This window comes from Gigantopelta aegis, chromosome 10, assembly GCF_016097555.1.
Source record: "Gigantopelta aegis isolate Gae_Host chromosome 10, Gae_host_genome, whole genome shotgun sequence".
Taxonomy (NCBI): Eukaryota; Metazoa; Mollusca; class Gastropoda; order Neomphalida; family Peltospiridae; genus Gigantopelta; species Gigantopelta aegis.
This window is the reverse complement of record NC_054708.1, coordinates 16981212-17125390: the sequence shown is the minus strand read 5'-3', so window position 1 is coordinate 17125390 and position 144179 is coordinate 16981212. Positions and strand designations below refer to the sequence as shown.

The window sequence follows — 144179 nt, the reverse complement described above, 5'->3', positions numbered from 1 at the left end:
CTAGTTCATCTTATATGCATAAATGTTCAACGGTAAACCTTTGAGTTTAAAACAATGGAGAGTAGAGGATAACAAAACACTTTACACACTTCGCTACCGCAACCCAACAACAGCATGGTGAAAATGCCTCCTCCACCTGAATAAAGCCTCACTTGTCAGCGTGTATTTGCTTATCTAATGGAATTAGTTGAAACTTTAGAATTCATGCATTATGTATTCTAAATTATTATTATTATTATTATTATTATTATTATATTTTGCGGTTTTGACTCGACAGCCTTATGAACATCGGTCGCCACAATTTCTCTCTCTCTCTCTCTCTCTCTCTCTCTCTCTCTCTCTCTCTCTCTCTCTCTCTCTCTCTCTCTCTCTCTCTCTCTCTCTCTCTCTCTCTCTCTCTCTCTCTCTCTCTCTCTCTCACACACACACACACACACACACACACACAGAGACATTTTGTCCATTTACATTTTGACAGCTGACATTTTGTCCGTGGACATTCTATCTGCCCACCGTTCAGGACAGTGGTTAATTATTAGTACTGGCCTCGGTGGTGTCGTGGTTAAGCCATCGGACATAAGGCTGGTAGGTATTGGGTTCGCAGCCCGGTTCCGGTTCCTACCCAGAGCGAATTTTAACGACTCATTGGGTAAATTTAAGACCACTACACCCTCTTCTGTGTCACTAACCACTAACAACTAACCCACTGTCACGGACAGACAGCCCAGATAACTGAGGTGTGTACCCAGGACAATGTGCATGAACCTTAATTGGATATAAGTATGAAAATAAGTTGAAATGAAATGAAAATAATCATTAGTTGTTCGTGCTTTAGACGAAACACGTTTGGGTAGTCGCGGCGAACAGGGGCTATGCCCCCCCCCCCCCCCGCACACACACACACACACGCGCGCGCACGCACGCACGCACGCACGCACGCACGCACGCACGCGCACACACACACACACACACACACACACACTTTTACCTGGAAACACCGTGTTTTAACACCTGAAATTCAAATTTTTCTCTTGAAAGCATGCCTTCAAACACCGTAAAAGGTTTGGGTCCTCAAATACATGTATTTTCATCCTCCACCCCCCTCCCCCCCCCCCCCCCCCCCCCCCCCCCAGTCAAACTGACAGTACTCTCGCCCCCACCCCACACACTTTCACATATACTTCGCAGGCTCTGTAGTGATCTTACAAGTTAAAACTGTATAACTTACTCTGGGTGGGAGCCAGTACCTATCAACCCTAAAGGCGACGACATAAAGTGTCATGGAAATACTTAATGGATTCACTGCAACGAAACTGATGTAGCATGATTTCCTATGAGTGAACAAAAAAAAGAAGAAGCCAAAATCTACAGGTGAATTATGTATGATGAGCCAAGTTCTTTCGCTTCATCATGTGCTTACTTCATGTTTGATGAACATCTGTAGCGAATATTGAAACACGTGATCAGAATCCACAATCGCCGTGTTTATCTCTTCCTGCAGATGTTTTTGTTTTGGGGCTGTCGGTCAACAAAACATTTATGAAGAGAAATCATCATTAAAAATCATGTACAGCGCTCGCCTGATGCGCGATCGATCTAGGATCGATTCCCGTCGGTGGGTCCACTGGGCTATTTCTCGTTCCAGCCATTGCTCTATAACTGGTGTAATAAAGGCCGTGGTATGTACTATCCTGTCTATGGGATGGTGCATATAAAAGATCCCTTGCTGCTAATCGAAAAAAGTAACCCATGAAGTGGCAATGTCCGACGCCATATAACTGTAAATAAAATAAAACATTTCCTTCCTTCATTAAAACATCAAAGCATTAATCACTGAATTGTGTGGGTTGTTGACTATCTTGCCGTTTGTAAGGCTTAATGAGGAATCGTTGGAAAATGGTGGAGCCACTGTTACAAAACGGGATGATTTCTTTCTTATAAGGTGCAGTGCACACAATCAAATCAGATCTCATAGAGGACAATCTTAATGTGCTACATAAAACCGTTCAATCAAAATATGTATTATAGATATAAATACAATATAGCACCTGGGCGTTAAAATGAATCCATTTATTATTAGGACTTAAATTAAAATTTCAGAATTATTCGTTAAGTAATCAGTTTTGTCCCGAGTCAGGTCTCCGATCTTATCGGAGGTCGGACTCGGGATGGGCGTGTTCGAAACCCTAGTTGTATATGAGAACGTAAAACTAGTTAGCTACCTGCCTAATGGAAGTTTAAATTGTTTGTTTCGGAAATAACAGGAAGCGTCCTTGACTGCTCTGGTTTCACACTAACAGTATTATGTAATTGTTCCATGCACATGTTTCAAGCACGGCTGTACCCGGTTCGTTGATGGCCAGATAAACAACACTTTGTGAAAACAAGTCCTGTCACATATCTCGTCAAACGCACGGCAGTACTGATTGCAGTATTTAACGTTGCGGTCAGTTCACCCGGCGGTATGCTGTTTTGTGTGTTAAACTGAAATAACCTGTTTCAAATAGAGTTGGCAAATACTGTGACATCTATAACAGTTATAAATAGGAACTTATGATGCTAGATTTTTCCTGTGGACAGAGGAGTCGGCCGAGGCCGGAACCTGTGCCCAAGACAGGCGTGCGCTAGAACAGCTTGCTCTGAATGTGCACGTTAAACAATCAGTCCAGTCCAACCAGATTTTTGTTTAAACTGCTGCTCATTTAACTGTTCCACAACAGATTTGCATGTGTAGGCCCAACAGGCTGATAGGTACTGGGTTCGGATCCCAGTCGAGGCATGGGTTTTTTAATCCAGATACCGACTCCAAACCATGAGTGAGTGTTCCGCAAGGCTCAGTGGGTAGGTGTAAACCACTTGCACCGACCAGTGATCCATAACTGGTTCAACAAAGGCCATGTTTTGTGCTATCCTGCCTGTGGGAAGCGCAAATAAAAGATCCCTTGCTGCCTGTCGTAAAAGAGTAGCCTATGTGGTGACTGCGGGTTTCCTCTCAAAATCTGTGTGGTCCTTAACCATATGTCTGACGCCATATAACCGTGGATAAAATGTATTGAGTGCGTTGTTAAATAAAACATTAAGAAAACACAAAAAAGAGTGTAGGCCCACTGTAATGTACTTATTAGTTAATAATATTCCAGACACATGTGATGCCTAATGTAATTAATATATATATATATATATATATATATATATATATATATATATATATATATATATATATATATATATTACATTAGGCATCACAATAGTACAGTGCAGTACGGGTTGGAACGGGAATAAAGACAATCTAATCCATTAAATTAAATCGATTCTATTTCGTAATTTAGGAAGTAGCGAATGGCGATCGCCGTTCCTCGTGGGTTATATAATGAAGTGTGCGGTTAAATGGAAAGAACGGGTCCAATCAAGGACTGTACAGAAACCGGGGTGTACGTTTTGATTAAACTCGATAATCAAGACCAGCGTTCACGAGAAAAACACGATTACCTCTTCCTACTCTTTTTGGTGCAAATTGTTTGTGCGATCAAAGTCCTGCGCGGTGTAAGCCGAAATCTGCGTGTTATAGATAGGAGGTTTCATATGGAAATAGGCTAATGAAGTTCATAACACCGTTATAAAATAGCATTCAATAATAAACCACCTACATGTATCTATAAAGTGCATTTCAGAATGTTTGTGTCATGTCCAGTTTTCAAATAGCAGCCATTGTAAGGATAGACAGACATTCAGATAGATACATGTAGACAGATAGATGGGCAGATAGATAGACATTCAGAGATAGGCAGATTGATAGACAGCCAGGCATAAATGGACATTCAGAGAGATAGGAAAATAGACAAACATAGATAGACATTCAGAGAGAAAGGCAGATGGATGGACATAAACATTCGGTGATAGGCAGATAGTTGGACATAGATAGACATTCAGAGAGATACGAAAATAGACAGACATAGATAGTCATTCAGAGAGATAGGCAAATAGACAGACATAGATAGACACTCACAAAGATAAACAAATAGACAGACACATATATACATTCAGAGATAGGCAGATAGATAGACAGACAGACAGACACAGAAATACATTAAAAGAGATAGTCAAATAGATAGACATTGAGAGATAGGCAGATAGACAGACATTCAGAGAGCTAGACATATAGACAGATATAGATAGACATTCAGAAAGATAGACAAATAGACAGACATAGAAATATTAAAAGAGATAGACAAATAGGCATACATAGAGACATTAAGAGAGATAGGCAGATAGACAGACATAGATAGACATTCAGAAAGATAGGCAGATAGACAGACATAACAACATTAACAGAGATAGGTAGGCAGATAGACAGACATAGAGACATTAAGAGAGATAGGCAAATAGACATAGAGACATTAAGAGAGATAGGCAGATAGACAGACATAGATATACATTCAGAGAGATAGGCAGATAGACATGCATAGGTAGACATTCAGAGATAGACAGGTAGATGGACATAGACAGACATTCAGAAAAGGCAGATAGACAGAAAGAGAGACATTCAGAGAGACAGACAGATAAACAGACATAGAGAAATGCTATTTGTGAGAACCGTTTAAACATTTAGGTCTCACTACACAGATCACTTCCGGGCGAGAGTTCATTCATCACGGTTCACTATAGTTTCTAATTGTGACACAAGTTATGGTTCTCATATTCACTTCTAGGAAATGGTGAAGAATTAAAACAATATGTATGTTTAATGGTAAGCCTTCTGGCTGTATTTTGCCCATGCTATTTTGTAATATTGTGCATTGACGTTTTGGGACATGGGTGTATAGCGTAAGAGACAGCCGGAGTGAGTCGGTTAGTGAACCACCTTTTCGGACCGGTATTACAGCCAGATACGGTCATATAGCAAACAACTGAGACGGAAATGTTCTCAATTTTGGAGTGAAAATAAATGCTTATATAATGTATGTTCGCAATGGTGTATGTTGTTAGTGCCAACGAGAACCCGTTCTATTGGCAATCTTCGTTTGAAGTTGGGCAATTTAACATGAGTTTCAATGGCAGATGACATCTGTGTAGTGAGGCCTTAAGTCAGATGTTTAAAATTCTGAGAACCATAACAACCACTGAACATGTAATGACCAATTATCCAAAAATAATAATTAACATCAACAATACAACATAATTATATTATACTGACAACAAAGAGACCAGACCGACCCCGCCCACCCATGGACAGAGTTATGTATGTACGTATATAGATCACCGCTCACTCGTGTGGGTGTATACTAAAATTAATACATGAGCGTATGTATGTGTGTGCTATACGATTGTAGTTTATGAAACGGATATTAGTTATTCCCCGGGCAAGGTAAAGTTTCGTTCATATTGGTTATCCGAAAACGGACGTGCGTAAACACGTAGAAAATAGTGTTTTCATAATTAAAGAGACACGTTAAGACACCGAGGTTGTCACTTTCACCACATTTGGTGGGGAGGGGGAATGTTGTCAGTCGTGGTGTCTCAGTTACGCGTGGAATCTTTGTAGTACCACGTGTGTTGTGTGACATACACAGGGTCGTAGCTAGGATTTTTTGTTTGGGGGTAACTGAGTAGTTAATAGTCTAGAACTCCTTTTCTTTAAGGTTCTATAATGCTTTCCGAATTTTTTCTGGTGGGGGGTGGGGGGGGGGGTGCCCCCTTGCCCCCCTGCTAGCTACGGCCCTGATACAGCTATGTTTGGTTTAAACAATGTGGGTACTAAGCCATTAATTTGACAGGGGAGAAACCAGAAACTGAAGCAGATGATACTAACAAGTCAGCAGACTACAAATCATAAGCTTCTACAGAAGTGTTCGCGAGGTTTTCTAAAATGCCATGTACATCAATACTTTAAATCAAATTTGGTACGTAAACGGAAGAATGAGATATGAAGGGGAAAAAAATGGAAACCTAAAACTTGAGACAACAACGGTCACTTGACGAAATGAAGATCTTCGAAATTGCCAGCGGGTGTCGGACGCTTATGGAATTTCGCCTATTGTTTTAATATTTATGATTATCTGTCTTCTAGAAATAGACCAGAGTCGCAGATAAGTCCTAAAGCATTTAGCTGTATGCACCAGACGGCCCATCCTCCCGCTAATAGATTTACAAAATCATTATTTGGGCTGCAACTACAATTAAAATAGATTTTTTGTTTTGCAACCTGGTGTTACAATGGAACAACAAAATGATGAAGAAGTTATTTCTTGCAAAAAGTTTTAGTCAGACAGGGGCGTATCTAATCGAGCTCAAGAGAGCAGTTACCCTCCCCTCTCCCGTAAAACCCCCCATAAAAACCATCAGATCAAGAGAATACTTACCCTACCCCCAGGGACCCCCCAAAATAATTAATAAAACACAAAATACACACACCAGAAGAAAAAAAACCAAAACAAAAAACCAAAACAACAACCACTAAACATAAAAGACCGTGTCCTTTTAGTTTCTAAGTACCGTGTTTTCTAGCTGGAGTCTTGACTATGGAAAACTGCATATAAAGATCCTTGCTGCCAAGAAAAACTAGCGGGTTTCCTCTAAAAACTACGTATTAGAATTACCAAATGTTTGACGGCCAATCACTGACGATTTGTTAACCAATGTGCTCCAGTGGTGTCGTTAAAAAACACTTTACCGTGAGGATATCCTAAATTATTGACACTTGTTATTGTATTACTCTTAGTTGGTTTAGGTTATCTACTGATCAGCCAGACCGGCCTCGGTGGCGTCGTGGTTAAGCCATCGGACGTAAGGCTGGTAGGTACAGGATTCGCAGCCATGGTACCGTCTCCCACCCAGAGCGAGTTTTAAAGACTCAGTGGGTAGGTGTAAGGCCACTCAACTCTCTTCTCTTTCACTAACCACTAACAATTAACAAATAACCGACTGTCCTGGACAGACAGGCCAAATAGCTGAGGTGTGTGTGCCCAGGACAGCGTGCTTGAACCTTAATTAGATATAAGAACGAAATTAAGTTGAAATGAATGATTAGCCAGGATAAAAAAAAATAATCTAACAAAGCAAACACAAAGTCATCTCAGATTCATTCAAAAGTCCTACACATTAAAAAAAGTTAAAACTTAAAGCAAACACAATCACAAATGACGTCAATCTGCACAGAAAATCCAAAGAGAAAATGTATAGAAAGATGATTTTAATCGAAAACAATGTCAGCTGACTTCGTAAAATGACCAATAAGAGGCATGGAAGATAATAGACAATAAGCATGCTTGATTGGTTAGTAGTGACGTGAACTAACTGGTATGATACACACGGAAGACACTAATTAATATTTCACCATACGCCAATATGGTGCTGTCACTGTCTTATAACAGGGTGAAAAATAACAATACATCATGCAAGGTTTGTTCAGTGTTTGTTTAACTTGATGACAATGCATTGTATTAACTTTGTTTTGCAAGTGTTTATACATAACACAATTATTTTGTCCTCACGTAAACATGAAAGAAGGAAATGTTTTATTTAACGACGCACTCAACACATTGTAATTACGGTTATATGGTGTCGGACATACTATGTGGTTAAGGACCACACAGATATTGAGAGAGGAAACCCGCTGTCGCCACTTCATGGGCTACTCATTTCAATTAGCAGCAAGGGATATTTTATATGCACCATACAACATACAGGATAGTACATACGACGGCCTTTGTTACTCCAGTTGTGGAACACTGACTGGAACGAGAAATAGCCTGATGTGCAGTCGGTGTGGGATCGATCCCCGTCGATGGGCCCATTGGGTTATTTCTAGTCCCAGCCAGTGCATCACAACTGGTACATCAAAGGCCGTGGTATGTGCTATCCTGTCTATGGGTTAGTGCATAAAAAGATCCCTTGCTGCTAATCGAAAAGAGTAGCCCATGAAGTGGCAACAGCGGGTTTCCTGCCTCAATATCTGTGTGGTCCTTAACCATATGTCCGACGACATATAACCGTAAATAAAATGAGTTGAGTGCGTCTTTAAATAAAACATTTTCTTCCATCCTTTATTTTTATCGCCATTGCTAGTTAATGTTGATAGGGTTTACAGTAAATATATTGATGCATGTGTCCATGTCTGTGTAAACCTACTTGAGAGGAAAAGAAAACCATATAGTAATGCTTTATTAAAAAAAATTACGGCTACGCCACACGATAAGAGTGCATCGTATAAGAATAGCCACGAGAATAACCGATTGTATAGTAGCCTATGAAATCGTAATGTCTGTCTTGTCAATCTGCTATTCTCGAACGAGGCACTCGTAATGTGTGTCGTCGCCATTAGCAAAGATTAAAATGTGTTTACAATTCAAATATAGAATTTGGTAGGGTTAGAGATATTTAAAAAAACCCACAGAGCATTTATAGTTTGTAATTCAATGAAACAAGACGAATTGCACTTTATACTGCAATTCTACATGTATACTGATTTAAGAACAACATATTACAGCGTTCTGTTACAGACGTAGTGTTTTTAAGCTAATCCAACTTTCAGTACTTAAAATATTAAAGAGCTCAATAACCGTGAACAATATTTAATTCGGGCAAATAATTTAAGAAATAATTTAATTTACTAAAGTTTTAAACTGTACATATGTATTTGTATTGTGTATTTGTCAGTCTTTGAAAGTGATTCCCCACCATTAAACTGTACAACGATCTGTTGAATATAGGCCTACTGTATCAGCTATGCTGATAAGTAAGATTGCTGATGAGTTGTAAAACATGAGACACTTAAACAATTAAATTGAACGCACGCGCGGGCGCGTGTTTGTGCGTTTGTGTGTATGTGTTGTGAGTGTGTGTGTGTGTGTGTGTGTGTGTGTGTGTACGCATGTGTATTTGTGTGTGTATTTGTGTGTGTATTTGTGTGTTTATGTGTTGTGAGTGTGTGCGATTGTGTATGTATGTGTTTATGCGTGTATGTGTGTGTGTGTGTGTGTGTGTGTGCGTGTATCTGTGTGTGTGTGTGTGTGTGTGTGTGTGTGTGTGTTTGTATGTATGTGTATTTGTGCGAATATTTCTGTGTGTGCGTGTGTATTTGTGTGTGCAAGATAGAGACTTATTTCTGCGCATGTTAAAAACAAATCTATGCTCAGTTTCAAAATCCACATACATGAACAAGCTTGATTGCCACAGGTCACGAACTCAGAAGACTAACGAATTTAGAATAGTCCACAATACCATTATAGTCGTCTCTCCGTCGAGCATGCCATGGCAGTGGAAATCACATTACTACTGATAAGCATGGGCACTGTCTAAATTAATACCAGTTATCCGTTATTCATTCTAATGTACTTATATTCATGCTTGTATCCAGTTAAGGTTCAATCACGCTGTCCTGAGTGGCGAGACGTAGCCCGGTGGTAAAGTGTTCGCTTGATGCGCGGTCAGTCTAGGATCGATCCCCGTCCGTGGGCCCATTGGGCTATTTCTCGTTATAGCCAGTGAACCACGACTGTTACATCAAAGGCCGTGGTATGTTATTCTGTCTGTGGGATAGTGCATATAAAAGATCCCATATAAGATGTAGCGGGTTTCCTCTCTAAGACTATATGTCAAAATTACCAAATGTTTCACATCCAATAGCCGATGATGATTAATAAATCAATGTGCTCCAGTGGTGTCGTTAAACAAAACAAACTTTACGCTGTCCTGAGCATATATCTCAGCTATCTGTGCTATTTGTTCAGTGGATTAGAGGTTAGTTGCTTGTGGTTAGTGAGAGAAAAATTGGCGTAGTGGCTTTTCGCATATCCTTCATTAAACTCGGTGGGAGCCGGTACCGGGATGAGAGCCCAGTACCCAGGGCCGTAGCTAGGGTTTTATGTTTGGGAGGGGGGGGGGGGGGGGGGCAACTGAGTAGTTAATAGTCTAAAACTCCTTAAACAGTTAACAAGAGAATTTTGTTTAAGTTTCTATAATGCTTTCCGGATTTTTTTCTGGTACCTACCAGTCTTGTGTCCGATTGCTTAACCACTACACGGCGGAGGCCGGTATATCCGTCTTCCTACAGATCAGTTAAAAAGATATTAAGTTATCTACATTGTTAATTCCTATAGGGTGTATACTACCAAATGAAATCCCATAGACGACAATAGTAACATATGTGGCTAAAACTCCTACCTGCAACGTATCAACCGACATAAACGCCACGGATATAAATACTACCACCCCTTACACTTAAAGTGAATCAGAAAAAAATGGGGGTCAAGCTGCTCGTTTCTGAGATAACGGGTAGCGTCTATGACTACCCTAGTTTCGCACAAAATTCGAGTACTTTATTTTACAGGTACCCCATACATGTTTCAAGCACAAGGCTACTTGACACATTGGTACTAGATGAAATAAAATTGCACTTTTTTTTTTACCCAGATGAAACTATTATTTTTTACAACCAACACACTCACATTTATAACCAATCACAGGACTTGTGGTGTTCACTTCTCTATCAAAAGTTCGGTACACCTCGAACTTTGACCCAGCCGGAAGTTATTTGGTTTAGTACTACCTATAACCATACAAATATCGAATTATTCTGCAGCTGTTGGCTTAAAACCATGCCTTTACATTTCATTTCAACTTATTTTCGTGTTTACATCCAATTAAGGTTCAAACACGTTGTCTTGGTAACACATCTCAGCTATCTGGGTTGTCTGTCCAGAACAGTGGGTTAATTGTTAGTGGTTAGTGGGTAGTGAGAGAGAAGAGGGTGTAGTGATTTTACACCTACCCATTCAGTCGTTAAATCTCGCTTTGGATGGGAGCTGGTACCGGGCTGAGAACCCTGTACCTACCAGCCTTATCTCCGGTGGCTTAACTTCGGCACCACCGAGCTTTCTAATTAAAACTATTTCAACTCAGTATAAGTAAACTATGACAAGCCGAATCATGGGTATTATGTGAAAATGATGATATGATTAATAAGCAGTAGTTCCAATTCTCCCTCATGAGGTTTGATTGGATTTTAGTGACACCGCTGAAGAAGTACTCTGATTTACAACTCATTATGAGAGATAGAGAGAGAGAGAGAGAGAGAGAGAGAGAGAGAGAGAGAGAGAGAGAGAGAGAGAGAGAGAGAGAGAGAGAGAGAGAGAGAGAGAGAGAGATTGATTAAAAAAAAAACACAGAAAAGTTCACTCCGACACTACTACTGCGACGTAAAGCAAGTAGCTTAATGTTATTAACTTCATAATTATGATATTTTTTAATAGCTTGTATATCTGCAAGATTACACGATAGGGTAATTTACCGTGAAATATATATCACGTGAATATGAGAATGATTAACCAGGTGGCTTTGGTCATAGTTACTTTGCAGGTTGTTTTTCCCCTTCTGTTTTGTATTAAGAATTATTACCAGGATTTTTGTACCAGAGGTCAACGAAGGTCAAATATAGAGTTTCCTCATTAAAACGTAAATATGTTATTTATTCGTAGCACGTTATTCATTTGTCTCACATTCCGGGATGAACATAGTTTACATGCACCCATTCTGCGTGCCATATCAAACTGCTCACGTACTCTTCAGCTGCGATTTCTAGCTAATATATTATATCTTAAGGTGAACTGACACATGTAGGTTATAGTTTTAATGTTTACATTAAAAAACCAAAACATAGCCAGAATAGTTGTAACGAAGGTTGTTATTTTAGTTTCGTTGTTCGGTGGTATCCGCTAACAGTAACACTGTTGTGTTTGGTATGTAAATCCCAGCCTGTTATTAAGTCCATGCATATAAGATGTTTAAAAACAAAAGTATTTTTTGCAAGTTCTAATAAAATTAAACTATTAAGATAGTTGAATAAAAGTTATAAAATTGGATATAAAATATAGTTTATTAATATTCTTTTCGAAATTTCGTACACATAAAGAAATGTTTTATTTAACGACGCACTCAACACATTTTATTTACGGTTATATAGCGTCAGACATATGGTTAAGGACCACACAGATTTTGAGAGGAAACCCGCAGTCGCCACTACATGGGCTACTCTTTCCGATTAGCAGCAAGGGATCTTTTATTTGCGCTTCCCACAGGCAGGATAGCACAAACCATGACCTTTGTTGAACCAGTTATGGATCACTGGTCGGTGCAAGTGGTTTACACCTACCCACTGAGCCTTGCGGAGCACTCACTCAGAGTTTGGAGTCGGTATCTGGATTACAAACCCCATGCCTCGACTGGGATCCGAACCCAGTACCTACCAGCCTGTAGACCGATGGTCTAACCACGACGCCACCGAGGCCGGTTCGTACACATAAAGACGGAATTCTTTTCAAAAATAGGTCTGATAGGTCGGTGTATTTTTATTATTATTATTTTATTTTATTGTTATTTTTTTTACATTATTTTTTTTAGGTGGAATCGGATTCCAGGAAATATACTTTAAAACAACAGAAGTATTTTCACAAATAATCAATGACACATATTACTACCAATCAGAACTGTAGCTGCTTTTACTCGGTAAATATTTGATGGTGACACAGAAGTCCCTGCGTTGGTACAATGCAGCTAAAGGTTGCACTATACCAATTAATTTTCGGCTGGGTCGAAGTTCGAGGTGCACCCAACTTTTGATAGAGAAGTTAACACCACAAGTCCTGTGATTGGTTATAAATGTGAGTGTGTTGGTTGTAAAAAAAATTAGTTTTATCTGGGCTAAAAATGTATGCAATTTTATTTGATGTAGTACCACCGTGTCAAGTAGCCTTGTGCTTGGAACATGTATGGGGTACCTGTAAAAAAAAGTACTCAAATTTTGTGCGAAACTAGGGGTGTTGCAGAAACATCTGGTTATACCGAAAATGAGCCATGAAAGGTACCATTTTCTGCAGTTAATACTTTGAGGTAGGGGTTGTAGTACTGATATTTATGGGTCACAGTTTGGTTGATATATTGCATATAGTGTTTTTGAACTCAAACGTTAACATGGTCGTCTATGGGATTTGAATTGGTATAGTCCAACCTATACTATTACTAAAACATCGAAACGCACCGCGGCCGGGCTGGAGTGTATATTGAAGTCCGGATCACATGCATGACTAAGGAACCTGCCAGGTCTCTGGGTTCAGCGTCGTGTTTACACGGTCATCGTTATTAGCGTTTGCTGAAATAAACCGTCGGTGAGACAGTCCTTCACAATAAGGCGTGTATTCTAATACCATTTAAGTCACACCGAGGAAGTCCGGACGTTTTCACGCTATAATGCGATACAGAATTTGAAGCGTTTTAACACGTTGTATACCGTCTTAATGCTCCAGGAACATCTTCCCTACCACCTTGATATATACAGATGGAAAACAATAAGGGAACACACGGTATTTGAGACCAAGTTTAATTAATTACTAGGGTAGTAATGCCAGTATAACATACAGAGATGTTATATGATATTGAATGTCAGTCAGTATTGTGGGGTTGGCTGAGGGTGAGAATTTTGGTTCAGTTAATATTTGCTATTACTAGTAATTTTGTTCCCTTATTTCTTTTCATCAGTATATATACCTCTCTGATTTCATTTCATTTCAACTTATTTGTATATCCAATTAAGGTTCAAGCACGCTGCCCTGGGCACACAACTCAGCTATCTGGGCTGTCTGTCCAGGACAGTTTTGTTAGTTGTTAATTGTTAGTGGTTAGTGAGAGAGAAGAGGGTGTAGGGGCCTTAAACCTACTGACTGAGTATTTAAAACTCGCTCTGGGTGGGCCCCGGTACCGGGCTGCGAACCCTCTACCTACCACCCTTATGTCCGATGGCTTAACCATGACACCACATTGGCCGGTATCTCTCTCATATTAAGTGGTGGTGAGTAGGGGGAGACTACACTTTATCGTTTTAAAATCATGGGACAGTAACTCGCCTAACGCGTGTTCAAAGTAAAGTAAAGTTTGTTTTATTTAACGACGCCACTAGAGCACATTGATTTTTAATCTTATCATCGGCTATTGGACGTCAAACATATGGTCATTCTGACACTGTTTTTAGAGGAAACCCGCTGTCGCCACATAGGCTACTCTTTTTTACGACAGGCAGCAAGGGATCTTTTATTTGCGCTTCCCACAGGCAGGATAGCACAAACCATGGCCTTTGTTGAACCAGTTATGGATCACTGGTCGGTGCAAGTGGTTTACACCTACCCATTGAGCCTTGCGGAGCACTCACTCAGGGTTTGGAGTCGGTATATGGATTAAAAATCCCATGCCTCGACTGGGATCCGAACCCAGTACCTACCAGCCTGTAGACCGATGGCCTGCCACGACGCCACCGAGGCCGGTTACGCGTGTTCAATTCATTGCAATCTTTCATTCTTGAGATATATACTAGTAAATTGTTTATATAAAATTCAATGACAGGAAATGACTGACGTGATACAGCTCGCGCAATGTTTCGTTTTGACAGATGGCAGGAAGTGAATAATGTTACATGACATGCGCATCAGTATATAAATGCATGTAATAATAATGTCGAGTACAGGTTCGATATACCAAATCAATTCCCATTACCCTTAATGTTAACGTTTACTAATACGCCGAACACACGCAGGCAGTACATCAATAAAAAGTGTGCCATCTCACGTTTAATCTACCTGCAAGAAACTAGTGGGTCACATACCATTTAAAGGGACATTCCTGAGTTTGCTGCAATTGTTAAGATGTTATCGACTAACAAAGACTTTTTAACGATTGTAATTACATATCAAATATATTTTCTGCATAAAATATTAGTGGCTGTATATTAAACGTGTTTTTGGTCGTTCTAATATTTGTACTAGGTTAAATTTCACTTTATTTCCCCCAAAAAGGTTTTTTCGTACGTACGAAATTATTTGAAGACAAATCCAGTTTGGGCTTCTTACCAATATTAAAACGACCAGAAACACATTGAATATACAGACACTGATATTCTAAACCAGAAAATATATTTAATATGTAAGTTTAATCGTAGAAATATTTTATTAGTCGGAAACATCTTACAATGCAGCAAACTCAGGAATGTCCCTTTAAGAGATTTAATGAATATTTTTATTAGCAACCCTAATGTTTTCATAAAATCACTGTTCCATTTCTGCAGGTATCCTGCACTGGTTTCAAGCACTTGTGTATACTGCATACCAACTGTATATTAGAAATAAATTGCATTTATGAATTGACAATGGATAATAATATTTGCACAAATAATCAATGTCACATATTACTACCAGTCAGAGCCGCAGCTGTTTTTTACTCCGTAAATATCTGACGTGCAGCTCCAACTTTGAATCAGAAGTCACTGCTTTGGTACACTTTCTCTTTTCCGTCATAAATTATTTTTACTAATGCAAAATACAAACAGAACTTTAGTTTTAATAAACTCAAATGATTTTAATATCAACAGACGTCGTTAGTTGCCTATGTAACCCGAAAGTCCCGTCAACATTTTTAACACAAAACAACCAAACACATTGTAGTGTTTGCAATCGTTGTAGTCAGTTATTTGCAGTCACATTTGTTTTGTAACATCATTGCTTCATATGTGATGCAGTGTTATGTCGTGTGAACCTATGTTTAAATATCTTTTGGACTCACCTCTCATTAGAGATACGATTTGTAACAAAATACCAGTTTTGTCTTTTAATTCCCTGTATTCCTTTTTATGTGGGTGTTTTTTTCTCTCGATGCTTTAAGCGAATTACTGCATTCTTTCGCTGGGAAAACGAACATAGAAAAGCCCTTAGGTTCCAGAGGCAGACGGCAATTTGCATTATACGTGGGCTTAAGCCCAGGAAGCTTACTGGAAGGAATCGTTTGACACCAGTGATAACAGACTGTTGAGGCTACAACGTCCGACTGATGTTCACCTAGCGTGCGAGACGTCGAGGGATCGATTCCCCGTCAGACTGTTTACGTAAATCGTCAGTTTTGATTTTCTCGGTGTGGTCTATAACATGAACATTATAATAGTAGTGGTATAAAATAAACCGAAATCAACAAATGAATGAATAAATAATTACATGGCTGGATTGATGACTGATTGACTTAACTAAATGACTGATTGGCTTAATGAATGAATTGATGGTTAAATAAATAAATACATGGATGGATGGATGGATGGATGGATGAATGAATGAATGAACGAATGAACGAATGAATGAATAAAGTAAAGTTTGTTTTATTTAACGACGCCACTAGAGCACATTGATTTTTTTATCTTATCATCGGCTATTGGACGTCAAACATATGGTAATTCTGACACTGTTTTTTAGAGGAAACCCGCTGTCGCCACATAGGCTACTCTTTTGCGACAGGCAGAAAGGGATCTTTTATTTGCGCTTCCCACAGGCAGGATAGCACAAACCATGGCCTTTGTTGAACCATTTGTGGATCACTGGTCGGTGCAAGTGGTTTACACCTACCCATTGATACTTGCGGAACACTCACTCAGGGTTTGGAGTCGGTATCTGGATTAAAAATCCCATGCCTCGACTGTGATCCGAACCCAGTACCTATCAGCCTGTAGACCGATGGCCTAACCACGATGCCACCGAGGCCGGTAAACGAATGAATAAATGAAGGAAGGAATGAGTGTATGAATGAAACTATCGATCAGGCAGTAACAGAATTGTCCCGGAATGGGTTTCAAGTAGGCTATGCATATTTTATAATCCATATGTCTGTTTTGTTATCATTGCTGGTACAAAACAAATTCACATGCCAATATTATACATTTGAAAGTTGGCTAGGGAAAACTCGAATTATATCTGTTTATGTCAAACGAAAGAATCTCAAGTTTTAGTTCCATATTTGTGTTGTTGTTGTTGTTGTTGTCGTTTAGTTGTGGCCATCTGCAATTTGTCTGAAGATATCACCCGCCTTTTTTGTTCTTGCATTTAACTTATTAATATTTCCCATCCTGACTAATTTTTGACTAATTTGATTTCCGATTCTGAACTGAGAAATGGCTGACTCTGTGAGCACGTGTTAAGAATAACAATATTTTTATCACGAGTAGCTTATTATTTTTATTCTGGAGCCAAGTTTTCTTATCCACCTCTTGTATTTTCGTGGGGTTTTTTGTTTTTTTTGTGTTTTTTTCGAGTTTGTTGGGGTTTTTTTTCCATTGAGCTATATTTATAAAAAAAAAAATACCCAAATTTGTTATCCAGAAACAAGATCAAGTGAGAGAGAATAATACTGAACCAGCCTGAAACATGTAATGTAGCTAAATGTCATCGTCTTCAATGTATTGATGCAAAATGGACGTCAGCCATTTAAATATAGTGAACCATTATTGTGGCAATTCCAGGAAAGGTCGTGAAATAGTTTTGACAAAGCTTTTTGTTAAAAGCAAATAACTGGTACAATTGTATATATATCATTGGAAATTTGACATGTGTATCATTGTTATGCATATATTTATACTTTGAAGTGATGACTAATAGTGGTATGAACCCCATCCCAAAAATTCACCTGCAATTGTGGTTTCGGTCACCTCACAGGAGTACACAAGGCTGATCAAATTAAAGTCACATACTCACATAAGAAAGTCAGCTGGCAACGTAACATGAACGTCAGGGTTAAAGAATGTTTTATTTAATGACACCACTAGACCACATTGATTTATTAATCATCGTCTATTGGATGTCAAACATTTGGTAAATCTGACATATAGTCTTAGATAGGAAACCCACTACATTTATTCCATTAGTAGTAAGGGATCTTTTATATACACCATCACACACACAGGATAGGATACACCACAGCCTTGATATACAAGTCGTGGTGAAGTGGCTGGAACAAGAAATAGACCAATGGGCCCAAACCGACCGGGCATCAAGCGAACGCGTTACCACTGGGCTACGTCCCGCCCCACACATATAGAAAGTCGACTGGCAACGTAACATGAACGTCAGTAAGTGTAGAATATCAAAACTAATAAAAACGTGAAAAGTTCACCAAGTGCTGTATGGTTATTGTCCTGATAAATGCAGTTAAATAGTCACGTATATATTTTCCGCAGGACTGCTCCAATCTTGTCCTTATCTGATCAAGTTAGTCTGTACTGGCAGGCACTAATACGAAATATAATGTGTTGAAATGGAAGCTGACGCTCGTTTGTGTTCTATCTGTTGGTTAAACAAGAATCGTGTTAAAAGTTTGATTTGATCAACGACATCACTAGAGCACATTTGTGAGCTGGTCATCAGTTATTGGATGTCAAACATTTCCTAATTCTGACCCAGTCTTCATAGGAATCTCGCTACATTTTCCCATTAGCAGCAAGGCATCTTTTATATGCACTTCCCACAAACAAGACATCACATACCATCGTCTTTGATAAGCCAGGCGTGGGGCACTAGTTTGGACGAGGAAAAACAATCAGAAAATGGATTCATCGAAAAAAGATAAATTACCGAATACATCACCAAGTTCTCACTAGCGTCCAACAAGCGTATTGCCGATGTAACGTTTGTTATCTTCTATTTCTCGTTCCAGCCAGTGCTCCACAACTGGTGTAACAAAGGCCGTGGTTTGTACTATCCTGTCTGTGGGATAGTGCATATTAAAACGATCCCTTGCTGCTAATCGAAAAATGAGTAGCCCATGATGTGTCGACAGCGGGTTTCCTCTATCAATATCTGTGTGGTCCTTAACCATAAATAACCGTAAATAAAATGTGCTGAGTGCGTTGTTAAATAAAAAAACATTTCCTTCATTTTATTTGTTATCTTGAATACAAGCAGTGGAGTTTGTAGGTAGTCTAGCATTAGTGTGATCTTTAAACACCACTAGAGCACATTGACTTATTAATCATCAGCTTTTGCATGTCAAGCATTTATAATTTCAACTCGTAGTCTTAAGAAGAAACCCGCTATATTGCAGTAAGGGATCTTTTTATAGGCACTTTCCTAGTGACAGGACGGAACATACCACGTCCTTTCATATACCATTTGTTTGGTTCTGGTTGGTACGGGGAAACCCCAGTCAGAGAATGCGTCTATTGAGGTGGTTCGATCATACTACAACACCAGTCCAGGCGAACGCTCTAACGACTAAGCTTGACCTTGACCTTGCCCATGCTATCTTTACTACCAGCTCGCCGTGTACATGTGGGTCTTGTTTTACGTAGAACCGTAGAACGTATACTCGTGTGTTCCTGATTCCAAGCAATCTGTTATCTAATTCCAGGAAATTGCTTTCCTTTCATCAAACACCGTCTTTAGAATTCAGACCTTTTTACACATCGCAAACCCATCACGGTGGCTGCATTGTGATTGCATAAGTCGGAAGTTCATGTAACACATAGGTAGTGTAGTGCATTTAAACGTTCAATGGCCGCTTGTTTAATGTAATTGTAATACTTATCCACCCTATCAAGGGATGTATGTGTATAATTAAAATGCATATGCACAGTTTATCTTACTTCACAACAAAGCAAGGGATCTCTTATATACATGGGGCAGGACGTAACCTAATGGTAAAACTCTCGCTTGATGCGCCGTCGGTTTGGGATCGATCCCATCGTTGGATCCATTGGGCTATTTCTCGTTCCAGCCAGTGTATCACGACTGGTATATCAAAGGCCGTGGTATGTACTATCCTATTTGTGGGATGATGCATATAAAAGCTCCCTTGTTGCATTAGAAACAATGCAGCGGGTTTCCTCTGGTGACTACAGCGTCAGAATTACCAAATGTTTGACATTCAATAGCCAATGATTATTTAATCAATTTGCTCCAATGATGTCTTTAAACAAAACAAACTTCTTTCTGTTATATACAGGTTACAATCCTGGGCCCCGTTCCACAAAGCGATCTTAGCGTTAAGATCAACTCAAGTGCACAACTGCCTGTGCTCATAAGTTAAATATAGGATTTGGTAGATATAAAAATGTTGAAAAAACACAAAGACTATGTACAGTTTGTAATTCCAATGAAATCGAAGATGAATTCCATTTTATACTGCAGTGTCACCGATATAATGATCTGAGGCAAAAACGTATTAAAGCGTATTATTATAGACGACCTAGTGTTTTGAAACTAATTCAACTACTAACTACTGAAAACATTAAATAACTCAATAACCTTGGTAAATATTTAATTCGGGCAAATAATGTGATTTAATCTAGATTTATATTGTATAGTTATATGAAGTATGTATTGTGTTTTTGACATTACCATATTATGTAAAGATCACTCCCCACCATTATACTGTACATATTGTATATATACTTGTATTTGAACTTGAAACTTGAAACCTGGGCCTCGTTTTACGAAGCGATCTTGACGCTAAGATCACCTTAGGTAGATAGCTACCTTATGCCCTTAAGGTGATCTTAGCGCTAAAATCGCTTCGTAAAACAGGCCCCTGATGCCCTTAACGTAATCTTAGTGCTATAATCGGTTCGTGGAACGGTGCCCTGATGTGTATGTGTTGAGGAGAAAGCCTAGTAAGATAAAACAAAAAACTGTGTCTAATTCATTTGGTTTTGAAAAGCAATGAAATGTGCTTTAATAAATATTCACCTTCCCACAGACAGAATAATATATTACACGGTGTTTGGTATACCAGTTGTGGAGCACTGTTTGATGGGGAAAACAATTCCTAAATCAATTTATTTTCGTGTTTATATCCAATTAAGGTTCAAGCACGCTGTCTTGAGCACACACCTCATCTATCTTGGCTATCTGCCCAGAACAGTGGTTTAGTTGTTAGTGGTTAGTGAGAGAGAAGAGGGTGTTGTGGTCTTACACCTACCCAATGAATCGTTAACACTCACTCCGGGTGGGAGACGGTACCGGTCTGCGAACGCTGTACCTACTAGCATTATGTCCGACAGCTTAACCACGACACTGAGGCCCATTACGTCTAACCAATGAAAGGGATGGATGCCACGAGAGAAATACTGAACTTTGATTTAGTTATGTAAATATTTAATTTGCGCTTTCTGATGTCACTATATCCGGCTTGACCGGGGAATATACAGGACCATTAGAATCAGTTCTTAATCATATTTTCCTGAACTTATTTAATCAAAAGCAAATTCGAATCCTAATAATCAGGTTAGAAGAATTTTTTTACTAAATACGCTTAACCCCATAACGACATTTGTCATACGAATTGTATGGCAATGGCTGGGACGGAGTAGGGGGGATAAGTACATTGAAGATGCTCGATCCCATGACCCCTGATCTGATGGGAAAGGAGCGGGACGTAGCCCAGTGGTAAAGCGCTTGCTTGATGCGCGGTCGGTCTGGAATCGATCCCTGTCGGTGGGCCCATTGGGCTATTTTTCGTTCCAGCCATTGCACCATGACTGGTATATCAAAAACCGTGGTATGTGCTATCCTGTCTGTGGAATGGTGCATATAAAAGATCCCTTGCTACTAATGGAACACAATGCAGCAGGTTTTCTCTCTAAGACTAGATGTCAAAATCACCACATGTTTGACATCAAATAGCCGATGGTTAATAAATCAATATGCTCTAGTGTTGTCGTTAAACAAAGGAAACTTTTTCTCTGTTGGGAAAATGCAGCAGGTTTCCACTGAATGATTAGTCTAGGGTAGTGTTCGGAATCGGTTGGAATTTCATCATCGATCATCGGTCATAATCGGATTGCACCAACCGATCAACTTTTACAATCGGTTTAAATTATATGAACACAAGAAAAATTCGAATTATAAACACCACACACATATTGTTGTTTTAGTCCCTACTCATCGCTGATTATACCCTTAATTATCTGTTTTCTTTATGTACACATGAAAACAAGCCCAAATCACAACATATTTACTTCAGTTCCATCATTTTAAGTGGAAAAACAACTACAGTTAACATTTTCCAAAACAATCGACTATGGGTTTTACAATCGATCATTGGAACATCAAAATGATTAAGTGTCAGAATTACCAACCAGTGCCTCACAACCGGTATATCAAAGTTCGTGATATATGCTGACATGTTTATGGGAAAGTGCATAGAAAAGAGCCCTTGCTGCTGATGGGAAAACATGTAGTGGTTTCTCCTAGAAACTACGTTTCAGAATTACCTGGTGTCTCATATTCAATAGCGGATGATTTATTTATTAATATGGTCTAGTGGTGTCGATAATAAAAAAAACAATTACCTACACTTCGTCCCAACCTACCACAACCGCCCCCTCTGTTATGGACGATATTGTAATAATGATGTGTGTGATATAGATAATAATACATGAGTGGCCGTTAGAGAGCTATCTTTCAACGAGTTGTTTTAAAATGTATCTAACGAGCGAAAGCGAGTTTGATACGTTTTTAAGCAACGATTTGTAAGATAAATGATATCTAACGGACACAAATGTATTACTATATGTCTTACATATCCCCCAAAACCCGGTTTTAAGCAAATTTTAACATGTTTTTCGACTAAAAGTTATTTACAGCCCTTTCACTTATAGCTAACTTACGCGTTACAGACAAATGATTGTCAGGTTAACTATACGTCATAGTGTAATTGATATTGATCGTGCTGGGTTTGTTTTCATTCGATGTATGACATTGGTTACCTGGTCGTCACCTTGGAGCAGCCAGTCGCATATCTTGAAGTTGTTAACACACATGCATGTGTAAACAAGTAAGTGTTAAGAAAAATAACGAATAATGTTCTCACCAACGGGTATGTAAGAAAATACTATCATAGGTGAGACATTTTGCAGCCCGGTACATAATATCGTCAATTCAGTGCAGTTTATTTAGCTCAGATAATTGACATGGTATATGACGTAAAGTATACTAATTAATACAATATGATCAAGTAGTGCTGGATTAATACACAGTAAAAAAACCCCAGAATATTTAAACACACTATCTATAATATAATACGCAAGGCTGTTTTAAAAGAGTTAGATCGTTCTGGCTGCTTCTCCTCTTTTGATTTGTACTGCCGGCAGCCTTTTTAAAAAAAAATTATTGCGCTAAGGTCCAGTCGTCTATCGTAAACACATCGTACATTGCGTGCAAAAATAAATGTAATAAATATAACGGCAATGGAAGCCGCCATCTTTGTCACTAAACATAGAAATGGCTATATATGCAGTGGTCGTATTTGGTGGTAAAGCCAGTGTAAGGTCACCAAACCCCATCTAAACTTTCCCGTGCGAAACACGGGTTAAATCTAGTAAACTCTCATACAGAATCTGATATTGGTATTCTTTAGGTATTAAGGTTGAGTCATTATATTACTGCTACCATGCGCTGATTTAGTTTACCAAACTTCGTTCGGAAATTTTTGTTTGTTTTGTTTTCTGTTTCGTAATTTCTGAAAGTTGTACATCGCACAGGCTCGTGTAATAAGCGGTAAATTATATCTGCCAATCTCAATAATGCCAGTGTGATGTATTGGCAACACAAATTATATTTCACGTGCACGTGGCTACGAGAAAATAAACGAAGCTGATTATTATGTCAGTGTGTGTAACGGCGGGGCTAACCGGAGGCATTCAACCACGACCATGTTACTGTAACGTCTTGGAAGGCGTCCAGGGAAGAGAGGAATGTTTGTTTAACGTCACCCTGGCAGGTAGTTTAATCAGTGCTTGGTTATTGTATACAATATCCGGTAATAACTGCATCGCTGGTGTAGAGACTGGTAGGTACTGGGTTCGCATCCCAGTACCGGCTCCCACCCAGAGCTTTAAAAAGCTAAAGTTTATTTTCTTTAACGTCACCACTAGAGCATATTTTATTACTCATCGGCTATTGTCAACCGTTTAGTGATTCTGACATAAAGTCTTAGAGAGGTGCACTGGTGGGAACGAGAAATAGCTCAATGGGACCACCGACAGAAATCGATCTTAGACCGACCGCGCATCAGCCGAGCGCTTTACAACTGATCTACGTCTCCCCCCCCCCCCCCCACGAGTGACTTAGTGGGTAGGTGCAAAGCTACTACACCGACTTCTCTCTCACTAACAACTAACACCTAAACACTAACTAACTGTCCTGAACAGACAGTCCAGTTAGCTGAGGTGTTTGCCCAGGACAGCGTGTTTGAACCTTAATTGGATATTAGCACGAAAATAAATATAAACAAACAACAAACATTAAGTGTATACTATACCGCAATTACTATAAAATGAATGATAAAATAATTGTTGCTACATAGTCTATGCCAAACTTAATGTCTGTTTTGTTTCAAATAACTACTATAAATAGGTAGCATTGGTTTATTAATTATCGTTTATTGGATGTCATACATTTGTTAATTCTGACTTACTCTCTTTATGTATACTAGTTAAGTATGATTAGAAAATTAGCGGCATAAATTTAGACCGTTCTCCAAAACGAATAATAACTAGACCATTTTAGAAAATTAGATGGTACAAAAGGATTAAAAGCCAGACTATTTTAGAAAGTTGGATGGTACAAAAGGATTAAAAGCCAGACTATTTTAGAAAGTTGGATGGTACAAAATGATTAAAAGCCAGACTATTTTAGAAAGTTGGATGGTACAAAATGATTAAAAGCCAGACTATTTTAGAAAGTTGGATGGTACAAAAGGATTAAAAGCCAGACTATTTTAGAAAGTTGGATGGTACAAAAGGATTAAAAGCCAGACCATTTTAGGAAGTTGGATGGTACAAAATGATTAATAACCAGACCATTTTAGAAAATTAGATGGTACAAAAGGATTAAAAGCAAGCCAGACTATTTTAGAAAGTTGGATGGTACAAAATGATTAAAAGCCAGACTATTTTAGAAAGTTGGATGGTACAAAATGATTAAAAGCCAGACTAATTTAGAAAGTTGGATGGTACAAAATGATTAAAAGCCAGACTATTTTAGAAAGTTGGATGGTACAAAATGATTAAAAGCCAGACTATTTTAGAAAGTTGGATGGTACAAAATGATTAAAAGCCAGACTATTTTAGAAAGTTGGATGGTACAAAATGATTAAAAGCCAGACTATTTTAGAAAGTTGGATGGTACAAAATGATTAAAAGCCAGACTATTTTAGAAAGTTAGATGGTACAAAAGGAATAAAAGCCAGACTACTTATATGTTTATTTTAAAGAAGTGATTGCAATACAATTAATTGAAACCAGACAATTTGTGTATATTTATTTTAGACAAGTGCATGATGGAACATATCAGGATCTTTTATATACCAGTCGTGGATCACTGGTTGAAATGGGAAATAACACACAATTACTCTTGAGGCTGCTTGATCTTGTGATCCATAGAACCTTTGCCATTGAATAACATCCCGTTATCCTCACACAAAAGGAATCACGTAAACAGAAACGCACATTGATGTTTTGTTTCGAATTCCTAATTATAATATGATGGTATCATTCAAAGAGTACATGACATAGTTAGCATAGGAAAGGCGGTGTTATAACTCACTTAGCCTGGTAATACGCAATAGTCTGCACTTAAAACCTCATAACAGTTAAGTGTACTTATACATGTGCGAGTATTCATTCATTTAGTTGTACTTGTATTCGAGCTTATAAAAAATTACGGTCAAAGTGCACTGTCCTGGGCATGCACTTCAGCTATCTGGGCTGTCTGTCGAGGACAGAAGGTTAGTGGTCAGTTGTTAGTGGTTAGTGAAAGAGAGAAGTCGGTGCAGTGCAGTGATCTTAAACCTACCCATAGAGTCTTTGAAACTTGCTTTGTCTGGGAACCGATACCAGGGGGCGAACCCAATATCTACCAGCCTTGAGTCCGATGGCTTAACCACTACGTCACCGAGGCCGGTGTGTGCGGGTAAACAATACCTGTGACTTTATATGGGTTTGTTTTAGTGTATATGTATCATCATTGTCGTCATCATTATCACTATTATACTGTATCAAATATTTACTGACATATTATGTTACACAAAACATACACTTACACACAGCATACGCTATATTACGCATGTTTTAGACATATGTCTATCCCGTTACATTTAAATTATCCACTGCAATAAAGTAGGATGGGTGGGGACAACACTATTATAATACTAGCATATCCCAATTAATGGAGCATTTTCAGTATTTTAGTTTATTTACATTTTAAAATAATAGACTGCCCAGGAGTAATAACATAATTCAGCCACCGTTAGTACATAATTAATTACATTTGGTTTTGTTTAGCATCTGTGATTAGGCGATTGCGGAAAACAGTTTTCTGGAATGTTAAATTGAAACAGCTCAGCATAACATTCTTAACGTACTGGTTTAACGGGCTAAAGGCTCACTCACACTGGATGCGGCGGGGCTGTAAACGCTGTTTTCAACGAAAGAATCCATGCTGCACACAAAACGTATGCGGCCAGCTGCAGTGAAACAACCGGCCTTCTTACACACCCGTTGGCGAGAACACCATGCGTTATTTTGTGTTAACGTATGCGGCCAGCTGCAGTGAAATATCCGGCCTTCTTACACACCCGTTGGCGAGAACACCATGCGTTATTTTGTGTTAACGTATGCGGCCAGCTGCAGTGAAACAACCGGTCTTCTTACACACCCGTTGGCGAGATCACCATGCGTTATTTTGTGTTAACGTATGCGGCCAGCTGCAGTGAAATATCCGGCCTTCTTACACACCCGTTGGCGAGAACACCATGCGTTATTTTGTGTTAACGTATGCGGCCAGCTGCAGTGAAACAACCGGCCTTCTTACACACCCGTTGGCTAGAACACCATGCGTTATTTTGTGTTAACGTATGCAGCAAGCTGCAGTGAAATATCCGGCCTTCTTACACACCCGTTGGCGAGAACACCATGCGTTATTTTGTGTTAACGTATGCGGCCTGCAGCTGCAGTGAAAGAACAACATGCGGTCTTCTGTAACACACCAGTTGAAATATCCGGCCTTCTTACACACCCGTTGGCGAGAACACCATGCGTTATTTTGTGTTAACGTATGCGGCCAGCTGCAGTGAAATATCCGGCCTTCTTACACACCCGTTGGCGAGAACACCATGCGTTATTTTGTGTTAACGTATGCGGCCAGCTGCAGTGAAACAACCGGCCTTCTTACACACCCGTTGGCTAGAACACCATGCGTTATTTTTGTGTTAACGTATGCGGCCAGCTGCAGTGAAACAACCGGCCTTCTTACACACCCGTTGGCGAGAACACCATGCGTTATTTTGTGTTAACGTATGCGGCCAGCTGCAGTGAAACAAACCGGCCTTCTTACACACGCGTTGGCGAGAACACCATGCGTTATTTTGTGTTAAACGCATGCGGCCAGCTGCAGTGAAACAACCGGCCTTCTTACACACCCGTTGGCGAGAACACCATGCGTTATTTTGTGTTAACGCATGCGGCCAGCTGCAGTGAAACAACCGGCCTTCTTACACACCCGTTGGCGAGAACACCATGCGTTATTTTGTGTTAACGTATGCGGCCAGCTGCAGTGAAACAACCGGCCTTCTTACACACCCGTTGGCGAGAACACCATGCGTTATTTTGTGTTAACGTATGCGGCCAGCTGCAGTGAAACAACCGGCCTTCTTACACACCCGTTGGCGAGAACACCATGCGTTATTTTGTGTTAACAAGTTCAAGACATACGACTGTCTACTCCTAGGTGATGACATAGGGGCCTAATTCACTAAACTCTCGTAACTTTGTGATATCGCAGTGTAGTGCAAAAAGACTTGCAAAGAGGATGTTTTGTTATCTAGCAGAGCCTAAGAGACATTTGTGAATAAAGCAGGTTCACCAATGCCATACAACCAATGAAAAACTACACAATGGAAATTGCTTAGACAGTGACGTATAGTTAACCTGACATCCATGCGTCAGTGACGCGTAAGTCAGCTACAAGTGCAACGGCTGGAAATAACTTTTAGTCGAAAAAGATATTAAATTTGCTTAAAACCTGGTTTTTGAGGATATGTAAGAAATAGAATAATACATCCGTGTCCGTTAAATACCATTTATCTCACAACTCTTTGTTTAAAAGTGTATCAAACTCGCTTTCGTTCGTTAGATACATTTTAAATCAACTCGTTGTGAGATAAATGGAATCTAACGGCAACTCATGTATTATTCTCTATGTATATCATATATTAAACCAATGTTATTTAGTTATTTTAAAGGCGCAGAAGCTAGATTTAGCCCGTGAATATGGACAATAAGTTGAGTTAATATACAAACCTGCAACACATTTGGATACAGTTACAAGAAACAAGAGTTTGGAACGTTGGACGGTGAAATATTCTTAAAAGCAGATTACAACTTGACTCCATAACCGATTTTTCTCAGACGCACGTGCGTTTTTATTAACCCGAAACATGCCCTTTGTGATATCAAAACACCCAGGATGACCAGAAACACTTCGGATTTACGGAAATGGATAATATAAACAATAAAATCTTAGTAATGAGTGATTTCAGTTATCAAAAACGGCTCGAATAGTAAAACATATGCCTACAGTGTTTAAAAACTAGGGTCTGTCACTTTAACAAAAATAGTTAAGTAAAGCTATGACAGTTCACCTTTAACACGAACATATAAAACAAAACGTTCCATTGTAAAAATGTAGTAAGATATTTAATGTATCTATACCATTAATTTAGCGAAATAATGACTTGCACGTTCTTTTCGATTCAAATACTATTTCACTTTATTATAATATACATAGCTATGAAATATATAGATCTACAGAAACCACGAAAGTGATATTCGGTGAAAAGTCATATTTTCACTATATTTTAGTTCCAGTGGAATACAAAAATCATATTTATATTTTTGTGAACGAATTCATTCATACAATTATCTCCCTTGTAAATCATTACATTTTAATGATTGAGGTCAGTTTCACTTCATGGTGTTTGATGATTAGCAATGCATCTGATCATACTTGAAACATAAAAACGCCATGTAACTTAGACAATTGTACCTATAAAAATGGATATGAAGTGCAATTACGGTAAAATATCTAAACGTGGTTGAGTACGAAGCTAAATAATGGTGACACAATGTCCTGTCTAAATTAAAGTTTAATTCCAGTTCGATTCACATTTTGTTTTTTGTGGGGGGTTTTGGACGATCGCTTTGTCAGATATTTGTGCACAGCAGTATGATTAAATAATTATTAATTTAATAAGTAAATAAAGAAAATTGTTTATTTATATTTCTTTTAAGAACTCCATGGTCTAGTGAATTATCTGCAAATGTTCCAACGGAACAAATATATCATGGCGTTACGGGTTTTTGATAGGATAAGCGAAATATATTAACAAAAAGCAAAAGATATTATTGTCAAAAATTAGACATCATGAGTTGACATAAAAATAGTATTCGAAAGCCCTCCACATGAAATAGCCTCTCTTTATGTACATAGCAATGCTAAACATATTAAAATAAGTTCAAACCACAGCTTTACAGTATATGACTTTTTAATATAAAAATGCACTGCAGCCGATTTAAATGTTCCAAATACACGCGGAAGTCGTAAAAGACGCCATACCGCACTTACGTTCCGCATCTGGTGTGAATGAGCCCTTAGCTACATGTACTAAAACACATGTACACTCCACATCTGGTGTGAATGAGCCCTTAACTACATGTACTAAAACACATGTACACTCCACATCTGGTGTGAATGAGCCCTTAGCTACATGTACTAAAACACATCTGGTGTGAATGAGCCCTTAGCTACATGTACTAAAACACATCTGGTGTGAATGAGCCCTTAGCTACATGTACTAAAACACATCTGGTGTGAATGAGCCCTTAGCTACATGTACTAAAACACATCTGGTGTGAATGAGCCCTTAATTACATGTACTAAAACATTGCCGTTATGCACATCTATATTAAATGTTGGGATTGCAACACCATTTTGCGCAATGATTTATGTTTTATTTCTCTGAAATGTTACATTTTATCGAAATATAATGCAATATAAAAACTGATCACTTGCGATAACACATATATTATTACCCGATCGCGTGTGTCTCGTACGAAGTTTATAGAACTCGACAAGAATTGTGTTTTGTTATAAAACAGCTGGTAACTCATTTTATAAACTTCGTATAACACACATGCTTATGTAATAATCTATAATGTACACTACTGCAACGAATTTCTAGTTATCTTGGTGTTCTATTAATTTAAAATTAATTTATTGCGAATCACCCTCCTCCCCCCGCAAAAAGAAAAGAAAAAAACAGAAGAAAAACTATATCTGTACCTCGAAAATTGTTAGCGGCTGTAAAGACGTTTGATCATATTAAAAGAAATATTGTTTTATATGGAATTATAGATGGATGATAGGATGGCATGAAGTGATGGATGGACGGACGGATGGATAGGTATGGATAGAACGATAGATGGATGGATGGATGGTTGGTGGTTAAGTGGGTTGGTGGCTGGTTTGGGTGGATTGATGGATGGATGGATGGGTGGATGGATGGATACCTTAGATGATGAGTGGATGGACAAATGATGGGTGGATGGATGAATTGGATAAGGAGTAGATGGATGGATGGATGGATGGATGAATGGATGCATTAGATGATGAGTGAATAGATGGACGGATGGATGGATGAATGCATTAAATGATGAGTGAATAGATGGATGGATGGATGGATGGATGGATGGATCAATCGATCGATCTGGATGGACGGATGGATAGAATGAATGGCGAGTGAATGGATAGCGGGTGAGGATTGGTTGGGTGGAATGATAGATGGATGGATTTTGTGGTGGATGGGTGGAAAAATGGATGGAGGGATGGATGGTTATGGGACTATATATATATATATATATATATATATATATATATATATATATACATATATATACATATATATGTATATATATATATATATATATATATATATATATATATATATATATATATATATATATATATATATATATATATATATATATATATATATATATATATATATATATATATATGCAAAATGTCGTGCATATAGATATGTAGGTACACGGGTAGACAGTCCACATGGTACGCTATCACACTGATTTTAAAGCAGCGTCTTCCTAATGAAGTTCTGCACTCTAATTGTGCAGCAGTTACTATAGTAACATACTTAATGAACACAGCTTTGTTTTTTATGATAAAACTCGGTTTAAGAAAACACTCTTAATGAACTCCGTGACCCAATACACGCGCACTAGACAAATATTGGAAGACGTTTTATCAGCTCGTTACAAGCATGAACACATGTAGACCGACCTACGTCTCTGGTAGCTGAGCCAATAAAACATGAAATCAGTGAATCGTTAAAATATTGCTGACTGTGAAAAAAAGAAGATGTGCGGCATACGATAGCTGTGTGTGGTGTTTTGGTTTCGTTTGCTGTTTTTTATATGTTTATTATACGCCAATCGTACTGCTAATTGTACATGAGCGCTTTTTTTGTTTGTTTTTTATTTTGTTGGGGGGTTGGGGGTGTAGTGGTTGGTGGGAGGGGGGTTGGTGGGAGGGGTGTATTTTGTTCTTTGTTTTTAATATACCAATAATTATATATAAATTATATAAAAAAATTAATTCAGTATAACTATAATTTTATATGAACACACGTTTTCTTAGTGTAATAATAATTAGATATGTTTTTGTGCTTGCTTTTTGTATACATTTTTTATATGGTTTAAACAATATTTATTCCCAATTATAATGCTGGTTGGGGATTGGCGAACAGGCAAAATGCCTATATCAAGGCCTCTCCCTACAATTTGAAAATGTAATTCAAGTTTACACAAGATGACAGACCAATGGTAAATTCTACGATTCCAAATCTTAAAGGCATATTCCCACAGGCACGTTTACAAATATGTTCGCAACACCAGGTCTATCAAGGATTATAAATATTTACAAATATATTTTTTTATGTGATTACCTACATAATAGAGTAACTCTAATTTTACGTAAGTACGAGTTTTCTTAGTATAACGATAATTATACACGAGTATAGGTATTATCGGTATATCAATAGATAATTCTTACATATTTTACAATAATTATATTATATACTATGTGAATATTCGGTCTACTAAAACACACGGGATCGAGCTCAGTCAGTTGAGTTCTCGCCTGAGATGCCTGCGTCGTAGGATCGAATCACCACAGTAGATCCATTATCTGATTGAGTTTTTTCTCGTCCAAACCAGTGGACCACGACTGGAATATCAAAAGCTGTGGTATGTGCTGTTCTCTGTATGGGAAAGTGCATATAAAAGACCCCTCCCTCCTAATGGAGAAATTTAGTGGGTTATCTCTCTAAAATTATATTTCAGAATTATCAAATGTTTGACATCCAAAGGCCGATGATTAATAAATCAGTGTGCTCTAGTTGTGCCGTTAAACAAAACATACTTAGACTTTTTCTAGTAAAACAATAACAATATTTCATGCGAATAATTACGTAATTGCGGTATATGAATAACAGTTATACCAAAGAAAATGTTATATACATGTATATGAAGGGTCCACGGGAATAACCTGTGATACCTGTGAAATTTTATTTTTAAAGTTCACAACTCTTCAATCATGGAATATTTATATCTAAGCAAGCATTATTTACCAACCACTTTTAAGGGCCTACCATAATTAAACTATTTTTTTTTCTTGTGTCTTTGTGACCTTGACATACACGACCTTTGTAATATTGACCATCTGTTTGGACATCATAGGTTATTCCTTTGTATATTTCCAATCTAATTAAAATTAGCTCCACTATTACATGTGGATCTAACAGCAGCCCGTTGGAGCTCATGTCCAGTTGACCTTTCATTCAACCAATCAAAACCTTACTGCATGCCAGTGATTTGAAAAGAATTTGAAAACATTCGAGATTATGCCGAGGGTATACGAAATGATTCGGGTGAATTACGAAGTATGCCGGAAACTAATTTCAATATAAAAATTTATATAAAATTCGTTTTAAGACGAAATAAAACCCATGATGGTATAGCCATAAAATCTTTTATTACTAGTATACAATCCAGAGTTTATTACTGCACTTGAAATAGACCAACAAGTTCGCCTATTGCATAAATAGTCTCGACCGATATTTTTAGAATTTGTATGCTCCCGAATAACGTTATAAAAGGCGAAGTGTAATTGGTCGATATTTAAATTTTTATTTTTATATATACACTATTTTTTGGTGCATTTGAAGATTAAATTCCCAGCCCATTAGGTTTGGACTATGGTCTTACCAACAAAATTTTCAAAATTGTCCCCATCATCTCAACTGCTCTCACCTCCCCCCCCCCCCCCCCCCCCCCCCTGCCCCGGAACCACCCACTGGCTGTCAGAGGCTGGATCCGTGGTCGGCGTGCCTGAACCTTTAAGGATATAGGCACGTTATTAGAGTTCCCATTCCCATAATTTTTTATTTATAGAGTCCACGCAATGCTGTTAGATCTACTGGTGAGACCAGTAGAGCTAATTTTAATCAGATTGGTATATTTCAAACTAACTTTAATTATAACGATCGGGTTGTTTTTTTCATCGTTCATTTATTAGCCTAGTTTTGCACACAAAATGTAAATTTACGAGTGAAAAACCATTGTTATAACTTCAAACAGTTCAAATAAGACAGTTCAAAATGTGCAAAAATAGTTTTCTTAAAATGACCCTCCACTGACGGGATTCGAACCAGTACGAGAGGACAGTGCTCTACCAACTGAGCTAATAGGGAAATGCCCACTAACTACTAGTAATAGGAGCACTTTGTTCCAACACTACTACAGTCCTAACGGCGACTCGTCTTCCTTTTTTGCGGGGCGAGACGTAGCCCAGTGGAAAAGCGCTCGCTTGATGCGCGGTCGGTCTGGGATCGATGCCCGTCGGTGAGTCCACTGGGTTATTTCTCGTTCCAGCCAGTGGACTACAATTGGTATTTCAAAGGCCGTGGTATGTGCTATCCTGTCTGTTGGATGGTGCATATAAAAGATACCTTGCTACCAATAGAACAATGTAGCGGGTTTCCTCTCTAAGACTATATATCTGAATTATCATATGTTTGACATCCAATAATCGATGATTAATAAATCAATGTGCTCTAGTGGTGTCGTTTAACAAAACAAACCTTTTTTTGCCATATTGTAATGTTCTGCGTGAAATAGATAAAATATACTTGTAAGCGTACAACTCCACACCGTAAATGTAAATGTAAGAGTTTTACCACACCACTAGAGTACATTTATTTATAAATCATCGATTATTGGATGTCAAACATTTGGTAATTCTGACATATTATCTTAGATAGAAAACCCGCTACATTTGATAGGCACCATCCCACACATAGGATAGGGGCCTTTGGTATACCAGTTGTGGTGCAATGATTGGAACGAGAAATAGCTGAATGAACTACCGACGGGGATCGATCCTACACCGACCGCGCATCAGGCGAACGCTTTACCACTGGGCTACGTCCCTCTCCTGTTATACAGGAGCGTATAGACAAGGAAAGATATGCCCATAGAATGGCTACAGGGCACATTGATTAATTAACAATCGGCTATTGGATGTCAAACATTTGGTAATTCTCACTCGTAGTCATCACAGGAAACCCGCTACATTTTTTTCTAACGCAGCAAGGGATCTTTTATACGCACCATCCCACAGACAGGAAAACAATACCATAGGCTTTGACCAATTGTGGTGAACCGGTTGCGACGAGAGAGAAAAACCCAATCAATTCAATGGATTCACCGAGGTGGTTCGATCCTGCGACACAAGCATCTCAAGCCAGCACTCAACCGACTGAGCTGGAGTGTTTTTAATGCTGGCAAAACCACCTGGAGCCAAAAATTAATAATACTAAAATGGTAACGACACATCTTGCGACATCGACTATAGAAATTTAATACTAAATCTTTATCTTGTATTAATGTCTTACGTTTTTGCCATTTGCCATTCTTAATATTCGTAGAAGTTCATATAACGTTAACATTAGAAAAAAACAGAAAACAAAAAAACCGCAACAACAACGCAATTCTGTCTTTTAAATTGGTGTATACCGCGATTTGCTATAGGCATAAAAAGTTATTTCTACAATCTCGTGCGACCTTCAGATTGTTTACAGACTAACTAACATCGATTTGATAAAAACAAAAAACGATAAAAAAAAATAAAAAATCATTCTCATTTTCAAGTTCTATTTTAAAACGATTTTGTTTATCGTAGTTCATTGCAGTAACGTAGAAAGATGTGTCACTGTCATAGGACCAATATCCGGTGACGGTGCCAGAGTGTGGATAAGACGCATCTTTTGTTCTTTGTTTTGTTTTGTTTGTTTGTTTGTTTGTTTGTTTGTTTGTTTTTGCTATTTTTTGTTATTTTTATTATTTTTATTATTATTATTATTATACATTTATTATTATTATTATTATTATGATTATATTTTATTTTATTTATTTATTTATTTATTTATTTTTGTTGGAGGATGGTGGGGGCGGGGTTTTTTTTGTGAGTGTTCTTAATACAAACTCCCAACAATCACAAACTATTAGTTGTTAAATTGGCCGTGTGTAGTGTAAGCTGAATGATTCCTCATCCTAAATCCACGCCTGGCGGTAGTCAGATTAATACGTCAGTATTAATACCTAAAGAATGTGAATGTTTATACGAGAGCTTACACCAATTGTTTGTGTTTTCACATACTAAAATATATTTAACACACTGTTAAATGTTAATCCAGCACTACTTGCTCAAACTGTATTAAATATTAATATTGACGACGTATGCAATGTATAAATTGAGCGAAATAAATAACTGAATTGGAAATGCAGACCTTGTCGTTTTGGGGGAGCTGTCTCTCCTGCTCCCCACCAGTTCGCTAATCCAACAAAACAAATGCTTTGCTCCCCTGAGCATGTGATTTTTTTTAAAAAGGTATTATAAAAATTAGATATGAACGCTCGATATTGTAATATCTTAAATGGCTCCCCATAATGTAATTTAAGGGAGCCATTAATAACTCCCCTCAATTTGTTTTTCACGCTGACGTCTGAATATGTGACGCCCTGCAGTATGTGTCACCTATGACATATTTGTCACACGACCTTGACCTCTACCATATGTATGAACAACTAATGACACTGGTGTTCCCTTGTTAATGGTGAAAATGTGCTTTAAGTTTCGTTAAGCTTATAACACATATTATTGTTTAAGAACTCGTAACACTCTTATTTGAGATGTAACTGTCAAACACATTCTGACACTGTTAAACACTAGTATACAAGAGACTTTTAAAGTCAATTTACCTATTGTGGTTAGGTAACAGCTGAGATAAGCTAGCAATAACAGTTTCTAGGAAACATATAAACACATTCCTGACATTGTAGCCATTGCAGTATATTTTCGTGTAACACAGCGTTTTACAATTAAAATTACTCACTAAAGGCATGTTTGTGTTTGAAATACCAGATATTGTTCCTTTAATGCGTTTCTGATCGTCCTAGTGTTTTTAATAGCTGAAACCGGATTTTTCACTTCCTGATAAAAACATATACATCAATACGTACAAAATTAGCGGGGTATAAACTACCATTTCAGCTAGTAACAAACATTAGAATCTAACAAGAAAAACATTAATTGGATCTACAGACATTTTATTCTGAGCAAGAAATTGTACTTAATATGAAATCGTACTTGGGATGAACCTCTACTAGATGGATGACTACAAAGTCAGGATTATCCCTTTAACGTTTACCAAACTGCTGTGCCCAAGACAGTCGTACTTGAACCTTCAGTGGATGTAAGCATGAATCAAATGGTTGATTGATTGATTGACACTGTCATATTATATATAGATCACTAGTGATAGTCCTCTATGCTTCGTGTGTTTTGCATAAACTTTTGTTGAATTAACTCATAACATTTCTAAGAAACCGAGCTAAACATAAAGAAGTTAACATGTGTTAATAGCTAAAGTTAATAGCCCAGTGGGTCCATCGACAAAGACCGATCCTAGACCGACCGCGCATCAAGCGAGAACTTTCCTTACAGGTCTACATCCGGCCCCTGGTGCTAAAGACGTGGAGAAAAAAGACGGTTAAACCTATATTTAAAGGGACATTCCTGAGTTTGCTTCAATTTTTAAGATGTTATCGACTAACAGAGACTTTTTAACGATTGTAATTAAAAATAAAATATATTTTTTCTGCATAATATATTAGTGGCTGTATATTAAACGTGTTTCTGGTCGTTCTAATATTTGTACTAGGTTAAATTTCATTTTATTTCCTAAAATATATTTTTTCGTACGTACGAAATTATTTGAAGACAAAATCCAGTTTGGGCTTCTTACAAATATTAAGACGACTAGAAACACATTAAATATACAGACACTGATATTTTAAACAAGAAAATATATTTAATATGTAAGTTTAGTCGTAGAAATATTTTATTAGTCGAAAACATCTTACAATGTAGTAAACTCAGGAATGTCGCTTTAAGTAGTAAGCGGGATAAAAACTGGTACACCATCTATGCACATGAAACATCATTATGTGCAAGTTTGTTTGTTTTTATTTATGTATCTACCACACTTCCGCCGATCGATGTCTTGATACTGGCTATTTCACTATATCATTAAGCAATTCTGATTATGTTAAATAATTTATATTTTGTTTTGGGTCTTACATTAAAAGTCGCTACCATTAATATGTATGTTATCAGATCAAATATCGAAATGAAAAAGACATTATTATTTTTTGCGTATTAGATTTATTCGATGTTATATTACTTCTTTTTTATGCATAAATGTGTGAAAAGAAAAACATATAAATTATTATACATTTCATCATTAAAGCCTTGACAAACTTTTAAAACAAACCGTCAAAGCTTCTTTTTGGTACAATGAAAGAGAAGACAGCGACGTTATATTTTCAGAGCCACGCAGCGGTCTCCACAATTAACTGAAAAACTTGACGTCGACATGCTGTTATGGCAACATTTCTTCTTGGGTTGCCTAAACCTGTACCTGGGACAACACACGAAGATCAGTTTTCCGAAAGCTCTCCGGAAATCTCTCATGGAGAGCGCATATATTATAGGATTCATGCCTGAGTTTATGTATCCAAGCCACGTGAATACTGGATATATTATATCGGGGTATAGAACGCAGTTGAGGTGGCATATGCCAAGTAAGACATTGGTTACGAAAAACGGAAGCCAGCACATTATAAACACCCCTACCACGATCCCCAAGGTCTTGGCGGCTTTTTGTTCCCTTGCTAATTTTGTCAGCTTCTTGCTGATTGCGAAATGACGAAGTCTTTTTGTGATGAGTTTTGGCTGGTGCTGGTCATGACGACAGAGATGATGATGATGATGATGATGATGATGATGATGCTGATGGTCCTCCACCTCCAGGTAGTGGTTGGTGCCGTGCCGCACGGTGTGTGACGGGCTCTCGCCGTCGCTGTCGCTGGTGGAACGCTCCAAGGAAGCTGTCGGAGCCGTGGAAATCTCGTCGTGAAGGCGCCGGATCCCACCCCGGTGGATGCGGAGAGTCATCACTTCCCCTTCCCCGTGCAGTCCGTTCGTCATGATCTTCGTTCCGGACTTCAGACCTTTCGTCTGGGCCACGGCGGCCACGTATATTCTGTAGTACACGAAGAGCATTATGAACATGGGGGTGTAGAACGAAACGATGGACGAAAAAATGAGGTATCCGCTGTCCTCCGTGAACAGACACAGGTGGTCCGTCAGGTCCGGGGGAGTGACGGCCTTCCACCAGGCGATGGCGGGGAATGAGATGCCCGCGGAGCACAGCCACACGAACGTGATCAACAAACACACTTTGCACGTGTTCATCTTGCCCGGGTAGGCGATGGGGTCAGTGATGGCCCAGTATCTGTCCAGGGAGATGACGCACAGGTTGAGGATGGACGCCGTGCTCGCCAGAACGTCCAGCGAGTGCCACAGGTCGCACCACTCTTGGCCGTACAGCCATTTCTGGTTTGTCATTTCGTGGGAAATGCTGAAAGGCATGACGACTCCCCCGACCATCATGTCCGCTACAGCCAGGGACACGATGAAGTAGTTGGTCACCGTCCGCAGGTATATCTCCTTGAACACGGCGATGATCACCATTAGATTTCCCACAATCGTGATGAAGGAGAAACAAGACAGACATATTCCTACGATGGGATGCTTCAGGTCTAATTCTGTTCCATTCTCGCTGGAGTTCAGGAAAGAAATGGTAGAGTAACCATTCAGCTCAAACTCGGAAACTCCGGTTGAATTTTCGCTGTAAGAACGCATGTACTGCTTGTTCGTCGAAGCTTTGTGAGCGCTGAATACGTATTTCCGTGAGATGATGGTGCTCGGAAAGGTATCACTGTTGATGCTGAGAATAGGTGGACTCTGCATGCGAAAATGGTATCCGTAGCTATCCAAAACAAAGTGGGTACGGTAGTGATCAGAGTGGTGTTTTGGTGACGTCCATTTCGCGATCTTGTAAACGAATTCAGCGATATTTTCTACGAAACGGATATCGAATATAATATTTGGTAAAACGTAAATGATAGTCATATCAGAATCCTCTACAACATATATGGGTAGACGTTCTCAAGAAAGGTTTCCACGTATCCTGACTGCATAAGTTTAGGACACATATGAACGCAAATTGAATCCTAGCGTTAGCTACTGAGGGGCTATTAAAATAATCCACACAACGTGAATAAAAACATTTGCTTTACAGTTCATGACAGATGATTAATAACTGTCACAATATTGCAAACATTATATAGTAAACATTTGCTGTTTAAAAATGTTAGCAACTGATAATATTATTTGAATATACATTTACTTCGGATTGTGGTCAGTTTTACATTAGTGGACGATAATTTGAAGGCAAATTAATCTGTACTGATCAAACCTGAAAATTGTACCGCGTATCAAACACACGTGTACCTCGCACATTAAGTTTGTTCTTCCTCCAGTATTTATCATTCCTATAAACGCTGAGAATATTTCCACTTGAATTCACAAACCATCTGACTACACACGTAACGTCCATACAACAAAACAAACTCACGGTTCGGTGTACGCAACAAACCGAAAACCGAAGAAAAAAAACCCCAGTCGAGTTAAGTCATCCGCAATCTTCCGCGTGCGACCGAAAATGTAAGTCGTATCCACAACTCTTAGCAATATCCGCTCAAGCTCACGCCAACTGCCGCTTTTTTCCTGGATTGGAAAAACGAAGACATTGATTGTATCTCGCAACTACTGTCTGTGCTGCGACCACGTGGTGTAAATAGTTCCAGTGATATAAGAGCGATAGATGTGACCTGAATGGACATTCGGTGTAAGACATTTTCCATGATGCCTATTGAACGTTTTCTTTCATGGAACGTCTTCGCCACAGCCAATAACAGCCGAGTATCGGGGAAAACCGGTCCGCCCCACGATAGCTAACCCAACAAATGGTGTGCAGTGAGCACTGAATGCATCCACCGCTCTGACTGTACGTATGCGTACGTGGAGGAGCAATGGCGATCTATGAACCACTAACACACATTGGAAAAATTGGCATCTTGGCATGATTACTGTTTTAATTATCGGCGAATTTACGACAATGTAGGTTAAGATGTAAACCCGCCATGAATTCGTGGAATCGGCGGAGGGAAAAAAAACGGTGACTGACAGCCCGCTTAAATGCAAACAGGTTTTACACGCGTAGCTATAAAATGATTGATTGAACATGTGCACAAAGTCAAGCAGGTTGACAAACACCAGTAACTGTTGTGTATTGTGTAGAAAGTAGTTAATCAAGTCTGATGATTGATTATTTAATTATATGTCGTAATACACATATAAAATGGGTAATTAAAGAGTAAGTCGAATGAAATGAGAAACGCTAGTTGTGTATTGTGTATAATTTTAAAGGGACATTCGTGAGTTTCCTGCAATTTTTAAGATATTATCGACTAACAGAGACTTTTTAACGATTGTAATTAAATATCAAATATATTTTGCTGCATAAAACATTAGTGGCTGTATATTAAACGTGTTTCTGATCGTTCTAATATTTGTACTAGGTTAAATTTCATTTTATTTTCTAAAATATATTGTTTTTGTACGTACGAAATTATTTGAAGACAAAATCCAGTTTGGGCTTCTTACAAATATTAAGGCGACCAGAAATACATTGAATATACAGACACTGATATTCTAAACAAGAAAATATATTTAATATGTAAGTTTAATCGTAGAAATATTTTATTAGTTGGAAACATCTTACAATGCAGGAAACTCAGGAATGTCCCTTTATTTAACTAATTATGTCGTCATACGGGGATGGTTTGTTGTTTTGTGGTTTATGTGTTGTAGTTTGTTTTTGTTTTAGGATAGGATAAGATAACATATTAATGTGCCTATATCCAATTAAAGTGTAGGTACGTCTCTCTGGGGCACAATATCTGACTTTGCCAGTGACTGGGTCCGGGACAGAGGTGGGTAGGGAAGGGGTAAGTTGGAATTTGGAATAGCAATTAGTTAAAAAGTTAACAAGCCAAAAATGAAAAGGAATTGACTTCTCGGCCGAATGTTTTGTATAATTTAGGACAGTCTAAAAATAAATGAGAGAAAGAAGGGAGGGAGGATCGGAATATTTAATAATATAGAAAAAAGTTAATAATTTAATTTTAGTTTTAATGTATATGTTTTATTTATTGTCGTTTTTAGTACAGGGTTGCGTATTTTTTGTGTTTGTTTAGGTTGGGAGTTTTGTGTGTGTGTTTTGTTGTGGTTCGTTGTTTTTGATGGTTGCTTTTTGCGTGTTTTTTGTTTTGTTTATGTGTTTCTTTGAAAACCTCTTCTCACAGTTTATGTTACAATTGTGACAAACATAGAAACAAATAGGAAACAGATCGGGCAAACATATTAAGTAGTTTGTCCAGTTCGATGTAACGGACTGTTGATAAACGTGTTCCAAACGTTAACCATTTACAACATGCCTGGACCTGGAAGATTCGTCACACTTCCACGACTTTAGTCTGTAAAACTCGTTGTAACAGATTATCGCGTCACTTCATTACATCCATTCATCAATTTTTACCCTGCACACTTAATCATATTTACAGCCGACAAACGATTGTATAACGTTACATACACGTGTAGGTACTGGGAAGGTAACCGGTGTGGGGAAAATCCTCTGGAGTGTTGGAAAATAAACCAAAGATATAACTCCGTGGTACATGTTATTTGTTTTGTGTGAAAACAGAACTTGCTTGCTCGCTGCGAGTTTATTTAAGTGCTGATGTGGAAAATGACATTAAGTAGCTTCAGCTATGTCTTAACATTTTACGCGGTCTGTGGAAAACATTTGCTGTAATGGTGTGCAGACGGCTTTTTCCCCTCTCCCTGTCTATTTGCTTTTGATACAGCCTAGTTAATATGCTTGAAGAAGAATATCCAAAGCTAGTTTGTTTGTTTGTATGTCAGGGGTTTCTTTTCCAACATGTTTTTTTCTCTCTCTTTCTATTTTACTATGGTATTTCTATGTTAGTAATTGAAGGCCAAGCTGTTGTCATGGTTGTTTAGGAGACGGAGTTGAATGAGTATTCATCCCTTTTCTTTTCAATAATCTATTATAATACTGTTATTATAAAACTAACAGAAAAAAGTCTTTAAAAATTGGGGATTTAGGAAATTATGTCTTTGGTAATATAAGCGAACTATTGAGAGGAATTTAAAATTAAGAATGAAACAAAATGGAAACAGATTTTCAACGAGATTGAAAACGTCTAATGCATTTTGAATGATTTAAAATGTTAACAATTCTGTATAGAAGGGTGGGTATCACAACAGCAGTTTAAAGGCGGTACCACACGACATGATGAGTGCCTCGTTCGATTGTGACAAGACAAACATTACGATTTCTATATATGCAATCGACGATTCTCGTACGAGGCACTCGTATCGTGTGGCGTCGTCTTAAGGGGGATGGTGTGGGCAGAATTTTTTTATGTCGTGTGATAAGCTATAAATGCTTTTGGTAGTCAAGGGTTATGACGGAGGAAATTGCGAATGAATATATATATATATATATATATATATTCACTGGTGCTCGAATACTACAACAAATATTTACATTCTGTAACAAATCTGGACGAAAGTAATTCAGTTGAATTGTGTGTTCTCTGCCTGTTTTGTCGTGTTTCGCGGTCTGTTAGGTAGGGTGTAGATGTGTGGAACGCTTCTCAGTTAACGAATCTTACGACATACTTCACTTCCCTGTGACTTCAGCTTTCATCTGTAAATGTGTGTGGGTTAAAAGGGCACGGTCAGTCTCTTATTATAGCATTTGTTTCGTAATCTGGCGATTACAATACATTCACCTGACCGTAACTATACCTGGTTTCTAAATTAAATTTCCATTTCAGCTTGAATCGACCAGTAAGGTTTTGGTGTTGTCTTCCAAATACTTAATTTCTTCGCCTCATCTCATCCGATGCAAAGACTTGCAGTTTTGAGAAAATGTAGATATCGATGCCAGACACTAGGTAAGGGATATCAATTCGCTTTTGTTTTACCCCGGGGGCGGGAGAGGGAGTACAACGAGTATTCTGGCAACATCATCGTAAGAGTTATTGGCCCGTGTTCACCGCTCTACCCATTCCCCGACGCCTATGAAGAAAGAAAGAAATGTTTTATTTAACGACGCACTCAACACATTTTATTTACGGTTATATGGCGTCAGGCATATGGTTAAGGACCACACAGATATTGAGAGAGGAAACCCGTTATCGCCACTTCATTGGCTACTCTTTTCGATTAGCAGCAAGGGATCTTTTATATGCGCCATTCCATAGACAGGATAGTACATACCACGGCCTTTGTTACACCAGTTGTGAAGCACTGCCTGGAACGAGAAATAGCCCAATGGGCCCACCGACGGGGATCGATCCTAAACCGACCGCGCATCGAGCGGGCGCTGTACCACTGGGCTACGTCCCACCCCTATGAAGAAAATAAATATGTAAAAATCTTACATTCTAACACGAAATATGCTTCATCTTATATCTTGTCCTCTCTTGTCCCATCTACGTAATACGAATCTGTCAACACTATACGTAACACATTTACGTAGACTGTCCCAACATTATGTTAAACGTTAAAGCTTGTTTTGTTTAACGACACCACTAGAGCACATTGATTTATTAATCATCGGCTACTGGGTGTCAAACATTTGATAATTTTGACATATAGTCTTAGAGACCAAACCCGCTACTTTTGTTTTCCATTAGTAGCCAGGGATCTTTTATACGCACAATCCCATAGACAGGATAATACATACCACGGCATTTAATGTAGCAGTCGTGCTGCATTGAAGAAATAGCCCAAATGGACCCACCGATGGAAACCGATCCTAGACCGACCGCGCATCAAGCAAGCGCTTTACCACTGGGCCACGTCCCAATACATCAGGGTCGGGACGTAGCCCAGTGGTAAAGGTCTTGCTTGATGCACGTTCGGTTTGGGATCAATCCCCGTCGGTGGGCCCATTGGGCTATTTCTCGTTCCAGCCAGTGCACCACGACTGGTATATCAAAGGCCGTGGTATGTGCTATCCTGTCTGTGGGATGGTGCATATAAAAGATCCCTTGCTACTCATGGAAAAAGGCAGAGGGTTTCCTCTCTATGACTGTCGAAATTACCAAATGTTTGACATCCAATAGCCGATGATTGATAGTCAATGTGCTCTAGTGGTGTCGTTAAACAAAACAATCTTCTTTTTTCCCGACACATTATGTAGTCGCCTTTCCGCTCTGCAACAAACTTTTCAAAACTGTTCCGCCGTAAACCCACGGACTTACTGACGGACAGCCTGACGGACCCGCTGACAGTGGGAGGCAATTAACATTCTGTTCGATATGCAATCCACGGAGTAGCCAAAGGTGACCACTGGTGATTGAGCGATAGTTAATGCCGCATTGGCAGCCTCCGTTATCTTAGAGCCCTGGTCGCGAACAGCCGTTTACTGTCGCTTTTCCAAATCATTCAATTAGCACTTGAGCTGTTGTAACGAATCTTTGTGTAGATGAATGCCCTTACTAACGAGCAAATATTCATGGGAAGGACTGACGAAGCACTGTGCGGGTACTTGGATTCAAAGCAAGGCTAATAAAGTGTTCCATGATTTTCTCCTTTAGACGATGGTGTTCGCAGAATGTGGTACTTGGAAGACGAATACGGACATTCCTTGTATAAACGATCGCCGTGTCCATCAGAATCCATCCATCCATCTCTGTCTGCCCGCCACTGTCTGTGTCTGTCAGTACCATGATTAGACTATCTCTCTCCTTCTCTTTGTTTGTCTGTCTTCTCTTTCTCTTTCTGTGTGTCTCTCGCTCCGTCTCTCTTTATATTTGTCTGCCTGTCTGTCTGTCTGTCTGTCTGTCTGTCTCTGTCTGTCTCTCTCTCTCTGTCTCTCTCTCTCTCTCTCTCTCTCTCTCTCTCTCTCTCTCTCTCTCTCTCTCTCTCTCTCTCTCTCTGTGTATCTCTCTCTCTCTCTCTCTCTCTCTCTCTCTCTCTCTCTCTCTCTCTCTCTCTCTCTCTCTCTGTATATCTCTCTCTTTTTGCATCTACCTACCTATAAATACGTCTGTATGACTATCTATCTATGCCTGTCGTTCTGTTCATCCATCCATCCATCCATCCGTCCGTCTGTCTGTCTATCTCTCTATCTCTTTCTCTCTCCCTGTCTTTCTCTCTGTGTGTTTCTGTCTGTCTCTCTCCCTCTCTCCCTCTCTCTCTCTCTCTCTCTCTCTCTCTCTCTCTCTCTCTCTCTCTCTCTCTCTCTCTCTCTCTCTTTCAATCCCATTTTGTTTACTAGAACATTTCTGGTTTCTATCCTACCACCTACGGTGGGCTTACGATATCGGTGGTACAATCTACTGGTATGCATGGTGTTCTTCGATCGTTTGTAAAGAGTGGATAGATTCTCAGAACGTAAATAAAGCGCTGACGACTGCCTGTCAGGTGTTAATGGTATACTTCAGTAGTTTGTAAAGAATAGCACGAATCTTCCACCTGACAGGTTGCAAAACGCAAACAAAAAAAAAATCTTCTGTACATATGACTGTCTGATTTGAATGATGTACTTTAATCAGTTGCAAAAAATTTGCACGATTCAGGAGAAAGAAACGTAAACAAAGAGATATCGGCGAGTATAGATGTCTGTCTGATTTTGACGAGGTACACACACTTTGAAGGCGCGGATCCAAGGGTAGTGCTAGGGTGCTCCTTGTGGTGTTGTGGTTAAGTCATCGGACATAAGGCTGGTAGGTACAGGGTTCGCAGCCCGGTACCGGCTCCCACCCAGAGCGGGTTTTAACGACTCAGTGGGTAGGTGTAAGACCACTACACCCTCTTCTCTCTCTCACTATCCACTAACAACTAACCCACGGTCCTGGACAGACAGTCCAGATAGTTGAGGTGTGTGCCCAGGACAGCGTGCTTGAATCTCCATTGGATATAAGCACGAAAATAAGTTGAAATGAAATGTCAAACTCCAGTGTTTAATGGATACATTTAATGAGTGTATTTCCTTTTAATAAGAAATGTGTAATCGCTTGGTCGGCTGGCATTTCTGCTACATACGTGTTTATAATACACGGGTGTTAGTGCACTTTAGAATATTCAAGGTGCCCATTTTAACTAGCACATGATATCAAAAATCCGCTCCTGGTTATCATGTTGCAAAACATGTCAAAATCAAAACAATAGAAAATCAACAACAACAAAAAGTACATAAACAGTTTTCTGTAAACACGTCTGGTTTGAACGATGTGCACGAACTTTAATACAAGTTATGTAAACATTAGCATGGGATTCGAACCTAACCCCCAACCCATCTCCATTTCTCTCCCTCTATGTCTGTCTCTTTCTCTCTGTCTCTCTCTTCCTAGTTTTGTCTCTCTCTAGTTTTGTCTCTCTCTCTCCCCTAGTGTCAAAACAACCATGTGTTAGAAACCAAATGGCCGTATTTTAAACTACGCCTGTTTGGCGTCTAAAATGTTTAGTGGTGTCATTAAAACATTAATCCTTTCATCTCGTTCGCACTTGGTTCTCGCTACGTGTGAGATCTGAGAATGTTCAATACCATAGAATCGGTGTGTGTGTGTGTCCCTCCCCCTCCCTCCCTCTCTACCTCCCTCTCCCTCCCTCCCTCTCCCCTCCCCTCTCCTCCCTCTCTCCCCCTCTCTCCCCCTCTCTCCTCCCTCTCTCTCTCCTCTCCTCTCTCTCCCTCTCCCTCCCTCTCTCTCCTCTCTCCTCTCCCTCTCTCCCTCCCTCTCCCTCCCCGCTCCCTCTCTTCTCCCCTCCCTCCCTCCCTCCCTCCTCTCCTCCCCTCCCTACCCTCATCCCCCCCTCCCTCCCTCCTCTCTCTCCCTCTCCCTCCTCTCCTCTCTCTCTCTCTCTCTCTCTCTCTCTCTCTCTCTCTCTCTGCATTGCCACCTGGATCTCGCTGCGTGTGAGATCTGACAATGTTCGCCACCGTATAATCTACACGCACCGCATTATTTGCAGCGATGAAGCGTAGCTCTAGCAAGTCAATAGTGCGTGACGCACATGCTACACGTGGCAACAAATCTGTTGGCATTCCTCTTGGGTTCAAGCTTCCGTCTTGGCAATTCTTCGCTTTAAAGTGTCTGTTAATGTCCACGTTAATTATGACCTAGATATAAAGGTCAGACTCGCGTTACCTTTATCGTGTGTCTGGTTTTCGAATGGCCAGTAATGCAGTTTTCATGTACATACCGTTTTCGATAATTTTATCACATTTCCTGGTTACGCTAAAAGTACTTTTGTCTTGCACACTTGAATAGTTACTGAACAGCTCTTCACTCTTACCATTTGTTTCTTTCAGTCTCCCTCTCTCTCACTTACTTCATCCAATAGCTGATGATTAATTAATGTGCTCTAGTGATGTCGTTAAACAAAGAAAAAAATCCTTTAACTCTGTTTCTCTCGATCTCTCTGTGATGCTCCTCTGTCTTTCTTCCTCCATCTCCGTCTTGTTTTCTATCATGTTCCTCTATCTGTCTATCTATGCCATTCTCTTTCTCTCTTTATAAAACACGTCACCAGAACATTGTTCAATGATCAAAATTGCAATTGAATCAACAATGCATATATCTCTCTTACACAGAAACAAGTTTTAAATTGCCCGAACCTAGATTTAGGTAACAATTTACCAGCTCTTTTAAGGTGTTTGTTTCTATAATTGTTATTTATATATAATAATTATCTAAGGACAAAAACCCCGTAAATCTCATGTTCTTCAAATACGATTAAGCCTCAAATACACGTGGGAACACAAGTCTGTCCGTCCCCTCCGGACTACCCCCGCCAGTTCCTACACATCTGTAACCCCCCCCCCCCCACACACACACACACACACACAACACACACACTCTGTTGTCTGAATAATCCTGTACATATCCTGTATATATTTATTATTTTGTTGTACATTGCATTATGCTGATAAGTTGTAAAAACTTAAAGCAATAAAAAAAACTTAAACTTGTATCTACCACAGGTCTGGTAACATGCTCGTGGAGGTTAATGTAGCGTGATGTTGCTACATTAGTTCTGTAACTGGATAATAATAGTCTTAACATGTTTCACTTCGACAGGAATGTTTCGAAACGGCTCTCTCTTTTCGAAGATACGGAAACAATCAATATACTAATTCTGTGTAGAGCATTTCCGATAAATGTATTAAGCATATCGTTTCCTCGCAGTGAGATGAAAACAAACAGAAAAGACAAACGAAAATAAACGCAGATCCGAGTAGGATGCAGACCTTTACGTGTCACTCAGCAGAACATTAAAAACAAATGTCACGGTTTGCTGCAAGTTTCAGGATAAAGCGGAAAACCTTTGTTCAGGACAGATAACTCTGAGAGCTAACTTGCACTATCTATATGACAATAAGTAATTTCATGGCATCATCATCAGCAGCATCAGCATCATCATCATCATCATCATCACCACCACAACATCACCTTCGTCATCATCATCATCATCATCCTCGTCCTCGTCATCCTCGTTGCCGTCATCCTCATCGTCGTCATTATAAAAGTGTGTTTTGTTTAACGACACCACTTGAGCACGTTGATGAATTAATCATCGGCTATTGAATGTCAAACATTCAAACATAGTCGTCATCGTCATCATCATCATCATCATCATAATTTTCAAGGGTTTAACCTTTTATAAGGCTAGGGAAATAACCCAATCATGCTTATCAGAAGAATCATGGCTGAAGAGAAAACTAATCCATCACAAGTTAAGATTAAAGACGGACAAATATTATTCTATGGTTTAGATGGGGGAGATAGCCTTATCTTTATCTGTCTCTGGTGACTAGTTGTTTTCCCCCCATTACTATTGAGTTCCGCTTCGTCAGGACTAAAACTCGCATCTGCTGAAGGATTCGTTACCGGTATATTAGATAAAACGTCATTACGGCGGCCTAACCGATGGATGTCTAAGCGTTCTGGACTGAGGTCTGCCGAGGACAGTTCAACACTTAACCATGATGAAAGGCGAGGGACGAATGTGTAACTCGAAGTTCAAAGGTTGAAGTACCGAAATGTGACTTGTATAAACTGCCTGTCCCTTAACTCGAACCCATTAAACCCTGACATCTAGTAGGTAGCTAACATTTGTACTTAGAATACAGAACAGTGTGTTTGAATGTTAATTGGATATAACAACGAAAATAAATCATCATTATCATCATCTTGACCACCAGTATTATCATTCTTATTGCCATTTTGACCACCATAATAGTCATCATCTTCAACATCATCATCACAATCACTATCACCATCATCACCACCACCATCATCATCATCATCATCAGCAACACCATCATCACAACATTCACAGCCATCATTATTATCATCATCATAAGAAGCAACATCACGACCACCACAACACAATCATCATCATCATTATCAACATCACAACTATCACAACCACAATAATCATTATTATCAGCATCACAACCACAATAATCATCAGTATCATTAGCATCACGACCACCACAACACGATGATTATTATCATCATCATCATCGTCGTCGTCATTTCTATCCACACACCATTTAATCAGTTTAAAACTGCCCTAATCATCATCACCACCACCACAACCACAATCATTATTATCATCATCATCATTATCATCATCACCATCTTCATCATCACCACCACCATCACCACCACAATCATTATTATCATCATCATCATTATAATCATCACCATCTTCATCCTCACCACCACCACCACCACAATCATTATCATCATCATCATCATCATGACCACCATCGGCATTACCCTCATCATCACCACTATTACAACCACTACAACCATAATCATCATCATCATCATCATCATCATCACATCTATTCACACCCTATTTAATCAATCTAAAACTGCCCTAAGCAAAGTTAATTTTCTCAAGAAGTATATTAGCATCTATATGTACCGAACTTACACACAACCCGGTTCAATACGAACACGAAAAATCGAATCGCTAAGATAGATATGTATATTAATAAAACCTCGCGGCATGCAGGAGCTCTATATTTTGTGTTTGTGAGTTAATTTTGCCTCCAGCAAGATCACAACTAATTTTGCTGAAGAAGTTTAAATAAATATGAGGTAGAAAAACTGTTTCGATTTTCTCAGTAACAGTGCGGACCGATGGTAGCAACGACCGATCATTCATATATAACTACCAATACGGAGTGATCGATTGGACGAATAATGAGCGTAATTCACGTACAAATTGGCTGAAACTACCAATCAGATTACGACAAATAGCGTACTGCCGAATTTGAGGTAATATGCACAATGAAGCAGGAAAATAAATCTTGTTTTCAGGTTCCATAACATAAAATCAATTTTCGTTGGTGGCGATGCTAAAAAATGTCTAATAAAACTAATACCACATATGCTACTCCCAACTAGTGCACCACGACTGGTATATCAAATGCCGTGGTGCGTGCTGCCCTGTCAGTGGGCACGTGCACATAAAATATCCCTTGCTGTTGATGGCAAAACGTAGAGGGTTTCCTCTGAAGACTATGAGTCCTGATTACAAATATTTGACCATCCAATAGCCGATGGTTAATTTAATCAATGTGCTCTAACTGTACCGAATAGCAGACGTGGCTATATACATATACAAAGTGTTTCACCTTGAATTTAACCTACTTGCAAGAAAACAGGATATCACATGAAAGTTAAGAGTTTTAAAGAATATTTTTATTAGCAAATTTTATGTTTTCATAAAATCGCACTATACATATATATTATATCTATAATTTATTATACATCGTGCTTTTTTCAGTCTTCAGTTTAATACTGTGTACTAAATAAAAGTATATTCGTTTACTTGGCACGAAATGTAATCATGTATTTGGCACCACTAAAAGCTTACACATAACTACTAGTTAAAACTAGAGATGCTTTACTTTTTAATATTTGGTGTTGACCCTTGCCTTATAAAACGGAAGTACGTGATGCACACGGTGTGTTTTTCGTATTCTGTACCATATGAGAAAAATACAGAAAGAAAAAAAGAAAGAAATGTTTTATTTAACGACGCACTCAACACATTTTATTTACGGTTATATGGCGTCAGACATATGGTTAAGGACCACACAGATATTGAGAGAGAAAACCCGCTGTCGCCACTTCATGGGCTACTCTTTTCGATAAGCAGCAAGGGATCTTTTATATGCACCATCCCACAGACAGGATACTACATACCACGGCCTTTGATATACCAGTCGTGGTGCACTGGCTGGAACGAGAAAATAACGAAAATGTCTACCGGCACATAATTAATCTTGTTGAGTTTATATATTATAAAAGGGAAGACGGGAAAGACACTCAAAACACTTTGCCGTTGACGCCGTTGACGCCGTTAACTAATTCACAAGTACCCCCAAAAGAACAACACCTATAGTATAAATGTGGGTTGTTTTTGTTTGTGGGTTTTTTTTGTGGGGTTTTTTTTTTTTGGGGGGGGGGGGGGTGGTTGTTTGTTTATTTTGTTGGGTTTAAAAAAAAAAAAAAATCAGTTTGGTTTGGCGTAAGTAGAAAGGTAAATGTGTTTTGGAAATAACAAGAAGACTACTATTTTGATGTGCAATTTACAAAGCCATCGGCTCAGGAATAAATATGTTGTAGTAAATTTCATAGTATGAGAAACCCATTATCTTTGGGAAACACTATAGGGTGCTGTGGTTATGATATAGAATATAATAAAGAGTAAACATTGGACACTTTGAGACCAATCGATTTTAAACAATTCACCAACGACATAACAACAACACGGATACATTATGCAGTTGCAAATGATTATACACGTATATTCATTAAAAAAACAATCTGAAATAAACTTACATGTGGCTTTACTACTAAAAATCAAAGTCGATGTGAGCACCATGGACAGTATCAGTATTGGAATTTTAAAATGACCCGTAACTCTTGATCGATCCCCGTCGGTGGGCCCATTGGGCTATTTCTCGTTCCAGCCTGGTATATCAAAATCCGTGGTATGTGCTATCCTGTATGTGTGATGGTGTATATAAAAGGTCCCTTTCTACTAATGGAATTTTTTTTGGCGATTTTCCTCTCTAAGATTATAATTATGTCAAAATGACCGAATGTTTGACATACAATAGCCGATGATTAATAAATCAATGCACTGTAATGGTGTCGTTAAAACTTTAAACTTTTCTTCGCTGTGTTTTGTTTTCATGTTTTTGTTCTCCTCGTCATGAGCGCTGCAATACACAATGGTCCTATGGCCTGCGGTAATTTGTGAACATGACTTTTCGCCAGTAGGATAACGATCCAATTAGCAAAGTGTATGTAACATATATTATGTGATGACCACTGAAAACATATTTTAATAATTACTGTTGTCCTTGAATACATGGCTATTGTTTGTACTCAGATGAATTTTCTTCTTCTTCTTTTTTGAAAAAGGAGTTAATTTAAAATATATTAAATATATGAGGGTAAGTAAATTCTATATTAGTAATTTATTAATATACAATGCAGTTTAGCTTTTGGTAAGTGAGTTTTAGCAATTTTGTTCATAAATCGACTTTGTAAATTTTCGTCTCGAAATGTCCGACCGTGACTCTTTATTCTATAAAACCTAATCATAGCACTCTCGGCCTTGTTGACTGGGGGTACCTAAGAACTCATTAAACAACCACTTATATGTGTTATATCATCTATGACAAAGAAAATAAAATAAATATATTATTAACGTGTTCACAGCTTATTGTAAACTATGGTTATTTGGTGTCTAATATAATATGGTTATTTCACTATTTGGTCGATAAGAAAGACAGAGAGTAAATCCCCACATTTGTTTTGTTTAATGACACCACTAGAGCACATTGATTAATTAATCTTTGGCTATTGGATGTCAAACATTTGGTAATTCCGACACGTAGTCATCAGAGGAAACCCGCTAAATTTTTTCTAATGCAGCAAGGGATCTTTTATTATATACTTTCCCACAGACAGGATAGTACATACCACGGCCTTTGATATACCAGCCATGACTCCTACTGAATAAACACTTTAATTAATACAAGGTTATACACACCATGACATATAGTGTTAGAGGAAACCCGTTACATTTTTCCATTAGTAGCAAGGTACTAGTATCTTTTATATGCATCATCCAGCACAGACAGGATAACACATGTCACGGCCTTCAATAAACCAGTCGTGGTGCTCTGACTGGAACGAAACCAAGGGAGATCGATCCCAGACCGTCCGCACATCAGCGAGCGATGTACACACTACGACCTTTGATGTACCAGTCGTTAGGCACTGACCTGGACGGGAACAAACCCGAATTCATTGACGGTTATCGAATTAAGTATAAAATTAAGCAACAAAATCAAGTTATAAAACCCCACCTAAATCAGTCCTCTAGTAGCCATTGATTAAACCATGTTCTGGGGTGCGGTTATATAATAACGTTCCTTTCCTCTTTTTCAGCTAGGGATAGTGTAAACTTTGGCCACGCATGGTGCACGTGCATGCAAGGAACATTTTGGTCAGTATCGGTCGTGAGCCTAAACTGCATTGGCTGTTCCATCAGTTGGCCTCATACTTGTATTGTGAAATAAGATTTACCCTTCTATCTCAGATTCCGGACTCGAGAGAGACGTGCCCGAACATCTAGTAGAATATGGGTACGTCCAGGTCCTAGGCAGTTGACGGTAATTTATAAAGAAACGTTTTTATTTAACATAAAAATATTTTCTTCTTCAAAACATGTTATTTGAGTTGGTTTGGGTTTAAAACTTAATAATATGTTTTAAATTAAATTTAACTTTATTCATTATAGAGTTATATGCCAGTCCGTCGGTTCCCTTGTGACGTAATTTGACTATAACTGACGGTCACTAATGGCGTTTAACTGACGGTTACTAAAGACTGCTGCACACACAGGCGACACGCCACAGCAACAGGCCACTAAATGGGCGTCATGACGTCAGTATTGCTGTACGTTGCCTCAGTTCTGTCACACACACGAGCAACAGCGCTTCCACGATGCAAATACACTTTAATTCCCTTCTCCCACATATGGAAAATAACTGGGGAAAATAACTGTCTTGCATTTCCAACGATATTGCAACTTAATTTAAAATCTGCTACTGTTACTTTATTAACGTGCCCATATCCAAAAGAAGTTCAGGCACGTCTTTAAAAACAAAAATGTTCTGTAGATTTGGTTAATGTGACCTTTTCCTGTGTTCTGATTGCCTGCAACAACACTACATATCACACGAAATAGAAGCTGTTGTATTCCGTTCCACACACGTTGCCTGTGGCCGCGCCACAGCCATGCAACATTTTGTGGCGTGACTTTGGTCTTACACACGAGGCCATACCACAAAATCTTGTTATTTTGCGGCGTGTCGCGTATGTGTGCGACGGCCTTAATATCGTCTAACTGTTTCGTAGTGTACCTAGATAAACAATCAATGAAAATATTTGATTCGCTATAGACAGTTTACGTTGACTTGTGACAGACCAGTACCTTGGACTTTTATTATTTTTGTTCATGTTGAGTAAACCGTTATGTGTTTTTGTTAATTGAATATTTGCACTAAATGCCGTCAACAACAACCACTGGTGGTCGTTTTCAGACGAGTTCCATATTTTATCTTTAAAATATGTATAATCCATTATATTCACAGTTTGTGAAAATTAAAGGGACAGACCCTAGTTTCAACGCGTAAAAATTAACACTGAGTTTAGTTAATCTACAAACCTGTAACGCATTTGGATAAAGTTACAATTAAGTGAAACGTGACTATGAAATGGTGAAATACCCTCTAAAAATAGACTAAAACACGACTACATAACTGTTACTTCTCAGACGCACGGAAAATGATAATCTAAACCATAAAATCTAAGTTAAGTATGATTTTAGTGATCAAAAACAACTATAATAGTCAAACATGTCTTAGTGTTAAAAACACTAGGGTATGTCCCTTTAAATCTGAACGACAAATCAAACCCATTAATTCAAAATCGTATCTCTGCACAAAGGTGGTCACTGCTCCCCTCACCGTCATTAGTAAAATTATTGCAATGTATATCGTATCATAAACCTTTTTACGTCACCCTGTTCTGAAAACGTTCAGGCACGCCTCTCGTGGGCACCACCTCCACAGAGTTGGGGGCGATGTCCGCAGTGTGTAATTAAACGTTTCGTTTCCTGTTTGAGCAACATGGTGCTCTCTAACAAGGAAGTTACGATGTGTTCTGTAAATCAATATATTCAAACTATCTTAAGCTTGTTACCTAAGGGGATAATCATATTTAGCGAGCACATTGATTCACATCAAGGATATTACTGCAGATCGCTAGCACTGTCTTCTGACAGTAATTATACGTGTATTAGCGGGACGGAACTCGCCGACGATTACCGATTGTTGTTTTAATTATAAAAAATATATGTCATTATAATGGAACGTCCAAGGCAATTTGTGATCTGTGTATTACGTCAATACCAACACGCTTATTTACGATCGGCCTCGGCGGAGTAGTGGCTAAGCCATCGGCATTAAAGTTTCGCATCTCTAAATCGGCGGCTGTCATAGTCCATGAGCTAGACACCAAACTGTTTAGTGAGTACCAAATTGGTGAACAGATTCAACATAGAATTTTGGTTAGTGTGATGTCTGAAGTGTCCAAATTGGTGAATAGGTCCGACATCGATTTTTAGTTAGTGTGACGTCTGAAGTGTCCAAATTGGTGAAGAGATCCAACATAGATTTGTTAGTTAGTCTGACGTCTGAAGTGTCCAAATGGGTGAATAGATCAAACAGATTTTTAGTTAGTGTGATGTCCGAAGTGTCCAAACTGGTGAAGAGATCCAACATAGATTTTTAATTAGTCTGATATCAAAAGCGTCCGAAATCACTTGGTTGACTTTTCGGATTGGTAGCTAAGTGTGTGTGTATGTTTAAGTGCTTATGTAGGTTTATATGGCAAGCGAGATCTCAAAAATAACATCGATATGAGATGCCAATTTTGCCATTTAAAAACCATGGATGTCTATTAGAAGTTTGAAATACATGAGTCCTACTCAAGTCATGAGCGTATTTAGGCGGGGCCTACAGGGCCTAAAGGATCTGTACCCCATCCCAATCAGACGACTGCTATGTTGCGATTTTTCCTTAAGGTGTTGTCATAAGGTGCTATAAGGCACTGTCGGCTTTGGTTTCAATTAAAGTTGTACAATTGTACACATTGTGAGTTGAATTTTTCTTCTTAGTGTTCCAGCTAGAGGGTAGGGTGGGTAAAATTATGTACAACAAAATCGTGGAACTTAATGAACACATTTTGTTTTCATTTGTTGATACATTGTTGTAACAGAGCTGCTGTTTAAAAACTGTCAACGTGCATGAAATGCAGTGTCCAATTTTAAAACCATAACCTGGTAGAAAGCCTATGCGTGTGGTTACGTGTGTGAGATATATACAGACAGAGACAAACAAACAGACAGGCAGACACACAGAGACAGACAGAGGAACTGTTAGATAAACAGACTGAAGAGACGACACCAGATTGTGACAAAGCTATGACCTCGTGCAATCATGCTCTCTCATCTGCAATATATTTCCGACAGCAAATGCGACGACATCCATTTTGAGTAAACAACATTGTCAGGACGAGATTCCAATATATGGATCATCCTGAAAATAGAAGTAAGTGGTTCAAGGTGAATCTAATCGAAACAATGTACCTTGTGTTTTAAACAGATACACAGAGAGAAAGAGTGAGAGAAGAAGAGAGACAGACAAGACGAGAGAGAGAGGGAGAGAGGCATACGGAGAGAGAGAGAGAGAGAGAGAGAGAGAGAGAGAGAGAGAGAGAGAGAGAGGGTTGATTTTCACATCTTGTATGTTTGTACATATGTTGGTTTTTTTCCCCGCTTTTATCCTAATTAAGTGTAGTAGATTTATGTGTGTGTGAAGAAACTCATCACAATATCTACATATCCTGCTGTCAGTTGTTATATAGCGATAACCGTTTGCAATATGTGGAAAGTGGGCCTCTTATTTAGCATGTACGTCTGTCGTACCGTTCTGAAAACGTGTTTCACCGCTGTAATGAAGCATTGACTGTTATCAATCATCAATGGTGTCATGATGGCGGAGTACAGCCTCAAAGTCAGGAGAAATATTTTCTTTGAGTGAGTGGATGTCTTACTGTTGTACTTCCCAACCGGTGCAATTAGTGTAGCCTGCAGGAATTTGCGATAACCTGGAATTTCCATGTATAAAGGGATTTTAATGTGTAGATAGCAAAACTAGATGGTGCCACTCTGTAAGTTTTGCAATTGGGCAGATTGACACTTGTTGAGCTTCAAACAGGACACTCCCAACTAAAATTGTGCTAATAGTTCTTGAAACAATATTATTATCTACCTTCGCATTTGGTTTTCGAGTTTTCTTGTAAGATTAAGTCCCCTAGTTTGACACACAAGCGATAGCATAAAAATCAAGTCTGGCGAACATGTTTCAAAACGCCACATCTTTGTCAGTGCTTTGTTAGATTACAAATAGAAGGGACAAAAAACCCACAGCAGAAATCATGATTTAGAATATAATACTTTAATGTTTGCATTATTTGGCATCCTTGAATCTAATCTCAACGACCCGTGACTAGGTGATATTCGTTTGTAAGGTGGAAGGATAATTTACGTATACAAGTTGTTTTCCATTTGATTGGTTGAGATTACTGCTTTTTTTCTCTTAAGAAAACGACCGTTATTTAAAATCTCTACCGCATATTTTTCACTAATTGAGCTGTTGTTGATTATTGAAATTAGACATTATTTAGATTGTATTGCTTAGATTATGCATCTCCGTACATCTCAAGTGTTTGTGGTGATCCTCATGTTTCTAATACCGCGAAATGCATTGTTCGTATTTTTAAAATTGGTCTAATTATTTCTCATTGCAGTCAGTGCACCACGACTGGTATATATCACAAAAGAGGCAGTTTTACGTTTTGTATGCATCAGATAATGATATAAATCGTATGTTTCTCTGTAATTTGAAAGAAGATTTGTTTGTTTTGTTTCATTGATTAATTAATCATCGGCTATTGGATGTCAAACATTTGGTAATTCTTACTCGTAATCTTCCCGCTACATATTTCCTAATGCAGCAAGGGATCTTTTATATGCACTTTCCCACAGATAGGAAAGCACATACCATGGCCTTTGTCCAGTTGTTGTGCACTAGTTGGAACAAGGAAAAACCCAATCAGCTGAATGGATCCACCGAGGTGATTCGATCCTGCGACGCAAGCACATCAAGTGAGCACTCAACCGACTGAGCTAAATCCCGCCCCTTGAAAGTCACATTTGATCCGATATATGTTCGTGTATGGCCTTCAATTTGTGGGAGGAGCGGGACGTAGCCCAGTGGTAAAGCGTTCGCTTGATGCGCGGTCGGTCTGAGATTGATACCCGCTATTTCTCGCTCCAGCCAGTGCACCACGACTGGTATATCAAAGGCCGTGGCACGTGTTATTCTATCTATGGGATGGTGCATATAAGAGAACCCTTGTTACTAATGGAAAAATGTAGCGGGTTTCCCCTAAAAATTTGTTTGACATCCAAATCAATGTGCTCTAGTGGTGTCGGTAAACAAAACAAACGTTCACTTTCTCACTTTGTACGAAATCCCTTGCTGCTAATCGAAAAAGAGTAGCCCATGAAGGGGGGACAGCGGGTTTCCTCTGTCAATATCTGTGTGGTCCTTAACCATATGTCCGACGCCATATAACCGTAAATAAAATCGTTAAATAAAACATTTCCTTCGAAATGACGATTGCGGAGTCATGACGAATAACAGCAGCAACAGAAACACTGTGGGTACACAGCTCTGGCGTGTTTGTGTTAGTCCCTTGGTTCCAGGTAGGCCTGAACAAAAGATGTAGACGATAAACAAAGGTGTGAAAAACGTGTAATGATAAAATCCACCAATCGTTCCAATGGCGAGTTTTCGGAAGTATGGCCATGCTGGCAAGCAAAGCCGGTTTAAGGATCCGCGGGGCCTGTAGCACAAATAACAGCGGGTCCGCCTTTCCAGGAGAGGGGGGAAATGACCTCGGAAAAACAAATGTACACATCATCGTGGGCCCCAAGAAACGCGGGCCCCGTAGCACGTGCTACATGTGCTACTAGGGTTAACTGGCTCTGCTGGCAAGTCTAGACTATTAATCTGTGTTGTACTACATGTACATTTTTGATACAAATATCAATACAACCTGCGTATTATGACATACAGCTCGTGAGTTTTCATTTGCTGTGTCAGGTACAACATATGCATAACCAGGCCAGGGCTAGAGGGCACTCGAGCGCTAGTAGGTCACGTATAACCATTTCAGTCACAATGTGCCTATCCACGATCAAGACCGTACTACAGAGTGGAATGATTGATTCCACGAATCTGTCTATTACCCCCTCTATACGTGGACAGTCATTCCCGAGTAGACCCACACACACACAAACACACACACACACACACGCGCGCGCGCACACACACACACACGCACGTACACACACACACACCCTCCACCGCCAACATCCCCTTCGCACCACTTAAGAGGACTGCTAATAGTTTACTAAATCAAAACTAGCACATGACAAAGCTCATTGGAATACATAGAGCTATGATGAGATGCACTCATGAACCACTTTGAAAACAGCGATTATATTAGGTGCTCGCGAACGGTGGGCATATCACTGACATTAATTTGACATTATTTTATCACTTAAGCGATTTGATAAAATCGATGTACACGTAGCATGTTATGTTATGGTCGACACGACCGTAAGTTACGGTTAATGGTACACCAACTCCGACATAAAGATTGCGTTCAACTACAGAGAACATCGCGAACATTCACCCGATATTTGATTGGTTAACGAACGCAGCTCAAAAACAATTTATCGATAGTTTACGCACTCTGTCTGGCCGCTGTTACCGACCCCGGTCGGACTGCATGTGCTCCCAGCCTTCTTTCCCACCTCCCACCCCCATTTTCTGTTATCAACGAAAGAGTTGGCGAGAGACAACACTTACGCCCATAACAGGCGTGTGTTACAACAGCTTGTTCTGAACATGCACGTAAAACCCTTTATCATGCAACCATGTTTCCTATTGACCTGATAACCCCTAGCTGATAATTGGAAGTGTTACCATGTCACTAGGCAATGAATTGTGCGCATGACGGATGTTTGCTTAATTTTCAGGTAGGTCGTTTTCTCATTTTTCAAACAGCCATTTACACGTCAAATTACGTCTTATTTTTCCAATTCTCCATTATTCGCTCACATTCGGAACTAGCCAGCGTTTTGAATTGAAACAAAAGGGCAAGTAGCTTTTTGCAAAGAATGTTTACTTTGGAACAGCGTCTGACGTCAAAGTCACTAGCAGCCAGTGATGTAGATCTTCTTCATAAATTTGAGTTTATTTTCACAGAAAAAGGTACAAAAATTGTAATGTTGTGACACAACAGACTTTGAAATATAATCAAAGTATTTTATTTAAAATTTGGAAACACATAACTTGTAGGCTGGCTATGCCTTTACCAAGATGCTTTTGGGCACCTGCTATTGTCCGACTTCCTGTAGTAGTCTCTACACGATAAAACTAATAATTTCTATATCGCTTTTGACTGAAACATATTACAAAAATATTACTTGATAGGGGTTATCTAAACCTCGCCAAATAACCACAATTTCAAAACGTAGAAACCTGATATTCTATTTAACTCACTCACTCTGTCTGGTTAATTGTAGTCAAACGTATCTTGCCGAAAATGGTGGAGTGTAGTGGGGATGCGAAAAGCTGCAATGCATAAGAGACTGGTATGCGCGATATGTTTGACATGTACATACTACTGATATATAATTTTGTTTTATAAAAATCTTCATAAACTACCGGTAGATTTAGCTGTGAATATATTTTACATTTTAATACAATTTTTTTTTAATTAAAATAATAATAATATATATTTTTTTAAAGTTGGCAGGTACCCGGTTAATATTTTAATAGTTACAAGTATTTGCCTAAATGAATTGTTATCATTAAAATGATACAGAAAAAAAGAAAGTTCAATTGAATATGTTTTGTAAGTTATACATTTTTCTATTATTTTATCACATTTCAGGATAGCGATATAGTTAGTTCTTTGGCAATATTGGATGATGAGGATGTTTCTGCATTGTATGGAGAAATGGAGACGGAAGCTCTTGTTGTTCACTTCAATATGCTTGAATAGAACCTTCTAATGGAGTGGACAAAATTTCCTTCATTGATGTCATCCAGCACATTTGATGACTCCCTGGGATTGGAAAAGTGCTTTTGGGCCCTGATAAAAGTGGACTGTGTACAGGCAATGTATCCACTGCTAGGCAAGCTGGTGTCTGTACCACTAACTCTGCCTTTGAGCGGTGCTGAATGTGAAATAGTGTTTTCTCAGTTGAAAATGATAAAAACAGACAGAAGGAGCAAACTAAATGTTCCAACTGTAAGCAAGTTACTTCAAATTAAACTTATCTGAAAATTCATTCACGTTGAAACACTGCTAAATAAGACAACAGAGAAGTTCCTAAGTGTAAAAAACAGAAGATGTTGCAATCTTTGAAATAAACAGATCAGTTGTGTGTCCCTATTGATGTTGCATGGTGCTAAGTTGTATATAAATACCTCAGAATTTAGTTAATTTTTTTGTGTATGTAACAACCCAAAGATGTTAACTATGAAACTGACCAGTGTATGTCCAGCAGTGCATCCATACAACTAGCATTAAATCCATAAGTTTCATATAAATTACTGCCTTCATAAAACATTATTCCCGCAGAAAGTGCCCTAATAATAAGTGAGCGCATCAAATCCTAGCTAGAACACTGCATAATGTTTGCATAATAAGTGAGCGCCCTGCCCTCATCAAATCCTAGCTAGAACACTGTATAATGTTTGTATTTGCAGGTATATGTGGCATGTTCAGTGGCTGTAGTTGGGTATGACTTTATCACACCAAAATAGCATTACAATGATGGAGTATTATTACTAGCTTTAACGATGCATTCCGATATCAATACATGTAGTTCATTAACCAAGACGATGTCATTCTGTTTATTCCACATCTATTCTTTGAGACCAGTGATACATTATGGGATTATTCCTGTCATAGTTCATGTTTTACACCTCATGATGAGTTTGTTTGTTTGTTTGTTTTTTGTTTAACGACACCACTAGAGCACGTTGATTTATTAATCATCGGCTATTGGATGTCAAACATTTGGTAATTCTGACATATAGTCTTAGGAAGAAAAACCCTCTAAAAAAATTTCCGTTAGTACCAAGTGCTCTTTTATATGCACCATCCCACAGACAGGATAGCGCATACCACAGTTTTTGATATGCTAGTCGCAGTGCAATGGCTGGAACGAGAGACCAGTGATAACTTACGGTATTATTTCTGTCATAGGTCATGTTCTACACATCATGAGGTACGACTGGAAGTTTTTTGTTGTTATTGTTTAACGACACCACTAGAGTACATTAATTAATGAATCATCGGCTATTAAATGTCAAACATTAGGTAATTCTGACATATAGTCCTAGGGAGAAAACCCCACTACATTTTTCCATTAGTCGCAAGGGATCTTTTATATGCACCATCCCATACAGGATAGCACATACCACGGTCTTTGATATGCCAGTCGTGGTGCAATGGCTGGAACGAGATACCAATGATAAGTTATGGGATTATTCCTGTCGTAGGTTATGTTTTACACCTCAGTAAGAGGTACGACTGGAAGTTTGTTTTGTTTAACGACACCACTAGAGCACGTTGATTTATTAATCATCGGCTATTGGATATCAAACATTTGGTAATTCTGACATATAGTCTTAGGGTGAAAAACCCGCTACTTTTTTCCATTAGTACCATGGGATCTTTTATATGCATCATCTCACAGACAGGACAGCACATACCACGGTCTTTGATATGCCAGTCGTGCACTGGCTGGAACGAGAGTGATAAGTTACGGTCTTATTTCTGTCGTAGTTCATGTTTTACACCTCAGTAAGAGGTACGACTTAGCAAAACGGAGCTAACGAAAAGGGTGCCGTTAGACTATAATAGGAAGTAGGATTCGGGGTTTGACTTGTTGAAGAAAACGCTTTCCGAATTAGCAAAACGGAGCTAACGAAAAGGGTGCCGTTAGACTATAATAGGGAGTTGTTTTTTCGTGTGTTGAGAAGAGCTAGCGGATATCTCAATCTCATTTAGTATTGGTGAACGTTGTTGTGATGGGGAGGTGTTAATTAAAAGGGAACTTAGATTTATTTGTAAATAACTATTAAAATTTAAATGACAACTGTCTTTGTATTGCGAAATGTTGAGGACTGTTTTCTGTGTTGACCCCCTTGAATAAATATATAATCTGTTCCACTGTTATGTAGTCTGTCTGATACTAGTATTTAGACGTGGTATGTCAAGGCCGCCTATTTAGTGTTAATTACATTGAAGTCTACAACTGAAAGGGGTAGCTGGACCCGGGTAAAATTTCAAGTGGCATGATTTCATTTCCTACTTGAGTGCGAAATTCATTACAAGTGCACGGGCTGTTGTTAAAAGAGTCGACTAACTTCGGCTCACAGTGCACGGGCTGTTGCTAAAAGAGTCGACTAAATTCGGCCAACAGTGCACGGAGAGACAACCTTGAAATGTCACTTGAAGTAAATAAAGTCTTACTGTGTGGGTCTAACCAGATCTTCTCATATAGAGACTAAGAATGCACGTCACACTCTAGACGAAGCAATCTCCCTGGTGACGCGTGGCGGCCGTCTCAAAATAATGTGTTGATATCTCTGTATATTATACATGGACTACCGTATAATCGGACATTTTCGTGGTCTAAAATTTTCGTCGTTTGGGGACTAAAAACATATATATTCGAAGTTTATTTTCTAGGCTTGGCAAATCTGAAATGTGAGATATATTCTTTTTGTACGTATACCGCTAAAGGTATGCACGTCATTAGCCAATATAATTCGTGCAAAGACAAATAATTTAATATAGATGTGCAATGAATGAATGAATGAATGAAACAATGTTTAACAACACCCCAGCACAAAAATACACAGCGGCTATTGGATGTCATAAATGGTAAGTATATGGAAATGTTATTTATATAATTATGTAAAACCACTGCTTACTTCATAATATTGCCACTGCGTGCTTCATATTTAAGTGATACACATTTATTACACGTCAATTATGAATCTAAATTCAACCTTTAATTGTAACTGCGCCTATACTCATTATACCTCTACTTCACAAGTACCTCTGTAATTGTACTCGCAAAGCCAGTACCGCTGTACCTGCACTCGCACGTGTACCTGTACGCCAGTACCGTTGTACCTGCACCCGCACGTGTACCTGTACCTATAACCATCGTGTTTGGACTTACACCAGTACCGCTGTACCTGCACCCGCACGTGTACCTGTACCTATAACCATCGTGTTTGGACTTACGCCAGTACCGCTGTACCTGTACTCGGCACGTGTACCTGTACCTATAACCACCGTGTTTGGACTTAAGCCAGTACCGCTGTACCTGCACTCGCACGTGTACCTGTACCTATAACCATCGTGTTTGTACTTACACCAGTACTATTGTATCTGTCCTTGCACGTGTACCTGTACCTGTACCTGGTTCCATCATGCCATCATATAAAAGTCTTGTAGGCCTACTTACACCTAGTACCTATATTGTATCTGTCAGTACTTGCTGCGCACGTGTACCTGTACCTGTACCTATATCCATCATGTCTGTAGGCCTACTTACACCAGTACTATTGTATCTGTCCTTGCGCGTGTACGTGTACCTGTACCTGTACCTATGTCTGTAGGCCTACTTACACCAGTACTATTGTATCTGTCCTTGCATGTACGTGTACCTGTACCTATATCCATCATGTCTGTAGGCCTACTTACACCAGTACTATTGTATCTGTCCTTGCACGTGTACCTGTACCTGTACCTATATCCATCATGTCTGTAGGCCTACTTACACCAGTACTATTGTATCTGTCCTTGCGCGTGTACCTGTACCTGTACCTATATCCATCATGTCTGTAGGCCTACTTACACCAGTACTATTGTATCTGTCCTTGCACGTGTACGTGTACCTGTACCTATATCCATCATGTCTGTAGGCCTACTTACACCAGTACTATTGTATCTGTCCTTGCACGTGTACCTGTACCTGTACCTATATCCATCATGTCTGCAGGCCTACTTACACCCTATTGTATCTGTCCTTGCGCGTGTACCTGTACCTGTACCTATATCCATCATGTCTGCAGGCCTACTTACACCAGTACTATTGTATCTGTCCTTGCACGTGTACCTGTACCTGTACCTATATCCATCATGTCTGCAGGCCTACTTACACCAGTACTATTGTATCTGTCCTTGCACGTGTACCTGTACCTGTACCTATATCCATCATGTCTGTAGGCCTACTTACACCAGTACTATTGTATCTGTCCTTGCGCGTGTACCTGTACCTGTACCTATATCCATCATGTCTGCAGGCCTACTTACACCAGTACTATTGTATCTGTCCTTGCACGTGTACCTGTACCTGTACCTATATCCATCATGTCTGCAGGCGTATCTGTACGTGTACCTGTACCTGTACCTATATCCATCATGTCTGTAGGCCTACTTACATACTATTGTCTGTCCTTGCGCGTGTAGGTACCTACTTACACCAGTACTATTGTATCTGTCCTTGCACGTGTACCTGTACCTGTACCTATATCCATCATGTCTGTCTGTAGGCCTACTTACACCAGTACTATTGTATCTGTCCTTGCACGTGTACCTGTACCTGTACCTATATCCATCATGTCTGCAGGCCTACTTACACCAGTACTATTGTATCTGTCCTTGCACGTGTACCTGTACCTGTACCTATATCCATCATGTCTGTAGGCCTACTTACACCAGTACTATTGTATCTGTCCTTGCACGTGTACCTGTACCTGTACCTATATCCATCATGTCTGCAGGCCTACTTACACCAGTACTATTGTATCTGTCCTTGCACGTGTACCTGTACCTGTACCTATATCCATCATGTCTGCAGGCCTACTTACACCAGTACTATTGTATCTGTCCTTGCACGTGTACCTGTACCTGTACCTATATCCATCATGTCTGCAGGCCTACTTACACCAGTACTATTGTATCTGTCCTTGCACGTGTACGTGTACCTGTACCTGTACCTATATCCATCATGTCTGTAGGCCTACTTACACCAGTACTATTGTATCTGTCCTTGCACGTGTACCTGTACCTGTACCTATATCCATCATGTCTGCAGGCCTACTTACACCAGTACTATTGTATCTGTCCTTGCACGTGTACGTGTACCTGTACCTGTACCTATATCCATCATGTCTGTAGGCCTACTTACACCAGTACTATTGTATCTGTCCTTGCACGTGTACCTGTACCTGTACCTATATCCATCATGTCTGTAGGCCTACTTACACCAGTACTATTGTATCTGTCCTTGCACGTGTACCTGTACCTGTACCTATATCCATCATGTCTGTAGGCCTACTTACACCAGTACTATTGTATCTGTCCTTGCACGTGTACCTGTACCTGTACCTATATCCATCATGTCTGTAGGCCTACTTACACCAGTACTATTGTATCTGTCCTTGCACGTGTACCTGTACCTGTACCTATATCCATCATGTCTGCAGGCCTACTTACACCAGTACTATTGTATCTGTCCTTGCACGTGTACCTGTACCTGTACCTATATCCATCATGTCTGTAGGCCTACTTACACCAGTACTATTGTATCTGTCCTTGCACGTGTACCTGTACCTGTACCTATATCCATCATGTCTGCAGGCCTACTTACACCAGTACTATTGTATCTGTCCTTGCACGTGTACCTGTACCTGTACCTATATCCATCATGTCTGCAGGCCTACTTACACCAGTACTATTGTATCTGTCCTTGCACGTGTACGTGTACCTATATCCATCATGTCTGTACCTACTTACACTACTATTGTATCCCTTGCATGTACATGTCCTATGTCTGTAGGCCTACTTACACCAGTACTATTGTATCTGTCCTTGCACGTGTACCTGTACCTGTACCTATATCCATCATGTCTGCAGGCCTACTTACACCAGTACTATTGTATCTGTCCTTGCACGTGTACCTGTACCTGTACCTATATCCATCATGTCTGCAGGCCTACTTACACCAGTACTATTGTATCTGTCCTTGCACGTGTACCTGTACCTGTACCTGTACCTATATCCACCTGTACCTGTATGTCTGTAGGCCTACTTACACCAGTACTATTGTATCTGTCTTTGCACGTGTACTTGTACCTGTCTTTGCGCGTCTTTGCGCGTGTACGTGTACCTGTACCTGTACCTATGTCTGTAGGCCTACTTACACCAGTACTATTGTATCTGTCCTTGCACGTGTACCTACTGTACCTACCAGTACCTATTACACCAGTACTCTGTCCTTGCACAGTGTACCTGTACCTGTACCTATATCCATCATGTACGTGTACCTGTACCTATATCCATCATGTCTGTCTGTAGGCCTACTTACACCAGTACTATTGTATCTGTCCTTGCACGTGTACCTGTACCTGTACCTATATCCATCATGTCTGTAGGCCTACTTACACCAGTACTATTGTATCTGTCCTTGCACGTGTACCTGTACCTGTACCTATATCCATCATGTCTGTAGGCCTACTTACACCAGTACTATTGTATCTGTCCTTGCACGTGTACCCTGTACCTGTACCTATATCCATCATGTCTGTAGGCCTACTTACACCAGTACTATTGTATCTGTCCTTGCACGTGTACCTGTACCTGTACCTATATCCATCATGTCTGCAGGCCTACTTACACCAGTACTATTGTATCTGTCCTTGCACGTGTACCTGTACCTGTACCTATATCCATCATGTCTGTAGGCCTACTTACACCAGTACTATTGTATCTGTCCTTGCACGTGTACCTGTACCTGTACCTATATCCATCATGTCTGCAGGCCTACTTACACCAGTACTATTGTATCTGTCCTTGCACGTGTACCTGTACCTGTACCTATATCCATCATGTCTGCAGGCCTACTTACACCAGTACTATTGTATCTGTCCTTGCACGTGTACCTGTACCTGTACCTATATCCATCATGTCTGCAGGCCTACTTACACCAGTACTATTGTACTGTCTTGTGTACCTGTACCTGTACCTATATCCATCATGTCTGTAGGCCTACTTACACCAGTACTATTGTATCTGTCCTTGCACGTGTACCTGTACCTGTACCTATATCCATCATGTCTGCAGGCCTACTTACACCAGTACTATTGTATCTGTCCTTGCACGTGTACCTGTACCTGTACCTATATCCATCATGTCTGCAGGCCTACTTACACCAGTACTATTGTATCTGTCCTTGCACGTGTACCTGTACCTGTACCTATATCCATCATGTCTGTAGGCCTACTTACACCAGTACTATTGTATCTGTCCTTGCGCGTGTACGTGTACCTGTACCTGTACCTATGTCTGTAGGCCTACTTACACCAGTACTATGTCTGTAGGCCTACTTACACCAGTACTATTCTGTAGGCCTATACTATTGTATCTGTCCTTGCACGTGTACCTGTACCTGTACCTATATCCATCATGTCTGTAGGCCTACTTACACCAGTACTATTGTACTATTACTATTGTATCTGTCCTTGCGCGTGTACCTGTACCTGTACCTATATCCATCATGTCTGTAGGCCTACTTGTACCTGTACCTGTACCTATATCCATCATGTCTGTCTGTAGGCCTACTTACACCAGTACTATTGTATCTGTCCTTGCACGTGTACCTGTACCTGTACCTATATCCATCATGTCTGTAGGCCTACTTACACCAGTACTATTGTATCTGTCCTTGCACGTGTACCTGTACCTGTACCTATATCCATCATGTCTGTAGGCCTACTTACACCAGTACATTGTATCTGTCCTTGCACGTGTACCCTAGTACTATTTACACCAGTACTCTGTCCTTGCGCGTGTACCTGTACCTGTACCTATATCCATCATGTCTGTAGGCCTACTTACACCAGTACTATTGTATCTGTCCTTGCACGTGTACGTGTACCTGTACCTATATCCATCATGTCTGTAGGCCTACTTACACCAGTACTATTGTATCTGTCCTTGCACGTGTACGTGTACCTGTACCTATATCCATCATGTCTGTAGGCCTACTTACACCAGTACTATTGTATCTGTCCTTGCACGTGTACCTGTACCTGTACCTATATCCATCATGTCTGCAGGCCTACTTACACCAGTACTATTGTATCTGTCCTTGCACGTGTACGTGTACCTGTACCTGTACCTATAATGTCTGTAGGCCTACTTACACCAGTACTATCATGTCTGTACCTGTAGGCCTACTTACACCAGTACTATTGTATCTGTCCTTGCACGTGTACGTGTACCTGTACCTGTACCTATATCCATCATGTCTGCAGGCCTACTTACACCAGTACTATTGTATCTGTCCTTGCACGTGTACCTGTACCTGTACCTATATCCATCATGTCTGCAGGCCTACTTACACCAGTACTATAGTATCTGTCCTTGCGCGTGTACCTGTACCTGTACCTATATCCATCATGTCTGTAGGCCTACTTACACCAGTACTATTGTATCTGTCCTTGCACGTGTACCTGTACCTGTACCTATATCCATCATGTCTGCAGGTTCCTGTACCTGTACTCATTATGCCTGTATTTAAAGCAGTACCACAGTACATGTACTCGCACATGTATCTGTATCTGTACTCATCGACCCTGTACTTACACCAGTACCGCTGTACCTGTAGGTGTACCTGTATACATACTTAAAGCTGGCTCCAATAATTGTCTTGAGAAATCTGTCAGAAAAATAACAGTCTACAAATGGACGAGTTCCAAAAACTATTATTATGTGCTGGCGTCTTCCACGTCAGAGGCCAACGTAAGATCGCTAAGGACAGAAATCATGCAAAACTTGTTTATGTCATTCATTCGTTACTGGTTTTCGTTGTTATAACAATGTGGTTAAGGCATTTCTAGATGCTGTTTCTTATTCTTACAAATACAGGTTTACTAATACAGTGGCAATTTAGACATTGGAAATAATGTTTTCAATATCTTGCTTTTTTTTAATGGAATGATTGTATCAATACACATTCTAAAGAAATATGTAGTTAAAATATCGCTTTTTTTTTTTTTTAATAATAACAACTTTAAAAACAAATCAAAAACCAACCAACCAACAATAAGAAAGCACTGCAATCCTTATAGGCGTACGGGCTCCCATTACACCAGTACTATTGTAAGGGGCCAGGCTGTTTTTTGCCCGATTGAAACGAAAATGCCCGAATCTGGATAATAACATTTATTCATATTATCATATAACTACAAAACAGCTATATAGGGTCACAAACGAATCACTAAGCATTTTTATGCGGATTACAACTAATTTTGCGGGTAGGATGATGGAAGTAAATGGTAGAAAGGTCTCAGGTTAGCACATTTTCCCCGAATATCTCTATAATTTTTTGCCCGAATTTGAGGTATTGCTCCAGCACTAGGGGGCAGTTGCTCCCCCTGCCCCCTGTCTTGTACGCTTATGCCACTCCTGTTTACTGATTAATAATTTAGAAGGTATTTATACCAGGAAAACATTATGTTGCACTCAATATTATATGGTATTAAATATTTGTGGTAAAAAATGTAATGTGGTATGCCTTTTAAAAAATATAATGTCGTATGCCTTTTAAACACAGACAGAATTAAAACAGCATGTAAAAAGATGTATTGCCAGAAACATGATTTAAGTTTAACGTACCTTGTTTCAGTGTCTTTAATCGTCTTCATCAGATAATTTACAGAACTAATTTTTTCGAATATTCATCCTTTTTTCCCCCGTAAAATAAAGCTTTGGTGATAACTGTCGCCCTTACAGAAAACCATAACAGTTTTCGAAAAATCTTGTGAAGATTCCGTATTATCAGACTTTCCAGTGAAAATAAGTCGAAACATAATCTGAAAGGCCGCCAGTGTTTGATTAGCAAATCTTATCACATAGTTTTGTTTTGTTTTTGTTTGATTAACGACACCACTAGAGCAAATTGGTTTCTCAATCATCGGCTATTGGATGTCAAACATTTGGTAATTCTGACATAGTCTTAGAGAGGAAACCCACTACATTTTTTCCATTAGTAGCAAGAAATATTTTATATGCACAATCCAACAGACAGGATAGCACATACCACGGTATTTGATATACCAGTCGTTGGAACGAGAAACAGCCCAATGGATCCACCGACAGGGATCGATCCTCCGCCCCTTTCATCACAATGAGACATAACAGTACTCGCTTGTGCATTAGATGTGCACTACCCTAAGAGCACGAGAGTCTGGCATTATCTTTATTGATGCAATTTTCATTTTGTCATTATTTATAAGTATATTATTGGATCTGCCCATTTAAATTATTATTAAAGTGTTGTGGTACTAAAATTGGTAATACCTATATGATATTATTGTGCTACTTTAAAAACATTTCCAAGCTGTCAATAATTAAAAAAGGGGTACTGTTTTATTTGAGTCACGCGATATATGGAGCAAATAAATCTCATTAAAAACCTCCACAATTTTGGAAGTGTTACTCTATTTCCCTGTTGCAACAAAACAGCAACTGCAATTTCAAATTTGAAGGAAATCCACCAAATTATCTGTGATCTCAGTAATTGAGCCGTGCACAGCCCGGGGAGATGTTATATTGAGTCAATCACACTCTGGTAGCGCTCAAATTCGCGCGGAGTCGCTTCTTCCTCCGTTTTACTCTGTAGAAACGCATTAGAATGAAATATTTAGCGGAAACCTCAGCCCAATGTTTTATCTTGTACATTAATGAGAGAAACTACCACTGGAGTCATACAGATTACTCTTAATATCGATTAGAAGAGATATTTTATAAGTATTTTGCCACAGGCAGGGACGCACATACTATAACATTTTGTATACTAGTGGTGGTGGAGTACTAGCTAGGTTGAATGGGAAATTCCAAATAGGTTTGTCCACGGAAGGAGATACATTTTAAAGTGATAGACCCTAGTTTTTAAATGTTATGACGTATTTTTCACTATTAAAGCAGGGTTTTGTTCGTAGGGTTTGTTTTATATATAATTTTACAATATTAATTTTCGTACACCTGAATTGGTTCTGGTCATCCAGGTTTTTGTAATAACCCAAAATGCATTTTTCATAATTCTAAAAACGCACGTTCGTCTGAGAAGTAAATGTTATCCAGGCAAGCTGTAGTTATTTTTTGACGATATTTCCCTGTTTAAACATCACAGATTTTAGTTTCTCTGTTATAACTTTATCCAAATGTGTTGCAGGTTTGTAGATTGACTAAACTTAGTGTTCATTTTCACTGGCTAAAACTAGAATCTGCGCCTTTAAATAGGTTTGTCCACGAAAAGAGATAGCTTTTAATCAATCGACGTACATCGGTTATTCTCATTTTAAGCACAGAGAAGCTTAAACAGGATCGTATTATATAAATGCAAACAGGTTTTAAAAAAATATATTATTGTAAGCCCAAATACTTAATACTTTTTAACATACCTTTTATTTGTAAACATACCTTTTATTTGTAAATCAGTTTGCTTAACTCCATGATAAATATTTTAACATATTAAACGAGTTGCTTCACAAAAAAATATCAAATCGATGAAAAAATTAACAAACCTCGCCCAAGGTGACAACTTTTGATTTTGTAACCACCATATGATTAAAGCGCACAACTGCATACTTCCGGTTGCAATGATATTCCAATTATGGGCAATTTGTCCTTTGGCAGTGAGGTACTTTTGGAATCGAACTGTAAATAATACGATTTCTTTAAAATTAGAACCCTCGTCTGTTTACTACTTCTGAAATACAGAAGTCAGTACAGTTATTATAATAATAATAATAATAATTATTATTATTATTATTATTATTATCATTATTATTATTATCATCATCATCATTATTTACAATTATAATGACAATTTACAATGGGTAGGTGTGAGGCGACTTGAACTACAGACTTCTCTCACTAAACATTAACCACTAACCCACTGCCCTGGACATAGCGCCCAAATGGCTGAGGTGTGTCCCAGGACAGCGTGCTTGAACCTTATTTGTATAGAAGCATGAAATTAAGTATGAATGGATGAATGAATGTACACCTTCTCACTGGTCTGTGCACACACTCCGAGTTGGAACCGGTTCTGTGATTACGAATCCAGACACCCACTTGTCTTATTATACTCTACAATTTAGGATAGGTAATAAATACATTAGGTTTTGTGACAGACTTTTAAAAGTTTGGCACTGCTTTAATACCGCGTAAGCATCTTAATTTTAACCGATTCCATCAGTTTTGTTGACAAGTTTCACTTTTTTTTTATGAAGTGAATAATTCATAAAGGTGAAATGAAAACCTGTTCGATAATTGACCTACATTGAGCTTAATCTATTTTCTACTTCTCTGACTGAAGAGCTCTTCACTTGCAATGGAGTAATGGGAGGTAATACAGAGAGACCAATTTGGAAACCCAAAACAGATTCAGCCGAGAAGCCAATAGCTTGGGGCGCCATTAGTCTTCCCATAAGCTCTTCTAGCTGTGACACAAATCAGGAAACCAAGTTCTGCGACTTTATATATGCCAAATAGTCAATTGTGCTTCAGTGAATGTTATCTATGCTGTTGGTTCCAAATTATTTCAAACCAGGTTTTTTCCGCTTCAGTTTTAAACTAATGAATACCACAGAATTCAAAGGGTAGAATAATTCCGTAGAACCATTCAGGCCGATTTCACAAGTTCAGCGACACTACTGGATCACATTGCTGAATTAAGCATCGGCTATTGGATGTTAAACATTTGGTAATTTCGACACGTAGTCTTCAGAGGAAACCCGCTACATTTGGTGGGGGTTTTCTGGGTTTTTTTTTTTTTTTTTTTTTTTTTTTTTGGGGGGGGGGGGGTTGTATTGGCAGCAAGGGATATTTTAAATGCATGTTTCTACAGACAGGACAGCACACATCACGGTCTTTGATATACCAGTCGTGGAGCAATGGTTGTAACGAGGAAACAAACCAGCGGATCTGCCGAAAGGGTTTGATCCTACGTACCAAGCAACTCAGCCTACCGACAGAGCTAAATCCCGCCTCTTGCCTACATAAAGGGGCGGGACGTAGCCCAGAGGTAAGGCGCTCGCTCGATGCGCGGTCGGTGTGGGATCGATCCCCGTCGGTAAGCCCACTGGGCTATTTTTCGTTCCAGCCAGTGCACCACGACTGGTATATCAAAGGCCGTGGTATGTATTACCCTGTCTCTGGGATGGTGCATAAAACAATTCCCTTGCTGCTAATTGAAAAGAGTAGCCCATGAAGTGACGACAGCGGGTTTTCTCTCTCAATATATGTGTGGTTCTTAACCATATGTCTGACGCCACATAACCGTAAATAAAAAGTGTTGAGTGCGTCGTTAAATAAAACATTTCTTTCTTCTTTTTTATTACCTACATACAGTTTAAGTACTGTGTCAAAATATACCGAACAGCAAAAGATATGCAAATATAATTTTCAGTTGTAATGTTAAATGTAAGGTTTTTTTAAAGAAGGAATTAACACATATTATATAAACTCCGGCGAATTTCAAGTTGATATATCATTTATAATGTCCCAAATTGAATGTTTGTAATCGAGTAAACCTATTTTAAATTACAAACTAACCATAACCTGGTCCAAATTCATCCAGCTGTTTTTCGCAAAACTTTAGTAAATTATTTTGACTGATTCTCAAAGTGGTAATTTTGTTTAATGTGCAGTGTAGAAAAAACAGTCTAGAAAACAATGAGCAGCAAACTGTTGTCCCATGGGCTTAATGAATATTGTTTAAGAATTATTATTAATTTTAGACCAGCCCATCTAAAATTGCGCCGAAAATATATTATATTAATAATTTATATAGGTTAGGAATGTTGATATTTTTCTTTAAGGGCGCAGCCAAAACTTTTTAACCCCAATTTTCCCCTTTTAATACTTTTGGCGTTAATATTCAAAATTTCCCCTATTTGTTAGATTATCCCTGTCCCGAGTCAGACCCCCGATCCTATCGGAGGCCGGACTCGGGATAGGCGTGTTCGAAACCCTAGTGGTATATGGACACGTTAAACCAGTTAATAAGCTAAGCAAACGGTTGGCTGAATGCATCCCTGCTTTGCGCTTCGTTTTGTGTTCCTTATTTAACAGAAACATATAGAGTATTTGAAAGGAATTAATGGATGAATGTTTAACGACACCCCAGCACAAAAAAATACACATTGGGTGTCCAACAAAAGTAAGTTTATGAATAGGATTAAATTTAAAATAAAACTAAAAAAATAATTGTGTAAGAAAACAAACCCCAGTGTAAACAGCTGTGAGTAAATGAATATCAAATACGAATATCAAAGTTAAGTTATTCAAAGGATTCCAACCCTACTGAACCGATTCGCATGACATTTGACAGTTTGATACTTTAATGTCGCGATCAACCAGAACATCCACTAGACTCTGGTTAATAGGACGTGGTCCAGGTGTGTTTAAATTATATTTTGCATATGCAGCTGTGTGATATTATTATATTTCGCATGCCCACGTTTGTTTCGTTTCGCTGAAGTACACATGCAAAATGATGAAACGTTTTTTTCTCTTTTTTTCTTGCTTGCATTACACATGCAAGATAACAGAATGATGTTTTGCGTCTGTTCGGTAGTTTGTTTAAAGTTTATTTCCAGTTCATGCGGTATCATATTTGCACTTGGGATTTTTTTTCACCTGTTTGTAGGGATATCATGCTGATTTTACTTTGCAGTCTATCTGTAATTGTTCTTTTTAATGTTCTAAACTTAACAAAAGTCAGGTTAAAATGTTCGTTAAATTTATCTAATTGAATAATGCTATATAATGTTTTCACAAATGTCCTTTTCCATCACATTCTTCTAACAGACAAGGTATTATTTGGCATGAGTGAACAAATATAAATAACAAGGCCGTATCCTGATATTAAAATCAGTCAAAACGATGTTAGGCAAAGTTGTGATTTCTTCCACGATCCACTATCAGGTGCGCATACGTAGAGGACCGCCACTCCACTGGGAAATCAGGAACGAGATGTTCCATCCTTCCTGCACCGCCTGTAGGAGGACCGCCACTCAGACTAGCTCAGAGCACTCAAACATGCACATACTAGAGTCCAATGAACTATGTACAGGTCTGATGACATGCACCCAGGAATCACTATAAACTTGTGATGATGTCCGGGTGTTCGGGAAACATGAGCATATCCTCTCCCACTGGTAAAATCCGTCATGAACACAACATACAGCAATCAAATCAATAGTTGAAATATAAAATGTTTTCCCAAAAGATGTAAATGCATATACAAGGTTAAAATAGGGTATTGTATCAGACATAATTTTAATCAGTGATGCGTCATATCCACACAGGCGCGCGCACGCACGCACACACGGACGCACACTGAAACACATAAATGCACATATACATACTAATGTTTTATGTTATTCAGATTTTTTTTTTAAATGGTATACTGATGCTATCGGAAAAACTGAAAAAACCCCACCAAAGCACTTAAATTTAATATTCTAATCCACTTGGGGACAATATCGCTGTTCGGTAATTTAGTAGCAAATGTTTCATATACAACATGGCGCCGGTACGTCTGTTCAGGCACGTGCGTTTGGCTTCAGTAATTTCGGTTACGGATAATCGGGTTAGGAAGGAAATCACGTCGTATTGTTTGCCGATAGATAGAAATCAAATTCACAATTGGCAACAAGAACTCCACAACCACTCGCGGTTCAGATTACGACAACGATTCCCGGCAACAATGTCTGATCCTTATCTTCCATTATGCGTTCGGTTTGTTTAATCCCCCAAAAAACTAAATCCTATCTACAAAACATGATTGTGGACATGTAATTCTCTTTGATTGTTTTCCGGTTCCTTGCTTTCAATAATTTCCAGCGTATCATCGCCTAGCTCCAGTTAACTGACAAGTATTTATTACTGTTGCTACAAATGTCAGTGGTTTATTTATACTGACGTTTTAAACGATAATTTATGACAGCACTTTATGAACGAAAACGATGATGTAAGATAGAAGTAATATTTTATTAGTTATGGTATGCTATAAAATGTTTTTAGGTGTATATGATGATATTTCTCTTTAAGTATTTGCTTCATATTTTATGTGAAGATTTCGTCAGACAATTCTTTGAAGTTATTTATATTGATATTTATTTCTGATACGAGTTAACCTTAATTATCAAAAATGTAGATTTAGTACAATAAAAATAGCTATAACAGAGGAAGGAAGGAAATGTTTTATTTAACGACGCACTCAACACATTTTATTTACAGTTATATGGCGTCGGGCATAGGGTTAAGGACCACACAGATATTGAGGAAGGAAACCCGCTGTCGCCACTTCATGGGCTACTCTTTTCGATTAGCAGCAAGGGATCTTTTATATGCACCATCCCATAGACAGGATAGCACATACCATGGCCTTTGAAATGCCAGTCGTGGTGCACTGGCTGGAGCGAGAAATAGCCCAATGGGCTATAACAGAGATTCAAAATAATAAAACTATGTATAATTTTTTTCTTTCTAATCAAATATGAGCTCAAATGGTAGATTTTAGGACAATGACAGTTAGAAAAATAGTTTTGAATTGTTCAAGGTTTCAATTTATTGTTTTTACCTTGTAATAAAAGCCTAATAATTCCATAGTCACGTTCGTGACTAACATGTTATGTTTTATTTATTTTATTTTTTCTCGGTTTGTATTTTGTTCTTTTATTTTTGTTGTTTTGTTGTTTGTTAGGTTTTGTTTGGGGTTTTTTTTTTTGTTTTTTTTTGGGGTGGGGGGTGGGGGAGATCGTTTTATGTTGGGGGGTTTTCTGTTTGTTTATTAAAACGCAATACTTTAATATTCGTGAATTACAACTTGATATGTTTTTGTTTAATATTCTCCGAGCCACCCACTCCAGTTCTGACTAATGCATAACTGGTAGATCGTAAACTGTGATCAATGGGAAAATCCACATTAAAAACCCACTCTATCTTTAATAATGCTCATATTCTGGCAATACATCAGTTTGCAGTCCATCCCAATGATTTTTACACCCAGACTGATTGTACAAACGTCCGCTTTCCACATGCTCAATTATGATAGCATTTTTCTTTTCAATGCCTGGTTTGCAGTTTAATTGAAAATCGGTATTATTGATGTTTGTCTTGTAGCGTGTTTCCGTAATGATCCTAACGTATCGCCATTGCCACGTGCTTGTTCGCCAGACGTACTCACTTAGACCGGAAGCTCACGTGGCTGCGAAACATAATTAAGAAGAGCAGTCTAGACCGTGAGCGTTAGCGGAATACACGTAGCTGTTTTAAGATGACGGAGACTTGGTGGTGTAGTGGTCAAGCCACTGGACTTACGGCTGGTAGGTACTGGGTTCGTAGCCCAGGTACGGGCTCCCACCCAGAGCCAGTTTTAACGACTCAGTGGGTAGGTGTAAGACCACTACACCGATTTCTCTCTCACTAACCACTAACCACAAACTGTCTTACCTGGACAGACATTCCAGATAGCTGAGATGCTCAGGACAGCGTGCTTGAACCTCAGTTGGCTATAAGCACAAATGAATGAATGAATGAATGAATTACACTAATGCTGGTAGTGGTCACAATGAGCGTCCAAGATAGACGTGCGCTATAAGAGCCTGTTTTGAATGTTAAAACTCTTGGCCATTGACCACAAATGGCCACGGACCACAACTATTTACGACAAATGTTTCTATATAGCGTTAGTAGCTGTAACACATTTATTAATATCGGTCAGGGAACATTTTCTTTTCAAAATTTTGCTAATGTTGAAACGTTTGCTATCTGTTGAAAAATTGATTAGCAACTAGTATTTAAAGGGACATTCCTGAATTGCCTGCATTGTAAGATGTTTCCGACTAATAAAATATTTCTACGATTAAATTTACATATTCAATATATTTTCTTGTTTAGAATAGCAGTGTCTGTATAGTCAATGTGGTTTTGGTCGTCTTAATATTTGTAAGAAGCCCAAACTGGATTTTGTCTTCAAATAATTTCGTACGTAGGAAATGAAATCTAACCTAGTACAAATATTAGAACGATCGGAAACACGTTTAAAATACAACCACAAATATTTTATGCAGAATTTTATTGTAATTACAATCGTTAAAAAGTCTGTTAGTCGAAAACATCTTTAAAATTGCAGCAAACTCAGGAATGTCCCTGTGACGGTACATGCTCTTAATTTCTTTTCGCCTGTGGTGATATTAATTGTTTTAGAAGGTCGTGTGCAGTTCCAAATGCACTTAGCCCAGGTGGGCAATTTGTTACGTAATACCTTCGCGCGACCGTGCATTCCAATATGCACTTAGTCCAGCTGTGGAGGCCATGTGGCCAGTAGTTACGTAATACCTCTGCGAGTGCGGTTTTTACAACCATGATTTTGGCGAATGGCGACAGCCAGTCTGACGATCAGAGAAAGATATGTCGGCGTGGTGGCTGTGGAAAATCCACATGATAAGATTCAGTACCGCCTTGTGCCCCCAGGCGATATTCGCTGTCTCTGAGAGTTTTGAATAAATAGCTAGGGTTTTAGCGATATCGGGGAGAAACATAGGAAGGCTCCAGGGGATCGCTGTCCGTCCGGACTGGTAAATAATTTTATTTCTGCTCTGTGTATAACCTTGATGTGATTGATGTGACTTTAAATATTTTAATACTGTATTATACCAATATTGTTTAGACGGTGCTGCCGGTCATCTGACGCAGTAATCTGTAGGCTCACTGTCCTAAATAATTATAAAAAGCTTAACAAGTCATCCTAGAGGATCTAGGTAAACTGTAGGTTATTGTCTTTATTGTGATGGTACCAGTATTAATTCTGTGTTACAAGGTCACTGAATGAGTAGTAAGGGTTAATTAAAATTAACCAGTTAGGAATAGAGTTGTAATTCCTTTATTAATTAAGTTCTCCTGGAAGCGTTTCTCAATTATCACACGTGTGTGTGTTAGCGTTTCTCAATTATCACACGTTATTGAACGAGTAGTAAGGGTTAATTAAAAATTAACCAGTTAGGAATAGAGTTGTAATTCCTTTATTAATTAAGTTCTCCTGGAAGCGTTTCTCAATTATCACACGTGTGGGTGTTGTGTCACGGTGAAGTGATTAGCATATTGTGTAAACTAGACACCTAGAGCGGTGGCGTCGTGGCAGGCCATCGGTCTACAGGCTGGTAGGTACTGGGTTCGGATCCCAGTCGAGGCATGGGATTTTTAATCCAGATACCGACTCCAAACCCTGAGTGAGTGCTCCGCAAGGCTCAATGGGTAGGTGTAAACCACTTGCACCGACCAGTGATCCATAACAGGTTCAACAAAGGCCATGGTTTGTGCTATCCTGCCTGTGGGAAGCGCAAATAAAAGATCCCTTGCTGCCAATCGGAAGAGTAGCCCATGTAATGGCGACAGCGGGTTTCCTCTCAAAATATGTGTGGTCCTTAACCATATGTCTGACGCCATATAACCGTAAATAAAATGTGTTGAGTGCGTCGTTAAATAAAACATTTCTTTCTTTTTTTAAGACACCTAGAGATTAACTAATTAAGTGATCAGTTCTGGGTTGTTATTATTTGTTGTTGTTAATTAACTACTGCGGCAGTACATTTGTCAGCGTAGGTTAATACAGATTCCAAAGTGTATTGTGTTTTTGTTGTGTTTTCTAGTGAACTAAACGTGCTATATTATATATACTTTATATAAGATCGTATCTCTGATTATACCTAGACGAGCCACTCGGGTAAATAGCTGCCTGTTACAGAGAGATCTAATAGATATACAGTTAGGAGAGATATTTGGACAATTGTGTTTCATTCAGTTACGGGTATTGTAGGATCCCCGTGACAGTCCCTTTAATGTTACAGAATTGTATACTGCTCTCTGAAACGTGTGTAGCGAATTGCGACGCGATACTCAACTAAATATTCCCTGTCAGTAGCGATCTTAGCACTACTATCGCCGTAAATACCTACCATCGAGACCTTAGTTTTTCTCTACGATCGCCAGCCCGTTCAACGACCCGGCGTAGCTTACTATCGTCGTAAATTACTGTGAAAATTTACAATGGCAGTTAGATGATGATTTGAGCATTTTCTAAGAAGGATACTAATTTATTGTGTGAAATTGTATCTAATACATATGAAATACTTTTTATGAAACTCTGCGTTCCATGAAAAACATTATAGGCCACACGACCGTCACACGAAAATACGAGAGATAACTCTCATGTCATGCATTCGGCAATTTTCGCTCAGCACACAAACTGACAAAGTTACTTCATGGATGTCCGATACCAGTGAATACATCGAAGATGTTCCGAAAAGTCGGTAACCAATTTATTATTTAACTAATTCGCACTTCTTCGTAAAGAATATATTAATCATTAAAGGGGCACTTACGACTACTTACGACTTAAGTCACTACAATTAATCTTAGCTACAATTATTTCGTGGAACGGGGCCCTGTTGTCCAGCTCTTTCTCCAAGGATATTAATGTAAACAAACACATCCACTAAACATGGCCGGAGTAGATACATTTTACACACAAAATACATTTGCATGGACTGGAATTATCACAAAAAAATATTCAATGTTAACAAGTTAAGCTGTATCCTAACCGAACGCGAGCGATGCGAGCGAATCAACGATTTCTAAAATAATCGCTTGCATCGCTCGCGTCGCTCACGTCCGGTTAGGATACAGCTTTGCACGTTTGCGCTACATGCTCATTTCCAAATTTAGATGTGGCGTTGCAACTTTAAAGATAGAAACTGGTAGATATGAAAGTCTACCATTAGAGAACCAACATGCACCATGTGTAAAAAGCCTTTTAATCGAAGATGAATTTCACGTTTTAATGAAGTGTCCTATTTATGATGATCTTAGATATCCGCTGTTTTTAGAAGCAATTTGTTTTAATTAACGATTTTTATCAACAATTCACGTACATGTATGTCTGTTTTATGCGTCAAAACCTGTTATTATATTTTAAAAAGACGTGTATATATATATATATATATATTACTTATCCTATAACTTACCCAATGATATCCATGTCATAAACTCATGTGATAATTTACTTTATTAACCCGGTTAATAATGGTATGCAAATTTGCAAGGTCTCAAGGTAACGTGTTGCTGTGGATGGGTCATTTGCTTACAAGCCAACCAGACCCGTGTACCTGAGCGTAACGTTTTCGAAGATTTGTTTAAAATGCGTGACGTCAAACTAATCTGTGCTAATCGTGATGACAATGTTATTTTAGAAGTGTTATAGGATAAATAGAATTCGCTACTCGTGTTTTTTAATATGTAAAATATCAACCTCATCTAGTTAATCGGTATTTGTCTCGGTAGAGCCTCGACAAATACCGATTAACATAGACTCGGTTGATATTTTCCATATAAAAAAATACTCGTGACGAATCATATATATATATATATATATATATATATATATATATATATATATATATTTCAATACTTTTATGTCTACTGTGTATTTTATTATAATATGTATTTATTTTAATAGCTTTTCCGTTTTAGTTTCTTGTAACTCCATTAGGAGTGGCATCTTTATTATTTTATTAAGAATGTTTATGTGTTTATGTAATATTGTGGTGCGACTTTAATGAAATATATTTATGTCTGTTTGTCTGTCTGACTGTCTGCTCTCGCATTCTAATAGTTACATTTTTAATTCTAATGAATCAATGGGAATGGGAAATTCTGAACGACCAAAGTGTGCAAGAGTTCCCCCAAAGAGATGAAAAAATATGCATAACTGATGAATCAGCCAGCAAACCGACTTTTTTTTAAAAGTACGAACAACTAAACATTAACCCACAGTCGTGGGCAGTTATCCCAGATAGCTGAAGTGTGTGCCCGGTATAGCGTGATTCAACCTGCATTGGACAATATAGGAATCGTAAAACATTGGCTAGAGCATAGAACATACATGTAGGTTAGGACATATTACCAATCATGCAACATTGGTTAGAAAACACTACCAATATAAAATATTGGTTAGAAGAATTTACCAACTATTGGTTACAACCAAATACCTATCAAGGAACATTGATCAGAACATATTACCAATAGTGGAACATTGGCTAGAACATATGACCAATCATAGAACATTTGTTAGAATAATATATAATACGATTCGTGTAATGTTGGTTTGAACAATTTACTAAACGTTGAAATATGAAAATAATTTAATGTACCACTAAGATCGATCTCGCCACCTCTTGCAAATCAATCGGACGCTATGCCGCCGAGCTAAAGTGAAATTCTCTTGATGTTTTGAAGAAATGACTCGTTAAAATGTGTGAAAAAAACGTAATGCCGAAGGTCTACTCTGTGAAGTAGTCTCGGCCCTTCACTTATAAATATAAATTTTCGCAAGTATTCCCGAGGAACCGGAATGATATCGGTCATATCATATTTAATATATCCACAGGCGTTACTATACTTGCTGCTTAATAGCGGTACTACCGGCTATGATGTCCCTCCCCCCACACAGCACCACAAACGCAATACAGTCTTTAATTACAAGGTTTTCGTCTGGCCAGAGACGTGTTCGTGTTAATAGGTACAGAAATATTGATGTATTGATCATCTCTGTAACCATAAGCAATCAGGAATTGACTTAAAGTACATATGTACCTTAAGAATGAGCAAACAAAAGGTAACTTCTTTTTTTTTACAAAAAGGTTAACCGAACGGACACTAGTTTACATATTAAGTGTTTATTTATAGTATTGTTTTCTTTGTTTATTATTTACACGCGTGTAAGTCTAAAACAGGCTTTGTAAATTCGGCTCAAAATGTTTTATTGCTGTTTAGACTTGATTAATGCAACAGTAAATTGTTTTGTTAAATTACAGCTTTGCCAATGTTTTCGTAGCACATACTAAGTGGCTGATGATGAAAAATGTCATCTGATCATGATGGTGATGGTGTTGAAGACGACGGTAATGATTGTAGTGGTGGTCGTCGTGGTTACGATGATAGTAGAAGTTGTGATAATGGTCATTACTTATTTACAAAGTCGTCATATGGTGACGTCATACAACAACGGGAAAAACGTCATACAAAACAGTGAACTTTGTCATCACGACACGGGTACTTCACAACGCTCTGCCCTATTTCTAAAATGATTCTTTGGCACTGTAGTTACAGTCAAAGTCAGTGCAATTTCCTCTATTTAAGGGATGTGGATATCTGTATTTTTTCTGATGACTGGGATCGAGTATTTGCTTCGTATAGAATTCGCGGTAAATTTCCTCTGTACAATGTCCGCGAAGACAGACTTGACGGTTATAATTGCGTCTCGAGAAACTTGGATTAACTTAGTTGACATTAATGATTTCAAATTAAGCCCGATCTTGGATAAAGAAGTATGTAACATTTGAAAATGTCTGGAGCTACACGGCAGTCGATCAATATGAGGTGTGCCAGCCTAGAAACGACCATTAGACGGGATCGTGGCGGCAGTGGACATCTTCTGTGTCCCTTGGTCACGTTCACACAGTATAATAGATGGACGTTAAGATAAAATTCATATTAAATAATAGAATTCTATATATTCCCTTCGAGATTTCGGACCCAGGTTCAGAAATAAATGTAAAATATAATCTAACTGTACACTTTCTTGGGGAGGGGGGAGATTTTTTAAAGTTTATTATTATATTTTAGTAGTAGTAGTAGTAGTAGTAGTAGTAATAGTAGTAGCAGGGCCGTAGCTAGGATTTTTTTTTTTGGGGGGGGGGGGGGGGGGGGGGCAACTGAGTAGTTAATAGTCTAAAACTCCTTAAACAGTTAAGAAGAGAATTTTCTTAAGTTTCTATAATGCTTTCCGGATTTTTTTTCTTGCCCCCTGCTAGCTACGGCCTTGAGTAATAGTAGCAGTAGTAATAGTACTAGTTGTAGCAGTAGCAGTAGCAGCATTAGTATCAGTAGTAATCAGAATACCAGTCATAGTAGTAGTTGATGTTATACTAGTTGTAATTTCATTTTCACTTGATTTTCATGCTTATATCCACTTGACGTTCACGCACGCTGTATGGCCTCAGATTACAGTTATCTTCCCATTTGGTTGTCCAAAATCCGGAAATTTGACCTCGCAAGTAGTCTGCTGTTTAACTGTGATTATTTCATGGCAGACAGCTATGAAGTGGGAACTGTTTGACTGAAGTGACAGGGGATTGCATGTAGTTTGTAAACGTGTGTAACTTGTTGACATTGAAGACTTGTTTGTGGTAATTCCGGCCCATGCAAAAGTAGTGCTTTTTGTGTAAAATGGGTGTACTCCGGCCTGTTTTAGAGGGTGTGTCTGTTTAAACCAATATGCTGGGAGAAAGAGCTGGACAACAGGGGTTGTCCTTTTCAGGGTATGTGTCCCCCATGCAGGCAAAGGTACATACAAAACCTCACGGGCCTGCTGATATTAATAAAAATGTTATAGCCACTAAGGCTATATAGAAACATATAGCGAAATTAATTGTGGTCTGAGGCCGTATTGAGCACATCTCGGATATCTGGGCTATCAGTTCCGGTCCCCGTTCCTTGAAGCAAGCGATCTTAGCGCTAAAATCACCTTAAGTGCATATGGTGGTTATGCACTTAAGGTGATCTTAGCGCTCAGATCGCTTCGTGGAACGGGGCCTATGATAGGGCCTAATGGCTAATGAAAGAGAAGTCACTGTGGCAGGCTGACCTCTCTTCGCAGAACCGTAGCTAATGTTCGCTCTTTGTGGAAACTGGAATCGGGATGCGAACGATTAACATCTACGCCAATGGAGCCGGTAGTATATATTCGTATGGGTAATGTTTGGCCTGTCCAGGAACGGCTGTTAGGGGCGCAACCTTCGACGTTGTCAAAGAGACATGCCTGGAAGTTTATATTCAAGGACTTTATCGAATTAAAGGGACATTCCTGAGTTTGCTGCATTGTAAGATGTTTTCGACTAATAAAATATTTCTACGATTAAACTTACATATTAAATATATTTTCTGGTTTAGAATATCAGTGTCTGTATATTCAATGTGTTTCTGGTCGTCTTAATATTTGTAAGAAGCCAAACTGGATTTTGTCTCCGAATAATTTCGTACGTTCGAAAATATTATATTTTAGGAAATAAAATGAAATTTAACCTAGTACAAATATTAGAACGATCAGAAACACGTTTAATATACAGCCACTAATATTTTTTGCAGAAAAATATATTTGATATATAATTACAATCGTTAAAAAGTCTGTTAGTCTATAACATCTTAAAAAGTGCAGCAAACTCAGGAATGTACCTTTAATGGATTTGTTTTTCCAGGTGGTGTGTGAGTTGCATCAGAAGCCAACGTGATACGTACTCCGTCATATTACATGCACAATATCTTAATGTATCGATATATTTAATAAATGTTAACTATATATTTCACATTAAAACCATTATATCTCCTATTCAGAACCAAGTATCTGTTATTAATGTAACACACAACTATGACATATGTGATAACTGTGAACAAAGGCGTTTTGGGGGCGGACTTCTGTTACTCAAATTAACGCATTTTTACTGGGATACTATTGGCAGAAGGCTTCATTTATACACGACTTAACAAGATACTGCTTATTTGAAAGAAAAAAAGATTTATAAAAATTCAAAAACAGCATGACCTCTTCTCCGTGTCTGAGAATCAGAAATATTCTCCACATTGGGGATTTAAACCGATACAAACGCGTTCTTTTTACAAATAAGCGCACGCGGTCAGTGGCGAGTTTATTGAGTTTTTTTTATAAAATCAGTAAACATATACACGTCGGCCATAGATCAAATGGCTTTGCCATCGGAATCGCAGCCTGGAGAGACGGCATCATTATAAACCATTCACAATCATCATTGACGTCAGACGGACGGCGTTTATTTTGCAGTTTTTCTTAGCCACAAAATACAAATCTGTCGAATGCGTCAGTCGGGGTCAGCGAGATAAGCTGGACCGCAGGGTAATATTTCGTTCAGTATATTCCACATGATTCGGCTATAACGTATTATCGTGATCCCCACGTTATTGATGCTTTTACAATCTCTGATAGTTACAAAGAAAACCCCCAAAAAGACAAAGTCAGCGAGTCAGTACGACGAGAGGTTGTTTGTGATGGTGATATGGTGGGTTTTTTTGTTTTGTTTTGTTTTGGGGTGGTGGTGGTGATATTTTGGGGGATTTTAAAATCGTTTTTTTTTTCTTGATTTGTGTTAATTTTGTTCTTACTTTTTAAACGTGTGTGTGTGTGTGTGTTTTTGTGTGTACACACATACACATACACATATAAATACACATACACATAAACATAGACATACAAATACATTCACACACACACACACACACACACACACACACACACACACACACACACACACACACACACACACGCACACACACACACCCACACACAGTCGTATGTATGTATATATACAGATCTGGCATCACAAATTGGTCATATGGTCAGCTGATGACGGACAATCACTGTCAAACAATGGATACATCGTAGAAAGAAAACACACAAACTCTCTCTCTCTCTCTCTCTCTCTCTCTCTCTCTCTCTCTCTCTCTCTCTCTCTCTCTCACACACACACACACACACACACGAACGCTCACACACACAAACACACACACACACACACACACACACACGTACATACATTTACACACACACACACACACACACACACACACACACACACACACACACATATATATATATATATATATATATATATATATATATATATATATATATATATATATATATATATGTATATACGTATATATATATACACACACATACATACATACATACATACAGGCAGACACATACAGACACAGACAGACGCACACAGACACACAGAAACACACATACACGCGCGCGCACACACATACACACGTATATGCACACACACATGCGCGCGCACATACACATACACAATCACTCACACACATACACGAGCGCGCACACACACACATACACTCACACATACACACACGTGCGCTCGCGCACACACAGGTACACACACTGTAACTGTTACAGAACCTCTAACACTTCAGACGGTGGGTCACAGGTGTATTTTTTATCAACTGGACTTGCTATGCGCAATCAGTTTCAGGTCGCATGGTTTTTGCGCATAGGTCATTGACCTATTTCTGGACAATTGATGCTTCGACATTGGTCATGGAATCTTGTATACACACCAAACTTCGTGTTATTTAAAACTGTGGACCTTTCAGAGGTAGAAAAATCCATTATGAATAATTCCAGAAGGAATACCAAATCTCGAAGACAGTCGGTTCCGAGACAACTGATACAGATGCTGAGTCTGCGAGACAATGGAACTGATTGATTTTGGACAATAAACTTAATGTACATATTTATACAGATGTGCGAGCTGTTCTCTTTTTTTTATTTTATTTTCATTTTCTTCCGTTCTGTTTTATAACATCTTTCTTTTATAAGTTCGACATTTGCCAAAGATACTGCTGCTACCAATATCGATTCGCCGTAATCCCGCAATACATTTAGTTACCGCATAAACAATGAATAGGGTTACACTGAAATCTTAAAGATGGGCATAACAAGTAAAACCCCCACAAAAAACTAAAGATGTGTGTGTGTGTGTGTGTGTGTGTGTGTGTGTGTGTGTGTGTGTGTGTGGTGTCTGTGTGTGTCTGTGTGTGTATCTGTGTGTATTTGTGTGTATGTGTATGTTTGACGGAACATGCTCTTAATGTTGTTTTCGCCTGTGGCGATATTAATTGTTTTAGAGGGCCGTGTGCAGTTCCAATATGCACTTAAGCCCAGATGGGCAAACTTGTTACGTGATACCTTTGCGCGACGGTCGTCGAGCTTTTCTAATACACACCCAGCGCAGTTGCCATGTGGCCAGTAGTTACGTAATACCTCCGCGAGTGCGGTTTTTACAACCGTGATTTTGGTGACTAGGCGTCATTGAGTCTGACCATCTGAGAGAAAAAAAAATACCGCTTGGTCGCTGTGGAAATTCACATGATAAGATTCAGTACCACCTTGTACCCCCAGGCGATATTCGGATTTTTAATAAATAGCTAGGGTTTTAGAGATATCGGGGAGAAACATAAGGAAGGCTCCAGGGGATCGCTGTCCGTCCGGACTGGTGAATAATTTTATTTCTGCTCTGTGTATAACCTTGATGTGATTGATGTGACTTTAAATATTTTAATACTGTATTATACCGATATTATTTAGACGGTGCTGCTGGTCATCTGACGCAGTAAACTGTAGGTTCACTGTCTAAATATATATAAAGATTATCCAGTCATCCTAGAGGACCTAGGTAAACTGTAGGTTATTGTCTTTATTGTGATAGGTACCAGTATTAAGTCTGTATTACAAGGTTATTGAATGAGTAGTTAGGGTTAATTAAAAATTAACCAGTTAGGAATAGAGTTGTAATTCCTTTATTAATTAAGTTCTCCTGGCAGCGTTTCTCAATTATCACACGTGTGGGTGTTGTGTCACGGTGAAGTGATTAGCATATTGTGTAAACTAGACACCTAGAGATTAACTAATTAAGTGATCAGTTCTGGGTTGTTATTATTTGTTGTTGTTAATTAACTACTGCGGCAGTACATTTGTCAGCGTAGGTTAATACAGATTCCAAAGTGTATTGTGTTTTTGTTGTGTTTTCTAGTGAACTAAACGTGCTATAATAATATATACTTTATATAACATCTTATTTCTGATCATACCTAGACGAGCCACTCGGGTAAATACTGCTCATTACAGAGAGATCTAATAGATATACAGTTAGGAGAGATATTTGGATAATCGTGTTTCATCCAGTTACGGGTATTGTAGGATCCCCGTGACAGTATGTGTATATGTGTGTATGTATGTGTATCTGTGTGTGTGCGTGTGTGTGTGTGTGTGTGTATCTGTGTGTGTGAGAGAGTCTGTGTGTGTGTGTGTGTATGTGTTTGTATGTGGGTGGGTGTTTTTGTGTGTGTGTGTGTTTGCGTAAATGTGTGTGTGTGCGTGTGTGCGTGCGTGCGTTTGTATATGTATGATGTACTTACTTTGTTTGACACCAAATAGCCGATCTGTGTTTTTGTTCTGGGGTGTCGTTAAACATCCATTAATTCATTATTTTTTGTATTTGTATATGCCTATGTCTATATACATATATGCAAAGTAAAGTTTGTTTTATTTAACGACGCCACTAGAGCACATTGATTTTTATCTTATCGTCGGCTATTGGACGTCAAACATATGGTCATTCTAAGACTGGTTTTAGAGGAAACCCGCTGTCGCCACATAGGCTACTCTTTTACGACAGGCAGCAAGGGATATTTTATTTGCGTTTCCCACAGGCAGGTTAGCACAAACCATGGCCTTTGTTGAACCAATTATGGATCGCTGGTCAGTGCAAGTGGTTTACACCTACCCACTGAGCCTTGCGGAGCACTCACTCAGGGTTTCGAGTCGGTATCTGGATTAAAAATCCCATGCCTCAACTGGGTTCCGAACCCAGTACCTACCAGCCTGTAGACCAATGGTCTAACCATGACGCCACCGATACCGGTATATACATATATGCATGCATGCATACATACATACATACATACATACATACATACATACAATATATAGATATTCATACATCAATACATGCATGCATACATACATACATACATACACATACACACACATATATATATATATATATATATATATATATATATATAGACACATACATACACACAAATTGATATAGATAGATCGATCGATAGATAGATATACATGTAGATAGATATATAGATACATGTGGATGGATAGATAGATAGATGTACAGATAAGATATATTAGATAGATAGATAGATAGATAGATAGATAGATAGATAGATATACATGTAGATACATGTGGATATATATATATATATATATATATATATATATATATATATATATATATATAGATATATAGATATATAGATAGATAGATAGATAGATAGATAGAAGCGATAGAATAGCTATACAAAATAGTGACAACAAACGTCGAAACCTCAAACTTTGAAAACTCGAAAAACTCGATCTCTCAACCAAAGTTGAACACTAGTCGTATTTTAGTAAAGTAAATGAACATGTCCAATTTTGTGATTATCGTACAGTAAAAAACAAAATCCACGAATAAAGCGTCTGTACTGTTTTACAAAAAGCATTTTGGCCGAGTATTTGTTGTTTGGGAATATTTTTATTATTCCATGAATGTTGGAAAACTCCCCGAGGATTTAAACGGGATTAGATCCCCCTGTAATCTGACAGTGATCGCATGCAGGTCTCGGTCGATCGATCACCAATCTCAAAGCAAACAGAGGCACTCAGATTAAAATGTGGCATTTGATGAAATAATACCATTTATCCGAAATCTCATGGAGGTACTCGTCACTTCTCAACAGCAACTAGATTAGTCTAATTTTCGAGCAAATGGCCGCAATTTGCTCAAAAGCATGCCGCATCACAGGCGCTGATAGCTGAAGCACCTTTTGTCTGCACGCAGTGGCCGCGGTGCAACGATTTGTCTCCCAAGCTGAACATGGTGGCATAATGGTTATTATCGGTCTAAATGCTGGTAGATACCTGGTTCGAATCCCACCCAGAGTATGTGTCAGCGGCTCGTTGGTGAGATGATGGGACACTGCACCGACGTATCTTTCTCAGTAGTCACTAACAAGTTTACAATCATTAATGCACGGTCCTGGACAAATAGCTATGTTAAGAAGTATCGTCATGGAATCCACTTCCATTAAACTTTGTTTTGTTTAACGACACCGCTACAGCACATTGAATTATTTATCACTTCCAGTTCAAAGCACACCTATGTGCATTTGGGAAACCAAGTATGATATGTCATGGGTACTAGTTATAGTAAGAATACATCAGAAATAAAAGTGAAGGCATTTCTAACACAAAACCCCATACCCAGACGGTTGTTTTACCGGCTTTGGCTGGTAGGTACTTGGTTCGCCTCTCAGTACAGGCTTTCACCCAGAGCGAGTTTAACTACTCAGTGGGTGGGTGTAAGGCCACTACGCCAACAAGTTCTTTATTGCTTTAAGTTATACAACATATAGACTAATCATTAATCCACGAGCCTGGGCGGACAGCTCAGATAGCTAGGGTGAGTGGTGACGTGTTTAAAGCTTAATTGGATATAAGCACGAAAATCGAGTTACAAAGAATTCTTCCTTTACTTCGGAAGATAATCGATTCTGATTGGCTACATACCTTTAAATTAGAGGTGTTAAATTTACGAGAACCACCTCTGATTAAATTAGGCTGCAAATCGGTGTTTACAAACAAACATGACTACCGAAGGAAACCTTACGTTTGATATTGGTACGCTGAACGACATATTGACTTCAATCTTGAATGGTTCGAAGAAAACACTGAATCTTCTACCGCTCAAAAGTGTCAGTCCTCAGTTGGTAGAGGCTCGCTCGGGGTGTTTCTGTACAAGGATTGAATCCCCTCACGTAACCCATTCTCTGGGGTTTTCTACCGTCCCAGCCTGTGCCCCATGAGGGGTATGTCAAATACCGTGGTTTGTGCTGCTTTGTCTGAGGGAAAGTGCATATAAAATATCACTTGTTACTATTTATAAAAAACGGTTGCAGGGTCGAGCCCTTAGTAGACGCATAGTGTACCCCTTGGTAGACGCACAGTGTATATCTTAGTAGACGCGTAGTGTATCTGTTAGTAGACGCGTAGTGTATCCATTAGTAGACGCATAATGTACCCCTTATTAGATGCATAGTGTATCTCTTAGTAGACGCATAGTGTATCCCTTAGTAGACGCATAGTGTACCCCTTAGTAGACGGGTGGTGTATCCCAATAGTAGAAACATAGTGTATCTATTAGTACACGCGCAGTGTGCCCCTTAGTAGACGCGTGGTGTATCCCTTGGTAGACGCATAGTGTATTCCTTAGTAGACGATTGGTGTACCCGTTAGTAGACGCGTAGTGTACCCCTTAGTAGACGCATGGTGTACCCCTTAGTAGACGATTGGAGTACCCCTTAGTAGACGCATACTGTACCCCTTAGTAGACGCGTGATGTACCCCTTAGTAGCCGATTAGTGTACTCCTTAGTAGACGTGTAGTGTACCCCATAGTAGACGCGTAATGTACCCCTAAGTAGACGATTGGTGTACCCCTTAGTAGACGCGTAGTGGACCCCTTAAGGCCACCCCACACGATACCAGTGCCTCGTAAGAGAATAGTCAAAAGAATAATCGATTGACGAGACAAATATTACAATTGCATCGCATGTTATGCAGTCGGTTGTTCTGGTGGCTATTCTATACTAGTACGACACACTTGTATCGTCGCCTTTGGTAGACTTGTGTTGTTGTTATTTTCCGTTTCACCTAATGATCACAAAATATTAAAACGTTGTAATGTGCTCTGTCCATGCCTGTGGGTTGGAGCATAACATGAAGGTTCTTCTACCAGCGCCATTTCCAATTAAAATGTTTTGGATAAGGACTGAATGAGTCTGAGACTCAAAGTTGTCGCTGACTGTTACCGTATTCGAGGTACCGGCCACGATGGTACTGGGTTCGCCTCCAGGTAGCCTACTGGCTCCCACTCAGAGCCATACTAGGCTCAGAATACCAACTGCCAGCAGAAAGTTGGCTAACTCAACCGTTGTGTTGTAATGTCCCCAACTCCTGAATTACGACGGGTGCGCTCAGGTTAACCACTAATGGGTTATACGAGGAGAATTGAGTTGTAAAATCGTTCAGACTAGCAATTGGACAGTCGTAGAAGTCGTGACAGGAAAACGTTGGTCAACTTTCGGCTCAGACGAGTTAATAGTCTGACTCTAGCATTAGTTTAACAACCCATGGCCACTACACCGACTTCTTTCTCACTAACCACTAATCCTCTACCCTGGACACACAGTTCAGATAGGTGAGGTGTGTGCCCAAGACAGCGTGCTTGGACGTTAATTGGACAGAAGCACGAAAATAACTATTTATTTAAGTGAAATGTATTCGAGGCACGGTTCACGGAATCGGTTTAGGATTCGCTCTGTCTCTTGGCCAACTCCCTTGATTTTGATAGAATTGTATTTTATGGATTTTGGAATACATACACGTATGTAGGTTCAAAAGCAATCGATGCAGGGTGAAAATGTCTCCCCCATCCCTCGGATGCAGTTGACAAAAAACAACTTTGAGGTAACATATTCTAACTACTTCACAATGAAATGGCCAAAACTGAAAGCGAACCTTCATTCGCCGAACTCTATTCAGGTAAAAAAAAAAAAAAAAATCCCTCACCCCTACTTCCCACCCACCTCTCAAACAATGAGGATTTTTTTTTTTTTTTTTTTTTTTTTTTCTTTCTTTTCTTTCGTTACTTAGATGACGGGGATGGGGAAGTTATCTAGTCAACAACAAATTAATGTAAAAGAAAGCAATAATAATAATCATCATCATCATCATTAGCAGCATCATCATCATCATCATTATTATCATTCATCATCATCATCATCATCATCATCATCATATTCATTATTATTATTAGCAACAACAACAACAACAATAATAGCTAAAAAGTCTAAGTTTAGCACCTACCTGGATATTTCAGAAATCCTTTTAGCACGGTACCTTTAATACAAACGTACCGTAATAATAGAAATGCGATTTTTAAACGTAAACATTTAGTGACGTCATAAACGTTGCCATGTGACGTTTACTCAGTAACGTGCGTACCCGCCCCGGTTTTGTTTTTCTGTTCACACATTATAACTCGGATCTTATTTTACGGATCGATCCTGTAAGTTACATCGTAATGACGCACCTTTATATTTTATCAAGTATTTGACAGATCATTTAAGGCATACAGGAACCGGGTTGGGGTTGGGGGTGGGGGGGGGGGTGGGGGGGGTGGGGGTGAGGGGGGGGTGAGGGGAGGGGGGAGTAGCCGTCGCCCCAGTACATTTTGTTTTGTCCTAGTCTATATAAATAAATACAAAAGCTGGCTTATGCCTCCCCCTAAAAGATTGTGCCCTCACTTCACAACCCTCTCCCCCTCCCCCTCCCAATACAGATTTTGGATCCGCCATGAGCACGTTTTGGATGCAGCCGTTTCCTTTTATTTCTCTTCTCTAATAATACTATTTGCAGTGTTATCTTTGATTCTTATCGATTTGTGGCTTTCACGTTGCTTTGACTGTAAACAAATTTCGTGTTTTCGCCATGTGCGTTTTGCGAAGTGGAGTAGATGTGTTGTAGGAAGTTATGTCGAACACGCTGTGGGTAACAGCTGGTTACTTCGCTTACCTCGAACACTCGCTTGTTGAAACAGCTGTGGCCTGAACAGAGGAATTTTATTTCTTATCTGCAGCATATTTCAAAATGTAATTTTTATATTTCGCTTCGCGTGTGTTTGTAAATAATAATTTGTTTACAAAAATACATCTGTTTAATGTTTGTACAATGAGATGAATCAAGTAGGCTACGTGTGCACTTTCTTTTGTGTCGTTCGTTCCAGTCGGTGCTTCGCAGCTAGTGTAATAAAGTTTGTGGTATGTACTATCCTGTCTGTGGGATGTTGTACATAAAAGATCCCTTGCTGCTAATCGGAGAGAGTAGGCCATTGTGTGGTGGGAGTGGATTTCCTCTCATTATCTGGGGCGGATTTAGCTCAGTCGGTTCAGTGCTCGCTTGAAGTGCTTGCGTCGCAGGATCGAACCACCTCGGTGGATCTATTCAACTGATTATTATTTTTTGTACTCGTTCCAACCAGTGCATCACAGCTGGCCAATTGCCGTGGTATGTGTTTTCCTATCTGTGAGAAAGTGCATATAAAAGATCCCTTTCTGCGTTAGGAAAACTGTGGCGAGTTTCCACTGATGACTACGTGTCAGAATTACCGAATGTTTGACATCCAACAGCTGATGATTAACTAATCAATGTGATCTAGTGGTGTCGTTAAACAAAACAAACTTTATACTTTCTCTCATTATCTCTGTGATCCTTAACCATTCATTTCAACTCATTTTCGTGCTTATATCCAATTAAGGTTCAAGCACGCTGTCCTGAGCACACACCTCCAGGAGAGTGGATTAGTTATTAGTTGGTTAGTGGTTAGTGAGTGAGAAGATGGTGTATTGGCCTTACACCTACTCACTGAGCCCTTAATTAAGAACCCGATCTGGGTTGGAGCCGGTACCGGGTTGCGAACCCTGTACCTAACAGCCTGTAGTCCGATGGCGTAACCACTGCGCCACCGAGGCTGGTGATCCTTAACCATATGTCTGACGCCATATAACCGTAATTAAGATGTGTTGAGTGTTGAGTTCTTCTTCGGTGCTATTTTCTCTTGTATCAAAACTATTTACCCAGTCAGTATGTCTGTCTCAATGTCTCTTCATAACTACACACAATAAAAGAAAAGAAAAGAAAAAAAAAAAAAAAAAAAAAAAGGAAAAAAAAAAAAAACCAAACCACCAGAATAGCGTTACTTGTAACATCCCCATTGTGGTTGATCGCAACTTTGTGATTGTTCAACAATATTGTTCAAACTATCGTAAAAACACGTCTAGCATTCTGCACTTCATTTGCAAATATTGAAAACATTCCGCTGTTCATTTGCCGATATTCAAACCTTTTATAATCGATAGTCGTTAAGTGGTGTGGCCCACTGGCGTATATTTGCTCTCCTCATCACTAACGCGCGAGGACAATGCGCTTAGCAGAATCCTGTCCGAGATGTTGTATAAATTTACAAGATAGAAAATATTACTTTAGCGAAGATGATAGGAATCGGCTGCAATTCAGCAGTGAATGATTTATAGGGGCCGCGGTTTACCAAACAGGCAAATTCAATATTTATTCAGCCAATCCACGAGTATATGGCCCTGATCCCATCAAGTGAAATACTGGTTGCATATTCCTCAAGTTTTCTCACTCACACAATTCCAAACCGTAATTCCAGCCGATATAATATGCTTTATACTATTTTAGTGCTCGCTGTTTAAGCATGCACTTGGATGTATTATTAGTCCATGGGCCAGATACCGAAACCCTCTCCCCCCCCCCCCCCCCCGCCCCCACTAGGGATTTTTGGAGACTTGTATTTTTAGATACCTCATTATATATGAATTTAATATCTGCTTGTCTGCAGCAAAAATGTTGGTGGATTAAAAAAATATCGCCATTTGAATGGGGGTACCGTTGCACATTTTGTGTCATCCATATAAATTTTTAACAGATATAAGGCCAAAATGAATGATATTTATCCTATACTAGATGTTAATAGTAACAAACCAAATAACAATGCAATATGTGGTATGAATAATGATATACTCATCGGCAAAAGTTAAGCAATGCCTGAAATGCATTATTTTTTATATTTACACATATTTTGGACTGCTTGAACCTTTTACTATTAAAAATTGCACTGTAGTTAATATATTGAGGTAGCATTATTCAAATATGGTTCAGTATATTTGCCTATACTATACTCAAGAAAATTAATTAAGGTCCAATAGATATTTTAGCATTTTCCTTTAAATATGGGGGAAAATACAACTTCTTCCGTTGAAAGTTGTCAGCATTGTGGCATGTTCTTAAACTTAATGACTTAAATAGCAATTTTGAGGGAACACAATAAAAAAACACATTCTGAACAAATGTGTAACAAATACTTGCCTCATGCTCATTTCTATATTTTTCATAAGTATGTGAAATCCCAGTAAAAGTTTACTGAAACAATGTATAGAAGCCATATATATAATATGACCAAAACATGCTAAAATAATATGACAGTAACAAAGAATTATATTATAATATAAGAAAGTTTACTAGCCCTTAATTAATTTTGTTGAGTATACATGTATGTGCATCAGTATTATGAATATGTCCCTGTGACGGTACATGCTCTTAATTTCTTTTCGCCTGTGGCGATATTAATTGTTTTAGAAGGCCGTGTGCAGTTCCAAATGCACTTAGCCCAGATGGGCAAATTGTTACGTAATACCTTCGCGCGACCGTGCATTCCAATATGTACTTAGTCCAGATGTGGAGGCCATGTGGCCAGTAGTTACGTAATACCTCTGCGAGTGCGGGTTTTACAACCGTGATTTTGGCGAATGGCGACAGCCAGTCTGACGATCAGAGAAAGATATGCCGGCGTGGTGGCTGTGGAAAATCCACGTGATAAGATTCAGTACCGCCTTGTGCCCCCAGGCGATATTCGCTGTCTCTGACAGTTTTGAATAAATAGCTAGGATTTTAGATATATCGGGGAGAAACATAGGAAGGCTTCCAGGGGGAACGTTAGTCCGTCCGGACTTGGTAAATATAATTTCTGCTCTGTTGTATAACCTTGATGTGATTGATGTGACTTTAAATATTTTAATACTGTATTATACCAATATTATTTAGACGGTGCTGCCGGTCATCTGACGCAGTAATCTGTAGGCTCAGTGTCCTAAATAATTATAAAAAGCTTAACCAGTCATCCTAGAGGACCTAGGTAAACTGTACGTTATTGTTATTAATTCTGTGTTACAAGGTTACTGAATGAGTAGTAAGGGTTAATTAAAAATTAACCAGTTAAGAATAGAGTTGTAATTCCTTTATTAATTAAAGTTCTCCTGGCAGCGTTTCTCAATTAACACACGTGTGGGTGTTGTGTCACGGTGAAGTGATTAGCATATTGTGTAAACTAGACACCTAGAGATTAACTAATTAAGTGATCAGTTCTGGGTTGTTATTATTTGCTGTTGTTAATTAACTACTGCGGCAGTACATTTGTCAGCGTAGGTTAATACAGATTCCAAAGTGTATTGTGTTTTTGTTGTGTTTTCTAGTGAACTAAACGTGCTATAATACATATACTTTATATAAGATCTTATCTCTGATCATACCTAGACGAGCCACTCGGGTAAATACTGCTCGATACAGAGAGATTTAATAGATATACAGTTAGGAGAGATATTTGGATAATCGTGTTTCATCCAGTTACGGGTATTATAGGATCCCCGTGACAGGAGTTAAAATTGGGGCGCTCGTCCCGGATCTGAAACGGGACATGCATATTTAAAAAAGTATTGTTTGTAAATGGGGGCTTTATAAATTATTTTTTACAAATAATTAGAAGTAGCGACGTTGTTCACTAGAAAATTAATTAATAATAAGTGCGTCATATCTAAACATGGATCAGAATTTGCTGGATAGGCCTACGCTCAGTGTAGTGGAGATTAAGCGAGCACGTAAGGCCGAGTTAGTTGAAATGGCGGGTGAGCGAGAAATTGATTTAACATCAGCTAAAACCTTAGGAGATATAAGGACAATTATTATCCAGGAAGTTTTTGGTGATAGTCCTGTTATGGAAGACAGTGAGACTGTTCCAGAGATAGAGATAAATGAGTTAAGTGTGGAACAACAATTAGCTTTTAAAAAGCTTGAGTACGAAAGAGAAGAACGTGCATTAGATAGATAGAGAGAGAGAGAGAGAGAGAGAGAGAGAGAGAGAGAGAGAGAGAGAGAGAGAGAGAGAGAGAGAGAGAGAGAGAGAGAGAGAGAGAGAGAGAGAGAGAAGAGAGGGGTAGAGAGAGAGAAAGAGAAGATAGGGATAGAGAGAAAGGAGAGAGGGATAGAGAATTCCAGTTAGAACATATAAAAGTGGAACATGAGTTAAAGTTGAATACTGAAGAAGTCAGACGAGAAGTAGGAAATGGGTTTAACATGTCGGAGGCTTATAGATCAGTGCCTGTATTTGATGACCAGGAGGAAGATATGTTCTTCCAACTTCTTGAACGGGCCGCTAAGCAGCTAAATTGGCCGCAGTCTAAGTGGACATTGTTAGCCGTGTCTAAGTTTAAGGGGAAGGCTAGTGTAGCTTATAATTCAATGAGTGACGAGCGAGCAAGTCAGTACGACCTAGTTAAGGCGGCAGGGTTGAGGGTTTATGAATTACGACCTGAGGATTATCGTTTACGGTATAGCGAGTTGAGAAAAATGCAGGGTCAGTCTTATAGTGAGTTTGTGGCTAAGAAGGCAGGGATGTTTGATAATTGGGTGGTGTCTCATCAGGTAGAGTCATATACCGAGTTACGGGAGTTGTTGCTCTTACAGGACATTAAAAATGGATTACCAGTTAGCTTACGTATTCATTTCGAGGATCGTGATGTCAAAAAGATAGAGGAGGCAGGCATAGTGGCAGATGACTACGTGTTAATACACAAGGCTCAGGCAGTACAGGGTAGCTCTATACAACAGGGTGATAAGAAGAAATTTCAGCCAGGTTTTTCCCGGGAAAGTAACTATCGGGGAGAGTCATCTAGTTGGTCAGCTAGTCAGGCAAGGAATGCACCTGGTGGGCAAAATAAGGATAAGCCTGCATTATCAGCCAATGCACGAACTTTTCGTCCACATTGCAGTTACTGTAAAAAGGATAACCATCTTGTCGGGGACTGTTTTAAAAGGAAATGCGATAATGTGCAAGTGGTCGGTTTAGTGAGTTCAGCTCCGTTAGCGAGAGAGTTAATGGTTAGTCCCATGGCAGAGAAAGTAAACCCGTATGTGTCCACTGGTATGGTTTGTGATGTGAAACAAGAATTGAGTCCTAAGGCAATATCAATCTATAGAGATACCGGATGTAGTCAGTCGCTTATAACGTCAAAGTGTTTAGCTGGTATTGAAAATTCATATACAGGACGTAGTTTGGCTTTAACCTCAGTTACTGGAGAAAAAATGGTTGTCCGGTTACATAAGGTTTTCTTGTGTTCGAAGTTTGTGACGGGACCAGTCGTTATGGGTGTTGTGAGGGACTTGCCTGTTGAAAACATAGGAGTTTTGTTGGGTAGTGATTTGACTAGTCAGTGTTGTCAGCCGAAATGTGACCAATTGTTAATTAAAGACAGCACTTTACCAATAGAAGAGAGTGAGGTTGATGAGATTAGATATCCTGCGTGTGTAATGACTAGGGCTATGGCCAGTAGGGTAACACGATACCCAGAGGATATTTGTGATTTGTCTGATACGTGTGTGAGCCATGAAATTGGAGTGGATGAGGTTATCAGTAAATTGGTAGATAAGTCAACTGACAAATTAAATGTGGTGGAACCTGTTGATCTCCCGCAGACGGGAATTGAACCAGTTGTGTTTGATAGAGGGGATTTACCTTGTAATAGACAAGAGTTAATTCTAGAGCAGGGGGCTGATCCAAAATTGTTGGCAGCTCGCACTACATTGTTAACAGAGGGTAAGATGGAGGATCAAAGGTCAGGTTATGATATGGACAAGGGAGTATTAATGAATAAGAGAGTTAGAGCTAGGAGGTTGCCGGCGACCGAACTAGCTAGGAAGCAATTGAGCCATGCTCAGAGAAAAATAAAATCAGTGTTTGATAGGAAGGCTAGGAGTCGGGAATTTAAACCAGGGGATAAGGTGCTGCTGTACCTTCCCATTAAACGGGGTTCTGTGCAGAACAGGTATTTCGGGCCCTATGTTGTGCACAAACGGGTTAATGAGACAGGGTATGTGATAAACACTCCTGATAGGGTTAGGAAAAGTAGGTATTATCACATCAATTTGCTAAAAGGTTATTTTGACAGACTGCCGATAGTTCCAGTACTACCTGTCCAAATTGAGAGTCACTCAATTTCCTGTGATGACGTCAAGACTGCAGAGAGAAAATTAACCAACCGCCAGATTCTAGCAGACTTGAACCCCCAGCGAACAAAGTTGACTACGTTGAAACAAGACAATGTTTCCATTTGTCAGAACCTTCCAACGGTTACCAATACCTTAAGCCAGGATGTGCGCTTGGAACCCAACGCTACACCGATTCGACAGCATGCCTATCGGAGAAAACCTGGAAAACGTGCGACACTGAAAAAGAAAGAAACGAAGTTCCAGTGGTCAGGTGAATGCGAGAAGTCATTCAACCATCTCAAGCCGATGCGCTACTCGTCTCCCGTGATGGCAGCACCAGACTACCGAATGCCTTTCAAGCTAGCTGTGGATGCCAGTGACGTGGGCGCTGGAGCTGTGCTGTTCCAAGAAGACGAAGACGGACTGGACCATCCTAATGAAAGCCTCCAACCACAGAGTTTTGAGATGGAGTCTTCTTCTGCAGGAATTCCCAATCACCATTGAACATATCAAGGGCACATCCAATGTAATCGCTGATGCCCTGTCCCGAAGTTTAACGTTATGATAATGTGTTGACATTCTTGAATTCTGTTTTGTTTTTATATATTTTATTTGTATACCAGGAACTCAGAGACTCAGTGTGATTACTGGTAGTCACCTTATTATTACATGTGTTATAAATGCCCGTATGCGTCGGTTAACGCACCTTTTTGTTTTAATGCAGTATATTTCCCTATTCCTAGAGTAGAGGAAATATCCTTTTTGAGGTGGGGGTGTGTGAAGGTACATGCTCTTAATTTCTTTTCGCCTGTGGCGATATTAATTGTTTTAGAAGGCCGTGTGCAGTTCCAAATGCACTTAGCCCAGATGGGCAAATTGTTACGTAATACCTTCGCGCGACCGTGCATTCCAATATGTACTTAGTCCAGATGTGGAGGCTATGTGGCCAGTAGTTACGTAATACCTCTGCGAGTGCGGGTTTTACAACCGTGATTTTGGCGAATGGCGACAGCCAGTCTGACGATCAGAGAAAGATATGCCGGCGTGGTGGCTGTGGAAAATCCACATGATAAGATTCAGTACCGCCTTGTGCCCCCAGGCGATATTTGCTGTCTCTGAGAGTTTTGAATAAATAGCTAGGATTTTAGATATATCGGGGAGAAACATAGGAAGGCTTCCAGGGGGAACGTTAGTCCGTCCGGACTTCGTAAATATCATTTCTGCTCTGTTGTATAACCTTGATGTGATTGATGTGACTTTAAATATTTTTAATGCTGTATTATACCAATATTATTTAGACGGTGCTGCCGGTCATCTGACGCAGTAATCTGTAGGCTCACTGTCCTAAATAATTATAAAAAGCTTAACCAGTCATCCTAAAGGACCTAGGTAAACTGTAGGTTATTGTCTTTATTGTGATAGGTACCAGTATTAATTCTGTGTTACAAGGTTACTGAATGAGTAGTAAGGGTTAATTAAAAATTAACCAGTTAGGAATAGAGTTGTAATTCCTTTATTAATTAAGTTCTCCTGCAAGCGTTTCTCAATTATCACACGTTATTGAACGAATAGTAAGGGTTAATTAAAAATTAACCAGTTATGAATAGAGTTGTAATTCCTTTATTAATTAAGTTCTCCTGGCAGCGTTTCTCAATTATCACACGTGTGGGTGTTGTGTCACGGTGAAGTGATTAGCATATTGTGTAAACTAGACACCTAGAGATTAACTAATTAAGTGATCAGTTCTGGGTTGTTATTATTTGTTGTTGTTAATTAACTACTGCGGCAGTACATTTGTCAGCGTAGGTTAATACAGATTCCAAAGTGTATTGTGTTTTTGTTGTGTTTTCTAGTGAACTAAACGTGCTATAATACATATACTTTATATAAGATCTTATCTCTAATCATACCTAGACGAGCCACTCGGGTAAATACTTCTCGATACAGAGAGATCTAATAGATATACAGTTAGGAGAGATATTTGGATAATCGTGTTTCATCCAGTTACGGGTATTATAGGATCCCCGTGACAGTCCCTCTTTACTAAACACCAGTGTTAAAAATTTAAAGCATCAGTTTTGTGTACCTACCATAATTTCTTACCATAATGCACAAGTCATCTATCTCACAGAAGTTCATCTTATACTAGTCTGTGTTTGTAATATTTTTAGATTTGCCTTTATATTTACATTGTACTTAACTTATGCTCAAGTGTATATAATTAGTTTCTACATCAATTATTGTCGAGGAAAGTTTTGACTTCCTTTCATATTCCTTTGCATTTTCATGCAATTAAAGTATGTCTGTCATGTTCACAATTTCTGGTATTCTCCTTCTCCAGGCTCTGCTCTGGTTCCCCCATCAGTATGTCCATCAGCTCTCATGGTATCATATCACTGTTTCATCTCTAGTGTGCCTTCTACAATTTCTGAGCCATATGACCATTTGGTTGGGGAATAGCCTGGTATGCGTGGCATGACTGATACCAAATGACAAGTTGGCAATTTGTTCTCTTTATGTACATTCTCAGAGCATTCTCAGTGAATACATACAAGTAGAGTGGAGAAGGCTGATTTATACTCTACTGTAGTTCAATATTATCATCCTTGGTTTGGCAACAAACATTTCCAGATATTTCTCAAGTCATGATGTTTTTGTATGTTATTCGCACCTGCACTCCCATAGAGAAGGTATATGAAATGATCTGCTTCTTAAATATATGAACATCAATTTTTGCTGAACTTCCATGAGCTAACAACATTTCAAGGAAGTCTTGGTGTTGCTTGAGAATGTTCAAAACCTCCAGTTTTCCATTCTGCATAAAAGCACTGTTGGTATCATAGCCAGTAATGGCAAGCACAGCTGGAATTGCTAGTTGGTGTCTTCCCTGCATTCTTAATGATGCTGTGCACATCTATAAGATGCCTCTTGTTGCCAAATTGAGTGTATACAAATGTCCGTATCTGGGATGGTGAACTGGCAGTAATGTACAGACATTGAAGTATAATCTTTGTTTCTGCATTTTCTTGTGCACTTTACAACACCCTCAGGCATGGTTTGCGTTTGAAACATGTACTTTGTCTCACAAATAGAACCCTCTTCCCAAGAAGCTGAGGGCAGAGTTTTCTGTTTTTCATTTAAATGGTCTTCTAGTCTCTTAAGACTTTTGTAGGGATTCCTTAGATCAAGTGTGGCTTGGAAGAACCCCTTTCACATGAGAAATTTAGTGCCAAACAACGAATGCTGTTAATATGCTACTGTGGATTAGTTGCAAACCTTCCATCCAGTAGATATTCCCTGAAAATATGCTGTACCAATAGAGCAAATTGGAAGAGAACAAATTGCCATGGTCTCATATGGTATTAGTCTTATCACGAAGTCCAGGGTATTCCTCAACCACATAGAAATGGCTGAGAAATGTCCAAAAAAATACTGAAGCTGAATTGGATGGCTTGTGATCTGATAACAAGAGTTGTTGACATACTGAGGGAGGAACAAGAGCAAAGGCCCAGAGGACAAAATAAGAAATTACAGATATTGTGAACATAATAGACATTATATTTGAGTCAGATGATAAGACTGAAATAGGAAAGAAAGTCAAGTACTAGATATGCCTGATGACTATATCTGATGTCAATTATTAGATATGCCTGATGACTATATCTGATGTCAATTATATAAACCTAAGCATAAATTAAGCACAATTTAAATACAAATATGTTATTAAAAATAGTACAAGCTTCTGTGAGATAGATGAATTGTAAATGTTTTAACACACATGCCGAGGAAAGGTACTTATAATTGGTTGGTACTAAGAACAGAGGGACATCTTCATAAATTTGTGAACATAGTATATAAACTCCATATACTTAACCATATTTGAATAATGAAGCCTCAATATGCTATAGAAAAAAGCCAGGTCAATTTGGGTTTTTTTAATAATAAAAGCTTCAGGGAATCCTAAGTATGTGTATACATAGAAATTAATACATTTCTGGTATTGCTTACTAGTAACTTATTTTGAGAAGTATATAATTATTCATACCTCATATTATATTGTTTTGTAATTGTTATTAACATCTACTTAATAGAATAAAAGGAAGGATGTAGAAATAGAAAATTGTAAACTTCACATATATCATATTTGGGTCACATAAAATGATTGAGAATTGGGAATGAAAGTTAGATTTTTATAGTGCAAGATATTTGTCTGATGACAATATTCTATGTAGATATCAAATATATACACCAAAACATAAGTTAAGCATAATATAAATAGAACTGCAATTCTAAAATATTACAAAAAGCAACAAAAAACCTAGCTATTGTAAGATGAACTGTTGTGAGACAGATAAATTGTATATGTAATGCAGACTTGTCTAGAATGGTATGTAAATTCACTTTTTATGTTTGTAGGACTTGTGTGTAATATACAAATATTCAAAATATCCATGTAAATGGTTTATACAGCATATAATGCACCATATTTAAGTAATGCTGCCTTCAGATATTAAATACAATACAATAATAAAAGGATCAGAATGTTTTAGGTACGGTATGTATATATACACATGTACATAGAGAATTACGTATATCGGGAACTGTGTAACTTTTGCTGGTGAGTATACCCCCGGTACTATATCCAGACCACATACATTGCATTGCTTTGTGGTTAGTTGTTATGAACATGTAATTTAGCATGAATAGCATTCATAATTTGGTCTTAAACCTGTTCAAATTATGTCTGGATGTTAACTTGAACATTGCCATGCAGTGTTTTCATATACTATGTTTGTAATACTCAGGACATTTCAAATTCATTGACTCACTATGCTTAGTCAGATGCCAAACATGTATTATGTTTTGGTGGAATACATTCACCAGTAACCCAGTTATAGTGGGCCCACGGTCTATATTTTCATGTCTCTCTCTGTGCCTGTCTGTCTGTCTGTCTGTCTCTCTCTCTCTCTCTCTCTCTCTCTCTCTCTCTCTCTCTCTCTCTCTCTCTCTCTCTCTCTCTCTCTCTCTCTCTCTCTCTCTCTCTCTCTCTCTCTTTACAATATACATAAATCAAATTCTATGTTTTTGCGTACAAATTGCATGTGTGATTAAACATCAATTTCAATATGTTAATATAATCAGGAAATTCCCTCAATTAAAATAAACCCCGACATGTTGATGTTCCGACCCTTCCTTCCCATCACAGCATACATGATTGTAAATACTGGACAGCTAAGTGAAAAAGTTAATGATTACATTTTTCTGAACAACTTCTGGTGCTTTTCATGCCGTTGCTAATTACTGTGGCAGAAGGGGATCCAATTTGGTTTTAAAGGCAACATGCATGTTCCATTAGCCAGGGAAAGGAATACAGATTTACGTATAGGGGAGTGATCGAGTAACTCTCCATATCTGAAAAATAATGTTACTCGGATATTCCCCTATTTAAAATACACGACTAAATAATAATTTTAACACCAATGATTTTGAAAAATAATGGAGCGTTGAGACAATAGCCTCTATTAGAAATCCGCGAGAAAAAAATAGGCAGAGTTACGTCCCCTAACCACTTCCGGCGTGTTCCGATTACTTCAGAGATGGCCGATGGCCACAGTTATTTGTGAATCTTTAGCTGAGATGTATGCATGCCAATCCCTGGTATCATAAATGTCCCCACCTATGCTTTAAACATAAAGAATAATACAGGAAAAAATTAAGTTGATGATGTGTTAAATACAGGATATGGTTTTCTTGCATGGAATGTTTTTTTTTATTTTTTATTATTATTTTTTTTTTTTTGAAAGCTGCAATCTCGCTTCACATTAATTATCATAACTTCATTTAAACATACAAACACGCCTGCAGTTTTAATGAATTGTGTGTGACAGTAACACATATAGATAATAGATAATAGAAACATGTTTATAGTGCATTTTTTCATACTATGGAATTTACTACAAGTTATTTATTTCTGATCCGCTTGTTTTCTAAATTACACACAAACATAGTATATTTTTGTTATTTCCACAAATTTATTTTTTACTTTTACGTCAAACCAAACTTAAAATATTTACAAAAACAACAAAAAAAATTTGTAGGAGGATGGGACGGACTATATGTAATATTCCGATCAGAACAGTCCCATTCCCCACGTGCTATATTATGTTTGTTTTGGGGGTTTTCAGTGTATTTTTGGGGACGCATGACCTGACCCCTCCCGTAAAACACCACTAGCCAGTCTGGACTTCCTCAACACAATTCCCTGCACATGCGCCTGTTTGACTAAATATTTCGTTTTCTGTAAATTATAAAGTGTAAATTATGCTGTAATAACAGCTAAATATATAATGTTACCTAAAAACATCTACCTATAGTAACAGTACTTGTTTTGTTTACATTAAAATATCTGTGTAAACATTTATGTTAGTCTTGCATGCTGATTATTCAAGGTTAAATGTTAAAATGAAGACATTGTTGTATATACAGGATTTCAGTAAAACTGCAAATTTTTTGTTATTGTGGAGATGCGGTCTGAAATATAGGGTATGAAACGGGATGGAAGATCACGTCAAACCGTACTTTGTGCACGTGCTGAAGCATGTTATTGTTCGGGAGCAGAATTCTTGAAAATCTCCAAAACGCACTGCAAGTCATGCCACTAGCACCTTACAGTACCAGTTCTTCGGTTATAAAGCCGGGAAATTGAGTTATGAGATTCACATGTTGTGATCGACCTTAGGTTAATGCAACGACGTTCACGGTGCCGGGACTTTGAATTAAAATAACTCACTTATACTAGTGCATGGGCCAGACCAGAATTTGGTACCACCCAGAGGCACAAAGGCTCATATGGGTTTTTCGGTAGGTCTATGCATGTAGATAATAAAATGAGGTGATAGCCTTCCGTATCGAGTTGCTTTCTGTAATTTTCACCTTGAAAACTGAATAGTATGCGGGAAAAAATCCAGAGCAAATTTTGGGGGTAGGGGAAACTTATTTGAAATAACTTTCCTTAGAATCACCCTATCATAGGAATTAACCACTCAAAATGTGTGTTTTGAAGCTCTCTAACGATTACATATCATAATATGCAAATGAACCACAAAAGTAGGTCATCAGAGGTCAAAAGGTCACCGATTTTGGGTCAAGCTCAAAATTTACGGATTTCAAATTTGCCTCGTCATCTATTAGCACGTTTGCCAAAATCAGGCCTAGAAATGGCTGGAAACTGTGTCAGAAGGAATTTCCAACAATTTAAAGGCACCCATGTTCAGCCATCTAGAAAAATATTGAAACGGAAACAAATGAGCCAAGGTACGTTTTTGCAGAAATTTATACTTTTATGATATATCAGTACTAACACCAACATCAACCTTAAATCACACTATAATGAAAATAAGTCTCACAAAATGTTTATTACAAAGCAGTTGTGTATCTTTTTGAGTAACTGAAGCATGAAGCAGGCCTAAAGAGGTCAAAAGGTCACCTATATTTGGTCATGCTGGACATTTTCAATGTTCAGCATGCTAGCATCATGTTTTTGGCCAGCCATTAAAATAATAACTCAAAATAGCTTAGGTCACATCTACGGAAACCATACTTAATAATTACACTTTAAGAAACACTTTACCTATTTTTCTATTATTACTAACAGACCCAAATGAACAGAAGCTTGGGCGTGTAATTTTAAGCAAATCCATTTATTAAGCACCCAAACGTCCCAAGTACCTACTTTTCCATTATTATGTAGGTAATGCTATAATCTTATCGTTAAGACCTATTGCAGTTCAGACAAACGTAAAGGGATGACACCCACTTAACTTATTGCAGGTCTTACAGGCTACAAATAGAAAGGCTGTCTTTATCAATCCCACCCCTCCTCCGAGTGGGTGCATTTTGGTAACTGTTCATTGGTGAGCCACAATTCATCTTGATAGGCAACCTGTTTTGGGTGCTCACAGTCGGGCATTCTGGTGTAAATGAAATGGTTTCTATCATCTTCCTTTTGCTTCATTGACAATTTTCAGGTCACTGAATTTATCATACAAGATAACTGTAATGCATTTAAGTAGCTGGGGATATGGACCATTTGTGTCTGCTTTGGTGTAAGAGTTGAGTGTCATATTGGTAACGACACAGGTCACATCAGGGTAGCAGTTCCATGCACACCAGACTGGCTATCTATTTTTTCAGAAAAAAAGAAGAAGCAAAGTAGTGTTAACATCCCCTGAAGATGTTTGGTGAGCAGCAAGGCCAGGGATTTCACTTTTAAACAGGATGCCTGCTTTCTTGAATACCTTTTCTTTGCTTTTCTTCCGTGGATGCTTATGTGTCCTATACCAACGCAAGGAGGTCGGTATTGGATGCAATTATGGTTTTGCCCCGAATGTTTGACCCGTTATGGGAATGATTACTCGACAAACACTATAGGATTCGTGTATTCCGGGCTCGGGTGATACTGAGATCATCTGACGGAGAACACGGGACACGGCTCTGTCAGTAGTCCCATACCGAAATGGAAGTACTGTGGTTTCACCATTCATCTTATTATCATCCATATAATTATGTTTATGTCAAAAGAAAAAATAAGACGTTGCTAGCATACTCATGAAATGTCAGGTTACTTGTAAAAACAAGGTTCTATGAAACTGGACTGATATTTTACGTGATCCAGCTAACAAAGAGGAACTAAATAATACTCCACACTACCAATATTGCCACCGTAGACTGCCACGAAGAGAAATAACCATTACGTTTGGTGCCACAGTTATTATTCAAGCAAATGTTCGTTCAATGCCACCATGTGACTATGAGGAATCAGACATCACACTTTTAATTCATGTGCAGAACGTTATTATGAACGACTGTACCAGCCATTATGTGCGCACTGTTAACACAAATATATATGTTGTCCCAACTGGCAAGTTCCATCATTTGTTTACCTTGGGTAAAACAAATGTGAGAATATGGCCTGTGGTACGGTAAATTCTTTACATATCAAATCAATGGTATATATGACGTCCTGGGAAAAGATACATACATGTACTTGTCCCTGCTTCTTTTCCATAGCTTAACAGGATATAATACTCCTGCTTTCTTTGGAAATAAGGTAAAAGGACCGCACAGGGTGCATGAAACTGCTACCCTGATGTGACCAGTGCCTTTACCTAACACCCGTGTCTTTGCCTTACACCAAAGTATATGCACATGATCTACACTCCAGCTCTTCACCGTAAGTTTTTATAATAAGACCAGTGACCTGCCAGAATGGAATAACAATGAAAACCATTTCATCATCTTGGGATGCACCCACTATTGCTCAACCTGCTTTTCATCAGGGTACAGAATGAATAAATTGCATCTACTCCAGAGGGTTGGGGCGGTCTTTTGATAACGCCAGTCCTGCATTCCTATATGCAGTACCAAACCTGTGACCCTCAAAAACTGCAGTGTTGTTACAATAGTCTAAGTGGATCTGACACTAGATGTATACGATAAAATAAGATAAGATACATTTTATTACTGCAGATCACAGTTTATGAATAATGTATATATTGCCTATGTATTACAGGGCTGCAAACTTACCAAGTACATGTTGCCAAAGCTGCAAAGATACTTAGAAATTGAACTAGAAATAGACAGCTAGTGCCATCTATTGACAATAGTTTGAATGGGGTGTAATAATTTTTTAAAGATCAGTTCAATGAAAAGTTGATGGAATTTCAAGATTTCCACTAGCCAGTACCTGTTCAATCTGAAAACAAAAACTCAATTAGGGTGCTCAGACACAACCACAGGTGTTTATTATGACTTTCTCATTGCCGTTTCCATCCTTATTTTTCAGAATGAGCTTGGTTGGTACCATCAAATCATAGAAAACTGAATAGTGACCTTTTGACCTCTAATGACCTACTTTTATACATGCCAATAATAATTTTCTTTCAGACATCAGATGCCAAGAGCACTTCATAATAAACATTTTGAGTGTTTGTTTGTTCTAATAGGGTGTTGTGTTAGTTAATGTTGATGGTAAATTTGATATATCATAAAAGTATTAATTTCTGCAAAGACTGACCGTGGCTCGTTTGTTTCCGTTTCAATATTTTTTCTAGATGGCTGAACATGGGTGCCTTTAAATTGTTGGAAATTCCTTTTCTTGTTACAATAGTCTAAGTGGAACTGGCACTAGATGTATACGATACAATAAGATAAGATACATTTTATTACTGCAGATCACAGTTTATGAATAATGTATATATTGCCTATGTATTACAGGGCTGCAAACTTGCCAAGTACATGTTGCCAAAGCTGCAAAGATACTTAGAAATTGAACTAGAAATAGACAGCTAGTGTCATCTATTGACAATAGTTTGAATGGGGAGTAATACTTTTTTAAAGATCAGTTCAATGAAAGGTTGATGGAATTTCAAGATTTCCACTAACCTGTACCTGTTCAATCTGAAAACAAAAGCTGAATTAGGGTGCTCAGACACAACCACAGGTGTTTATTATGACTTTCTCATTGCCGTTTCCATCCTTATTTTTCAGAATGAGCTTGGTTGGTACCATCAAATCATAGAAAACTGAATAGTGACCTTTTGACCTCTGATGACCTACTTTTATACATGCCAATAATAATTTTCTTTCAGACATCAGATGCCAAGAGCACTTCATAATAAACATTTTGAGTGTTTGTTTGTTCTAATAGGGTGTTGTGTTAGTTAATGTTGATGGTAAATTTTATATACATAAAAGTATCAATTTCTGCAAAGACTGACCGTGGCTCGTTTGTTACCGTTTCAATATTTTTCTAGATGGCTGAACATGGGTGCCTTTACATTGTTGGAAATTCCTTCTGACACAGTTTCCAGCCATTTCTAGGCCTGATTTTGGCAAATGTGCTAATAGATGACGAGGCAAAGCTGAAATCCACAAATTTTGAGCTTGACTCAAAATCGGTGACCTTTTGACCTCTGATGACCTACTTTTGTGGTTCATTTGCATATTATGATATGTAATCGTTAGCTTCAAAACGCACATTTTGAGTGGTGAATTATTATGATAGGGTGATTCTAAGGAAAGTTATTCCAAATTCAGTTTCCCCTACTCCCAAAATTTGCTTCAGAATTTTGTTCGCACACTATTAAATTTTCAGGGTGAAAATGACAGAAAGCTACTTGATACGGAAGGCTATCACCTCATTTTATTATCTACATGCATAGACCTATCATAAAAAAAACCTATGAGCCTTTGTCCCTCTGGGTGGTACCAAATCATGAAAAAATGGCCTCTGGCCCATGGACTAATATGACAAACTGGCACCACACGTGATCGACCCCACCCTGGTCCACGACGAGCCACTACCCGCCACCAAGGTCGGCAAATTTACCTGTCTCACCTGCGCAACAGATTTCGACCTGCAGCTAGGAAAGCTACTACCACCCTTGGCCCGAACGGTCCCATCAGCCAACAGACCGTACGACGCCGACTACAGGAGCAGGGCCTGCAACCAAAAAAACCCTATGTTGGACCCATCCTGACACAGCGACATCGACTGCAGCGAATTCAATATGCTCGAACGCATCGTCGATGGACACAATGCCATTGGGGACAGATCCTCTTTACAGATGAATCCAGATTTCATCTCAGCTATGCCGATGGGCGGATACGGGTTTTCCGGAGACATGGTGTAAGATATGCCAACGATTGTGTCCATGAGGTGAATCGCTGGGGAGGTGGTAGTGTGATGATATGGGGAGGAATCAGCATGCACGGTAGGACAGACCTTCACATTTTTCGAGGACGTTGCAACGCCCAAACCTACAGAGATGAGGTCCTCCAAAACCACGTCATGCCCCACATGACAGCTAACATTCATCTACATACGTTACAACATGATAACGCCAGGCCTCACTCGGCTAGACTCACCATGGCCTATCTGAACCAGCAATACATCAATGTTCTTCTATGGCCATCTCTGTCACCCGACCTTGCTCCTATAGAACATGTTTGGGATGCAATGGGACGATTACTCCGACCGCAAGCCCCTGCTTACAATCTTCAGCAGTTGGAGGCAAATTTGGTTCGCGTGTGGCATCAGATCCCCCAGGCCTTCATCAGGTGGGTCATCTGCTCCATGAGACGTCGCTGTGCTGCCATATTGAATGCCCATGGTAGTCACACCCGACAGTGACATTTTGCACCATATTACCAGAAATTCTGTTTGGTACCCCAAGCACAACAAATGCTGGTTAATGAAATTAAAGGATGTTACCAACCTCTTGGAGTTTGTCATCTCTTTGCAGAATAGTGTCTTTTTCGTAATACAGCGCCTGGATAGAATTTGCTTGCTACTTTCACTGATTTAATGACACTTGAGTTGGTGCTGCGTTTTCTATGGCTGTCAGTACATTATTATACACATATTATGAAATACGTGTGCGGATTTAGAGGTAGACGGTCATTTCTTACACACCCGTTGGTGAGAACACCATACGTTATTGTTGATAACACATAGTTGTTTACACACGTACGTGTGTTAACAATTTCAAGACATACGACGGGCTGCTCATAGGTGATGAGCAGGTCACCAATGCCATACGTCCAATAAAAATCAGCACGGTGGAAATCGATCACACTGACGTATAGTTAACCGGGCAATCATGTGTCCGTGACGCATAAGGCAAAGGGTAGTAAATATCGTTTAGTCGATAAAGATGTTAAATTCTGCTTAAAACCTGGGGTTTTTTTATAGGATATGTAAGATATAGAATAATACATTCGTGTAATCATACATTCGTGTCCGTTAGATACCATTTATCTCGCAACTCGTTGTTTAAAAACGTATCAAACTCGCTTTCGCTCGTTAGATACATTTTAAAACAACTCGTGTATTATTATCTGTGTATATATATTATGAGATACATGTGTGGATTTAGAGGTAGACGGTCACGTAAAGGTCATCCCTTTTGGCAATGAACTGCACTCTACCTACATCGTCCCATTTGTCATCTGCTCAGTTTTAGCACCAGTATTCCAATCAGGTCTTGACAATGGCAAGTGACGTTTATAGGTGGCGAGATGTGCTACCCGAAAAATGTATTGAAAAGAAAACCATAAGACAATAAGCATTTTCGACACCCCTCCTCCCCAAACCATTACCCACACCCCACCCCACCCCACTCCATGCATACGCGTCTGTCTTGTCAAGTGTCGAAATAACAAGACACAAAGTGGCCATAGATTAAACTATTTTGAGTTGTCGTGAAACATAGATTTCTCCCCTTTAATTCAAAATATGCTGTTTGTGTCGCTGTACCTATTCTCATGTTAGGTGCGGGACGTAGTGGCAATGTGCTCGCTTAATGTGCGGTCGGTCTGGGATCGATCCCCGTTGGTGGGCTCATCGGGCTATTTCTCGTTCCAGCCAGTGCACCACGACTGGTATATCAAAGACCGTGGTATGTACTACCCTGTCTGTGGGATGGAGCATAAAAAAGAACCCTTGCTGCTGATCGAAAAGAGTAGCTCATAAAGTGGTGACAGTGGTTTTTTCTCTCTCTCTCTCTCAATATCTGTGTGGTCCTTAACCATATATCCGACGCCATATAACCGTAAATAAAATATGTTGAGTGGCGTCGTTAAATAAAACATTTCCTTCCTGTACCTATTCTGATGCTGTGTGGTGCAGACGTTTTCTTAATTATCGTCTTCTGTTCTAACCGATTACATGTATTTCTCTTGTCTTTCTGGCGTTTGGACACAAGTCTGGGATATTGGAGAATTACTCGTCGGCTAATGTCCGTCTCTACTTTATCCGTCGGGTCGTTATCTGATAACTTGTCATTTTGAATTATTATCGACAACTGTGCATTGTCAGACTGACGTAAACCTGATGCGCAGTATTCACTGCACTCGTAGACGTCCTCATTCGATTCCACAACATTAACAATCAAATTGTGTCTGTGAATTTTTTAGCCTCTTGCATTTATGTGTGTCTGTATGTCTGTCTGTCTGTCTGTCTGTCTGTATGTATGTATTTATTTTATTTATTTATTTGTTTTAGTTATTTTATGTGAGCATATAAATTGTAATAGCAAATAGTTGCTGCAATCAAAAGCCATCTCATAATATTAAGAATTTATCCATATTATTGATATTGAATCCAATACATTACTGATATTCAATTCCATATTACATGGGGTTTTATTTTATAGAAACATTACTAAGCTAGTAGTGAATAAACTTTGGTCTACAAATTAATGTGTTATTTTATTTTATTTCCATCACTATATGAACTATTGAGTCATCCATAAAAGGGTGCTCTTTAACTCATCTACATGCATGGGGTCTATAATCTACGTGGTCGATCCCGCTTACGTGCATGAACTGTGAGAAGACCTAATATGTATGTATGTATGTATCTATTGATGTATGAATATTTATATATTGTATGTATGTCGAAGTTGACTGTTACATACAAAGATATTAACTCACTGGCGCATTGGATAATTAAATCCTTTCTGGCCTTACAAATTGCCCCATGCCGTTGCTGGGACTTGAACCTGTGGCACCGAATCGCCCGCAAATTGCAAGACTAACCACGATGCGCTCTGAGCTATTGACGCATCTATAAAAGGATGCTCTTTAACTCAACTACATGCATGGGGTCTACAATCACCGCGGTCGATCCCGCTTACGTGCATGAAACTGTGGGCAGACCTGGCACTGGCTAGTATGTATTGATGTATGAATATCTATATATTGTATGTATGTCGAAGTTGACTGTTACATACAAAGATATTACCGCACTGGCGCTGGGGCTAATTAAATCCTTTCTGGCCTCACAAATTGTCCCATGCCGTTGCTGGGACTCGAACCTGTGGCACCGAATCGTCCGCAAATTGCAAGACTAACCACGATGCGCTCTGAGCTATTGAGGCATTCATAAAAATGATGCTTTTTAACTCAACTGTATGTATGTATGTATGTATGTATGTATGTCTGTATGTATTTATAGATGTATGTACGTATTGATGTATGAATAATATATGTATGTACTGTGTATGTGTGTGTGTATGGCTGTGTGTGTGTGCGTGTGTGAGTGTGTATGTATGTGTACGTACGTAGATATATATGTATGTTTGTATGTATGTATTGATATATGAATAATGTGTGTGTGTGTGTGTGTGTGTGTGTGTGTGTGTGTGTGTGTGTGTGTGTGTGTGTGTGTGTGTTTGTATGGGTGTGTGTTTGAGTTATATATATGTATGTATCTGTCTGTCTGTCTATGTCAATTCATTCATTCATTCATTAATGTTTCGTGGGATGTTAAGAAACTTGAATTAGAAAATGTGTTTTGTTTAATCCGTGTAAAGTTGCGTCCACAATCATTCATAAAATCATTCATTCACTCTACTGGCTTATCACAAAATAATACTTCATGAAACTCGTACAACTAAAACTCGCTGAAAATGATTTCTGAAAAAGAAAGAAAGAAAGAAAAAAAACCCAAAGGAATGTCATCGTAAGTTATCCCCAACAACTAAAAAGTTGTCTAGATAAAACTACTAAGTATAATTCTTACACCCTTCAGTGCTTTGATTTCATCTATCCAGCACGTTGACGGTTTGGAATATTGAGCTGTATAGGGTCAATGACTGATCTGTGATGTGGAATGAATGAATGAATGAATGAATGTTTAACGACACCCCAGCACGAAAAATACATCGGCTATTGGGTGTCAAACTATGGTAATGCAAATAAATAAAGTGATGATCAACATCAATATAAAAATTCAAGGTTTAAACAAAAACAGTGTAAAGAACTGTGCAAAAATACAAATACAAATATCACAGAATTTTACGGACACCGAATTTTACTCTAAACTTCAATTTGTGCTGTATTGGCCATTCTCAAAGAGAATGTTACACCCCTGCACCACGGTGAGGTTACAGCACGCGCAGGGGCTGTGATGTGGAAGTTTGTCGAAGAAATATGAATCTACGATTCAAGATGGTTTACTGCTTCAAATGCAACTTAGTATAAACGTATTTGAAAAGCGTTCCCTTCAGACAATGTACTGTCTTTGAATATCGCCGTGTCGATCAATTTTATTACACTTCAAAATCTTAATGTCCTTTTGGAAACTGAAGACTATAGTGATTATTTATGATTTCTCTTTATATATGTATATATATTCCATAACCAATATTCGTTTCCTATACATGCAGGTTTTAAATACAATGTTAAATTCGCAGTGTGTGTGTGTATGAGAGAGAGAGAGAGAGAGAGAGAGAGAGAGAGAGAGAGAGAGAGAGCGAGAGAGCGAGAGAGCGAGAGAGAGAGAGAGCGAGAGAGAGAGAGAGAGACAGACAGACAGAGGCAGAGACACAGATACACACACACACAGAGAGAGAGAGAGAGAGAGAGAGAGAGAGAGAGAGAGAGAGAGAGACATACAGAGACAGACAGAGACAGAGACAAAGACACACACACAGAGAGAGAGAGACAGACAGACGGAGACAGATACACAGAGAGAGAGAGAGAGAGAGAGAGAGAGAGGATGAGAGAGGAGAAAGGAGGATAAGAGAGAGAGAGAGAGAGAGAGGATGAGGGAGGAGAAAGGAGGATAAGAGAGAGAGGGGGTGATCAGGGAGATGAATATGCACTGGCTTAACTCACATGTAATTAACTGTGGAGCAGCCTTGAAGCTAATTTACTCCGAGAACTGGAGCGCCATCAATTTAACATTAAGAGTTACCTCCTGTGTTAGAAAAAGTAAAACGTCAAGGTTCCTGTTTTCTCTTTTCCGCATTCCTCAACACGACAGCTATACGATAAAATCGAATAATACATGCGTTAAGACAACACATTATTGGCGATGGATATTGCATCTGTGCTTGAATCATGCAAACAGACTTTTAAATTTAAAGGTTTCAGAAAGAGAGAAAGAAAGAAAGAAATGTTTAATTTAACGACACACTTAACGTATTTTATCTACGGCTATATGGCATCAGACATATGGTTAAGGAACACACAGATAATGAAAGGTGAAACCCGCTGCCACCATTCCATGGTCTACTCTTTTCGATTAACAGAAAGGGATCCTTTATATGCGTTGAGGAACTGGAACGAGAAATAGCCCAGTGGGCCCACCGATAAGGATCGATCCCAGACTGATCGCGTTTCAAGCGAGCTCTTTACCACTGGGCTACGTCCCGCCCCTAAAGGTTTCAGAAATTGATGGGAACCGTTTTTGATATAAATTTTAGAGTACTTAGTTTGAAAATGCTCAGACCGGCCTCAGTGGCGTCGTGGTTAGGCCATCGGTCTACAGGCTGGTAGGTACTGGGTTCGGATCCCAGTCGAGGCATGGGATTTTTAATCCAGATACCAACTCCAAACCCTGAGTGAGTGCTCCGCAAGGCTCAATGGGTAGGTGTAAACTACTTGCACCGACCAGTGATCCATAACTGGTTCAACAAAGGCCATGGTTTGTGCTATCCTGCCTGTGGGAAACGCAAATAAAAGATCCCTTGCTGCTAATCGGAAAGAGTAGCCCATGTAGTTGTGACAGCGGGTTTCCTCTCAAAATCTGTGTGATCCTTAACCATATGTCTGACGCCATATAACCGTAAATAAAATGTTTTGAGTGCGTCGTTAAATAAAACAGTTCTTTCTTTCTTTCTTTGAAAATGCTCAGAGACTATTTTCCCGTTTCAGAGATTGTTCTTTGCGGTAGTACATTCTTTTCCATATTTAATGAATTTATAGCTTTTTTCTCTAACCTCAGATCACAGATAACTGATCAAAATGCAAAAAGTGCGTGTAACCCAAGTGATGATATTTAGTAAGACGTCCGTTTTTGTGTTGTTTGTTTTTATTATGATTATTACTCCTACTCCTATTAGACTGCTACTGTTTCAAGTTAGTAGTAGTAGTAGTTGTTATTGTTGTAGTAATAGTTGTAGTAGTAGTAGTAGCAGTAGTAGTAGTAGCAGTAGTAGTAGTAGTAGTAGTAGTAGTAGTGGTAGACGTAATAGTAGTAGTAGTAGTAGTAGTAGTAGTAGTAGTAGCAGCAGCAGCAGCAGCAGCAGCAGTAGTAGTAGTAGTAGTAGTAGTAGTAGTAGTAGTAGTAATATAGTAGTAGTAGTAGTAGTAGTAGTAGTAGTAGTAGTAGTAGTAGTAGTAGTAGTAGTAGACGTACTAGTAGTAGTAGTAGTAGTAATATTGTAGTAGTAGTAGTGGTAGTAGTAGTAGTAGTAGTAGAAGAAGAAGTAATAGTAGTAGTAGTAGTAGTAATATAGTAGTAGAAGTAGTAGTAGTAGTAGTACTCATAGTAGTAGTGGTAGTAGCAGTAGTAGTAGTAGTAATATAGTGGTAGTAGTAATAGTAATAGTAGTAGTAGTAGTAGTAGTAGTAGTAGTAGTAGTAGTAGTAGTAGTAGTAGTAGTAGTAGTAGTAGTAATATAGTGGCAGTAGTAATAGTAGTAGTAGTAGTAGTAGTAATAATAGTAGTAATAGTAATAGAAGTAGTACTAGAAGTAACGGTAGTAGTAGTAGAAGTAGTACTAGTTGTAATACAGTAGTTGTAGTAGTAGTAATAGTAGCAGTAGCGGTAGTAGTAGTAGTAGTAGTAGTAGTAGTAGTAGTAGTAGTAGTAGTAGTAGTATACTTACCCATCACTCTACAGATTGTAACAAACGGATCTATTAATTTGCCCTACTAGAGTTTCTGTTACTGCTGAAAAAGGATATCCAATAGGAAGTCTTAGGAAAAAAGCAGCATAAAAATAAAACAGGTATGAAAGTCCGGACAGGACTATGGTGCCTAAGAAACGGAGGTCCAACAGGACTACTCTTCCCAGGATCTTGGTTCCTAAGTACTTGCGTTCCTGTTACACCGATATAGTACCTAGTCTATAGAACATCTTGCAATTATAGTTCAAGAAAATGGGAGAACAGCATTCATCCTTTCGCTGTTCGTTTCAGTAAAAAAAACGTGACGTGCATTGTGTGTGTGTGTGTGTGTGTGTGTGTGTGTCTCTCTCTCTCTCTCTCCCTCTCCCTCTCCCTCTCTCTCCTCTCTCTCTCTCTCTCTCTCTCTCTCTCTCTCTCTCTCTCTCTCTCTCTCTCTCTCTCTCTCTCTCTCTCTCTCTCTCTCTCTCTCTCTCTCTCTCTCCGATGTCAAGGATTTATCTTCCGCTGACATTATAATCAGTCTTACGTATAATTTGATGCATACTGAGTCAAATTAAAAACTTCACAATCTAAAATTTGAATAAAGTCAATGAGTGTTGAAAGCAGGTATTTTTCAGGAATAAATATTGTAATGGCAATGTCGACACTTCATTTGAAGCCCATCACAGCCCACATGACCCGATCCATAGCACGTGCACAGCACCATTGAGGCAAAAGTCGTTTTGCACGTGCCACTGGTCACGTGACTACAATAGCACACGTGTTTTCGTCGTTACTTGCTCACAGTAGTCTGACACAAAGAAAAAACACATTAAAACGATATTTGTTACGATCTGTTTCGATGTCACGGCTCACAAATGTGCAGCGTGAACGTGCCGTCGGCATGTTGCACGCGGGAACGTCAGTAGCTGACGTTGCAAGGACGTTGGGTTGCAGTCGACGGGCAATTTAAGATCTGCGAAAACGACTACAACAAACGGGCACCACAGCTGATCGCCCCCGACCGGGTAGACCACGTGTGTTGAGGCCCATTTTGTAATAAACGACCAATTTTGTAATATGTACCCATTTTGTAATAAAAAACGACCCATTTTGTAATAAGCACCCATTTTGTAATAAAAAACGACCCATTCTGTCATAAACGTAGGTACCCATTTTGTAATAAAATCGGACCCATTTTGTAATAAAAATAGGTACCCATTTTGTAATAAAAAAAATGTCCATTCTGTAATAAAGGCTTAAAACGTCAGAATACGACATAGATGTTAAATATATACAAATTGAAATAATTTTAAACTTTGTGTTTAGATTTTATTCAGTGGTTGGGAGTTCGTCAGGGGTACGAATATGTCTTAAGGTTGATTCTGTAAGTGAACCTATTCAGTTTTTCCGTTCATCATTACTCCAGACCGCTCGCTTGAGGTGCTTGTGTCGCAGGATCGAACGTCTGTGGACACACAAATGGGGGTTTTTGTCTGTTCCAACCAGTACCGTAAAAACTGGTATACTAAAAGCCCTGGTATGTACTATCCTGACTATGGAAAAGTGCATATAAAATATCCTTGCTGTTTTTCGTAACCCATCGTGTGGTATTATCTATCATGATCGGGGCGGGATCTAGCTTAATTGGTTGAACGTTCGCCTGGGGGACTTGTGTAACAGGATAGAACCTCCTCGGTGAACACATCAATTGGGCTTTTGCCGTTCCAACCAGTTCCTTCTCCCCCCCCCCCCCCCCCCCCATTACGCCACGACTGTTACATTATAATCTAAAGTGTAGATATGTGTAAGAGAAAGTAACCTACATGAATGTGTTGTAAAAGCCGTAGCAGCTGATTAAAAACAGTGGGTTTAATCAACAACTACTTAAGCTGAAATACACTCAAACTAGTATCCGTCAAAAGTGTTTTCCCACTGACACTCCTCCGCACACCAACCAGCCGCCCTACCCCATCCCCCACGAGAAAGTGAACAATACACCATAAAACACAATGTGAATCATTCAGCCCGATGGTTGTGGAAGTTAATTCTACAATTATTGTGTACAGGTACTGTCCATTAACCGATTTACCGCTTACACTGTACTTTAGTTTGCCTCCGACTAAGTGCTCTATGCTGTCTTGAATGCATATATATATATATATATATATATATATATATATATATATATATATATAACTACCCACACTTGCCTTTCTTATCTATTCTTCTTTTGTTATGGTTACCGGCAAATATAGGTATAATATATATATTCTTTCTAAACTTCTATATACATTTGCTAATAAAAATCCCATAAATATGAACATTTTAAATATATACACTGTAATAATATTACAGAATTTTGAATAAGATTTGATGTATTTGAATAAATTGCTGCACAAAACTAATTGAACGATCCCCATAGATTAAAAAATATACCACGTGAGACACTAGAAGTGTCAGGAAATGTTAAATCGTAGTAATCTGAACATGAAAAACTATCCGTTATGCATGGACAATAGGAACTATTTAAGTTAATTAATAAATGTGCTAATAATATTTCGATAAGGAAACATTGTGTATCAAACCGGTTATTTTTACATAAATTATAAGCATGTACAGGTACTTCCTCCTGAAGTCAATTACAAAATATTATTATAAATGTATGAATTCACTGACAAATAAACGTATGTTTGAAAGGAACTGGAAAAAAAACCCTTGTTTTCAAAACTAGATATTCACAGAGACACACAGATAAATACAAAGATGGGACACACAGAACACACAGAGAGAGAGAGAGAGGAGAGAGGAGAGAGAGAGATGAGAGGCGGGGGAGAGAGAGAGGAGAGAGAGAGAGAGAAGAGAGAGACAGACAAGACAGAAGACAGACAGACAGACAGACAAGCAGAGAGAAAAAACAGACAGATAAGCAGAGAGAAAGAAACAGGACAGAGATACAGATATAATGAGACATACAGAGAAAAACAGTGAGGGAGAGAGAGAAACAGACAGACAGACCGTATTGCAAAAAGAACTGAAAAGTTGTTGGGCAAACTGTCATCGTTTCTAACAAAGGAAAAGTTCTCCTTGAATAATGAACATTTTCATGAAAAAAAAAAAATACGTTATCAAAACTATATATTCACAGAGACAAACACAGATAAATACAAAGATGGACACACAGACACACACCACAGAGAGGGACACACAGAGAGAGAGAGGAGAGAGAGAGAGAGAGAGAGAGAGGAGGAGAGAGAGAGAGAGAGAGAGAAGGAGAGAGAGGAGAGAGAGAGACTCTGGACTGACTGACTGACTGATGACTGACAGGACACAGGCAGGCAGGCAGGCAGACCTATGCAGAGAAAGCAATATAGACAGAGATACATAAAGAATGAGACATACAGAGAAAACCAGTGAGGGAGAGAGAGAAAACAGACAGACCTGTGTTGGCAAAAGAAAACCAAACTGTCATCGTTTCTAACAAAGAAAAGTTCTCCTTGAATAATGAAACTTTTCATGGGAAAAAAAAACTGTTTTCAAAAATATATATTCACAGAGACACACGGATAGACAAAACAACAGACACACAAACACAGAGATAGAGAGGAGGAGGGAGGGAGGGAGGGGGGGGGGAGAGAGAGAGAGAGAGGAGAGAGAGAGAGAGAGAGAGAGAGAGAGAGAGAGAGAGAGAGAGTCAGACAGACAGACAGACAGACAGAGAGAGAGCGTCCGTTTGGTTGCGTAACATTTATAATTTTCTTTTCCCAATACAACTTATTCTAACATTATTATTATGCAGAAGCAGGATGTCGTTAGAGGGACTGCCGAAATAGAATAATGATTAGTGATCGTAAACCACCATATGATGAATAATATGAATTTAAAAATGTAAGAAATTCGATCATTTCCAAAATATATCGTTTATGATAAATTCCCAAAAATATAACGCGGGAAACAACCAAACCAGGCACTGTACCATCTGCGGTTTTGTGAGAATAACTGTCGTATTCTCAGGCCAAGCCCACTGTTTTTACCCGCCAATTCTAATTAATTTCGGAAAAACACTTATAACTTTTTCAAGTGCGCCACATAAACGCAGTCGTTCAGCTAAGAAATCGTCATATGTATTTTGGTAAGAAAAGATTCTGTCAGTTTTCTAAGTCCTGTGGATACCCTATTAAAACGTTCCGAGCATGTGACAGTCATCATACATACACAATCTAATGATTTCCTTAAAAATCTCGGTTTGGTAAAGCCTGTCCGTCCACCGCACTCCCCTTTGTTAGATGCATTAATTATACCGGTGTTGCTAATAGACATTCCGTACACCGTCAGTTACTGGTGTGGAATGTGTTACAAGAGAAGGATACTCGTGATCATCATCTTATATAGAATCATCGTCAGACTGTAAACGATGCATAGTGTCATGAACTATTCGGATGAATTACTTAAACTGACGTAATGTTCCCCGTGACCTGCAGCAATATGACCAAGAACGAGTGTGGCAATGCTGGATTAAAAAATGAGTTGAGGGAGATAGTAAGGTTGTTGCATGAGGTCCGAGACTAGAAAAATATTAAAATGTCACAAAGAACAATTGCGAGCTCGCTGCAGGGTGATATGATCACCGAAAGTACCACTATTCTCCATATTAGTAAGCTTATCAGCACAGCATATATACCACAGTATGTATAAAACGCACAAGAGAATTCAATTATTATATTCATCAATTACACGCTTGTGGTTTTCATGTTAGGTAATACAATGAAAATATATAAAATAAAAAATCTACTACATGTATAAAAGTATTACATTCACAAACAGTATATAAGAAGAAAAGTGACAAACTAGTATGCTTTTAGACAAGAGAGGTGTCTACTTAACTTATAATTTTTATGCCAAACTAATATACTTATCAATATTAATTAAATCTTTAATGTATGCTTCTTTAACATCACAAAAGTATTTAATCAGCTGTTGCTGTTCCGATAAATATGATACAGGATTCTACCCACACAAGCTACTATTTTGAACACAGCTGTAGAACATACTTGGTTCTTCATACCCCAACCGAATAGCACTGGTTGGAAAAGCGAAACAATGTATATTTTATAGGGTTAGCGCATTTCGTATCCCAGGCGAACCATCGACCATCGAAATAAATCTAAACACAAAGTTTAATATTATTTCACTTTGTATATATTAAACAAAGGCCTACACCTATGTTGTAATCTGACGTTTTAAGCCTTTATTACAGAATGGGCATTTTTTTAATTACAAAATGGGCACCTATTTATTATTACAAAATGGGTCCGATTTTATTACAAAATGGGTACCTACGTTTATTACAGAATGGGTCGTTTTTTATTACAAAATGGGTACATATTACAAAATGGGTCGTTTTTTATTACAAAATGGGTACATATTACAAAATGGGTCGTTTATTACAAAATGGGCCTCAACACACGTGTGACAGATGACCGTCATATTGTGTTACGTCACCTCCGCAACCGTTTCATGACAGCTACAGCAACCAGTAATGAACTTTTCTAACGTCAGGTGTCCGCGCAAACGATCCGAAATCGGCTGCGAACCCATCTTGATCCTATTTCATCGACGTCAACGTCAACTGTGGGCACAACGCCACTTGCATTGGACTTAGAGGGACTGGAATAGAGTCGTGTATAGCAGTGAATCAAGATTCACACTGCGATTTGCCGATTGCAGGCAGAGGGCTTGGAGACGACGTGGTGCACGTCATGCTCAGTGTTGTGTCAGTGAAGTTGACAGATTCGGAGGCGGTATTGCAAAAAAAAAAATTTTAATTTTTAATTTTCTGTAGAAATGGAGGTTCTCGATTTCTTGTAATCCGTGGCAACCGTTGCATACCGCAACCAGGTGCTGGCCTAGGAATTTGTTCCCTTCCTGGCAGCTCATGGTCCAGGCCTGATGTTTCAGCATGACAACGCCAGACTCCACTCGGCCATCGTGACAAGGGATTACCTGAGGATCGCAGGCATCAATGTCATGGATTGGCCTTCAAGGTCGCCCCACCTGAATCCCATCGAGCACGTCTGGGATGTGCTGAGAAGACGCCTGCGCACTCTCAAGAACCTTCCACAGACTTTGCAGGAACTTGGTGCCTCATTAGTGGAACAATGGCGCCGTATCCCTAATGCAGTCATTACACGCATTAGGCAGTAAATGAGGAGACGTTGCCTTGCAATTGTTGGTACACATGGAGGGCATACGCGCTACTGAACCTGTGATTTCATCAGACGACCCTGCTTGTGAATTACGATATTGACTGTGGTTTTGACGAATGCTGTGGGCGTATCGAATGTATTTTTGACTCAACATTTATTCCTAGTCTTTCTTTGGACGTCATACAATAAAAAAAAAGCCCACCCTATTTAACACATTCTTCTGCCATATTTGCTAATTAGCCAAGATTAAACTGTTATGAAGTTTTTAATTTGACTCAGTATACACTGTTTCGTGTTAAACCTGTAATACATCAGTAAGTAATCTGGCAAATGGTATGTTCCGATAACACGTCATCAGGTTCTGTTAAAAATACGTTAAACAATAATATGAGAGTAATGATGTCAGTTTGTTTATAATGATTTGTTTTGTTGTTGCTTGCCAACACAAGCTCGCAAAGTTTACTGTTTTGGAATTACTAATACTCGATAAATCTACTTTTCGAAATGGATGTACTGGTGTTCTGTTTGTTTGTTTTTTCTGTTGTGCTTTTGTTGTCCCTTTGCTTGTGTGTGTATGGGTATGTGTTTGTGTGTGTGTGTGTGTGTGTGTGTGTGTGTGTGTGTGCCTGTTTGTGTGTGTGCGTGTGCGTGTGTGTTTGTAAGTGTGTGTGTGTGCATGCGTGCGTGCGTATGAGCGCGTGCGTGTGTGTGCGCGCGTGCGTATGTGTGCGCGCGTGTGTGCGTGTTTTAGGCAATGCAATACTGAACTAGTGATTAAATGCAATCAGTGTTACTAAATATCATGTTGTTACAAATCCGTCTGCTTCCACAAACAAGTAACGAAAAACGTGTATGACAATAATATCTGTAGTTTAAAGTACACTTGGGGGTCGTTAACCCTGTATTCCTTTCATTTGGCTTTCCTCCAAAGAAAAAGAAATCAAATCTGTTCAGTATTTCAAGTTAGTAAATCTCTCATTTCGATTATTTTCAAAATACTCGATATTTTCATCAGATAGCATGATCTAATTTGACTATGATATATTATAATTGTGGCTTCTGCATGATTTACTGAACACGTTATTGGGAATGCGAGAAAACATTACTAGCCACATGGGGAAAACACCCAGGGTTGACTGGTCGCGAAGTTATTATTACGTGAGAACTAGGTGTTATCGCGTGAGAAGGAAATACGATTATTTGTAACGATGCCGCCTCCATGATTCCACGAGTATATACATTGCAATATACATAAACGATTTCGGAGTAATATTACATATTATTCTATTTTCAGGCTTTGATATTCAGTGTTACAGATTATGTAAGTGAGTGATGATAATACTACTAATAATTAGAGTTTCTATAATCATGATCGTAACTAGAGGGATGCAGTTGTCATTCACCAGACTGACAACGTTTTGGGAGTTTTTCTGTGGGTTTGTTTGTGTGGGTTTTGGGGCGGGGGGGGGGGGGGGGGGGGGGGGGGGGTGGGGGGGGGAGAGTTTGTATGTGTTTGTTGTTGTTTTGTTGTTTTCGTTGTTTTTGTTTTTGTTGTTGTTGGTGGTGGGTTTTTGTTTGTTTTTTATGGAGGGGGAGTAGTGAGTTGAATGGGTTGTTATTTGGTTGTGCTTTTGTATTTGTTTTTGTTTGTTTGTTTGGGTTGTTTTGTTTTTTTTTGTTTTTTTTTTTTGGGGGGGGGGTTTTTTATTTATTTATTTATGTATTTATTATTAATATTATTATTATTATTATTATTTAGAAGGGCTCCTTTTTGTCATCACGGATAAGATTTTGTAGTATTATACTGTTCCTGTGTCTTCATTGATATTTACTCACCCCCTTCCCAGGTATTTTGGCCTAGCTACGACCTTGAAAACAGTCAGGTGGTTAACGTCTGACATCTGGAAATGAACCAAACTCAAAACTGTTATTTTCTGAAGAAACGTTTCTTAAACGGGATCGTAAACTCGTGTTCGATTGATTCTTCAATTTATTTTCTTTTTTTCTCAAAAACTCTTTACTTCCTTCTTCTTTTTCCTTTTAAGAAGGAAAAAAAAACCCCACGACTTCACACAAACATTTAAACTGTTTATAAAGAGGAAATGGACCATTGCTGGAGAGAAGGAAAATGAGTTTGAAACGGACTCTGTTGCAGAGATATACGTGGAAGGGAATTAGCGGGCTGTTTGGTGAAGATTGCCTCCAATGTCTGGGCTTAGAGCTGGGCCCAGCGTGGCCATCACACTCCGCTTCGTCATTATCGACACCACTCTGAGTGGCAAGTTAGCTCTCGTTACTCTAATGGGCAACCTTTATCTGGCAAAATGACTTTTAAGACTGTCAAAGACAACTCAAAGAACATTTTGATTTAGTTTTATCTGGCCGACAGCCCAAATCCCATGTCACAGTCGCAATCAATGATCTCCATTGTCAATTATGAGGCAGTTTTTGTGTAGGAATTTCACAAATATGAATGAATGCTAACTTGGTTACACGCCAGTGGCCTAATTTGCAGAGCTCTCTTAGGCTTTTGTAAGCAACATCGCATCCTCTTAGTAAGTATCTTTATATTGTACTGCGAGATCGCAAAGTTGCGAGAGTTTAGTGAATTAGGCCCCATTTCGGTCACCCTATCTGGATCGTCTCTCGTACGTTATTGTGGGTCGTTGTGTCTCTGAATTCTCTGCAGACATCAAGGAAAAGAGGAGAGGAGGGAGGGGTCTATATTTCAAACACGCTTGACCAACATTTTCAGTATCTGTGCCACTGGGGGAAACTATCAACCATTGTGTCAGACAGTAAGTGATGAGAGACGGTACAGTGTAGCAACTCACGCGTGTTATTACGTTTGCAGTCAGCTATCATAGAGACGATTTCTCTATACGCCCACCTCTGCTCAAATTAATGCCCGATTCTGCTGTGCCACGAACAATATAGGTCCTCCCCCGGGTATGTTTTTCGTAAAGTAATTACACAGAATTGCTAATGTAAGACGTGCATGGCTTATTAACATGGCGATAATGTACTTTCGTGTTTAAATCCAACTGAGATTCAATTTGTTCTAACACGCAACATTGCTAGCATCACATGTATGTATGTATGTCAAGGTCAGACATTAATGGGTTAAAGAGAGGGAGCCACGCTGCTGTCACATAAGATGTTGTCAATGCTTAAAAGAAAGAACTTACCTAAATTCAGCCGTTTTTCGTTAAACGTTTGCAAATTAATTCACTGGTTCACAATATGGTCATTCTATCTAACCAGTTTAACAAGCAATAGTCAATTGTTTTGTTTTGTTTAACGATACCACTAGAGCACATTGATTTATTAAGCATCGGCAAGTGGATGTCAAACATATGGTCGTTTTGACACAGTCACAGAGAGAAAACCCGCTATATTTTTTCATTATTAGCAAGGGATCTTTTATATGCATCATCTCACAGACAGGATAGCACATGCCACGGCCTTTTATATACCCGTCGTCGTGCACTGGCTGGAACGAGAAATAGACGAATGAGCCCATCGACGGGGATCGATCCTAGACCGACCGCGCATCAGGCGTGCGCTTTACCACTGGGCTACGTCCCGCTACTAACAAGCATTAGCGACAATCGTCTGGCTGAACTTACCCTGTTTATTACGAGCTTCGGCTGTAGAGGCTAAAACATATTATGATGGCCGATGAGATGTCAGTCGCGGAGCACTGCTCGGTGTATGTGATATAAAGGGACTGTCCCGAGTTTTCAACTATTAAAATAAACAGTCTATTAATCTCAACCCGTGTAATACATACGGGTACTAAAACCTATGACACATTTGACGTACTTATTTCAAATACTGTTTGGCAATTGTAAGACAAAACTTACATGTTTATACACAAAAAGTAGATCGAGCAGTTTACAAACATGAGGATGATTAGAAATAAATTTCATATAGAAATATTCGAATTGTAATTGTCATAATTTAAAAAATGCTATATTGGCCGAACATATTTTACAATAGCTACAAACTCAGAATTAGTCTCTGTAAACGTTCTTTTTGAACATATAATTAGCGTGTCACTCATTGTGGAACGAAGTCAATACTGGAATTAGTACCTATCAGGGGCCTAATTCACAAAGGTCTCTGAGGCTTTGTTAGACAACAAACCATCCTCTTTGCAAGTATTTTAGCATTGCACTGCGAGATCGCAAAGTTGCGAGAGTTTAGAGAGTTAGGCCCCGGAGTTAAACGGAATGGCGTAGCCAGGATGTTATATTGGAGAAGCATCCGCATTGGAGAGGCGCACCCACACTCTATCCATTGGTCGTGTTATGTGGTGACAGGCAAATATACTGAACTCCACTGCACCCAGTTTTCATTTGTTATTGCTATCGGATATGCGATGATGCTATAAAACACACACTAACTGATATAATCCTTGTATACAATTTTGGGGTTCTGAACTGCCTACTAGACTAAAATACCTCCAGTTATACAAAACCAGTTAGTTCTATTCTATTTTGGGGTTCTGAACTGCCTACTAGACTAGAACACCTCCAGTTATACAAAACCAGTTATGTGTATTCTATTTTGGGGTTATGAACTGCCTACTAGACTAGAACACCTCCAGTTATACAAAACCAGTTATGTGTATTCTATTTTGGGGTTCTGAACTGCCTACTAGACTAGAACACCTCCAGTTATACAAAACCAGTTAGTTGTATTCTATTTTGGGGTTCTGAACTGCCCACTAGACTAGAATACCTCCAGTTATACAAAACCAGTTATGTGTATTCTATTTTGGGGTTCTGAACTGCCCACTAGACTAGAATACCTCCAGTTATACAAAACCAGTTATGTGTATTCTATTTTGGGGTTCTGAACTGCCCACTAGACTAGAATACCTCCAGTTATACAAAACCAGTTAGTTGTATTCTATTTTGGGGTTCTGAACTGCCTACTAGACTAGAACACCTCCAGTTATACAAAACCAGTTATGTGTATTCTATTTCAGGGTTCTGAACTGCCTACTAGACTAGAACACCTCCAGTTATACAAAACCAGTTATGTGTATTCTATTTCGGGGTTCTGAACTGCCTACTAGACTAGAATACCTCCAGTTATACAAAACCGGTTATGTGTATTCTATTTTGGGGTTCTGAACTGCCTACTGGACTAGAACACCTCCAGTTATACAAAACCAGTTATGTGTATTCTATTTTGTTTCTTATTCCAGCGTTGCACTACCTTGTCTGTCGGATGGTGCATATAAAGTTCCCTTGCTGCTAATCGAAAAGAGTAGCCCATGAAGTGGCGACAACGGGTTTCCTCTCTCAATATCTGTGTGGTCCTTAACCATAATATGTCTGACGCCATATAACCGTAAATAAAAATGTGTTGAGTGCGTCGTTAAATAAAACATTCCTTTCTTTCTTTCTTCCAGCGTTACTTTTACAACTTCAAATCCGACTGGTGCATTTTCAGTGGAGTGTTCGGGGGTAGCGTGTGGGGGGGGGGGGGAGGTGTGATTGAGGGGAGCCATGGCCCCCGTGATCTGACCGCTCGGTTACAGCAGAGCATGACCATGACACTATCGATCATTATATAAATTAATTACTTCTTCGGTGAAGTGCGCGCGCACTCGTCGAGCACACTTGGATACGAGTCTGTTCCGAATGTGGCTTTAATGCATTAGGTTTTCAGGCATGATCCAATATGTGGTCCGGAAGCAATCATCTTGGGTAACTGAGTATCAATTAACAAGAAACCATTTTGTATTCATAACATGTAATAACATGGCGCACGGTGTAATGGCAGCCGCAAATGCGACACTGGTTCGCTCAAAGAGAAATATTCTTAATTTGTCAATTTCCTTCCATGGGGAATTTGTATTTTCTTTACGTGACGCCGAAAGAAAATCTACTCAGAAGGAACCGCTAGCATCGATTGTAAGTCGGTGCTCAATAGCCTTCCTTGGAAAGAGGGCACTCCGAAAAGGGTTGATTTAATAAAGTACAAGCGAAAGTCTCGATAAGCAAACAGCTTCTAAAACTTTGTCCAATTTGCTCGAATATGCACATCAACTTGTTGAAGGAAAAAGCAACCATTTTCCTAAGTCTGTTCGATGGAATGTGGCCATGCATATTCGCAGTCCTTGTCCTCGCGGGCATTCGAAAGGAAGATCAAACATAGCTTTACATTTCACTTCATCGATTGGCGGGTCATTTCATTCACGGTCAGCGAGGTGATGAGATTTTAACGCGTTTCAAAACACGACGCTCAAGGTCCTCTTTTATTACCGCCGATAACTTCGTGGGTGTGGGTATTTTTGTAGCTGTTGCTGTTGCTGTCGTTGTCGTTGTTGCTGTCGCTGTTGCTGTTATTGTTGTTGATCTGGTTTCCGTTGTTGTCTTTGGTGGTCATCGTGTATGTAGATCGTGTGGTGGTAAAAAAAAAGTCGGCTTTCGTGATAATGACCTAGACCTGCATGTTCAAGGGTCAGATGTAGCTCAGAGGTGGCGTATTCGCCTGGGGTACGATAGTTTCTGTGATTGATCCTATACGTTGGACCTCAACAAAACAATAGACTGGCAGTAGTACAAGTATAAGCATATTCTGAACGGCAAAACACATTAAAGGGACATACCCAGTTTTTAAACACTAAGGCATATTTTTTACTATTAAAGCCGTTTTTGATAACTAAAATCATACTTCACTTAGATGTTATGGTTTAGATCATCCATTTCCGTACATTCGAAGTGGTTTTGGTCATCCTGGTTGTTTTAATATCACAAAATGCATTTCTCATGTTTTTAAAAAAGCACTTGCGTCTGAGAAGTAGCAGTTATGGAGTCGAGTTTTAGTCTATTTTTAGAGGGTATTTCATCATTTCAAAGTCAGAGACTCATGTTTCACTTAGTTGTAACTTTATCGAAATGTGTTTCAGGTTTGTAGATTAACTAAACTTAGTGTTAATTTTCATGGCCTGAAACTAGGGTCTGTCCCTTTAAAGCTTGCATCTCTGTATAAGGTAAATATCATATGTTGTTCTGACTAGTTCGAGGTTTGTTTTTATGAATCACTGTTAGATGTTTCACCTATAGAAGGACGACACCACTAGAGCACAGTGACGTCGGCTAATGGACATACAACAATCGCTAATTCTGACATCTAGACTTCGAGAGGAAAGCTGCTAATTTTTTTCATTGTCTTGTCTTAAGGGTGCACGTTCAGAACAAGCTGTTGTCGCACATGCTTGTCATGGGCGCATTGGAAATAAGGGAGCTTTTATAGTATGTTGGGTATTGGTTAGGACGTGGAAAATCAGCAAAGAATGGGTCCATCGAAGGAGGGGGGGGGGGGGGGGGGAGAGGTCGATCCTATGAATCAAGCATCCCAGACGCGCTTTCCACAGACTTTAGTTAAATCCCGACCCTGTAGGAGGTCAGTCTCTTCTCTGAACAATAGGTCTTTCAAACTCTATCTTCGGTTTGACATATTATCTCAACATTGAAGGTACATCGCATTTCTACGTAGTTAACATTTTCTACCGATGGAATCGTCAAAAGTTCGCGAAAACTTAAGTGGATCATTCAAAACTAAATGCTATACTCCGTTTATTCCCAGTGTCACGAGGAGATGGGTGGAAGTGCTAAAATTATAAATAATCTTACTATGGTTTTCCGATATGCGAACATAGGTCGGTAGTCTTAAAGCCGCAATTTCAGTTTTATTGGAGACGTATTGGCCATTTCATCATTTGTCGTGCAGAGTGTGAGGCCGTATACCAGTTGAGCATCAACAAGATGAACACTTTGTGTCAGGTGTCATTGGAGTTATAGGCTTGTCTTCAGAAATGTCTATTCTTGGTGTTGTTGCTTTTCGTTTGGTAATTTAATCATTTCGAGTGCATTTAAAATTTCAAAACGATGTATTTCAGTACCGGGCAACAAGTATATATATTGTACAGTTCCGTAAATTAAACAAAATCAGTGTAGAGAACCTGCAAGAAAACCCGCGTATGGCGGAAATGTCTGCTTCCGAAATTTCCGGAGGCTCGTTAGTGGCATCCCATTAAAACCCCAATACTGCCTTATTAAATATGCATGGCCGAAAATCCACAGGTATCGGAATCTCACAGCTGGAAACAATCAACCGCAAAAGCAAATTTTCTGACAGACATCTCGAGTCGGAGAAGCGACAGTAACATTTCCCGGGAGGTGTGCTCTTCTTTACACCCACCACATTTAACACCTAAAAAGCAAAAAGACGCTGACAAGACCATCCCCTGTGGTATTGTGTTGTCCTTCAGATGTTGTTGTTTCTTCTTCTTCAAACAACGCATCCTTGTGTAATGTCATCAAATGGATTGTATATTCAACACAAATAATTCAGGATTACGTAATAAAACTGTGGTATGGTGTGGGACGGCACGTAGCCCAGTGGTAAAACATTCGCTTGATGTGCGGTTTAGTTGGTTTGGGATCGATCCCCGTCGGTGGGTCCATTGGGCTATTTCTCCTCCCAGCCAGTGCATCACGATTGGTATATCAAAGGCCGTAGTATATTATATCCTGTCTGTGAGATGGTGCATACAAATGATCCCTTGATACTAATGAAAACAAAATGTAGCGGGTTTCCTCTCTAAGACCATATATCAAAATTACCAAATGTTTTACATTCAATGGCCGATTAATTAAAAAATCAAAGTGCTTTATGGTGCGGCGTATAGCAGAAACAGAATGTTTTGTTTTGTTTATCTTTCATCCAAATTTCGAAATAACAAATATGCTAGACACCAAACAGTCGTAGTTTAAATTGTACTGTGGTGTGTCGTTAAAAAATATTCCTTTTCTTTCAAGACATTTCACGTCAAATGAAATTCAAGATGGCTGTCTTGGTCATGCTTCTAGTGATAGTCAACAACGGTTCCGAGTTTTGTGGTCAACGAATATAGTCTTATCCTAGCGCTGTATTACTAAGGTTGAGTTCAGCCAGACTGAGCATAAAACGTTCGGTTAGACTGGTTTATGCGCTTCACTTTAAAGCAAATAGGAGACCGGTCAGATAGTTTGCGGATGTTAGCGTCGCTCGCTGTTAATGAACCCGGGGCAGGTTTTGACCCTTCAACATAGATCTTCCTCTCTACGTATTTCATTAGTATTTGGCAGTTTCAGTTTGGTAAACCGTTTTAATTATAAAATTAATTGAATGTGGATTTAATCAGTAACTCATTTTACACAAACAGATATTATGAGTCTTAAGTATTTCATATCCTGCAGAGGGAAATGATTGACAGCTTTGTAGGTGAAGATCATGTCAGTGGACAGCTGGTGACTGCGGGCGGATACACACACCGGATGTATGTTACCCATTCCGACTCCTTGGACGACTCCACGAATCATACTTCATAGTACGACATAGGAGAAACTTGGTCAGCAAATACTTTTATCAAAAAAAGAAAGAAGAGAGAATTACTAGCAGTCATTGAGACTTTAACTTGTAAGACGTGTATGCCATCCAATAAGCAATACAGGAATTACTATCAAATATTGACGGGATCTAGTTTAGTCGGCAGAGCGCTCGCCTGAGATGATGGCGTCCTCCGTGGACCTGTTGTCTGACTGTTTTTTCCTGTCCCAACCATTGCACCACGATTGGTATATCAAAGGCAGTGGTTTGTATTGTCCTGTCTGTAGCAAAGTGCATATAAAAGATCCCTTGCTGCTAATGGAAAAATGTAGCAGGTTTCTTCTGTAAGACTATATGTCAAATTACCAAATGTTTGACATCCAATAGCTGATGATTAATAAATCAATGTGCTCTGGTGGTGTCGTTAAACAAAACCAAGTATAAACTTTACTTTCAAGCAATTAAGGGGCGAGACGTAGCTCAGTGGTAAAGTGCTCGCTTGATGCGCGGACGGTTTGGGATCGATCCCCATCGGTGAGCCCATTGGACTATTTCTCGCTCCAGCCAGTGCACCACGACTGGTACATCAAAGGTCGTAGTATGTGCTACCCTATCTATGGAATGGTTCATATAAAAGATCCATTGCTGTTAATCGGAAAGAGTAGCCCATGAAGTGGCGACAGCGGGTTTCTTTCCTCAATATCTGTGTGGTCTTTAACCATATGTCCGACGCCATATAACCATAAATAAAATGTGTTGAGTGCGTCGTTAAATAAAACATGTCTTTTTTTTAACATGAGTGTTGTAGAAGACAGTCAAGTGTCATTTTTAGTACAAACAGTAGATGCCAAGTAACTTCTGAATGCTATAGTATTTTTCACATTAAAGGGACATACCCTAGTTTTTAAACACTAAAGGCATATTTTTCACTATTAGAGCCGTTTTTGATCACTGAAATCAAACATTACTTGTATTGTTTAGATTATCCATTTTTATACAACCGAAGTGTTTCGGGTCATCCTGGTGTTTCTAATACCACAAAATGCATTTTTCATATTTTTAAAAACGCACGTGCGTCTGACAAGTAAAGTTATGGAGTCGCGTTTTAGTCTATTTTTAAGAGTATTTCAACGTCACAGACTCGTTTCTCTCTGTTGAATCCAAATTTGTTACAGGTTTGTAAATTAACCAAACTTAGTATCCATGTTTACCGGTCTGTCCCTTTAATGTTTGTACCTTGCACCATTTCTAAACTAAACTATGTATCAAAACGAAATATTATTAACATCATTACACAATCAATCATGGTAACCGAGCTTTGCTGAAAATATCACTGTCCGGCACTCCACAATGCATACCTTTTTTTTTTTTGCACTTCAAGTTTAAAAAGTGGGATTTTTGTCAGCAGTCGATATAAACGTATATTAATGAAGAAAGTATTTTTCCTAGCAGTTAGGCAATACGATGCAACAGACCAATTAACAAACTATTTTGTTAACCTTTTTCAGCTTGGTACGCGTATTCTTTTCCGGCCAAAAAGTGTCAGTTTTATTAAAACTACGTTGGAATGTCATCTAGATTGTAAATAACATAATATAAAGGACAACCGAGAAATAGCCCAATGGGCCCACCGACGAGGGTCGATCCCACATCGACCGCGCATCGAGCGAGCGCAGTACCACTGGGCTACATAGATTGATTACTTTCGTTTTCGTCAATACTTCTAGATTAGGTTTTCCGTGTCCCCCGACAGCAACCCTATCAACTATTCAGTATGGGACTGTTTTCCTGACGAATTCGACAGCTGTCGTCCAGATAAGTTCAGGATGGACGAGCTAAAAACAATCCAATTAAAATTAGCTCCACTGGTTAATTACTATTGCCTGTGGATCTAACAGCAGCCCGTTGGAGCTCATGTCCAGTTGACCTTTCATTTGACCAATCAAAACCTTACTTGCAAAATCATGCCAGTGAATTGAAAATAATTTGAAAACGTTGTGAATTATGCCGAGGGTATACGAAGTGATTCGGGTTAATTACGAAGTATGCCGGAATCAAATTTCAATATAAAAATTTAATGTTGAACTTTCGTTTCAAGACGAAAAAAAAAACCGTGATGGTATAGCCATAAAATCCCCCCGTTTTTCAATGTTGAAATAGACCAACAAGTTGGTCTGTTGCATAAACAGTCTCGCCCGATATTTTTAGAATTTGTATGCTCCCAAATAACGCTATAAAAGGCGAAGTGTGATTGGTCGATATTTAAATTACTATTTATAGATGAAATGTCACCTGGACATGGGAGTCCACGCAATGTTGTTAGAACTACTGGTAGAGCAGTAGAGCTAAGTTTAATTAGACTGAGCTAAAAAGGTCATCTTGAAATGTTAGGGGTAAAAATATAAAAAGTGTATTTAATCCTGCTCCCCTTAAAATACTATGGACTAAAAAAAATGTAAGCCAACTGACCATCAGTTTTAGTACTATACATACAGTAGATGTTGAATAGGTTTTCACTGATATAGCATTTTTGACATTGCATTTTGTATCACGCGCCATTTTAAAAGTGAGCCATTTATCAAAATAAATATTTTAACATAAATACACAACATAATAAACTAGGACTTGTTTTAATCACCCGATATAACGTCAACAGCCGATGTACATAATACTGTGTTTAGCTGTTGTAGAGTTAAATATGTCTAACAGACCTGAAATTGTATATAGGCAGCTGATAACACGTTGATAGCAAAAATTCAAACCTATATTACAACTGTATTGATGTTTGTTTAGTTTAGTTTTATTTCATTGTTTTATGGGGGGGGGGGGGGGGGGTGTTGTTGGGGGTTTTGATTTTTTTTTTGTTTTTTTTTCTTTGTGTTTGTTTTGGGGTTGTTTATTGTTGTTGTTGTTTGGGTTGTTTTTTTTTTGTTTTTTTGGGGGGTTTTTTTTTTTTTTTTTTTTTTTTTGGGGGGGGGGTTGTTGCTTGTTTGTTTTTTTTTTTTTTTTTTGGGGGATTTTTTTTTAATCCTACACAAGTAAAATATAAACCACTGGAAGACGAGGTTACATCTATATAATAAATGGTAAAAGCGTTTTTGTGGTTTTACGTCATTTTATCTTATACATCATAATATTAAAAAAACGTTTTAAAATATATTTATAGGATATTAAACGAGCTTCCATTTCGTATCATGTTTATGTCCCGAGTTAAATAATTTTCAATTGTCACGAGCTTTATTACCCATAATCGATCTTAATTTATATCACTCCACTCGTTTGGCTGACGTTCCTGTAACTTACACTTACAGTGTGAGGTTGTAGTGCACCAACTGATGATGTCATCGCGTGATAGTCTAGGGAGTTATGTTCATTTTTTGAAGGTTGCATTTTTTTTTGCTCAAGTTAATAAAATTTTTGTCTTATGTTCCCATGACCTACCTGAACTAGAAATCCATTGGTAGCATTTTTTCTGACCACTATCATATCAGCCATCTTGAAATTCAAAATGGCCGTCATTTTCATATAATTTCTTTATATATCTCCACTCCCATTTAACATAGAAACATATTCTTGGGGTCTGTTAAAACATATTATGTTAGTGAATTAAAATATTTTATTTATTATTCATCTCACATGGCAACCATCTTGAAATTCAAAATGGACGTCATTCCATTATATTTTTTTCTCTATCTTTACTCCCATTAAACACAGAACAATTATTTTGGTGTCAGTTTACATTTATGAGCTCAGATGATTATTTTGAAAAAAGGAAAATTGTTGTCTGATCTTGGCAGCCATCATGAAATTCAAAATGGCTACCACTTTAATATATATTTTTTCAAATATCTTAACTCCCGATTAAAATGGAAGCATAATTTTTTGTCCATGTACATTTCTGTATTCCATGCACTGGATGGTTTTCATTTATAGTCATTGAATCATGAAAACAATCTTGAAATTCAATATGGCGGCCATTTTAATACATTTGCCTTATAACTCAACTCATGGTTAATGGAGAAGCACAATTTTGTTGTCTAGATGTATATTTCAGTGGTCAGTGAATCTAATTCTTTAGATTTATAGTCATTCAATTATGGCAAACATCTTAAACTTCAAAATGGCAGCCATATGGAAATTCAAAATGGCCACTAAGGTAATCATTTGGCAAATACTTTTTCTCCTAGTCTACATACAAATTCAACTTTTGTGTTCATTAGTACATTTTTAGGTCAAATAATTATAAGATTGCAATACTAATGACAAACTAATGAAATAAAGGAATATACCAACTGTAAATTGTAATGCATAACACTATATTAGACATCTGTTTCACCTGTAATAGTATGCACATTGCAGCAGTGTCCTCGTCAGTTTCACGTTTGCAACACTCTGTACATTGAAGGTTGTGTTGCTTACACTAAATTACAGTGCATCTATCTGAACACTTACTGACACCACAATTGCATCTAATCGGTTGTACCAGAGTTTCTGATGCAGCTTGCACCTCCAACACCAGTCACAAATATACTAACCCCCATGACCCAACCAAGTTTGCATGGATCAAGAATATCTTGAGCTCAGAAATGTGCTTGGAGATGTGCTCTTTGGGTATGCTGTTTTCATACCCCAGAGGTAGGTGGCAGTGTTTCCACACTTTGGTTTGGTGATGGTTTCTTGAACTTTTCATCTTAGAGTAGCTGCATTAGTTGTAGAAATGACCCTTTTGCTTGGTTCCATGCAGTAAAATCTTCACATTTTTCACTGACCTCTTTGTATGGTTAATCACCGATTCCAACCTGACTTTGGTGTTACTTATATATGGAGCTTTCGTGAATACGTTGAATTCTCTTTATTGGTGTCCACCATCACCAATTGTCCTGTTGTGTCATATTCAGTTATAGCATGAACATCTGGTAATTCGAGTCTATCTCTGGACACAGTTCATTATACAATGTTTGCAGGTTGTTCTGGTTGTGATTTACATATAATTATTTGTGTAACCTAATGGTGATAAAAACCCAACAGTCTGTGTCTTTGATGTAGAAATCCACCTCATTGCCTGGCTCGATTACTTCACAAGTATGAGGAATCATGTGTCATTGTCACATCATGGCCTGCAATAGTTTTCGATATTGTAACGCTCAGATAGCTTCGAAAATATGTAGCCTGCTTAGTGGAACTATCTGATGTCATCTTTCGTAAATATTAGTGTGTTAAAAAATAACTATTACACCCATGTAACCATCTAATAGTGAATCAAAGCATGCAGGAAATACTTCTGTTGACTGACAAGATATATGGCAGATTAGAAGTGAATTTCTGCACCAGACACAGACTAGTTCTTATCCTGAGAATTTCACACACACTGATCCCACTACTTGTCGGTACAGACGTAAGTCGCAACCAGATGAACATGCAACTAATTAACGATGAACTGGGTTCAGAAATTACCAGGGTTCCATGTAGTAACTGGATGTGATACAACAGGACAAATTGATGGTATATGCAAACAAATGTTATTGAATGTATTCTGGAAAGCTCCACTGGCTATATCTGAAGCTCTTAGCCAGCTTGGAATTACTGATGAATCATACAAAGAGGCAAGTACTCCATGGTACTATGGTCAAGGCTCATTTGTATAATTGATGCAGCTATTCTGAGAGGATAGAAGTTCAAGACACCATCACCAAACCAAAGTGTGGAAACACTATCTAATATCTAATAACAGCATACCCAAAGAGCATATCTTCAAGCATATATTCTAGCTTAGGATTCCATGCTACATCCAGTGATCTAGACCCATGGTTGGATCAAGGAGGATATATTTGTTCATGTGGTTGAAGGTGCAAGCTGCACCAGAGGCTGTCATAGAACTGATCAGATGCAACTGTGGTATCAGTAAGTGTTCAGGTAGATCAACATGTAAGGACTACAACCTGCAATGTACAGAACTCTACAAGTGGTGATGGTTGCTGCAATACGCATGCCATTACAGACGAAGTAGATGCCTAATCAGGGGTCACAATGGGAAAATAATTAATTTAATCAATTTTCAGATACATGTATGTGGGATATTTCTTTAGAAATTATTAAAAAGTGGCTAATTTAAAAAAACATTCATTTAGCCAGATACTAAATGGGTGAGCCCTGCTACTGTGTCATTGTGAATTACAGTTTACAATTGGTCTGTTCCTCTATTTCATTAGTTTAAAATCTAGAACATTAAAGTCATTAGTAATGCAATATTTTAATTATTTCACATAAAATGTATGTCGACTAGGAGGAAAAGTATTTGCCAAATAATAAAATTGGTGGCCATTTTGAATTTCAAGATGGATGCTTAGGTCAGACAACATTTTTTTGTTTTCATAACTTCATTCACTGAGCTCATAAATGTAAACAAATTCCTAAATTGTTGTTGTAGGTCAACTGTGAGTAAATATATATATATATATAAGAATATTTAATTGGCGGCCATTTTGAATGCTACCAATGGATTTCTAATTCTGGATAGTCTTAAGAATAAAAAGAAATATATTTTACTGACTTGAGCAAAAAAAAAAAATCCCAATTTACATAACTCCCTGGACTATGACGTCAAGGTGTTACATCCCACTTGGCATTCTAGTGGGACGTATCACTTCGATATGTACCAAGATATTTTTAACCATATGGGTAATAAAAGTTGATCTTATTTGCATTTTGTACTGTGACTTACTGACAGTAAAAAGATCACACCACTTTAATTATGACAGCGCGATTAGCAAAAAACATTAAGGAAATTCAGTTCAATATTTCTTTTAGATTTTTATGCCGAAGAGATCTTCAGTCAAAAACAAAACAAAAAAACAAAACAAAAAACATCTTAAATAAATATCAAAGTTTCTTCTGAGCAATAATATACAAAGATGACCTTTACAATATATTTTATTTTAGCTATACAGCCCACCCACCCCACCCCCACCCACACCCCCACACACACTTTTTTTCCTTATGTGGCTTCGCGCCTGCGGCGCTCGCGGTTTCGCACAACACATTTTATACAACCATAAAAATGAGCCCCCCGACTTTGAAAATCTGTCGTTTTGTTGGAGTCTTTGAAGAGTTAGATTTCCATTAAAAATATATACGTGTATACATTTGTCAAACCTACTGAGCTCCACTAAATAAATTTGTTTGTTGAAATACCTTTTTTGTGTTAAATATGCATACTTCCGAATTCTTTCCTGAAAGTAG

At 38.8% G+C, this 144179-nt stretch overlaps 1 protein-coding gene and 1 long non-coding RNA gene across 5 annotated transcripts; both read right to left on the bottom strand.

The window, feature by feature from the left end:
- Nucleotides 1–37417: 37417 nt before the first annotated feature.
- LOC121384383 (dopamine receptor 2-like) lies at nt 37418–40268 on the bottom strand. The gene has a single exon (XM_041514764.1). The coding sequence runs from the start codon at nt 39522–39524 to the stop codon at nt 37866–37868; it is 1659 nt and encodes a 552-aa protein (XP_041370698.1). The 5' UTR covers nt 39525–40268; the 3' UTR covers nt 37418–37865.
- A 16626-nt stretch (nt 40269–56894) lies between these two features.
- On the bottom strand, nt 56895–95730 carry LOC121384495. 4 transcript variants are annotated; one of them, XR_005959397.1, is made up of 5 exons: nt 95630–95730; nt 93373–93604; nt 79427–79485; nt 73486–73618; nt 56895–57261 (listed from the first exon to the last, which is right to left on the bottom strand). It is a non-coding gene; the product is annotated as an uncharacterized LOC121384495 (long non-coding RNA). The 4 variants fall into 4 exon arrangements; XR_005959398.1 differs by lacking the exon at nt 79427–79485; XR_005959399.1 differs by lacking the exon at nt 93373–93604 and having other exon boundaries at nt 95630–95724.
- Between the last annotated feature and the right edge of the window lie 48449 nt (nt 95731–144179).

Coding starts and splice junctions, on each gene's coding strand:
- LOC121384383 (XM_041514764.1), bottom strand. CDS start 39,524: ATGACTATCATTTACGTTTTACCAAATATTATATTCGATATCCGTTTC.